A 144,179-nucleotide genomic window follows, 5' to 3' on the forward strand; every position below is an offset into this window, starting at 1 on the left:
TTTAACTGGTGAGACTTTCATTATTTTTCATGTAGACCCCTAGATAAAACAAGCTACATTTCAAAAAGGTAACCGTGCAGAAAGATCTTTTGGGGCATTCATTACCTGGAAAAGATCTTACTGATGGCTTGACAGAACTCATCCCCAGCACAGACATCAGCCATCCAGAGTCCCGTGATTTGTTTGGGCTTGGGAAAAACGTCAAATGCTGTAAAGAATACAGATGTGTGTAACTAAGTTACATTAAAGGAACCCATCTCTTCCCCAAGATTAAGGTGCTGAAAGAACAGGTTACAAAATCTGTGTGTCGTTAGCAAGAAATCAGTGGTCTAATGGCAACGCTGTAATTTTACAAAACCCTTGATGAAAAACTGGTCTTGACCTTTGCTGCCAGCAACCTAGGGCTAGATTATTTTGACTGTAAGTAAATAGGTGAAACATTAAGCTAATTTCTCCTCCAGCACTAGGCAGAAGTGGTTATTCCCCACGCTTGGATCATGGGCTTTTTTGTTTTGTTTTTTGTTAAATTACACCGTTATTTCCAAAGCAATCTTTCGCCCTGCGAACCCCAGGTTCCTCCCAGGCGGGCGGCAGCACACGGCCACACCGCGGGTAAACCCTTCCTTCCCAGCGCCTAAGGAGGAATATTGGGAATTTTTAAGCTATTTTCCCCTCACCCTCACCGGCCGTGCCTCCCAGCGGCCGCCGCTCCCGGCTTCCCCGCCTCCTGGCACCGCTTCAGGGCGAGCCGCCAGTGCTCGGCGCTGCTCGCTCACCGCCTCAGCCGGCACCGCCGCCGCCTCCCCTCCGGCGGCCGGGAACCTCGCCAGGCTCCGCGGCCACGGGAACGGTCCCCGGACCGGTCCGGCCTCCTGCGGCGGCCGCCTCGCTTCCCGCTTCTTCTCCCCGCTCCCCGCCGCCAGCGCCGCCCAGCGGCCGCGCCGTCCGCGCCGGGAGGCAGCGGCCTTCCCGCCGAGCGCGGGAGGGGCTCCGTGCGGACGGGCCGCCATCTTGGAGAGGGCCCTGAGGGGGCGCTGGCCCCCTCTCACCCTTTTCCTGGCCGTTGGCCACCGTGGCAAGCCGGCTGTGCCCAGGTGCTGGGCTGAGGGACGGCCTCAGTCCTCAGAAGGGCTGGGTGCTGGCGCGGTGGCCATCGCTCCCTGGAGGCTGCGCGGTCCAACCGTGGTCACCGCCTCAGGTAAAATGACACCCAGGCTCTTCCCCAGGTGGGTCCTGCGGGCCAAAAGTTCTCACAGATGGTCCCAGTGCCCTGGAATGTTCTAGGGGTGCTATCGATCGTTTGCCGACGCCAAATTCTTTTGCGCAGTCCTACTTCATTTATCGCCCAATTTTTTTTATTTATTTTTTTTTAATTAAGTCAGTGTACTCAGGACAGCACTGTTGAAATAAGCAAACTTGGTTGGACTTTGCTGTGCACAGCTTTGAGCAGGGCCCTAGCACAGGGCCTGGCGTGTGACCAGAAATCACAGCAGGGAACGGCCCTGACACTGTCAACAATCCTCTCTGTGATGTTTGGTAGGATTAGAAGACTACACCTCACTCTTTTCCACCCCGTGGATTTGTAGGTGTAGCTCTAATAGGTATTTTAGAAACAGCAATGATGTGCCCTAATACAGGCATTCCTGTTTTCCGAAGTTCAGCAGGATATTTGAACTGGCTGATGCACCTGGCTCTGGAAGCAGCCAGGAATATAAGGTCATCCTCAAAGACAACTGGCATTGTTGCAGTTTATTTTATTAGTGATTCATTTTTGGGTAGCATAGTGGTTGGTTTGTCACTTGCTTTGTATATTCTATAATACTGTATTTATCCAGTGGCACCTTAGACTTTGTGTGCGTGATTCATGAAACAATCCACCTGAGCTGTCTTTGTGAATTGAAAACTCCAGCTTTTAATTACACTTTTCTGTAGCTTTCAGAGCTAAATATTTGTGTGGATTATTTTGCTGTATTTTGGGTTGCTTCATATTCTAACATTGCCAGCAATGAATATATGAAGTATTTTGCATATAAGTGGTGTTAGTTAGCTGCGGTTACAAGCAGCCCACATAATCATATTAAATCAATATTAAATGTGTGCTACTGAATAGTTGTCTTTGGGATGCTGATGGTCCCAATTTAATTTAAACTTCATCCCACTAGTGCTTCCAAAAACCTCAGAGGAAAACAAATCAAAAATCAAATCCCCAAATGAGTAATTCCAAATGGAATAACAGATCTTTCATAATTGGTCCACGGTGGCTTCATTTAGGTGGCTATACAAGTGTGTGGTATGCGACAGCAAACCATCCAAAACTTGGTCCCTGTTCACTGTCATACAGCTAGCAGATGGCAACTATGGAGAATGGGTTTTGAGATGCTGTTTTGTGATAAAAGAGTTTGTTTATTTTGACTAGGAAAATAGAAGAGGCTGGTTGGAGTTACGATATTCGGTGTGAGGAAAAGATTTAAGTACTAGAAGTTTCTTCAGAAAGCCAATTTGCCCTTAGTCTGATGCAGCTGTGCTGCTGTTGGTTCTGTTTTGCAGGATGGCCAAGAATAGATAGCATGAAGGCTAAAGAGGGGTAGCAACAAGGAAACCTGAAACTTTCCTCTGGAGCTTCTTGGTATTCAAAATGGAAACTCTTAAATCATCTTCTAGTTATAACAAGGGGAAAACATTCTCCTTTGAATTTGTCTGTGCTGGGCTTGTGTTCAAGGTCTTCTGTTTCTGTGCTTGGGGCTATGTTCAACGTGAGGGGGAAGATGACGTAGTTGAACTAAATCTCCTAGTTGGGAAGTTGCATATTATGGCAGGGAGTGGTGCATCAAGTGGAAACCAATTCTAGTGTCCAATACTTGCTGGAGATGCTGTAATGTTATCTTGAATTGTTTATTCGGTCTTACCATGTGTTAGAAGATACTGCATACAGAAGTTGTGTACTATAAGTTATACTGGGAAGCAGAAAGGCCGTACTGGCAAATGAAGTGAGAATTCTCCCTTTGAGCAGAATGGCAGGCAGGGAACCTTGTCCATATGAAAATATCTCTGGTTCAATATGTTGAATATCTGGGGAAGAACTTTGGACATTATCCATAGGAACTTTTATCTGTGGCTTGATGGGGCTTGCATTGTTTGTGGTTACAGATCAACAGGCCAGTTTTAGTGTATTCTGGTGCTCCTAAGTTGAAGTTTCCTCACATACTTACACCAGAAATGGTGCTTAAGAGATGTAGGTCATGCCTGGCAAGCGCAGGTCACGTGAACCTGGTGTGCCCTTTCCTTAGTTGTTGTGTTGCCTTCCATTTGCAGCCAAGAGGGTTCCAGAGGTTGCATAGCAATTTTTGTCTGCTTTATGTGAGTGAGTTATTAGGGAAGGGGAGGAGGAGAAAGTAAAGGCAGCAATGTGGGTTTGTTGAAACTATTAGTAGCATCCAAAGCTACATTTGAAGTGGTGTTGTGTGTGAACGTGCATATATATATTTATGTATAAATGTATAAAAATTAGTACAACAGTGAAAGAAAGGAAATGGCGAATTTAGCCAACATTTCAAATATGGAAGGTGTATAGTTCTTGTTTTCCTCTGAAGCTGCCTGCTGTATTGAAACCTAGCAGTAAGAGAACAGTGCAACCTTAGTGATGGCGTTTACTTTTATTTTGGGGTTTTGATTCAGCATATGAAAAGTGAAAAAATATTACCTAAAATCAAGAGGGAAACCAAAATACATTAATCTTTCTGTTGTCTTTTGAGACACTGCAAGTAGGCATTTTAATTTAGGTGTATTTGACTTGGCTTTTACAGTGAGGGAAGCTAAAACAGCTTAGAAGCAGCAAGAAGTTTTGAATTATCATCTGCCTCTCTGCTAACCTGCATTTTAGAATTATTTAAGCTAAGTGCAGAATTATGTTCTGAGTCTTGCCATTCCCAAACAAATCAGATTGCTAATACTAATGAAGGATGTGAATGGTGTACAAATACAGGAAATTTATAAAAATAAGGAATTTGCCATTTTTCAGCCCAAGAGAAAGCATGACTGTCTAGCAGATTTGCATACAGACTACACAGATGCTAAGTATTTTTCCTTAAATAATGATAATAATTTTTTATGATAAATACCTTTATTTCAGCTTGACCAGCAATGACAAGTAATGCAAGTTATTTTTGTTGTTGCCATAAACTTTTAAGTAGTTATGGCTTACTCTCCAAAGTTAAATCACCATATTCTCATCTTCGTTTCAGCTTCCTGCGAAAGTGGTGATGAATAAATACTTCAACATAGCCCCTTGGGGTCGATGGTACATTACAAAGATCCAGTACTTAGCAGATATAGCCAAAAATAGCCTGGGGAAACCTCAAGTCTATTGAGACACTTAGATTTTAGCTAGTGATGGGCCAAAAAAAAAAAGCCATGGACTTAAACATCTGTGAATTTAAGTTCAGATTCAGATCTGTTTTTATTTTACAGCTTCCTCTTATCTTTGTAAGCAGAACCAAAACCATGGTTTCAAGTCTGTTTTGTCCTGAGGATTAGATGTGTGGGCTTGAAACTAAATCCAAATTTGGTGGTTTAGGCTTGTGCAAGTTTCATCTTTTTTTTTTTTTTTTTTTTTTTTTTTAATGAAGCAAAGTATGAATGCCTCCTTAGCAGCTGGCCATATAAGCTGCCATTTTACCATAGCTAAATTAGGATTCTCAGTTTAAGTGTAAAATTGGTCCTTAGGAAAGGGAAGAACACAAGATGCTGCCCCGAGACGGTTGACAGGTGGCAGGTTGGCAGAGCATTTTCCTCCAAACCTATGCTGGGCCCCTCAATCTTGACTTGAAACCGAGTACTGGAATGATAACGTATTATTACTGTTGAGCAGAGACTGCTTACAGCATAGGACAACAGTTGCATACATATAAAGTGCATGAAGGAATCAGATTAGATACACTAGCGATTTTCTGTTATAAGCAAGTATGTAGACAGGGAATTTGTAATTGCCATTGGTTTTCTGCAGAAATTGTTGTATTCTATTGCATTCTTTTCACAGCAACATTAGGGAGTTCTTTCAATTAGATATCTTTTGAAATTGGTTTAAAGAATGGTATTCTTAGTTTACAAATAGACACTGTAGCCACGCTAGCAGTTTTGTTTTGCATGGTTGTGGGGAATTGTTTAATTCTCCTTTCTGAGTCCTCTTTCTTTAGGTCAGCAGCCAGCAGTGAGGAACATTAAGTAAAAATAAACCTCCTATTTTTAGTTCAGCTACATAATGTCCTATTTATAATACTGAAATTTCAGCTACTACCTGGCCCCTTTCAGTTGAATGAACCATTTCTCCTCTGTTAGCCCTCATTGCTCTTTTTTCACACCTGCCCCATTTGATTCTTCTGCAGTTATTTTTATAGGTTTGGGGATGCTTTTCCAAGAGGGCTCTTAATTCTGCACAGTGCTCACAGCTATCAGTTCAAGTAATTTGACTAGAAGTAAGGGCAAGTAGCAGCTAGCAGGGGATACTAAAAACTTGGCATAATTCATCCTTAAAATTTTAACACCATGGAACTCTTGAAAAATAAAAAAAAAGAAGCTGCAATCATAATGATGTATCAGTTTCTGCAACATCCAGATAAATGTTTGCTTCTGGTTTCAATCCCTCATGACTACTGAAAATAAGATACTTTAACTTCATTTTCCTCAGGATGATACATGACAGTAATTTTCTTTTTTTCCCCCTTTTGTTTTGTATAAATTTTAACACAGTTTACCACACTAACAATAGGCCAGTGAGAGGGAGACAAAGAAGAGCATATACATAAACATCTCATGGCTAGCCAATAAGCTGCCTACTATTTGGAAGTGAAATTGTTAAAAATGTGTTGAAAACCTCAGAGTCTAGCTGAAGTCTGGGGTTTTGGTGAGTAAAGGATGGCCCTCAGCACAGCACCTTAGGAAAAATGCATTTGTGCAAAGGCAGTTTTTACCCTGCCCGCAGACTTGGAGATAAGGCAGTAATTGTAACAACAGGAATAGTTCCAAAATATGTTTGTCAGCTTAAAGAGTTAGAAGGAAATGTTGATGTGCTACTGGGCGTGGTTCTGCTGCCATCATAGGGTTGGCTTCAAAATGGTAACATATCACTGTGGTTAAGCCAAAACTAATGTAGAAAAATTCCCAGTTAGAAGCAGCTGATGAAACCAGGTAGACCCTATTATCCACCAGGGACCAGGCACTGAAAATAACTTTTGTAAAACATTTTATTTATTTCCTCCGTATGATGTATCTCGCTTGAAAGAAATGAAATAACTTGTAAGCCTACTGCCTTTCAACTGGGTTGAGTCATGCTAGAGACTGATGAGGAGTTGGATGGGGGTGGAGGAGGAGGGAATGTAATTCTGGTAATGTGGAGACCTTGTCATTGTGTGGCAAAGTTTCAGTTTTAAGACCCATGATTATGCTTGAGAGAAATTTTTGCACGATATGTATGATACATGATGCCAGATATACTGTGCTGGGCTAGGCTGTGTTGTGTTGGAAACTGAATAAATAGATTGAGCAAGTAGTTAGCCAGGCATGGCCAGTTTGTTGTAACAGAGTCTGATGGCTAGAAACAGCCGTTGTTTAGGAAAATGGGGAGCTGCTTTCAAAAAGGCAAAAATAATGTAAAACCATTTAAAAAAAAAAAAGTGACAAACCCTGTAACCCATGCTGCTTCACAAAATTCAGTGGCAGAGGTATGGAACACTTTATGTAATTAGATTCCATATATAAATAGCTCCATATTTCACGAAATTTCAGGTATCTTCTGAACAGCAATGAAAAAGATATTGTTTCTTCGTGTCCTGTTTCATCTCCTTATTTGAATACAGATCCAAAGAGAATTCCTCCTTCTCAGAGAGCTCTTTTTTTCCCTTCTTTAACATGCATTTTTAAATATCAGAATAAATGATAAAAAAAGAAAAATAAGTGAGGTATAAATAAGGGAAAAATAACTTATGGCTGCTCTGTGTCAAAATCTTCATCAGCAGTTCGGTGAAAGATTTCTTTTGGAGAGAAAAGCAATGGTTGGAATGAGGTTAGGTGGGATAAACGTGTAATTCTATTGTTATATTTAGTATTGCAGAATCTGTGAGAGAAGAGAAAGATGGCAGGGTAGAGATATGCAAGAGAGGAGTATTTGAGGGTTGTCAGTCCCTGCTTGAGGAGAGCCCACATGAGTGAATGAGGTCAACAGAAGGGTAAAAATAGAAAACGTGAAAAAGTAGTAGGGTGAGAAGAGCCCCTTGGAAAATGTCCACAGTGTATGAAGGGAGGAGGAGGAAGAGGAGACTACTGAATGTAGCTCTGAGAAGAAAGGCAGGGAGGAAGCCCACTGGGTATACAACTTTGCACCAAACTGAAGTTTTAGTGAGAGATGGGTAATTTGTGATGTCAAAGATATTGATGAGGGTTTGTAAGAGATGATAAGAAGACAATGTTAGGTCCTGAATTTAAAAAGTCCATCAGTGATGCCTGTGACAGCTGTTTTAGCAGAAGGTAGAAAATGCATTTCTGTAGACCTGAGGTGGAGACAGTTCTGCACTCACAACAGCTTCCTGAGTGAAGAAATTCCCATTTTTAACCTTCTTTACCTTTAACAAGTTATGACCATTTTATGTCTTGTAACAGACATCCTCCAGCTGTTCATTAAATGACTAATATTCTTGCACTTTATACAGTCATAAATAGTGTGTGTTAGATGTGACCATTGCTGGCAGAGCTCCAAACTCTTGTTTCTGCAAAGAAGCATTTGTTTGCTTTCTACTTAATAACAATCAAGGGAATGAAGATACTGCTATAGTATTTTTTCGAATATTTGGAGTGTTTACTGCAACTTAATACATTCAATACTCATTGCATTCTCCTCTTTTTTTTTTTTTTGATGACAAACGCCCCCCTCCTTCCTGATCTCTCTTCCTCCATTCACCTTTCACTTTGAGCAGAATCCTTTCCAAAACAATCAGCTGGAGCTGACCCAAGTACAAATATGCTAAATGATGCCATTGTTCTTCTGTTTTTCCTGAAGTTTTTTCTTCCCCCTTGTTTAATGCAAACCCATTTGATACTGTCTTCTTGGCTTTGTGGTACACAGTGCATACATTCAGTATAGTCTTTCAATTATTTCTGTGAGTTTCTGTATCTCTTTTTGGTGTGCTTTTCATAAACTTTGCAAACAGTTCCAAACTGGTAAAATTTTCAAACCTGGTGCTTTACTTGTTTCTAAAGCCTTAAGTGCCAACTGAATATAGCTACTTCTGCATTTGCAATTAAACATCTTCACTTAGAGAGTGGGTTAAGACAGGAGAAAAGTAATATGGAAAACATGGAATTCAGAGACAGCATGATAATTATGTTCATTTATGTTAGAGAAGAACAGTTCATGGAGGCAGTGATGGCTTCAGATATTTTCTTTGAATTAAATGAAAAACTACTATTGCTGTAGAGCATAAAATGTGACAATAAAATGGGAATACACTGCTTGCTTTTGCACACATGCATTCGGTGTGCTGTGGATGAAAGGTCAAGACCGATAATGAAAAAAGGTTGTGAGAACAGTTTGCATCCCTATATCTTTGAGTCATTAAGGTAGCTAGTGCACTGAATGGGATTGAAAAATATTTGTCCATAAGTAGAGGGAGTATTTATAAACACAGATGATGAATAATTTCTTATGATGGTATAACTGTTCAAGCTTGTCTGTTTCTTGGACACTAATAGAATAGATTGGGTTTGTTCTGTGTGAAAAGGGGCTGGTGCCTGTCTGTTGGGTTGTATTAACCAGTGTTATCAAATTAAACTCTAGGTGAAATGCCACCAGGAAGGCAGCTGATCCACTGTTTCTGGTATATGTGAGGAATATGACTGGAACACTGCTTCGGTTTTTGCTTTAAAAATCTTGTGGTTTTTTATTAGTATCCAAAAAATTAATAAGATACAGGAGAAATACAAATTCCATTTGATATTTGAATATGTATGAGAAAGAGAAGGCTATCTTAGGAGACAGCTGCAAATAAGAGAGAGTCTTATTCACAGGAAATTGGGAGCACAGTTCAAAGAATATATTTAAGAAAGTCGGCAGCATTGAAGTAGCTAGAAAAGAATGTGTGGTGAGAGAATACTGTGCTAATAATAAATAGAAATACAATGCTACTGCAACCAGTAATAACACAGAAAACTATGTAACTGTCTTCCATTGAGCTGCAGATAATGAACCAGAGATGAAGTAGAATTTAAGCGTGAGATACAAACTGTGGCTTCAGAATCCAGAGGTTGTTCGTTAAGTATCTTGGAAACTGAGAGCCTTCAAGATACTGCCTCTTCCTTGAATTGCAGAGAAAACTGTTCTTCATATTTTGTCTTAAGATCAGGAATCTCAAAACTTATTTCCCATCCTAGCCAGAAAATTTCTAACTTTTATTCAATGAAACTAGTGGGTCAAGAAGCTTATCTTGAAATCAGGTAACTTGGCAGTATTGTCTATGATAGGTTATTACCATTCCAATCATTTCAATAGTATATTAACAAACAGCTTAGTAGCCAACTGTAAGATGATCCCAGGACACATTAAATTCACAGATTCAGTTGATAAAGCAGTCCTAAAATCCTTGCTCTGCTGAAACACAGTGTGGCTGACTGAATGACTCTACCAGAGAAAGACTTACTGGCAGTGATAGCAACATAATTGAATTTAACAGAGAATAAATAATAAATACTGAGGCCTCTCTGATCAAATAAAAGTTGTCCTTTGTCTTTGCTATATGGTAAGAATAAATGATGAAAAATATTACTAGAATTTTATGGTTTGCTACCAACCATGTTTAGAATTTAAGGTACTGCTTTATTGTGTATCCTCCAGGTTTTCAATTCTAAATCAGGTTTTCCTGAATAGACTTGGGTTTTGGAAATCTGAATGATTGCTGTAATTTGCAAGAGCAATTGTGTAATCACATTTTGCAAACTAGGTGGTAAGAAAATTCATTTTGTGGGAGACAGAACAAGGTATGAATTTACATTTCAGAAAAACTTTCTTTCCACCACTGAATATCATGATACCTGTATAAAAATAATAAAACGTCACTACATGAAGAAAGACATGCATGAACCTCTGAGCACATAAAGAGAATCTGGTTTTCTTCAAAGGACTGGCGATCCCAATGTCATTAAAATGCCATGAAAGCATTGGTTTTGAGTACTGTTTTGGAACTCCTCTGGAGCAAGAACAAAAACAATGGTGAACAGGCAGGACTTGCAAAAGGTAGCCCCCCAAATCTGTGTGATGTTTTAAACACCAAGTTCTGCACTGGCACATTCTTGCCCTTTCAGCTGAAATGGGGCATGGAAGAACTGAAGACTGGTCTGGGATTCTTGAGTCCTCTGCTGTCCAGGACCCTTTATAATCTGCATGGCATTCCCTTGCCCTTTTTCCACTCTTTAGACCCTTTTGGGGAGAAAAAAAAAATCTAATTAATATTGTGGATTTCTGCTTCCGCATGGAGATCTTGCATCCTTGAGCTCATGGCTTTGAGGGAATAAACTTGAACGAGAAGGCAGCAAAGACTTATTTGTCCCTCTTAGAAAATTTTATGTGTGAAAATTTTGTAATATTGGGAGGTAATAATATTTCTTAAGTGATTGAAGTGAAGCATGGACTTAAAAGATAAAAAGCCACTGCTCCAGAAAAACTTCCAGTTGGTTAAGTAAGACTTTTCCCTCAAGAGTAGTTCTGAATCTCGTCTATTTCTGCAGACCCTTTTTTTGCCGCTAATTCATGTTTTGCATATATGTAAGTAGGACTTTTCTGTTCTGTTGTTGGATGTCCCAGGCTCTAAAGGTTCTCACTTCAGTTGGATAAGTAGAGAAAAGCAATAAAATTAACAGGTATATGTCTACTTTAATTCAGCTGTGGAAAAATTCAGTTGCTACATCAATTTGAGTGACGGCTTTGGACAAGAAATTATCATGTTTATTTTCCTCCCAGTCATCATCCTCATTGTTAAAGGACAGGCAAGTAGATACTGTTTCTCTGCTGGTAACGTTCACGGCAGCATAGAAAATTAGCTTTAAGTAGGTGTATTTCTGAAATGTGTGTTTTTCAGCCCCTGTCAGGGATTGGAATTTATTGGCTGTTATGGTTTCAGTTGCTAGTTACCATATTTTTGTGTTTTATTCTTGGGACCTGTGTCACAGATGCCTGTGGCTCACCAACAGGTGCTCTGTGCATGTTTTGCATGGTGAAATTTGGTACAAAAGTTAGGCTTGTACACAAACTCCTATATCTCATGGTTTTTGGGTTTGAAATGAGAACTGAGCCATGATTCGAGAAGTTGTCATCCTTTTTGAAAATGGTTAAACTGAATTGTACAATTTATTCTACACAGAAATAAAATTCAAGCAGATAAAGATCCTCTTCACTTAACTGCTCCTGTCAAGTTCTCCATTAATGATGGCACATCAAGAAGAGGAAGAACATATCATTCATTGTTTCTTTACTGTTAACATAAAGCAGTTACTTTTGATTGGAATTTGGAAAAAGCAGTGACGTTTCTAGGGAATTATTCCTGATTTGATACTTAGTGTCCCTGAAATGTATAATTTTCATGCATTCTCCTGAATTTTATCCTTTTCTAAACTGTCTTAGTTTTGGCTCTTTCCCCTTTTCCTGTATCTCCATTACTGTGTATAAAAATAAATAAACACACATTAAGTAGCTTTTGATGCGAATATGTGCAATAGGAAACTTCCTCTGTTGCCTGACTCTTTAAGAATTATATACCACATTGCGATGTTGCCACTAAGACTTTCTAGACTAATATGATCCATTTTGTTTTTCAAGCAGAATGCAGCGATCTTTGAGTTTCCTCTTGCTGCTTTTCCTTCTGACATTTTGCTATAATTTTGGAAAAGGAGGAATAGGAACCCTTTTTAGACAATCACAATTCCCTGTGAAGGAGAGTTTTTGCATTCCCCTCAAATGTGTGCACATCTTACAGACTTATTAACCTTTAAGATAGACAGAACTTTTCTTGTGCAATGGTGCGTAAGGTGCATAATGATACAGGCCAACCCCTATAACCTTTCTGCTCTTACTGGGTACGAAACTTTAATAAGCAAGTGTTAGGTCTTTTGTGTCTTGGCTGTTTGTCTTAGTGCTGTTCTCTTTCCCAGTGTATCTGTAATATTGATTCTAGCAGCCGTCAAGGCATGTTGAAATCATCAGTGTAAACTACTATCAGTACTGAAGGAACAATGTGTGTGGCTGTGTTTTGCCTCCATGACAGTCTCTCCCTTAATACATTTGCTGCTTCCAGACACATGGGGTACCAAGCTGGGTAAGCTGTTTTCCTTGGGTAGTTGTGCATCATGCCTAATATTTTCCTTACTTCTCCCTGAGCTGGCAGTGATTCCAGAGGCAACAAAGCAGTTCATTGACAATCATCCAGGAAAAATTGCTTTGTTTTCTTTATTAAACTGTGAGTTTATAAGACAGAGACTGGAATGGGCTTAGTTCTAGTAAGTTAGAACAGCCTAGAGGGTTTTCTGTGTTATACCAGCAATCTCCTGTGTACCAATGGTAACATCCCTACTGCAGTGTAAATCGCTGGGTAGCTCAGCATACCTTTTATTTAGCTGAATATAAATAAACAGCAGGATACTTGAAAGAAATAACACTCCAGAGAAAACACAATCCTAGTGCAATTAGAGCATTTCTATTTAGATAATTGCTCACTGAAATTATAAGCTTGGATCTAATCCTCAAAGGATACAGAAAATTGGCAGTTCCAGGATGATCTGCTTCTTTCACTCTCTCCCCCCAATACATGAATATCTTTGTTTCGCAAACCCTAAATGCTGATTTTTTTTTTTATTTTTTTTTTTTGGCTTTTTTTCCTACTATAGTGAGAGTGATACTGAAAATGACAAAATAGCAAAGGATGCCCTGGAGATAATCTAATTTTTGAGGGAATCTGTGTAGAGGAGTGATAACGAGCATGGTAATTTACTGCTGCTTGAAAGAAAAACATGACCTCATGCAGTTACAGAGGGGCTTGCCCTAATTAGGGGTGCAGAAAGGGTGGTCACTAGGGTGTTGGTGAGACAGGCAGTAATCTCCACAAACAAGTATTTACCTCAATGAGACTCTTCTCTCCTACCCTCTCTTTTATAGGACTATGCTTTCTGTGAATATTTTTTTTCCATTTCTAAGAACTGTAGCTTGGTGCTTAGGCTAGGAGGTAGAAATAGGGTTCTGTTCCTGACTGTCCCACTGACTTTGGATGTGAGTTTAGGCAGGCTAACTCCATTTCTTTGCATCTTTTCCCATATCTATAAAGTGGGGATTACCAGCCATGGGTAGAGTGCTTTGAGTTACTTCCCATGCTTTCATTTGGTTTCTTTCTTCACTTCTCTGTTTGTAAATTTTTTTTTTTTAAATCCTTAAATTTTCTGTTAAACTGAGACCCCTAAAAGCCAGAAAACTGCGAGTACAAAGAGACTTCCGTCTTACACTATTCAGCAGAGTGCTCTGAAAAAATAGTGTTTTGGCCAGAAAGAAACTGGTTTTAAATACTGATGTGTAAAACAAATCTTCCCTGTAATCCATGTCACTGCTTTGTTCTGTTGTGTTTTCTTAAATGTCTCCTCAATTCTCTGTTTGCAACACATTTTATGAGACGTATTTGCACTTGCAGTTTATAGAAACACTTGCTGCCTTAACACCTGCCAAAAAGTAGATTTTTTAAGGATGGAAGTAGAACAAAGATCTTGGGGTATGTTGCAGTTCATAAGATTAAAATCAGAAGTTTTTAAAAATAACATTTCAACACATTAATTACTGAAAAGTAAATTCATTGATAAAGCAAAATGTGAAGCTAGTAAAGATGGGTCTGAAGTACCCTTATCAGTATTGAAAACTGGCTCTGTATTTATATGAGAAGATTCCAGATCAGAAAAATTAAATCTTGTCCTGTGTATGACTTAGAAATACTTACTGACTAGAGGAGTAAAATATGCCTTGAAATATTTTTTTTCTGTGTGCAGGTTTTTTTCTGCATATTCTGGAGCTCAGCTTTTTTTCACAAATACATGAAAAAATGGGTATGTATCCATATGCAGTTTCTGTGCACTAGGCCTCTTCCCCAGCTCTTTAACATTTAAGGGAAGGGAAAAAGTGTGGGTGTGGAAGTACGGGGGCAGTTTGAGAAGGCGCTCTTTAAATGGTATGGGATTGTGTCATTCTGTCTCATAAATTACATCCTCAAACCATCATTTTCTTCTTAATCCTACTTTTGAATAATGAATATTCATCTAATCTGTTCTTGGTTCTCCGTGTAACTCCCATTGCTGAAGAACAACTTTCCACAGCCACAGAAAGGCACTCTGAATTTCACTCCTCAGGACCACTGTGACTTAGATTTGCAGGGCCTTGCTCTGCTGTGTTTTGAACAAGCCTGGAAGGTCTGGGTGCAGGAGAAAGAGATGAAACTGCTTGTTTTCCTTTCTGTCCTAGAGTGTGATGGCATGTGTCAGTTCCAGTCCCTAGCATAAAGTAAAACTGATATGGTCTAAGCCTTTGCCACAAAAGGACTGGTTTTATTGACTTGGAATTGGTAAAATACAGCCACAGTATCCATACTGCTGAGCCACATACTGCTCAGTATCCTCCCCATTCATGGTTTGTTTGACACTCCCACATGGATGCAGAGTAAAAGCCACAACAATTGAGGATTCTTCTGAGCTGAGGAAATGCATGTTAACAAATTTCCTTGATTTTAATTTTGAATCATGCTGTTAGATCAGGGCACAGCAGACTTAATGGCTGATGAAGTCATCCACGTTTTCCTTTGTTGCTTGTGGTCTGCTGAATGTTCATTTGTATTACTGCAGGACACAAGTTTATGAAGTTGATGTGTTGTTATCAAAGCCTTTTAGTACACCTCTTTTTTTTCTCCTCTTTAGCAGTCAGCCATCTGCAAGAGCTGTTTATTGTATCCAAATGATTGTGATAGCATTCAGTTAGGGTATAAACAATAGCAGAGCTGGTTTCATTAGCAAAGGGCATGTAGAATCAATGTCTAGGTCTGATTCCTTCATTCTTAAACTTGTATCAGTGTAATTCATGTTAAGTGGTTAACTTCTGATTTACTTGAGCTCAAGTGAAAACAGATACAGGTCCACAGACTGACACTATTCATGTTGATGGGAAACCATTTACATTGCTGCCAAATTGTTGGGGTTTTTTATTACAGTGGGAGTGAATAAAAGCCAGAGTAAATCATAAATTTCACTACCTATAATATTTGAGAAACTGAGACATCTTACAGTAGCAGCCCTAAACTAATTCACAACAGTCATTTATCTTCATTGTTTTCTACAGAGATTGGCTGAATTTTTTTAATACACATAGCTTTATATGGGCACTGATTATAAAATATTGTTACCTTTCTTAGTGTTAAAATACTCTTCACTGATTATATAGTATTTGTCCCAGAGAGGAAAACAATAGAAGGGCTCCCATGTCAAATTTTCATTCCTGTAGCTTCTCAAAGAATATTTAAAAAAAAAATAAAATCTCATGAATCTGAACGTAGGCTGGTAGGTTTCTACATTTCTGCAGGGAGTATATCACAGATGAACCAGGCTTTCTCAGGGGGGATCATACCTCATTACTTGGGAAAGTTAATTGGTAGTGCAAACCCCACAGAAGCATCCACTTCATCTGCAGACACAAGATACCTGAGCTGTCCACTATAACCTCATTTTCTAGTCTTAAAAAGGAAAACGGAGAGAGGCTTGTGCACTTAAATATTATGAATTTAACTAGGGTGAATCTAAAAGCTGCTGAAGCAAATAATTCCACTTGGTGTGTTACTGAATGGTGGCAAGAATCACATTTACTGTCTCACCTCATGCTACGCTGCCGTTCTGCCATGCAGCTTTTAGATTTGAATGCTTCTGGGAGGAAGGTCACTGTGGACAGCATTGAGGAGCATGTGCATGGAGTGTTGTATGTGGATGTTCAGGGAGGGAGTTTACGACCAAAACCAGCTGCAAACTTTTCTGTGTCATCAGATTCCTGTGAATTCATGTGGAAGACAGTGGGACTGCAAGGCAGTGGCTTGCCTGCATGGAACATGCACAGAAGATGGGAATCAGAGTGACTTGGACACACCAGCATCTTATGTCATATCGTGTAAAAGGCTACTTGATACTTATAACAATGTACCTGATTTTCCATTTGCATAGACTTTTCTGAAATACAGCTTACTTTTTCTTTTAAACTCCTTTAATATATATGTTGGTATTGTTACTGGAGAGAACAGAGGCCTTTTATTTCTGTACGTCTGTGGGGAAGGTCCCCTGCTCTGTTCAGCATCCAAGCTGAATGGATATTAAAACTGGTGCTGACACTATCATGTCATCACCAGTTCTTTGAAATAGGGCTTGTGCTCATCACAATGTTGAGTGTTTCTTACAGTACTGCGTTCTAGAAGGCATAAAATTACTGATGCAGGAAAGAGGCTGGATTCTGTCTGAAAATAAAAGCAAGATTGTATTAAAATAAGACAATATTTGAAATGACAGCGGAGGCTTCTCAGCATTCACTGCTGTAGCTGTTGTTGCCTCTTAGAGACAACTGGATATTACATGCCTGGAAAGTCTGTACCATTCTTCATGGTTTTTATGATTTTTCTTTCTGGCAGTGGTTAGCACATATGTGTACCTAAAACTGTTCTGAAAATACCCTTTCTCATTATAACTCATCCAATCAGAAGAATAACTGCTGATCCAGGCAGGTTTTGGGACACAGGGACTGCTTTTGTGACTAGGCAGTTTCAAGAAATGGCAGAGAATGGCACTGAGTCACGGCACCAGTAGCGCTTGCTCAGGCTGCAGTTAAAGGCCTTCGTTAATTTGTTGTCTAGCAGTTTGTACCTGTGCAAACTACAGGTAGAATGTCACTAAATCAGAAAGGTTGCTTTCACAGGGACAGATTTATTGAGATGGGGTGAAGGGCTAAGAGGGTTGCTTCTTGCCTCTGCCTCTAGTTTGCATTGACTGATACGCTATCCCACAACCTCATCACATAGGCAAGAGCAGCTATGTAATTCCTCCATCCACACTACAGCTGTTTCCACTTTTATATCATGTCATGTACTTCAGAGGTTCTTGGGCCATAAACTGAAGCTCATTTTTGCAGATAGCTGAGCTGGTGGGAGAGTCTGCTGCCCCCAGAAACTTATCTCTGTGAGAGGTTTCTGTATTGCAACGGAAGCTGTGTGAATGCTCCCTAAGCAATTCTACTAATGGTGTTAATCTGCCTTTGCTGGAGGGTACTGACCTGGTGGATAATGATGAGAAGGTAGATGGATGCAGACTACAGCTGAATCTGGCAAAGATGTCTCTCTGTGGTTTCTAGTAGTTTGTAGACATCTTCCAGCCCCGCCGGTGGAGCTGCTCTGCAACCTGTTTCTGTCAAATTAGAGAACTCTTCCACAGCTGTTTCTTGTACCTGTCAGATTTGGCTGAAACATTTGGGCAGCGCTCACACAGCATATCTGAGGAGATGGTGGCAATGGCATTGTGTTGGAGGATGCAGATTCCTTCTAGGGACATGGGTGTTGACAAGGTTTGTGATGCCACCCCTGTGTAAGCAGTTGTAACCTGTGTTGGTTCACACCAACAAAAAATGTAGCCCATAATCATGGAGAAGCAGGAAAAGCAGATCAGAATGAGGATACAGGCACGCTCAGTGTTTTTTCTCCTTTTTACTATTTAGCCCAGGCTCTTCTCTGCTGTTCTTTATAGTTGCTTGTTCTTTGGGACAATAGTGCAGAATTTGAGAGTTTTGGTGTTAAAATATAAGGTCAGGACCAGCCACGATATGAAGAGAGATAATGTTATGTCCCAGCAATAATAAGGGGCCTGGGAGAGCTAAAGAAATGAAGAAATGCCTTGCCACCTGTCGTGGTTTAACCCCAGCCAGCAACTAAGCACCACTCAGCAGCTCGCTCACTCCCCTCCATCCAGTGGGATGGGGGAGAAAATCAGGAAAAGAAGTAAAACTCGTGGGTTGAGATAAGAACGGTTTAATAGAACAGAAAAGAAGAAACTAATAATGATAATGATAACACTAACAAAATGACAGCAGTAGTAATAAAAGGATTGAAATGTACAAATGATGCGCAGGGCAATTGCTCACCACCCGCCGACCGACACCCAGCCAGTCCCTGAGCGGCGAATCCCTGCCCCCCCTTCCCAGTTCCTAAACTAGATGGGACGTCACATGGTATGGAATACACCGTTGGCCAGTTTGGGTCAGGTGCCCTGGCTGGGCATGAGAAGCTGCAAAATCCTTGACTATAGTCTAAACACTACTAAGCAACAACTGAAAACATCAGTGTTCTCAACATTCTTCACATACTGAACTCAAAGCATAGCACTGTACCAGCTACTAAGAAGACAGTTAACTCTATCCCAGCTGAAACCAGGACACCACCTTATCATCTCACATCTTGCCTCCTCTTGGCTTGGTCTGAATCTCACAGCCATGGTATACAAGCTCCTGTGCAGAGTTATCCATTGGTAAATATAAGAAACCAGCTGGGGGAGTAAAGAGAAAGGGAATATTGTGCACTGTGGTCTCAGTTATGACGCTTCAATGTTTTGTTTGCCCCAGGACCTATAACAGCTTGTGGTCCGAGAGCTGAGGTTGAGCTGGAGTTCTGTGCTTTGGGGGGACACAGATCAATAAGTGCATCTTGGTAACAAAGGAAGATCTGACCCTTGGCTGTCACTTCCATCTGGCAGCTAGAGGCCAGGGAGGGATTTCTTGCAGAGGGGGAAGGGACGGATTCGTTCTGTAGAACTACAGCACGACTCTCACTGCTGGCAGGGGCCAGTGACTGAGAATGGCTGATGCTGATTTGAACCACTGAACTGATACCATTTCACAGCCAGTCTAAGTCAGATTGTCTGTCTTGTTTCCCTTATTGCTTTTGTGTGTTGATTGTGAGCACTGTACTTGCTCTGGTGTAAACACCAGTGGCTTTGAAGAACTCAAGAGTAGAGGAGGAAATGTGCACATGCACATGTAAGCATGCACACACACAGAAGGAAATTAGGAGGAGTCAGCAAAGCAGGGAAGAGTCAGCCACAGAAAGTGACAGAAGTGTAGGAAAGAGTAGCATCTTGAAGAAGTCTTATTAGTGGTCCTCTTTTCATGAGATACATGTTTTAGTGATGAACCCAGTGAAAGATTTAGTAATCTTACAGCAAAGAAGCAGAAAAGGAGTAGCTTCTAGATACTGCATTTTTTTCTTGATGAAGCAAGCAATGTTTGGATGAAGACCTTTATTGTTTTGAAACTAAAGTAGTGCTCAAAGCCGTATTTGGATTAGTACTTTTTATTGCAGCATTAAAAAATGAAGCTTCTGCCCTGAAGAGCTTACAATAAAGTAGACAAGGCAGAGGAATAAGGAAGCATGTGAAAATATGAGTATTTTTTATAATTTTTCAAACAGATGGAATAGGGTCGATAATTTGTGAGACCGTCTACAGCAGGGATTTTGGGGGCAGTGAGTGTTGTTTAAAGGGGGTTACTTCCATTAAGGTCAAAGAGTAGGTTGTTCCAGTGCAGTGTATTTGTGAAGTGCCTAGTCTGCCAGGGATACATGTTGTATCTAGTCTCTGTTGATTGTCAGTTAGCTTGAACAGACTAACCCTCAGGGATCTGTTCTCCTCTTGTCCTCTGGATGTTATTGATCCTGCTGTACTGCTACTTGTACATGTTCTTTCAAGGTATTGTTAGTCTGGCTGAATAATGCATTTCTGGCTTAATAATAATATTTTGTCAGTTACAATATTTTATTAGCTAGCCAACTTTCAAAGAGTGGGAATGAAGTAACGTTTCTGGTATGGTATATTAGGAGTTAGGACACAAAGTTAAGCTTTCCGGGTATGTGGTCCCACAGGAAAAGCTTAATGTTCGTGCTGGAATAAGAAGAGCTTGGACTCCAGGTACGGTGGGAGGGAAAGTACCGTCTTGCACTGTATGTAGACCACACTGCGTGACAGATCTTTCAATGCTTTATTTGCTAGTCTAAATTGCCACAGCTATACAAGAGGCTGACAAGGATGGCCTGTATGGAGGATTCACCTCCACATACCATCTTATTGTGGAAGTGGTCAGCCATCCCTTCTTGGTTCACATCAGTACTACTTGTGTGACACCTGATGTTTTTGCCATTGTGGACTGTTAAAAAGATGATTGCTCAGGCTTTATCTTCTGTAAGAAAAGATAATCTTGGAGTGTTCTGTGCAGTTTTAGTGAATGGGTTAAATTAATCACTGCAAGATTTACCCAGAATGCATTAAACCATGTTAATTTTGCGAAAAAAGACCAATGCTGCCTGGTGAGATTGTTATCCAAGCAGTGGGCAGGAGGAAGTTGAAGAGCTCTGAAAGTTTTGGTCTGAGCTTGTTGCCATTGTGTTGCAGAAATGCAGTTGCCATAGCTAAGGCGTAATTAGCTTTTAGGTTAATATTATAGTGCTGTTGAATTACCTTCCCTAAAATACGCAGCAGTTTTACCTTTTTTTGTTGTTTTGTTTCCACAAATTAGACACTGCACATTAAAAAATGCTCTTACATACATGAACACACATGCACTCTCACAATGTTTTTTCTTTCTTTTTTTTTTTAACCAAGCAAACACTGGAACACAGACATTAAATTAAATGCAGGACAAATGTTGTAGTTATTATATACATGAGCAATAAGTGTAATTTTGAACATGACAGAATTATCTGTTGTACTCCAAAGCAGAGAAGCTACATTTTTTCTACACTGACAGAAGCAATAGTAAAAGTTAAAACATCATTTCTCAGGTTCTATAAACCAAACTGACTGATGTGCTGTCTGCTGAAATATACATTGCCTCAAAATTGATGCTGCTGTTATTTTTTTATATGTCTAAACTTTTAGCAATTTGTCTTCCTCAAAGACAGAAAAAAGAGGTGGGGGGAAGAGATTCCTAGCATCTGCCCATAATGAAGAATTCTTTTTATTCTGTATTTCAAATCTTTCTTGATCAAACCCATGCCATTCTCTGAACTGCTTCTTGAGAAGGAAAAATAGTTTTTAGCCTTGAAGACAAGAATTAAACAGCTTGCCCTAGAGGGCTCTAAAACTAATAGCAAGGGTGAACACTCTTGTAATTATTCATTCTGGTGTTTCAGGTTTGGAAAACGTAAAGTAAAACAATCTGAATAGTCTTTCTAAATGGTTGCACAGTAAAAGATTTTCTTTTCATGAGAAGGATAGGAGATCTTGATCCTAAAAGAGAGGAAGACCTGGGATGGTTTAAAACTGTCTTGCAACATACTTAGTTTACTTTTTTTCTGGGCCATTACTTCTGTATGTTATCTGTTGAAGAGGAAACATCGTATTTCTCATCAAGTGAAATAAATTAACCTTCCTTCTGTCTCCCATTTATATACTAAAGATAAAGCCATGGCTTCCTGGTTACTTTAATCTAGGATACACCAAGATTGCAGCTGAAGAGGGCCTTCCTGCTTTCCCCCTTCCCCCAGTTTTTCCCCTGTTCAATAAAAAGTCATTATTTGTCTATTTAGCATCCTGTGATGCCTAAAGGGGTCAGTTAAGTGCTGTTGCTTGCATGAGGGAGAGGATGAATGGATGGGAAGGGGAAGGACAGGGGGATGCATTGCCAGCTCTCATTAGTCTAAATTTTTCTAACAGTATTAAGAGGCAGGTCTATGCTAATCTGGTTTGTTTTGGCTGAAGTGGTTTTGGTACTAGTTAAAGTGAACAGCTAGGAGCTGCTCTGAAGGGGCAGTTACCTCTACATCTGAGTTGGTGATGGACATCTGAGGATAAACTTTTTCCACCAACACAACTACTTGCAAGGTGGGTGTTTGTCCACACCCTTAATTTCTTCTCTCTGCAGAGTTGAAATAAGAATCTAGTAAAATAGATGGCTGCATGCAAAACCCTTAGATATCCATTTGGTGCTGAAAGCTCTACATGTTAATTTCTTATTATCTCTTATCCGTTCCTGTTTGGCAGATACACTATTTTAGTTCATTGGAATACAAAGCACAAGGAAGTTTTGCTATGACGTGTCTCAGGAAAATACACTTCAACATACTCTTAGTTAAAGGATTGGGAGAGATCTTACTTCATAGTTGCAAGAAAATTTTGAGACTGTATTGCTCTTTATTTTCCTTTTTCCCATTAGTTGAATGACTGATTTCTACAGGAATTATTAGCCCCATCTTCCTTTTCTTCCCATCTCTTGATCAAGGCTACTGAGGATCTGCAGTAAGATAGAGCAGAGAAGACCTGGTAGCAGAGGTTGTGTTTTGTGGTATTGCCAATACAGTGTCCTTAATTTTTAATCAGGCATTGATTAAGAATCCATGGGATTGTTTTGACAGGAAAGATGAATTCAAATTATAACAAAGCATAAGCTCTTATTTGTTTTTATCCAGTCGTCCCACACAAGGTTTTGGAGAAAACCTGGATATGGATGAATGCTAAGTCTCTCCACAGTGCTCACACCATTCAACCAGAAGCTAAGTGAAGCTACTGTTTGCCTCTGCTCTGGAGTTGTTCAACAGCTGTCTGGGCATCCCCATCAGACCTGTGACAATTTCACACAGAGCAAATTTGTTCCGTTTTTAAAGATCAGGAGCAACGTCCTTAAACAGTAATAAATGAAGCATGTTCCTTTATGCTTCATGGGCTGTGGGTGTATAGTGTGTATTTCTTAAACTTTGAATGCTTGATCCTGTTAGACGGCAAACCAGTAGCCAGTCTGTTATGAAAGTTCTTATGAAAACTGTCATTGCAAGAGTTAAGTACACACAACATAAAACACACTTAAGGCAGGTAAAAAAACCCGACAGATTTTCTTAGATCTTGATCTTCATCATCCTCTTTGTTGTCATTGTTTTGTTCTTGATTTTCTTTTTCAGAAAATACTGTAAAATGTCAACAGCACAGAGCTTGGAAATTAAAACTTGGATAAAGTACTATCTAGTACAGCAGAAACTGATGTATTAAAAATTATGGAAGCAAGTATCTTTTACTAAAGCGGAGTTTTTTCTGCAGATCATAGCAACTGAAGTTGGTTATTTAGCCTTTCAGAGAGCTGGTTTGTATTTTATGATGGGAGATTAGAAGCATTATTGAAATGTGATAAAAATCAGCTGCATGTTCTGAAATTAGAGACGCTATTTCATCTGCCTGCTTTGTTTTTTGTAGGGTTCAGTACCTTCCGCAGTGTAGTGCACACTAGAGGACCTTCAAAGTGAAAGCATCCTAGATTTGATATTTGTATCATGACCAGGGAAAAAATATTTCAGTACAAGTTTATAATGAGCAAGATTCTCCATGGATGGAGATTATCACAGCTCCATTGATTTTAGTAGATCATGGTATATAATGTACAACTTGGGGATCTTGTTCTGAATAATATTCCTTACAATATTTGATGCCATGAATATGTCTGTCTTTCTTGCAGCCATGATAAACTAAACAACTTGCAAATATCTACATTAAAAAAACATCCAACCAGAAAAATGTTATTTGAACAGTTTGTGAGAGGATAAATAGCCAATCCAAGTATTGTATTTGAGCTTCATGCTTTGTTCATGCCATGAAAATGACAAAAGTCTTAGCTGGGATCATGTATTGGTTTTAAAACTAAGACACCTAGTTTGAGAAATTGATGTGATCTCAGTTTCCTGCTGTGTTCACTCACACCTGGAAAGGGATATTGAGTGTCAATGTGCTTGGATAGATTAGTGTTGGTTTTGGCAGGTGATACAGACTGGTAAAAATCTAGTATTGTTTCTTACAGTAAGAAACAAGATTTTTTTTTTTTTTTTAATACGATGTGCTTTGGCTTTTGTTGTATAAAAATTTTATGACAAAGTACTGTAGTTACTCTCAAATAAACTATTTTCTGTAATGTCATTCTCATCTACCCCACCTCTCAAATTCTGAAGTAAAAATTAAAGAACGAAATAAGTGAAATGTAAACTGAGCTGCATTTGTGATCTCGCGAATGCTACAAACAGCTCAGATTCTTCTCAGTATTATCTGTTTGACTATTGGTGCCTCCTAGTAGATCTGATAAAGTACAACTGACTGTAACAAGAGGCTCTGGGTTCATTCTAAGTACTGCTGAAAAGACTATGAGATTGGAATACAGGAAGCTTTAGGGCATGTCAGAAAGAGAAAGTAAAAATCTTATATTACATGAGGACTACGGAGGCTAAAAAAAAAATCAGTTTAATTTTATCTGTGATTGTAGGCTTTGCTACAGTAATGCTTGCACATGAATGCATGCATTCACAGCTGTTTATTTAATGTACTTAAGCAGTGCGCGTACTTTTCTGTTCTACATTGTGCGTCTTCCTCCTTTCAGCAGTAGTGAAAACTGTTCTTGCAGATGCTGGTAATGCCCATGTATGAAGACTGTAGTAAGGAAGCTAGGGCTTTCAGTGATAAATACATGCTCATCTGGTAGTGTGTGTGTTTTCTAAAGTACTTGGAATTCAAAAAGAGCAAGTTATTTTTGGAGTTTTTAGTGTTTCTTCATGGTTAATTTCTTCTCTGTAACAGCAAGAATTCACCTGTAGTTCTTGCTCCACATGTACCGGAGTGAGAGGAATAGTAAAATAAGCTCTGTTAAGAAAAGTGGTGTCACTGAAGAAGATCTGCTGTGTAAAATACTCTGCAGCGTATTTTGCTGTGCTCAGAAAATAAGTGAATTTCAGTATGTGCATGCCTCCATCAAAAAGCTGAACCTCTGATTGCCTCTTTCCAGTTTATTGCAGGTTTATATGTCAACTGAGTTTAATGTACAGTATCCCTTCCATAAATGTCTTATGCAAATTGCTGAAAGTACATTGTCAGATTTGTTAGAAAGGTAGCAATTTCAAGAGTGAAATTCGTGAACGAACTTCCTGTATATTAAAATGGCCAGAAACTTGGTATTTTGTTCTTTTCTGATTTTCCAGGTGACTCATGCATAACATTCACACTCAACCATGTAGACAAGAAGATTAATTCCCTCAGGCTTTCTTGTATAATATGTTTGTTCCGTAATCATGATTTTTTTTTCAAAACAGTCTGAGAGATGTGTGAGTACTATCCCCATTTTACAGGTAATGAATTGTAGCAAAGGAAAATGAATGACAGTTTATACTAATGCTGGTTGCCTAAATTGAGACACCTAGCACCTAAGTTACCTTTCTTTCAACCACATACAATCCGTGATCAGGGAACAGCTTCCATTGCAGCTAGTTGGTGTTGAGAAATGTCATAGCCAAGGATCTCCAGTCAGAAGCTCTGAAATTGTGGAACAAGTTTGATTCAAAAGATTTTCCAACTCTGAGAAAGTTGAAATGCAGAAATGGGGATTAAATCCCATTCCACTATGCAATATTCAGGTGTCCTAACATGAGACTCTCGTCTTTTTGCGTGCCTGTCTCTTCCCACTGCCTGCCATTTTGTTTCAAATGTGCTTGTGAACTTCAGCAATAACATGGGAGCCCTTTTCTCTAAACAAACCAAGCTCAGCATGTATCTGTCCTGAGCAGTAGGGAGTGCGGAAAAGAATAATACAAAATTACATAATCTAGGGCCATATGACGCTACATAATGTATGGGATGTTTCCCCAAATACTGATTCTGCTGGCACCTTGCGTAGCACCTCTCAAGTTCTTTCCTTTCCCTTCCCCCTGCAAAGTTTTATCCAGCCAAATGTGTTTTAGTTCTCTTCCCTATTTATCTGCTGTTCTCCTCCATCTAGACAGACTACTGGCATGAATGTTTAAAGTCTGGCAAAGACATTATCGACTGAAAGCAGAGGTGCTGTGCTAGGGTTTACCTTGGTATGGCTGCAAGGCCAGGAGGATTTCTGTAGCATAGCTATAGCTTACAGAGCTGCTGCCATGCAATACCCAAGCATGTTTTTGTGAGAGAGGCTTTGTTAGGATTCATGTGTAATGATTTGTTGACTTAAAGTATAAAGCAAATAATCAGGCTGAGTACTGTTCCTAAATGGAATCAGACTAACCGTGTGTAACCTCTTACTACTTTTTGTGATAAAACCTCTTTAATAGACAGGCTTGCTCTGTGAGATCATGCCTCGTTCTAGCAGCTGGCCCTAGAACAAGAACATTTAACTGCTTAAACAAAGGTGCTCTTAGCTTGGAGTGTAGAAGGCAAGTTTGATTTTTGTTTCAAGATGTGAAAAATCCAGTCTTCACTGCCAAATCTATGTGGTTATATGTTGTTGTACATAGTCTCATACATAAAACATGCTACCATGTTGACTCTGCATATGTGTAAAAAATAAGACAGTTTAGTTTAAGCTTTGACTATGCTTATATCCCTCTACTTTCTTCAGTGCATAAGAATAACCAGGCATCCTATCATTTTATTATTTAACATCAAGTTCTCTACCCATTCAGGAGTTTTACTGTAGGTTGTGACTGTAGAAAAAAATACAGTGTATCTGTGGCCACTGTATAGCATTGATGGAAGAGCTGTATTAAAGCCTCCTCAGTGACACAAAGGAGGGAACTTTTCTATACAAATGTCCTTTGGCAATTATTGCTGACAGATGTAACAATAGAAAATAATGATATTTTAATGGAAGTTAATATTTCAAAGGTATTGAGTATATTGTGGCACTAGCGACTTTCCGCAGTTGTCCACAGAGCATCCCAAAGGCATATTTAAAGTGCATTAAGCAAGAACTATTTAGTGTTTATTTTAAAACACTTATGAAAGGTAGAGTACAATAGAAGAGAACCTTGTCCATGATCGGTGGTTTTGTTTGCAGTATATTCAACAGACAATCTGTAGTTTGTGTTTCCCTTTTCTGGAACAAATTGCATTTACTTGTGCACTTGCAAAATGTGCAAGTACAGTTGAGCATCTGTAGTCCTTATGTTTTAATTTGTGGACATCTCTGCTTGCATGTATAAGCTGGGAGCTGAAACTAAAACTTGGAGATTCGTGTGCCCAGTTTTGAAGACATATATGCAGTTTTGATGGTATGAACACCTGAACCTTTTAAAGGTATCAGAGAGAAGAGGGATGATTTGAAGTTGTTGAAATACGTTATTGGAAGCGTAGAAATGTTGAAGACTGTTAATAGCTTTACTTTCTTTCCCCCATGTGAATTATGTATGTTGTAATAAAAGACCAAGTGTATGTTGGGATGAATGAGTAATTGAATGAACTGTCATATCTCTCTCCCACTCACCAGCTTGTGGAATCCACAGTTACGGACCCTTAGCAGTGATCTCAGCTGCAGGGCAGTAGATGTGAAGTTTACAGCTAATCTAGCATGCTCACAGTTAAAAATGTTTGCCTATTGCTTCAAAGGCGTCACTGTGAACTCTCACACTGGAATTCCATTAGACCTCATAAAAAGTTACTGTTCATGAATGTGCAAACACAAAAGGGAAAAGGCTCAGTAAATAAAATTGCACTTCAGCCTTGCAAGTAATTCTCAAGATACTCAGTGCTTGGTTTATGCAATTGATAATTTTCAGGTATGTTCTTCTCAAATGTAACTTCCCTCATAGGTCATACCAAAAAACCTGAAGCTCTTCAGTTCAAAAGTTAAAGTAGCTTGATGCAGCAAGAAGTAAAGTTTTGAGGTTTAGAATGACAGTCTAGATGGAGTAAGTTATTTCTTCTAAAAGTAACCTTCCCCGGGTGTGATGTATTTTAAAGTGTGTTTGGTAACGAATGCTGTAGTTAACTTTAGACTTGCACAGTAAGCCTGTTTTAAAAATGAATTTATTTTCAGCAGATTTTTTTCTCATCTTAAAAGATGATTTTGTATGATTTTAGATTATGAGAAAGACTGCAACATCTTTCTTTTTGTCTCTTCAGTCCAAGCTTCTTATCTACATTCAGACCATATAATTTCTGAGTGTTTTTAATATTCATCAGGGTCACAAGCCAAACAACATTACTGATCTCTTTGGACATTTTGTTCCCCAAAACTTCACCCCCTTTCACTCTTGTGGCCTCCCTCCTTGTTCCTGCTTTCCTTGTTCTTTCCCCAGGGAGGTCGGTCTCTGTCTTGGATACAGTTCTTCTAAACTAGGAACTGTTTTTACTCTCCTGCAAAAATTAAAACTGTAGAGAGCTTAGAAATTCCTTAGCTATGTAAAAATGCAAGCCAAGATCTAGAATGCCTTCAGTGATGTAACTGATGTCATTTGATTCTCTGGAGTTTCCTGACAAGGAGAGGGAAATGGGGACTTGGCATGCCAATAATAAAATAAAATGTTTTAGGAAATCTCTCCTTGCCCGTATGCTTTTTCTTTCTCCTTACTTTTAAAGGCACATCCAATATTGTTGAGAAATACCAAAGAGCAAAAGTAAACTTACTCTGTATGATTCAACCTAAAAAATTGTATCATATTTTAAATTCATAATCCCTGAAAGTAGAAATTGGACTCATTTAGTGTTCATGGAATCACCATTAAGAAGAAAATATGTAGCTTTTGTATATCTCAAATGAGCACATAGTTCATATGTTTGGGGTAATATTTTCAATGTGCATGCATATATACATTGAAAAAACAAAAAGAAATTTATCCACTAACAGTAACAATATTTCATGAACAGAAGTTTGATTAATTTAATACTAATATTTTCTAATTTCCTGCTCTTCTGAGAATCACTTTTAAACAGGATATTGATTCTGTTTACAAAAAAAGAGACAGTTTATTAATATAAAATTGGAGTTGTGCCCAGATGGAAATATGTACTCCCTTGCAGCTATCTGGCTTATATTGGAGCTAAATGCTGAGGTTCACTCACCATCCACAAATAGTATCTGACTTTACTGTAAAGGACTTTGGGGACTTCTTTTTAATTTTTCTTTCTGTATATCCTCGGTAGATTTCCTGTAGAGATTACATGACTGATATCTGCTGAGGGTCTGGTCCAGTGCAAGTTAAGATGTCTAGGTTCTCAGTAGCGTATCCAAGGCTCTAATCCTGACCTGTGGAAATTAGCCTATATTTTATCACTGGTCTCAGTCCATATAGAGTTATGCCCTTTCCAAAGAGAGATTTGTTGACACCATTCATGTGATATGTATTATTTATTTACAAATATACTTGTTCAGTGACTAATTTCTTAGTCACTTTATTTTGCATTTACTTAACTGTGCAGCTGGAAACTTGAGTTTATCTCGTGTGGATGAATGGTTAGTCTGTATGGTGATGTTTATTTTTCAGAGGAACCTTAGTATCTCAGAAAAAGACACTTAACACAACTATAGAGTGGTGCGCATTTAGAGAACATAAATATGTCTCCATTCCCCTCTGGAATCTGAGCTTTTAAAAAAGCTTGTTTTTATTGTCTCACTTTTGACTTGATCAGTTGAGCCATTTTGGAGTTTAGTGTGATAATTTGGATGGGGGGGGGTAACTGATGGTGAAGTGAGGTGCTTCATTGATACAATCTGTTTTAGGCTAGTTCAGTGAAAAGTACCGAAATATCTTTGCAGATTGAGACCAAAAGCAGTTCATATGTCACTGCATGTTTTGCTGCAGCAGAGAATTGAACCTGGATTTTGTATTGCTAAACCTACTACCTTGACCTACCTACTTGTTTTCTCTCTATAAGCTGGCTGATTCATCTGAATTCATTTGAACTTAATTTGAAGTACGAACTGATTCATTTGAATGATTTGAATATAATGATTCATTTAGAAATGCACATATGACCATGAGAAAAGTAAATAGTAGATTGCAACAAACGTATATTGCAAAGAAGGGAGAGCAAATATGATCTGCTGTGATGTGCCTGAGTTCAGCTGTATTGGCTGGAGTTTAATTTGGGGAAAAAGTAAACTTCTTGTAAATATGATTAAACAATGCAGCAGAGCATCTGATGTTTTTCTGGTAAATGACTGGTCATGTACGAAAACCTCTCAGTCTTCCACCCTCACAAATCATTTTAATTCCATCATTCCTTGGGGTTTTAAAATGACTTTCAGTATTTTTAAAAGGGGCTGTTGACTAGAGATGACTAAGCAACCCTTCTCTGGAGATAAAATAGACTCTTTGGCTTGCAGTCCCTAATTCATTTGTCTTGCTATCAGTCACGGTGGAAGTATCTATATTTTTTGAATCGTATGTTGTTCATAACAATGAACTCGAAAATCAATCGTGTGATACCCACTAACTGCTTGCTTGCTTGTTAATGTCATTGTGCACTCTGAGAACACTCAGTTCTCAGTATCTTTACATTTCTGTGGTTATTTTAACAATTGTTGTTTATGGACTTTGAAATACTATGTAAATTAATCAGTGCATTACTCCATCCCTCATGTTTAGGCTAGTTCCTACTTCCCTTCAAATCACTAAAAGCTCTCTTATCTAATACCTTTCACTACTCAGGCTGACAACAAATCCATAGTTGCATTGAGTAATTCCAAGTCTCAATTTTGAGAAACATTTTATTTCCCCTAATTACCTTTATAAAAAAGTGCATTCAGCCATGCTTTTTTCTTGTTGTAAAGCCCCATTTTCAACTTCTTCATTTTTTGTGCTTACCCTGGTAGTTTCTAAACTCGGTGTTCATGAAGTTGTTTCACAGTTCTCTTGGAGTTGTAATGATCTGTATCAGCTGCTAACTTGTGCCTCTTCCTACTTGTCTTTTGTCTCATTGTCTCTTGATCTCCAGCCTCAAAACCTATTTTTAAATCTCATACAAACTTACTGTGTCTCTTTCTGCTTTGTATTGATCCTGAAGACCTCCCTCTAATGTGATGATTGTAAATAAATGAGACTGTGCAAAGGCTAGGTAGAGTCTGATGAGCAGAACTGACATATCTCCTATCTCTGGGCTTGATCCTATTTCCATTCAAGTTGGTGAAAAATCTCTCATTGATTTTAGTACAGCAAGGTCAATATTAAATTTAATTGTATCTGTATTTATAACTCTGCATTTCTGATGGCGAATTTTCCTCCTGCTAGGATAGGAGCTATGTCTTTGTGTTACCACAGCATCTTGGCAACTGAGCCAAATCTGGGTTTGGGATCTCATCGCTATTGTAATACCAACATCAAAGACTGGGAAAGAAAAAGATAAAGGAAAAGGATTTGGGTGTTACTGATCACCTTGCTCCCGCATTGGAACCAGTGAATTTGCCCACTCTATGTTCAGTTTTATGAATTCTTAAGTGAGAGAAATTTTCCGTTTTGCTTGGCTATACTATATAGATATAAGCACTGTGTCTGATCTCTGACTGTGTGTATGCATATTATCACAATCCTTTTGTCAGTTTGTAGTGACAATGCAGTATCATAATGCTCCTACTGTTTTGGTTTTAATTACATAACTTATTGTTATTTACTGATGAGTCTGGGAAGGCTCCTTGAATTTAACTTACACTGCTGCATGACATATAACATCCTGCTTTGTAGCTAAGCAGTGGATATATAATGCCACATGAAATAAAGGAAGACATAATTCTCCTAAAAATATGACATAGAATTCTGCAGAAAATTAACTTCTGGATTCTAGGGGCTTGTCTTGCAACAATCTCTCAAATCAAAGCTTCCTTCTTTAAAACTTGAAGAACTGAGTCTGTGGACTAAATGTACACATAGTTAATTTAGATCTTATGTTGGCCAGCATTGCAATGCCTGAATCTTAAGGTTTACATGATCCACAGTAAGTTTGGTGCCGAGGTATCTAAGCGGGTTAGAGCAGAGGGTCCATAACTAAGCTGGAAAACTCAAGAAAAACATAAGAAGGCCAACAAAGAGATATTCTCTACTTCTATTGAGTATCATAGCTTTATTCCAGAATATGTAATGTGGGAGGTGTAGTTGTAATGCCCTCATCTACTTCATGGATTTGAATCTACCTCCTGCAACATCCAAAAGTATATCCCAAATGATGAACAGGATACTTAGAAGTGAAGGAGGGATTTCTCAGTGCCTCCCATTGAAACTGTTTTACTTTGCAAAGAGCAGTTAAATGTTCAGTAGGCCAGTGAGAGAGAGCAAGCATATTGCTGTGATTTACTGGTCAGGGCACTTGTCTGGGAGGGTGGGAATCAGGTTCCTGGTCTGCTTCAGCAGCATCGCTTTGTGGATCAACATATCTGGAAAACAGGGTCCTGTGTATACTGTACAAGGGGGTCCTGAATAGAGTGTGGTGACTAAGTACAAATGGGTTTGAGCAAAAGCAAGGTGCAGAATTGAGCAGCAACAGATGCAATCTAATCTTTATTTCTTGGCTGGTGCTGCTGCTCAGCGGTCTCCTTAATGACTCAGTTACATGGTGAAATCAGCTTTCTGAATCCAAAGAAAAAAAGTGGCTTTTATGACAAGGGAAGGTTCTTTCTTGGTAATCTGTTCACAAAGTAGAACATTAACCCGCTGCAAATCATACTCCCATAATATAAATGTCATCTTCCTTAATGTTCAAAGCACAGGTTTTACACAGTGAAAATTGGGAGGTCTTGCAGAATAGAAATGAGAACATTTTAGAGCATTAATTGACTTACAGGGTGAGAACCTCACCTCAAGCATGTGGGTTTGGCTTTTTGTTCTTGGTTGGTTATAATTCTTTTTATATCAGTTGAAGATGACCTATTTTTCTAGTGGTAAGATTTGAATCTCTAAAAAATGTACCATTCTTGTCAAATGAACAAGACCTTCCTCCTGTATTAAAAAGACAGTTATTTTCATGCACATAACCTGTGGTCAGCTGCTTTAATTAAAAAAACAAAATGGTGATTTAGTGTTTTTGTAGATCATATGCAAGTAATACACTAGCAAAAATAATCCAAGCCTCCGCAAATCCAGTATTTCAGCCCACCTCTGTTTTGTAAGGTGATATGAAGACTTATTTTCAAGAAAATGTTTTTAAACATATGGCGGTTACACATTTGTTAAGAATATGATTGTCTGAAAGCTACGTTACTGAGCACATGCTCAAAATGCTACCTCAGTGGACATGCTGGAATCAGCCAGTGCTCACAAAAGCAGGTACTTTTGTATTTTAAAAGGGATTATTGGCACAATTCTAAGTGAACAAAGACTTTGCCTAAACACTGAGTGAAAGCTTGCCAACGAAGACACAAAAGACAGGTTCTCAAAAGCAGCTATGTAAATTTGGTACCTCATTTACATTGATGCAAATTTTGAAAAAATCCCATGAAGAGATGCCCTGTTTTCTTTGACTTGAAAGGAGCCCCGTTGCTGCCATGATGTGTAGTACAGTCATTCCACAGGTTGCCTTAAAAACAAGTGGAACTGTGGCCTCAGGAAATCTGAGGGTTTTAGTGGTGCAGAGATGTACCATGTCAGTTTGCAAATCATAAAATAATTTTGGTTGGAAGGGCCTGCCACGCTTTAGTTTAATACAGAGTAAAAATAAAATTAAGTTTTCAAAATTATTATGTATGTTTATAAACTATTTGTTGTCATAGTAATGATACGAATGTTACTTAGATTTGATTTAAGAACAAACAGTACCTTTTCTGGAACTGGGGCTTATGTTCGCAGCAGCCTATCATTAATTAGACTAAAAGACACCAGTGGCTATTATTGAGGAATAATAATAATATAAAGATTCTGCAAGCAACTTTGGACATGTTAGATCGTCAGCTGCTTACTGCATTTATACCACAAGTATACAGAACTACAACAGAACTACTGTAATCAGGAAGAGGAGCTGTTAGAAAATCAAAATTTCTCTGTACTTGGTGTTACTGGTTGTTATCTTCTAAAGATAATGATATAAATTATACCTGAGTTATACACATTTTTCTCTCCAGTACATTTTATTTAATTTCTGCTATGATGGCAGTTTTGTAGGACTGCATTTCAACTTCAGCCTTATGCTTTCTTCCCCTGTGCCTTCATCTTTGTTGACATATTTTTCAGTTTTAAATATTTGAATTTTCTTTTGGTTGAAATTCATCCTGGCTGTGCTGAGTTTCTTTTGCCTACTGCACTTTTTGCTTACACACACAGAATTATACCTATCTCACCGTACCCAGCTGCAGCAAAACATTTTGGTGCCTCTTGATAACCAAGTTCAGTTTTGAATTGAATGCCTAACCCTTTGCTGTGTACTGTTGGGGACAGATTTCTGCTGTGTCACCCATGATGTGTTCAGTGTGTATTGTGTGCTTCCTGACAGGCTCTTCCTTGTTTTCGTGGTGGTTTTTCATTATGACACTGCAGAAGAGCTGCTGGCCTCACTGCTGCTGTGTGTTTATTTATTCCTGTATGTGTTAAGAATATGAATATTTATTTTTTCATTTATGATGTAATTTCAGTCCATTTATGGTGGCATGTCTTTGTGCTTGTAGTGGTTTTTTTAGTACTTTGCAGATTACAAATTATTTTTCACATTTTTTTCTTTTAACTTCTGTAGCTCCTGTTAGAGAAACTTAAAGTGTGCTTTTAAGTAAAAGCCCCTCCTCTGTGACTTAGAGCATAAGTTTCATAGCTTGCTTGTATGCTGGCCACTGCACAGTGGACATTGGAATCTTTTCTGGTTTTGAATGATTTGCACAGCGCATGAAAACTGAATGCAGTCTATTGCAGAATGGTTTTTGCACTCTTTTTTAGTAATGGCATATCATAATAGTGCTATTTAAATGCAACCTGACTAAACATTTTATTGGTACTTTACTACTTAATTAACAACTATTGCTGAAAACAGTCCTCATACTGAGACTTACTCCACTTAAGCATCCATCCCAATGAAATGTAACTCCCATTTGAAGGAATATATGACATGCTGTGAAATGTTTTTTCTTGGTTGTTTCTTGAAAGCGAGCCACTTATTTAGTGCTGAGTATCTGAAATGATTTAAAACACTCTGTGCTTATGCTTTCTGCATAAAAATTGCAGAGACTATATAGAAAAAAATTCTCAACGATAATTCACATTCTTATCTGGGTGAAGAGCCTTCATACAACAAGCCACCAAGCTGTAAAGCATTCAGATTCTTCTGCTGGTAAATCAACAATTGTGTTAGTCTTGTGGTGCCACTGCATGTGTCATTTCATTTGGTCTCTTACTCTCCTGATTTGTTCAGAATGTGGCAAGAAGTGTAAACTGGTATAACCTGTAGATGTTAGCATTTCCTGGGTATGTACACACAGAAGACCAAAAAGTGTTTGGGTATGGGAGTTCAAAAATGGGCAAATAATTTTCTATTTGTAACTGGATTTTTTTTTTTTTAAGACAGTTTTTGATGGAGGAGTGCTGGGTATATGAAATAGTGCTCTAGAGAGTTCTGGAACTCTGCAGGATTTCTGGGAATTAGTACTGGGATAATGATGGAAGATTACTTAGAGCTTTCTGCATACAGGAAAGATGTGTCATGATTTCCTTCCATAAACTGCAAGCTTAATACTGCAAGCTGACAATCTTTTACATTCGTCTTTATGAATTTCAGATGGAGAAATTTAGCAGCATACATGGGGAATTTGCTTTCGGAACTGAAGTTCTGCAGGACTTGATTCTGTTCTCGCACTTGTGCGAGCCATGACAGAACCATTCACAGTGGTTTCTCATCAAAGTTACTTCTTCGGTCATACTTCTGTATTTCCAGTCCGTAAGACCATGGTGGAGGGGAATATGGTGTTTGAAGAAATAACCTCCTTCCTGCTGCTGTGTTCCTTTGTGGGAGGTTGCCATCTTTCAAGCGTCCTAGATTTTTGTCAGCCATTTGAGTTCGTAGCTCAAATTTACCTTCTTTGGTGCAGATGCAGCTGTCTAATCTGCAGCCCCTGCTACAGTTGCTAACATCTGGCAGGAGGACAGAGCTGAAGGCTGGGGTAAAAGTCTTTCCAACCACTCCAGCAGGGTTTAGCAGGGTTTGGCAGGGCTTGTCTCCTAATGCCATAAGTGATGGTTTTGTCTAAACTTTGGGCTTAGGCTTTACAAGGACTGTTAGATGGGAGAAAAATTCTTTCATAGATCTGTGCAGGGAAACTAACTATGAGTATTTCCACCCTGGTCATACATTAGATGTCTGTACAAACTAATTCTTATCTCTGTTGTTTCACAACCCAGACTTAATCCAGGGCAGGACAAACAACAACATTAAATGGACATTACTGGCTGTGAGTTGAGTTCCTGTAGAAGATGGCTCTGGCTGTGGAGTTCAGTGGGGCAAGATGTGTGAAAAAAATTACTCATTTGTGTAGGCATTTGTAGGCTTGAGCAGCGTGAGGTATGGCAGAGCTAGCTGTTCTCAGCCTTTAACTGGAAGCTCTATCTGTTCATTAATAGGGGTAAGCTATAAGTTCACAGCTGGTCTATAATTACCCTTAACTAACACTGTGAAGGTAATAACTAGAGGGTTGGTGGTTTTTTTTGTTCTTTTTTTTTCCCCTTTCCCCTCCTCCACAGGTGTCCAATGTGGTTATTTACACCTGTGAAGAGTGAGTAAGAAAGTAGGTATAAAATGCTGCCATTCTGGTTTGGCAGTGTTTAACAACCTTGTAAATGAGTGTTCAAATTTTCAGGTGGAAGATTGGGTCCTCTTTCAAATCTTTTTTTATTTTTTTAACCTTCAATCTTTTAATCCTTTTTTGCTATCCTGAACAGTATATCTAGGGTGATCATGCAAAGTGATGCTTCAGTGGGGAATTTCTGAAGAGGGATTAATTTAAAAATGATTTAGGAAATCTCATGATTTCATCAAACACTCCACAAGAACACTGTGAAGCGAAGTAGCATGCACAGATACTCCTTTGGGAATATGACAGATCATTTGAACTGTATTTTCATTAGGAAAATGTACTCCTTTTTATATCTGTGCAAGTACTTAGTATTATCGATTCTTATGCTCTCATGAAACCCTTCTGCACTCAGCCATGCCAGGATTATCAGTGGGTTTTTTGTCAGAGTAAGGACCATAGGACTGGACTGATATGTGTTTATGAGCCTCTTTCTCATTAGTTTGCTGACTGCTATTTTCTTAAGCGTTTGTCCTAATTTAAAATTTGAGAGCTTCTGTAAGTTGGAGGAAAATTGAGATGGCTGCCTGTACTAATGGAGAAAAAATGCCAGTAATTTTTTCTTTTTATGGAGCGTTTTCATTCTGTTCATACGAAAAGTGTTCTCTGGAGTGAGGGTTAAATGCATTCTTGACACTTGATTCCCTACCCTGCCTGCTGACTCACCATTTTGTTGGCACACAGCCATGGTACAGTTGTGGAGTATGTTTACCAAGTGCTTGAATCGCAAATGGAGTGCTGTTGGATTTTCTCATACTTGAAACAGTTGGGAAAAGTTTTAGCCTTTCAAATCAGCTATATTGCAGCCTACTTCTTTAAAGCTCAGTTTAATCTTTCAATAGATTTTTAGAGAAAGTGGATTTATTTAAGAAACGTCATTTAGAGAGGGACAGGGTCTTTGTGTTTAGTTACAGCTATGTATGGAAGGTGAATCCTACCAGGTCTAGTGTGTTTTGGGATATTTCTTTCCAACTGGCATCACATTAGGAAAATAATAATTAGGAAAATAATAATCACATCCAGGAAAGTAAGTCCATCTGTTTTATCCTGTTACATGTAAATGCATGAAAAATATAATGTCCTGTTTTTCTGGTCTGCTTAACCTAGGCACAGCGTGGTGCTGGGGATGGTGTAGGTATTATGATCACCTTGTCAGTTGCTTTTTTTCTGATGGACCTGGTCACTGGCATAAGAAATTTGCAGGTTGCTGTATAGTTAATGTTGCTTCAGATGTCATTCCGGGGAGCAGCCCTGTGCAAAGGAGCAGTGAAAGGTCATTATGGCAGGAAAACCCACAGAGGGCTGGACCACTGATATTATTAAGGCTTGCTTTCAGAAATAAAGGGAGGATCAGGGTCGAGCAATTGTCGACTCCAAACCCTGCACTCCAATCAGTGGGCATGCTGCTGCTGATCAGCAAAGCCGTGCTCATCTGACCTTTACCCTTGAAACAGCAGGGAATCCCTTGGCAGCTCAGCTGGCAGGAGTTTTGAGTTGTTGCTCATTATGAGCCTAATGGGCAAAAAGTGGACTTGGAGGGAATTGTTTGCTGGAGTCTAAGTCCCTGACAAACAACTCGCTGTAGCTGCATACAAAACAAACAAGAGAGAGGTGAAGATAATGCAGATCTTGAATAATTAGGCATGGGAAGAGTTTTCCTGCGAATGCCTTTATCCATTTAATGAACCTGTTGTAGAGAGTGAATACCCGAGAGCATGGTAGGCAGCATATGTAATAACTAACCAGAAGGCTAGAAGGACAGCAGTATGAAATTGCTTATCTTTTTGGAGTAACAGAAATTGTAGCACTGATTTACAGACACATCAGAAACATATTTCTGGATGACTGTGAATAACTTACTTCTAGATGATAGTAATTAACTTAATCCTAACAAGTCAAGATTGCCACTTAGTTTTTAAATAATTTTTCAGTATAGAAACTCTAATGTTAGATGCAGCTTTTTATCTAACATCTTAGGAGGCAGTGGCAGTTCAATAGCCCCTGTTTCAAACATGACTCTTAGTTGCAAAGAGCATTTTTACTTTTCTCTTTATAGTTGCTCACCAACATATTTCAGTCTATGACGAATGTATAAAAGAAGTTTCACAGATGTTACATAGTCATCCAGAATCCAAATTGATAAATGTGACTTGAAGAGTTGAGGAAGGTTAAAACACAGCAGAGCATGTCTTTCTACTAACAAGAGTCAGTGATAAAATTGAAAATGTTGAATTTTATTCAAAATTTCTTAGACACTGCTGTTAAATTTTGAACTAAGGATAGGGAACCCTGCCTCCCTCCTAATTTTATCTTTCTGATCAGTGCCACATTTATTTTTCGAAGAAGATGTCTACAAGATATTTCCTGTACTATTATGGTGAAGGAGTTTGCTGTGGTATCTGTCAACCCCTGGGGCTGATCTAGAAGCAACTGAAGTCAGTAGGAGGATCTCTATTGATGTTGGTAGGTTTTGACTTCGATCCACTGAATTTGTTCAAGTGACACCAGTGCCAGGAAGTGATAAAGGAAAGGTGATATAGTTTAGCTTAGGATTTTTCAAGTTTCTGAATGATAAACTCTTTCCTTTTCTCAGAATGAAAATTTCCTTCTTTCTCCCATAGTACTTTTGACAGTTCCAGGTGAAAGTTATTGTGTCAAGCCAGATGGACTTAATAATTGGAATTCAACAAAGATTTTAACAGTTCTATTTTTATTATACATCTGTAATAAGCAAATTTTGTAAAACCAAGGAAAGAGTATAAATTAAAGCAAAGTGATGCTAGCACAATTCAAATGGTTTGAATTCTAGAGTGGGCTGTTAGTCTGGCTTTCTTAGTAATTTGAAACTCTCTCCATGCTATGACTGTAGATTGGTTTTGAGGATGTCAGACATCAGAGTCATGAACAGATGCGTTATGTTTTATTAAATTTTATAATCTTCTGAGAGGGTTTCATGAAAAATAAGGCACCAGGGAGAGGTGAATTCCTGAAGTTAATAGGCCCAGAATTTCACCCTTTGACTTTTTCCTTCTCAACCAAACCGACCCCTAGTCCTGACTTCTGAGACTTGATTTGCTTTGAACTCCCACAATCTTTAAAATGGTGTCCTTCTGGTTTTCTCGCATGCTTTCGTTTGCTGTTCATTTGTTTCAGAACCTCTCCTTGTTCTTTCCATATGCAATATTATTTCCATTATTCAAAACTCAAAATGAGAAATGGCATATCTTAGTTTATGTAGGGCTTTGACCTGTTTGAGTACTTTTTATATCTTAAGTGGGATTAGTACCAGCTCTTTTATACATGCAATTCATAGACCTGTCTTTTGTCTGCTTAAATTTGTAGACCTTCTTTATATCTACTTAATGGGTTCCTCTTCCATGTAGTTTGTTTGTATATTAATTTACAGCAACAAGGACTAACATTTATCATGCTTTAAAAAACCCTGACTTGACAAAATATTTGGGTGGATTTTTTTAATTTTAAAGAATTTTTGCTTTCCTTTGAAAATAAGTTATTTAAAATAAAATTTCCATGTTGGCAATCTATGTTAAACCAAAAATTATCAATAAACTGTTAGAGAAGAAAGGTATCATACTCCGTTCATCATGTGCATATTGTTTACAGTCCAGTGCAAGCTACGATAAGTTCATTCCTGACAAGAGTCACCGTAATAAATAATTGGATTTGTTGATGGTGAAGCAAGACTAAATTGCTCAATCCTCTACTCTAAATAGCTGACCACAGATTTTACTAACAGTGTCTGTCAGTTTAAAGCTAACCAACATAATTGCTAGAACATAATTGCTGTCCTTTGAATCAAGTCTAGGTCTTTTTTTCAGACCTTGTTGTATAGGTGGTTTGGGTAACCCTGGCTGTAAAAATAGCCTTCCTTTTCTGCCCCAGGCAGAGGTAATTTACAGTTACTCTTCTAATCATGGGAGATATGTGATTGGAAACAGCATTCATGGATGCTACAGCCAAACGATCACCTTGTATACAAGAGACCTCACGGAAGGATTGCCGTCTATAACCATGTAGGAAGACCACAGGGTGATCCAGCTTCACGCTGCACCAAAGGGGTTCTGGGCTGAATCTTGGCCTCCCTGGCAAATACCACTTCAAAATCAAATTCCCTCATATGGAGCTCAAATACAGTATGCAGTAGTTGGTTCTGGGCAGATATGCTTTAGGTGACGTGCACATACCAAATAGTGGAAGTGATAATGGTGGAGAAGGTGTCCTAGAAGTGTATTTATAAGACAGTTCTCAGCAGTTTTCTTGGATTTGATCATGAAATGATAAATGAAATGGATCATGATGAATGATTTCAGAGAGTTCTTATTGCAGTGTCTTTAGTGCCCTGTTTTTTGCCATTTGGAAAAAAAAAAAGTTTTAAGTTTAATTTCTCTTCTTAAAAAGCCTGCTGCATGCCTGCTTTCTTTTAAAGGGCAGGAGTCCATGAACAGCTTTATCATATATAATACTCTATGGCTACTACTTATCATCACTTTCATTCTGCCTATGTAAAACTGAAAATCACTGCATTGAAATGAAGTTTCAATGTTTTTATTCAAAGCAGCTTCTCACAATGTATAAATACTGCATATTAACACACATGAAAAATACAACTTCTAAGGCACCCAGAAATGTGTCCATACACTAGTTACAGGACCATCAACAAATAAATTGTGTACAATTTGATCTAGACAGTCAATATTTGATATATCAGAAGATACAAGTCCCTCAGTACTGTACCAGTTTCAGAAAATATTTACAACACTGTGATATAGGGGTGCCTGTACCCTTATAATATTATAATATGTACTCATTACAAATATTAGAAACTGTTTTAGTCTGTTCCATGGCGTTCTGACAAAATAACTTAAGGGCCTAATTTGCAAAGTTCTACAATTAATTATTTGTGCAAGTTCTGAAAATAAATTTACATTGACATAATTTGTGAATTTTTGGTTCTTTGCTTCATCTCAGAGGTTTGGTAATAAGCCTTACCAATAGACATGCCATCCTAGCTGAACGTCACTCCTTTCCCAATAGGTCAGTGGATACATCTTTTCCCCTTACACTTGACATGGATGAGAATGCAGTGTTTGTAGCAGAAAGAGACTATCTGATCTTCAGCACAAATGTCAAACTAGTTCACTGGCGAAGGAACTAATGCTTTGTTAGAATAATGCAGTTCTTTGGTCCTTTGTTTTTATGGAAGGCATAATATTTTTATTCACTAAAAATTCAAATCCTGTCTGTGAGTAAGCAAGCTAGTGAATGACTTTCAGTGTAGTATTTAAAGTAGCAGTAAAGAGATTTAATATGGCTTAAAACATACGGTTAATTGGGCAGACACAGATAACACATCTAGGATACCGAGTACCCAAATGTACTATGATTAAGATTGTCTATAAGTCTCTTATGTAAACTTCTTTAGTGTCTCCTAAAGAGCACTGGCTTTAGCCAGATTTGACTTTTATAGACCCAGCCACACAAAGCCTGAGATTAAACTACTGTGGTTGGGAGTACAAATGCACAGTTTATATATAACAAAGCCCATGCTGACAAGTCTACCTATGTTGTTCAGAAGAAACAACCCGTATTATCCTTTTCACAAGAAAAACTTAAGGCCCTGTACTCTGATTTGCTAACTTTCTTACAGCAATTATTTGGGGAAGTCCTTAGTGCTACATAAGCAATTATGTAGCTTTAAAGATTTCTTGTACCTAATGGTAAGGCTTATTCACAAATGCAATACATTTATAAATTACATTTAAAACTGTAAAGGCTGGCAAAATAATAATAATAATAAAAAAAGCAAAATAAAACAAACCCCAACCAAAATTGTCTGTTTATCCCTAACATTAAAAGAGCATTTTATTCTAATGAAAAACTATTGGCACAAAACCATTATATTATAGGTTAAAAGAACAGTTAATAGTAGTGAAAAAGATTGCCTAAAACGCATACCCTAACCTACCACAGAAATATAAAAGTTTATATTCTGAAAATATATACTGTATTAAAGTTTGTAAGCTTATTCATTTAAACAGAAATGTACTGAAATAGTAAACTAAGCAACACTTATCTACAGCAAAAATATACATGCAGGACAACACAAAATAAATTGCTTACCTTTAATATCTACAAATGCAAAACTGTAGGTTTTTAAAGATTGTACAAAACAATTTACACAAGAATAAAATAACATACTTAACAACAAATTGCATTTATAATCTTAAATACTGTGAATATTAGTAAAGGTACCCAGACTAATATGTACAGTACATCTAGATATCTGAATACCTCGTAAGGACAGAAACACAAGAGAAAATTGATTCTGATCTGATCCAAATACTGGAAAAGAAGCTTTTGACGTTGTTATTACTCTTTTTTGAAGGGAAAATAGGTTCCATTGAAAACTAGATTGTAACTGTATAGCTATGAATAATTAAAAATGTTAACTATGGTTAGCGCTTGCTTTAATGGAAAAATAATTATAGAAAATGTATTTCAACCATTCCTTTGTCATAAAAAATGCTAAGATACAGATATCTGAAAATTCAGATGAAATGATGCAGTTTAAAGGTCTAACAACTTATGATTCTTCTCTGTTTGAAAATCTCATATGGAAAGCATACCTTCACATTGCTGAGCAATTTTTCTATATTTATCTACAAAACCCAAGCATAGTATTGAAATAAACTTCCTAATATCTTATTAACACATGACTAGGAGTTATGGCTCTCTGGACGGGAATAAAGGAAATAAAGGAAATTGAGGAATCATGGTACTTTCCATTGCTTTTTTTTTTTTCTTTCTTTTTTTTTTCTGAAGTCATATGCTGGAGGCCTGATTGTGCAAACACGTATGCGAGTGGTTTTCACTTGAGTAATCCCTCTCATTTTAATGGGACTGCTGTACAGGTGACTCACATGCGCACACTGGCATAGTAGGGGGTCCGGTGGCCTTGATCCAACCAAGTCTTTGCACATGCACTCTGTGGCATTGCTGGCAGGTTGTGGAAATAAGCATTAGTATAAAACAAGTGGTGCATCTATCACTTCAAATAGTTATTGAGAGAGTTCTGTTTCAGACATTTAAAAATAAGTTTGGCAAGTTTTTTTGAAAACATTTAAAAGAGGCTAATTAGAAGCCAGATTTTTCTCTTTCTAATGAAGAATTTCCATGAGAACTTCTGCCTTTAGGGTAATGATTTCCTTAAAATTCAGTGGTACTATTAGGCCATAGTAACAGCACTTCTAATTATTTGTGGGGAAAAAAAGAAGTTATATTAATGTGTTGAAGGCTACTGTTTACTATCATCACCTGTTCGTTAACTTTACAAAGGCTTTGTTGAAACTCTTATGGAAATACGGGGAGGGAGAAAACCTAGCAGCCTCATTTGCAGAGGTTTAAACCATAAACAAGTCACTGAGCTCAAGGATGGAGAGCAAGTGCACAAATTACAAAGCAAACAAATGTGCAAAGCTTCTGCTTCAAGAGGTTTTCATTTGGGCATACTAAAATGGCAGGTGAAGTCACAGAGCATGCTTGTGTTATTCCCATATTAATTGCCTTACTAGCAAGAAAGAACTGAGAGAGATCCAGTGTTCAGAAGTCAGTCAGTGTCACTGAAAAGTACTAGGATCACATTCTAAAATAGCAGATTGGATTTTTGTTGTTCATTGTGGACTGCTTTTATGGACAGCCATAAGTTCTTGTAACAGATGGTGGGGTGGCCAGATGTGGAGAGCTGGGAGAAGCAAAACAAAACCTCTCCCTCCACTTAATTCAATACCTAGCACCTTGTATAAACTGTTGGCCCACACCCAAAGGCCTCCAGAGCAGAAATTATCTCACACCTGAGGAATCAGGCAACTAGACTAAGGCTCATAAGGATTTGCTTTTAGACTTCAGACCAAAACGGGATGTTTAAACCTGAAAAACAGTGTGATGCCACATAACGGCATCACTCACCCTGTTACTGATATCTGGCTAACAGGAATATAGTAAACTTAAACAAAGCATCTTGTTGGCAAGCCCTTCAGTGCTCCTCAAGAAGGCAGAAAGTGAAGAGAGACTTAAGGGGGGCTCACTGTTTCAGAATCCACTTTTCTCCCCTTAACCCTGGCAAATGAATCTATTTCATACATTTTTTTAATACAATTTTACACATAGAGGAGCATGCACGTGGCTGTTTCTTTTACTGCCCACAGCGTTCTGTGTGTTTTCTATATATTCTTTATTTTTCTACACAATTTGCTGCTAAAAATGTGTTTGCATTCTTATGTGATGCCATTAATTCAGTCAAGGGAAGTATGAAAATAAGATCTGTGATCAATAAACAGCTGAATATGAACACAAAATAAATAAGTTAAATAAATTCAACAAAAAATCCTAGTAGTTTTTGTAAAACTAACTTTACATATTATACATATAAATTATCAGATTTTTCCATTACACTGTTAGAAAAAAATAATTAAAATATTTCTAAAGTATGGTGTTTGGGTCTACAAAATATTGTGCTGACCCAGTTTTTAGATTGAGCCCTCTGTGTTAGCCCAGATGTGTTGCAACAGCAAGAATAAGTTAAGAAGGACAGACAAAATAAATCATTACAGATGGTGTGCCTTATTGGGCCTCAGTGGTGCTTCTCAGCACATGGAATGTATACTTTTATCTGGATGAGCAATGTGAAAGATGCAGCCCTCTGTAGAGATTATGTGCACTGAACAAGCCTGCCTACATCTCGGTTACACAAAATCAAACCAGCTACAAGCAGCTGTGTAGCTCACAAGGAAATCGACACAACCATATGTATTAGGATACACTGTCACAAATTCCTCATTGATGCATTGCCTCTGCTTTTCAAACACAGGTAATGTTTGACTCTGCAAGTGGAGCATTTTCTCTTTAAGTTAGGCCAAGACATCAGACTTCATAAATTTTGTCTTGCAAGTAGCTGAATAATGAATCCAGTCCTTTGGAAGAACTCCACAGCTGTTTTAACATCTGACACTCTTTCTCATTCACATCTTCAAGTCCGGATTTCAGGAAGCTCCGCACGAGACATTTTGACTCTTCCAATACCTAAAGCCAAAATATCACTCAGTATTTCATTTTGAATCTGAAGAAATTATTATGGATAATGGCGTGAACAGCATTTTTACACTACTGACTCTGTTTTACAATCTAAATAACTCCTTTGGGCACAGAAATTAGATTTGATTTACAGCCGTAACTCCACTTGCTGATAGTCAGCATCTTCAAGAATTAAGGACTTCTGAGGTTTATGCATTAGTGCCAACATTTTTAAAAGGAATGAAGGATTCTGAAGTACCTTAGTTTATTGAAGGTCTGCCATGAAGCACTAGAAGGAGCTGAACTCCCTCCTGTTAAAAAATGTGATCCTTTGAAATGAAAATGTCTGAAGCATGATATATTGGCTACCCGTTTTCTGGAAGGTAGTCTTTAAGGTTGTAGAGGTTGGAAACCCAAACGTGGGTGTCCATCATCTTTAACAATATTCCCTCATGCATCATTTCCTTATCAAAATAGAAATTAATAGGAAAGGGCCTTTACTGCAAATACCTTTTTAAAGTTTATTTACTTGCATTTTTATAAAAGTGAAATATTTTATAAAAGAAGTGTGTTAAGCAAAACAGGCACCCTTTGACTGTGTTCTGGAGTTGCATTTGCTTAGCATATAAAAATAGTCATAACAAATCACCTAAGGTTTTTGCAACAGAAAGCCCAATCTGAAGCCCTTAGTAATTGCTGCAAGTTCTTAAAGGCATGAACAGCAGGTCCATCGTTGCTCCCATAGTTCAGGTCATTTTCCCCAGACCCATTTTTAAACGCATTGAGATTGCATCCTTTTTGAAATATATAACACCAGTATGTATCTCACAAGGAACCCAACTAGTCAAACAAAACTATTAATAATGCATACATTACTTTTTTTTTGAGAGCAGAAGATTTAACGTAAGCTAATACAGTGTCTATGGTAAGGGAGACGCATACTCTCCACTCAGCTTTGTCAACACCTACATGTTAAGCCCAGTTCCTATCTGTTTTCAGTTACAATATTGCTATTCCAAAGAAGTATTTCTCTTTAACTCAAGTAAATGGTGTTAATTGCAAATAGCGGGGCCTGTGTTTTTTTTTTTTTGGTCTGTTTGTGAACAAGTACCCACAGTGAACTTGGATGAGCTCATCATATTCATTGGTTTTGTGACTTCAGCCTGATTTGCATTTAGTATCTCAGAGAGTAAATCTAGTCTTTGACAGTCTTAACTCATCTTTGTCCACAAGTCAGCACCAATCTTTCTAACAGGTCTCAAGAGAAAATTTCATTGACAGCCAATAACAGTGAAGGAAGGAAGAATTCACAATAAGGCCCAGAGGTTTTCCCAAGTCATATAACACACGTTATATCAGCATGATCAAATAAGCTTATGCTACATTTCCAGACAGTTTCATTCTGAATGTCTTTTGTAAGATCTAATCTACACTTCATTTAATTAAAAATCTCCTGTGTCTCTACCTTCTCTTTTACAACAGATCTTTTAAATGAAACTGAGGGATGCTAAGACAGTTTCAGGCATAGGAAGTATAGCAAGAAACTGCAACAATTTGCACTTCAGTTAGTGCAGTTTTATTGCAGCCAGTATCACTTTCTTCACTGCATTTTTTAAAATAACGATGTGCCCAGAATGGGAGTATATCTGCCTGAAGGGAAAAAACCTTAGGAAGTAAAAATAGGAAAGGGTTTTCTTCCAACTTTTATGTACACAAAAGGAAAGTTATAATACACTGTGACCAGACTGTGTTCAAATCCCTCTGTGTCTGGATCTCACTTCTCCTTCACAGCAGAGGTTAGCTGGCACTATCTTACCCTTCTGGTGCACTGTGTAGAACATTTTGCAGAATCAGGAACTGTGCAGGTGCAGAAAAGAAGGCAGACTCAGCTGAAACATAGTAGGCCAGGACAACGTGAAAGGCAAATATATTTTCTTACTGGCCCTACAGAGATTTCCCCTACAGTTGTATAGTTGCAGACTCTTCCACCTTCATGAAGGAAACCTATGCTAAAATCACCTTTCAAAATCTGGGGCAAGGAGGTTCCACTCATATTGAATAAATGTGAAGATGGGGAAAGGAAATAACCCTCCCTGCCCCTGAAAAATGAGAAACTCCATGAGCTGACTGAACCCTCTCCAGATTTTCCGTTGTTAGCCTTCTTTCACAGGTATGGTCGTGGAAACTGAGGACCCACCATGTGATGAGCCTTGGGAGCAGACCTTGCCTCTGTGAAATGTAATTTAAACACAAAGGAGTTTGTTTTCTTACCACTGCACTGCAGGATGCCATTTCTTTCACTCGTAGCATCACTTCTTGGCTAAATGTTGTTGGCCAAAATACTTGTGACACTAGTCCTCTGCTGCAGGCTTCCTGTGCTGTCAGCTTTCTCCCACAGAACAACATTTCATTTGCCTGTGAAACCAAAAGATCACTTGTGATCTTGGGTTATAATTACCTTAAAATCTTTTCCATACTTGCCTGTTATTTTTAAGATTAAATTTACAAATGGTCTCCTGTATCTTTCCATACTGCAAAATACTTTAAAAGGAGTTTCGGTAACTATTTAAGGATTGTGCAGGTGGCCAGAGCCAGCATGGGTTTCAGTTAGGAGAAATGTGCTGGCATGCATGATGAATCTATATTGCTGATTTTACAAGAGTAACTGTCAGTGATACTGTGCAAAGAGTCGTGGAACCTAGTATGAAATACTTTGTAGGGCAAATTCTGCTTTGTTATACTGGTAAAAACTAAGCAACCTTACTAGAATTATTATGGATTGTCTTTAGAGAGCAGAGAGCAGTATCTTGCTCTGTTACTGCACAATCCTAACACAGCACGGACAAATACTCTGCAACATTATTCTGCTAATGCATTTCTTCCCTTTTCTACCATGGTCTTGACAATCTTTGCTTTTTCAACCTGTGTTCAGTCTTTCTTGTGTACAGCATGTGTAGTACATTGAATTCTGAGGTCATTTTGTGATAAGAAATTGGTCAGGATTAGATGAACTTTCCACAGATTTCATTTCCGTTCATGACAATTAAGAGAAACAGTTGTTTTCTGCCTTACTTTTTAAAGAGAGAAAGAAGAGCATGAATTTAAGAAAGGTTCTTCAGCAATTTGAGGTGGAAAACCTTACCAGTGCAACACCCAGAATTTGCGGGAATGTGTATGATGAGCAGCCAGCTGGAGTGAGTCGGATTGTTGCATATGGTGTCTGAAACCATGCCTTCTCACTTGCCCAAACGATATCACACAGTGGTAAAATAGAAGCTCCTAACCCAAGAGCAGGACCGTTGATAGCAACCACAATTGGCTTCTTAAATTGAATAAAAGCTTTTACAAAATCCCTAAAATAAAAAATAAAAGAAAAATCTTGAATACAGCAGTAACACTTAGATAAATACCCAAGCTTAAAGTACTTAATCTGAAAACAAATTAGAACCACAGATGAACACAATAAATGCCATGGCCCAGTTTTATGAGGTCAGAATTGCAAGATACTTTCTAGTTTGCACATGGAAAATTTTGCTCATATTTAGTTATTTAATCTTTCTGAGTACCTGGCATATTAAATAGTTTTGTATATGAATTAATTAATTGGAATGCATTGACTTTTGTACTTTTTGCAGACTGGTTTGGTTAGGTTTAGTTTTACTTCTGGACCAGTAACTCATGAGTTTGTACACATAGTGCTTCTCTGTTTGTTCCACAATGGTTAGTATGGATTCTGACGATCTGGTTTGGCTAACTTGATGAACATATTATAGCGTGAAAGACTGGAAACTCATAGGTGGATAGCTGAATATTTATTTTTTTCAAAAAGTTCTCTTAAGATCAAAAGGTTGTCACAGGTTATTGCAAGTCCCATCAATGAATTGGGACATAGTAAAAATTTATGGAACACCAGCAGAAAGAATAAGACCCACAAAGGGGAGTCAGAGAGAGAGAGAAATGTTTGAACAGGGAAAGAATTAGGCAAGTGATGTGTTGGCTTTTCATTGCAAATGTCTTTGGCAAAGACATAACAAGGTAGATGCCCTTGCCTGCCTACAACAGTAAATGTGAAGCGATGGGAATAATGGGGAAGTAAATGTGATCAGATTCATCTGGATGAATGAACTAGAACATGTTAAATTCTGTGCAATGAGGAGATATTTTAAATAAGTTACCTACCAGCAACTGTGGAAAGACATCTGTTGAATGGAACAGTCTATATACCAATTAGGAAAAAGCATGAGTGTAATTGTGGGCAAATTATGAGCTCCAGCAGCTCAGTGCACAGCAGGTATATGGAGGCAAACGAGATGCTCAATTACTTTAGAAAAGAGACATGTATAAATCAAATTCAAAACAAAACAGGAGATTCTGTTCCTGCATTGGGTATTTATTAGATCCAGAGTGCATCTTTGCTGACAGATTTTAGGAAAGAACATTTTGTCAAATGTGCCCTTTGATGAGCTGCAGCTCTCTCACTGAGGTCAAAAAGACCTAGACTTCTGTATGTGGGAACAGGAGGAGTGCCTTGCAGGTTAGAGTGCCGATTTGGCAAAAAATGGAAAACGTACTGAAGATAAGTATTTTATTGGACTGAAGTGCAAGGGCATTGGCTGTATTTTAACTGAAAACAGAGAGTCTGAGGTGACCCAGCATTAAATGTTCAGTGAATGAGTTCTGGTTTTTCAGGCTATCTACTACGGAGTTGATTTTTGATCATGGGAAAATAGAGACTCGTGGGAATTGATGCAGCTCTGTTCACACAGTGAGTAATAGAACAGGAGATCAGAGGCAAGACAAAGAGAGTGAAATAAGGAACATCATATTTGTCTGTTCAAGACCATTTCTTTCTAGAGGATAGCAGGGTTAAGGAGAGTTGCGGTTCATTTTTGTTTGCAGAAGCAATGCTGTTCCCCTATCTCATTATTTCTTTGGTCGTTTATGGTTCAGTAAGGACTGTGGATCACAGCACCTGCACCTGATTAATTCCAAAATTTTGAGAACCTTAGTAGTTAAGCAAGTAAGCCTTCCAAGTGGGACTACAGATGGGAACAGGGATATGACAAATGATAGGTAAAAAGAACAAACTATGGATAAATGGTGGCAGCAGATCAGAGGACCATGTCGAGGCAGAAGAAAATAGTGTTGTGGAGAAAAGCAGGAAGTATGTGGTGATAAATGGGACTGGAAGTGAATGTGGAAAAGCAATTAGGGATGTGGAGAGGAAATGGTTAGATGATGGGGAGGAAGAAGAAAGCAGAACACATTAATGGAGGGGAAAGGTTGAAGGAAATGTGAAATCTTCATATGAGTGAGCAAGGAAGGGAGGACCTGGAGATTGGGAGAGGGTGGAACGGAACATTGAGAAGACACAATGAGCCTCTGTCATGAGGGAAGGACGGGGAGCACAGAGGATGGTACAATGGATGGGTATGGAACATGCCACCTATAGGATGGAGTGGAAGGCTAAAATATTGGGAGCTTGTGAGGGCAGCAAATGCCTGCATTTGGTCTACAGAAGCTGTAGGCCACATATGCACAGTTGCAGTGCAGCCTGCCTGCCTTTTCCCTGCTCCAGGAGCGCAATGCCAGACACATGTCTGGATGATGGCAGCTCAGGCTGATGGATCTATGTTCAGTACCTGGAGAGATGCTACAGTGCCACACATCTGTGAGCTGCAAGCCCCAAAGGCAGTACATGAGGACAGGGACCAAATGAATAAATCATTCATGTGAGATGAGACTTGATGGGTATTTAAACTGCAGTTTTAACTTGTGATCAGTATCTGAGATCCATACTTTAGAAAGTGGAAACACATGGTAATCAAGATGTTAATTTCATTTTGATACAAGTCTAACTTGATGTAAAGCAGCAGAGGACGCAGAGATCTGTTAATGTGTTTTAGGACATCCTAACCACTGAAAAAGCGAAGTGTACATTTTTTTCTACCCTTATTACAGTGTATTTTCCATGAGTTGAGTCCTTTGTTCACAGAAAGCACAGAGAGTGCTAAATGGAAAACGTAGTGTATTGTTTCCAGAAGTACAATAAAAATCTATTTCCAGTGGGCCTGAAGCCGACATTCTTGACAAGGAGCAGTACATTGTACCAGTATTTCAAGAGTGGTCTGTGAGTCCAAGGATGGAAAAACTGAGTATCATAGTTTGGCTTACACTCATTTAAATGTTGAATTGGTAAATATACCTGTATATTAAATGTGTGTAGATAAATGTATACATATATAATAATACCTATCTACACTATATTTACATGAATAATATTAAATTTGTATCTTCTAATGGAGTGTGAGTGTGCCTGTGTTTTCAAACAAGAATAGTGATATTCTTCCCTCATGTTTTTTTTTGGTTCCACATTATTAAAAATCCCTCACAGTAAAAAAAAAATAAAATTGGGATGTGTCCTTCAAAGGGTTTTTCTCTTTTTAAATATCACTACATGATATTGAAGCATAGCTAGGGTCTTAAAAATGGTCATAATTTATTATGCATTTTAAATTCTTTCAAAATAATTACTACTTTGAGAATTTCAAAAGTATTAAACTGAGAATCCAAACTGATCTGCAGTAGTTGTAACCAAGATAATCAGTGGTTAATACATGTTGTATAGTAACAAAACCTGATCTTATGTTATACTAATATATCCAAAATATAGATCTATTGTAAAACAAATTCTTTACTATTCCTTCAAAAAAATTGTTGCATAAAGTTTTAAAGTTCTCAGAAGAATAATACTTATTTGTAGGAAGTGGGGGGAAAAAAGGGGGACCAAACTCTCTCCTGGTACAGACTGGTGAAATACCATTGGCTTTAGTGGAGTAATGTTGATTTATACTGGAAGATTGGCCAAATACGTACAAAGTTTACCTTGTGGATAATGGAAATATTTGGTGATGTATTGTGCAGATTGATTTGTAGACTGCATGTCATAAACCCTGGATTTCTATTAAGGTAATGTGATATATATAAGGAAAGTCACATTTTAGTTATGAAAGTAAAACTACATTTACATATATATTAAGTAATTTAAGTTTAAGAAAAAGAGTGGAGACCCTTCTAATAAGGTTCTGAAATACAGTGGCAGACTGCTGTTTCAACAGAATATGAGTAAGCCATGGATTCCCATTTGTACTGAAATTCATTAAAATGATGAACATTAAAACAAGTGAAATATCTGCCTTTCAGGAACCACTTTAGAACATGAAGCAATAGCTAATTTGGAAAAACAACAACAAAGTTGTATTTGAATTTGGAGGAATGATTTGAAATACTAAATACAGAGAAGTGGAATAAAATAAATCCCTATGGGTATTAGCACTGGAATAAATGTGCTTTCTTTTCTAATAAGGAAAGGTCCAAGGTTCTTTTATTAAACAAATTTGTAAGACTATAATTAGAATGCAATCAACACTTAAATATACAACATTTTTGGACCTGATAAATATCTTTATAATCACACACTGCATTTCATAATTTAGAGATCATAGGTAAGCTTGGGTCACCTTATAGCTTCTGCAATCCTAGTGCTTTCCTTTCTTCTGTCATTGGATAACCTGCCAATTAAATATGAGTAATCTAGGCCACTACAGAATACACTTCCCACTGCGCTGAGAAGTAAGAGTTTACTGTCATCAGCTGATGCATTGCACAATGCTCTCCGAACTTCCTTCATGATCTGTGGATAAAGAAAAGTAAACAATTCGACATGCATGCCGTTGCAATATCATTTCCCTAGTTTTACAAACCTTACTGATTTTGAGAGACTTACATTTTGGGCACTATTAATACTTACATCAATTATATATATTAATATAATTTTAATATACTTAGAATGATAACACTGAGTTTTATATTTGGAAGTGCTTTGTAGATGCTTACTAATTCAAAGAGTTTTTAGAACTTGGCTGTTCTTTGCTTATTCTGTGGGAAACTAGCTAGCTTATGCTATTTGATTGCAATTTAATAATTTCAAATATAATTTTTTAAAATTTCATCGTGTATATTCAGTGTACATCACTGTATCCTCAGTAACACGGTTATGACAACAATAGCCTATTAACCTCAACAGGTTGTAAGCAAAATCTATAAACCCCAGTTTTCAGTTTTTCAACTACTTTGGTTTATATGACTTGAACCAGAGCAAGGCAGGACAAGAGGACATCATATACATCAACATGACAAATATATTATTCATTTTTCTGTGGTCAGTGATATTGTTAAAGTCTGCAGAAGTTAGAGCAAAAAAGCCACTTGAAAGAGAGACATTTTTACACTCTGATTTACAACTGGATCAGGCTATTAATTGCACCATAAATCAAATGTAATCAAAATCTGTATAGAATTGAGCTGCTTGTATTGTAAGAAAATGCTTTCATCTGAGCAGAATTGTTTTTCTAATGATTTTTAAAAGGAAATATTATTTCATAAACTTCTGATTGGTAACCTCTTGTTTGGTCACAATTCAGTGTAGTTTGTAAGCTGTAAAACTGACTTCAGCCATTTCAGATTTCCCTCTTCTCTTGAGTGATTTGCTCCTCACTTCAAGGGCCATGATTTCATCTAGTGTGACACCTCCTATGCTTAAACATACTCATGTGTCAAAGGATTTCCTGTAGACAGGGTCCTGCTGAGTCAAATTTTTCTCTTTCGAACTGAAAGATTTGCTGTTAGTGTCAATTTAGGTAAAAGATAGCAAAATGTGGTTGGTGGGTTAAATATGGTTTGCACGTGAGAGAAAACCAAGATTTTTAGCTTGTGATTATTTTTGTTCACTACTTTCTGTTTCCAGAAATTCTTTAGATCTCTGAAATGTCTTATTTAAGAAATGTCCCTAAACACAGAACAGAAGTTTTGTTTATACCATTCTAGGTAGCCTTTTATTAGAAATTCTGTGGCTTCTGAGACCAAGCTTGAACTTGTATATTCAAACCATGCAGTGCAATGCTACCTGCCTGCTTTCCACACGTGTTTGCATAAAAATGATTTTTACTGACTGCTGAGAGTGGGACATGAGAAAGCAGGTGGTGAACCTTTAGATACTTCACTTTTACAAGTGCACTTCAGAACGCCTGTAATACCGAGTATGTGACAGTGGGTGGAAGTGAAGTAATTAAAAGCAGCAGAATTTGGAAGTGTATTTGAAATTCTTGTGCAGGTACAAAAATGTCATCAGCGATTTTACAAGTACTGCTTATTCTCAGAGTCTCGGAGGCTGTCTCAGCCCTCAGTTGGTAACAACATAGCAAAACTCGCATATTTTGTAAAGGGGAAACAGAGGAAAAAAACACCTTAAAACCTCTGTTCAAAGTTAAAAAATAAATTTTAGAAGGTGGTAGATGTTAGAATAAAAAAAGATACATATTTTGACTTTCCTAGTTCCATGTGAATGCAAGATTGTCCTCTTAGTTTATTTTAAATGTTCTCAAAATTTGCTTTTTCTTAGGGAGAATGTATAAATAATATCAGAGAATACCAGTCGAACATTTTTATGTACAATGAGTATTGCTTTAAATATGATGCCATGATAGGATACTCCATTCAACAAGTTTACCATTCCCCTTCCTCCAGTGATAATTGCATATGTACTATCTCTGATATTACCACTGCTATCCTTCAAACACATCATTACCATTACAAACCTGTCTCTTTTTTATCTTATCCCTCATCGATTTGGATGGCTAAAGGCATCTAAAAGTATACCAAACTTTTGAGCAGACGTGATACTACTTGTAGGAAAAATCAATATTCTGCTATCACTGTTTTTTCAATGTTTTGGAGAGGGTGATATTAAAGGTCTGTTATTAGGAACTGATTTCTCAGATACAGTGGAAAATGGGAAGGTTTTGACAGTATTTTGGGTAGTATTTTTGAGCAGGAGTGAAAAATCTAGTTCCACTGCTCCACTAGTTTCTAGCAAAAGAAAACAGTATCAGAAAGCAGGAAATCATAATGTGTTGGTGTTTTCAGTCTCAAAAAAGTTTGTTTTTTTTTTTAAATCTGCAAGTTTGTCATTAACTTTATCATCAAAAGGTGCTGGGAGGCTCACTGGAATACACCAATGCCAGCAAAGTCAATTCTCACTCCCTTGTTCTATGCCATGATTCCTTTGCTGGTGCAGTGCAAAATTCACCTGGTCACCTTGTCATTCATTGTTATGACTTATGTTATCCTAGTTATAGCCAACCTGCTGTTCACTGTTGCTTCCGAATGCCTTGGCATCATAGCTTTCCTCATTGATTGTCTGGGTATGGGCATTTCTCTACAGATGTTTATATGATTATAGGAAAGCTACTAACAATAAAATAAAGATAAAAGAGACGGTGCGCTTGTAGGGTTGCAGAACTGTGTATCAAACTGCAGTACTGTAAAGTAAATATAATTTTAGTTCAGAACTGCTGTCTGTTTTTAAGCACAAATTTCCATTAATTTGGTAGTTAATTCAGTTTGCAATTATAGAGATACTATGTGTATTTTGTTACATTTCTTTATCAGATTCCATATTCTTTTTCTCTCTTCCATAGTTCTTAAACCTTCCCTCATTTTGGTATAACTATGGCATTTGTCCAATTAAATTTTACTTTCTCTAGTGGACCAGATCTAATATTACTATTTGCAGGGCTGCATAGCAGTATTCTCCAGTTCCATATTTTTTTTAATTAGCTTTTTTATGGTCTTTTAGTTAATTTTCAGTTGTGGGGACAGTATTTCTATTCGAATGCATTTGACTAAAATTTCTGACGAAGTATTTACAAAACGGTATGGGCCAGTTATTTAGCTTATGATAATCTACCAAATTACAAATTTAGACCAGGCCTAATGCTTCACTTCCTGTTTTACTGAAACCCAAATATATAATAAAATTATCACTTTCTCAAAAGTTGCCAATTTTTTTAATGCTGCCGAGAAAATAAGCTGGTTAGTTCTTTAACAGGACACCTTATATTGCAAAATAAACATAAAATGTTTAAAAACTTCATTAAACTACTAAGAGCTTATTTTAATGCCTTTCACTGGATGTCGGAAATTTTAAAAGACATTTGGTGCCCTTTGCTTTCTATATTGCTTACATTCTGGGGAAATCAGAGAGCTGGGAATTTAGCACCGTAATTATACAAAGTATCTCAAACAGAAGTCTCTTGTTCATATAAATAGTAATACTAGTTTAAAAGGTTAACTTCTCTGAATCTCTAAGGATTTGCTGTTGGTATTCTTAAAGGTAAATATTCTGTAAATATTACAGTAGACCAAAATTTTAAAGCAATTCAGTTCTTAGAACCTCTTCCACAATCGTACCTTTTTACATAAATACACTTTTTGTTATTTACTGACTCTGTGCAAACAGATTCCGAGTCCTTTCTGTTTGATAAATAAAGGACTTAGGAACCTGTAAGGCTGGCTTCAGTCAGAAATACTGGCCAAAAAGCCAATTTGTCTTTGTATGACAGCAAAAATACTGATAACAGTAAACTTGTACCTGCCTTTTAAAATTTTTTTAAGTTGGGAAAAGCAAGGAAAGGAAGACAAACCAGTGCTCCAAAATGCACCTGGGAGAACTTCAAACCCTGTAATTCTCATGGCTAGAAATTTGAAACCCAGTTCTTTTGGATGAGAAGTGTACTTGAGGTAGTTTTATCAGTCTTCGATGGAGATATTAGCTGTTCAGGGTATGTTTTGCTTTTAATTCAGGGAAGTATTAATTCCTAGCTCTGTTAATAGTGTAAAGTAAAAGCAGTGGATGGATCCATTTAATCTTAAATTTGAAACAGAATTTGGATCCTTAAAATGTGCTGAGTTACAACAGCAATGTCATCATTGGAGAAAGAACTTCAGAAGCAGCAAAAGACCCATGAGAGAAAATGCCCTAATGGAGTTTATAAAGATGAAATATTTTACATATCTATTTTAAAAATAAATTTTAAAAGTAGCAAGCCTAAGCCACTGAAACAAAAACAAGCTGTGCTGTTTCATGACACTGGCTTGGAAGTTTTATAAGGTCTTGTAAAGCATAAGAAAGAATTTCTATAGTGCCCTGAACATTTTGTAGAAAAAACTCAATTACTAGAGTGGCACTGAGCCAACTTCAATTAGTGCAAATGCTGCTGGAAGGAGCATTGGCACATTTCATGCTAAAATCACCTGCACAAACCCACAGGTGGTTACCAAAAACATAGCATGAAGATTCAGGTAGACTGGTCTCAGCAGCTTTTCTTTTTTTTTTTTTTTTTTTTTTTTTTTTTGTATAAATAAGTTCTTCGTTATTTTAATTAAATTGGCATAAATAGCAGAGGCCAATGGTTGAACCAAACTATTAAATTTCATCTGAAGATTAAGATAAGGCATAAAGGGAAGCAGGGCTGTTTAGGGGTGAGAGTCATTTTGTATAAGCTTAATTTTATAATGATTGTGGGCAGTGCACACCTTTTCTTTTTTTCCTAACATAGATGGCCGAGAATAACCAGACCACTATTTTAACCACACCAAGTAGACCTGCTCTGAGTAAATTAATAATTTACTATTTAGCAAACATAATTTACTGAACGTCTAATCAAGCTTGAAGTTAGCGTTTCTTTTGACAAAACGAAACACACTTTCTTGTCAGGCATTGGAACAGGCTGCCTAGGGAAGTGGTGGAGTCACCGTCCCTGGAGGTGTTCAAAAAACACGTAGATGTGGCACTTCAGGACATGGTTTAGTGGGCATGGTGGTGTTGGGTTGACAGTTGGACTCGATGATCTTAAAGGTCTTTTTCAACCTAAACAATTCTGTGATTCATTTTGCAGGAATTTTGTGTTTGTACTTTCTATTCACTGGTGATAAAAGGCATCAAAACTGAAAATGTGTAAACATCCCTAAAATACTCTTATCAGTCTGTCTTACCTATGGCTATGGGTGACAAACTGCAGGGACAAGGCATTCAACATATTCCTCCTTTCAGTTCCTTGGATTTTTGCTGTACTTGCCAGCAAGGATGTGGAATTGCCAATATTGGAGGTCCTGGATTTTGTGGTGTGAATGATCATGGGCTGCAGCCTGGACTGAGGCCAAAGAAGTCGTTTCGTGTTTGCCAGCAAGCAGCCTTCAGAGGGCAAGAGCTTTCAATTGCTCTCAGCCTGGATGAGTTTTAAACAGACAATCTCAATGTGGAGAACTCATTACCTTGATTAATTCCTGACCATCCAGATCCTGGTCAGTAATGTAGTTTTCTAAAATGTATTTCCTGGTTTTTGAGTGAGCTTCAATAAAGGATCTAGAAATAGTCTATGCCAGTGATGCAAGAAGAGGACTATTATATGCTTATCATTTATTCTTCCACAGAGGTGGATTCCCGGCATATTGAAAATTTTCAAAGAATGAAACGGATTGCTTTGGCAGACCTGAAGAGCCTGAATTAATTCACTGGTTAGAGCATTTGAACACTGCTGATGTGGAACAGCACAGCCAGCAACGTAAAGGTATGTCTGTTCAGCCTGAACGTAGTTAAGTCAGTCCTTAATTTCATACTTTTTCAGGCCCTTGAGCTCTTTGTTTAAATTACCTGCAGTGTCAATTAGTGGTAATTAATACATGGATGGAATGATGGATTTGATGCAATCTAATGTGTTTTAAGGAATTTGTATTAAAAGTAGGTGTTTGATGTTCTGTGTTAATTACCAAGATAGTCCTTTTAAATATTATATAAACACTAGGAGTGAGAAATGTATGTACCATCAGTTTTAACTATTTAGTATCATTCTGTGTATTGATGTCCATGTGTAGGTGTGCATTTGGGAAGGGGAGTCAAATTTAGGGCCCACCATACCTGCCAGTGGTTTTATCTGAAGCTCATTATAAGTAATTAATTTCAAAGTTAATCAGTTTCTTATTGAATAAAATAACTCCTCAAAGCTATCATCTACTTTTCCCTCAGATGCTGCTCAAACTGATATTTCATATACTCTTATCTTGAAGTTATTGTGTAAGACAGAGCTGCGCTGGCATGTCTGGAGGGCAGAAAAGGTAGAGATCTGCCACACTGCGAGTGGCTCATGGAGGAACTCTGCCTGCAGAACGCTCACAGGCAAAACTGGTGCCGGGAGGCAGCTCCTGTTGGTTCCTCTCTCATCTATGGTAAGCCCTTTCCATCAGGCCATTACTGCCTATGTGGAACAGGGCTCAAGCATGTTCTCTGCTCTCTGGGACACGCAGCCTGATGCAGGGATTTACTGACGCCCCTTTTGTTCTGACATGGGAAAGGTATACCAGGGCATCACCGCCCACTCTGCTGGGATCACAGGGAATGGAAGGAAAAACTTCTCAGCCCTTCCAGTGACCCATATATGTACTGGAGTAGTACAAGCTACAAGTCCAAGTCTGACCTTAAGTGTATAATGTTTGGAACAAGGGAATTAATTAATATCATTTATATGTTGTACGAATTTGTGCAATTCAGCTGAGAATAGAGCCCCTAATTGGTTGAGATTTCATAAATAAGGACTCATAAAGTGATTCAGAGAAAAAGCAATTAGGGATCAAGATATACTTTTAGAATTACTGTCTCAGGATATAGCCTGAAATTCTCTGTATGCAACAACTGGAGCACTATTTAAATTAATAAAATGAAAGAGACCAGATTTCTCCTAAGGATAGTAAATACCAGTAACTTCAATGTGTGAAAAACTGCTTCACACAACTCCATGCTGGAAGTACTGATTCTCCCATTCCTTTCTTTAATTGTAATTTTTGGTTTCAGACATGTAAATTAAAAATTAATTTCCATTGCATTCTTTTTGATAGGAATCCCAAGCATGAAAAAGTTAGATATATCTGAACTCCATATTTCTTTTCTAAGATAATTAATTAGGACAAAAATACATAAAATCCAGTTCAAGTGCAGTGTTTCCAAGATAACCCACATATTAGGATGGCTTGCTTTGGTTTTTATGGCTACACGCTTACCTCTGGGGTCAGTGCATTGTTATCTGACGTCTGACTGGACAGCAGAATATGTGTAAAACCATCTTCTTTCCGGACTACAATGTCCCTGAACCGACAGTTACTTTCATTTTGACGCACGCTGTATCTTAGTCTCTTATCGAAGACATAATCTTTCTCCCCATCTAGTTTCCTTTTCACAGTGCTGTGTAGATTCAAGCTTCCATTGGCCAGAGAAGAACCTTTCAGATGGAAAGAATCAAAGCATAGTTACATTTATACCTTCAAAGAAATGGAGTGATACTTTGTATTAACTTAAACATAGCTCAGTATTTACAATAGCCTCTATGTGATAGATTTGATAAATCAAAAATATGCCTGGCTAGTCAAATATGGCCTCAATCCATTCTTATTATTCTATATTCCAACATGCAGTATGTTTTGTTCTCTGATCAGACAACCTCTAGATCCAATGAACTGTAGCATGTAGGACTGGTACTGTTAATGGGATGCAGTTCTGCTTTGAAGACGAAAGCAATTGTATCATAGTCTTTCATATGAATTTGGGGTGATCCCTGAATTCATAGGAAGATTCTAATTCAGCTTTGGAGAAACTTGACATTACAAGTTTAGTCCAAATCCCATCTTTCAAAGTTACATTTTCTTCCTTTTATGGTGACCAAAAGGTCATTACCAGTTTCAACTAACAATCCCAATACACACTTGTTGCACCTCTCTGTGTGACAGTAAGTTAAGGGAGTTCCTACTAAGCTGACACAACTGGCATTCTCTTCCACGTATCCTTGTGGTTAGCATTAGAAATAGCACTTAGCCATCCTCTTTGCCCTGATCCCAAGCTTCTCCTCATTACATTTTGCAGTAACAATAATTACTGACTTTTTACTAAGAGGTATGATATTAATACTGGACTTTGTACATAATAAATACTAATGCTGATGCCATTTTAGAGGGTATCCAGCAGTAGGAAAAAAAAGGGGACAATGACAAGAAAGATATAGTTCCTCCTTAAAAACAAATGAGAGTAATAGTATGTCAATTTTAAAAGACAGTTTATTCTCACTTACTCTGTGTATGAACTGTAAACTATTACTTTGCTTATGTTTACAGTTCCTCTGTAATAGGCAATATATTATGATTGGTAACAATGCTGAGCTGGAATGTTGAAAATATCTTTACAAGATTTTAATGCAATACTCCTTTTCTAATTACAGATGTTTTACACTATTACCATTAAAAGTAAAGCAGAGACAGGTTGTTGAGGAACAGAGATTAAAGTCACTCTGTTCATTGAAATAGTTTCCAAATCTGTTTTTTGTTTAAATAGACATGAGCCCATAATGTGCCATATATAAGAAAGGCCAAGAAAAAGCTGAATGAAAACACCTTTGTTTGTTCCGTTCTTTACTGCTGCCAAAGCTGACCTGTTCCAGCTTCTGGTATCAAATAGCCAGGAATTTTTAAAAGGCAGATGACATGAATATTAGAACATAGATTTAAATTTTCTACTTTAAATGACCACTATCCAATTAAAAATGCTCTGTTGGAATGGAATTGAATGGTGAATTCATCACAGATTACTCTCTAAATCAAAATCACTTACCCTCATTTTGTATTAGCTACGTTTCAACTTGATGTTTATATAGGTAACTGAACTGTCTGATACCTCTCAGTTGGCAATGGCCTGTGGAATTGTTCACAGTGTGTGAAATGCCTGTATATACAGTGGAGTTACGATATGTGATGTTAAAATATATAGAGTGCTTAATAGTATTTAACTGGTGCATCATTTGGCCTCATCATGTAACGTGTGCATGTGTGTACACATATATCTACACACAAAAATGCATGTTTGTTAAAAAGTCTGCTATTTCAGTCAATCACAAAACTCTTTTTCATTGTTAAATTAAGAGATACCATCTAAAACATCGCTTATATTATATTGAATAGAGGATTTAACTGGTGCAATGCAAACATTGACAAATTATGTTAGATCGTTGATTTGAAAAAAAATCATTTGAAACCAGCAGAATTTGAAATTTGTTTTCTTGTCAAAAATTATCTCAAATGTAGAAATCACCATGTGCTTGAATTTTAAAAATTATGAATAATTTTTTATGGCATGTTTCTTCTTTTTCATGAGGTTTTGCTACTGCATATATTTTGACATGTATTCTTACAAACAAAAATCAGCTTGTGAAATTACTAATGGAAATCTATATCATTGGGAATAATATGCTGAAACTACTTAATTACTTGACTGAGGCAGACTTTTAAATATTGCATTTTTATCTATTCAATACTTACTATGTTGCCTGACCCAGTAATAAGCTACTAAGATGTGAAGAGTTAAATCTCCCCCAAAAGGGTAAAGAACTTATAAAATCAGAGGCACAAATGAACATTGAATGGAAGATGTGTCAGATTAACAGTACTGATTATCTACCTAGTATTGAAGATTATGCCACATCTATTTTAAATACAGGTGGTATGAGAATAGTAGAAGATTAATTCACACAGATAATCCAGCTCAACAAAAAGCCTCAGTAATAATTTTATTCTAATTTTTTGTTGTATTCTTCCTTGAGTAATGCATTCAGTTCGTAAATTAAATATACGATGTAAGAAACTACAGATCTTATCACAGTATTTTAACTATCTGCACGCCAGCTGACAGAAATTTAACCAGAGAGAAAGACCTAAATTAAATATGAGAGAAACATAGATGGAAAAGTGTCATTTCCAAGATGGATGATTAACAGAACAACATATATTAAGTAAATTGTTGTTTCAGTGTATACAGTGCAACCCTTTAATCTTGTTTAACCTGATAAACTAGAGAAAATGATCAGCAAAATCTAAAGACAACACTCATGTAAAACCAGGCCAATTTAGCATGTCTGTTGCATGGATGTGATGGAGCTACTGAAGGTTTGCTCTGGAGCCACTAAAGCATCCAGATTGTCTCTGCATGAGGATTAATAGTTAGCACCTGCTTAACGCACACAAGGGTAACAGTACCTTAATATGTCAAGATGAAAAATGACTGTGACATAGGAAAAAAGAGACATTCTCAAAGCAATCTATACTGCATGTGAAACAAATTAAGGATGTCACAAATTAACTAAGGAAGCTTTAGGTACCTGTAAGTGTGGTTTACTGGCTTAGTAGTGAGTATTTGATGCTCAGTCTAAGTACAAAAAGAAAAGAGAACAGGAGAAAATATTCCTTCCTTTAGTGGGAGTTTAATCTAATCATTACATTGTTTTTAATCAGCAGTAGAACTTGTGGAATACCTAAAAACACACTGGTATCTAGAAGAAGTTTCAATATTTTTTAAGGGAATTTAAGATATTCCCAGACCACTGGTGCATCTAGTAATCCTTCTCCAAGAACAGCAGTAAAGAATGCTATTTAAGGAGAAAATGCAAGCTTGGCCACTTTCTGCAGTCCTTTGCCCTAACATCATCCCTAAGCGCTGTATAGGAATATGGGAGGATTCATCCTTCCTGTTTCCTTCAGTATTTGCTCGTGGACCTTTTCATGGATTTCTCTAATCCACTTTTGAGCCTGTTGATGCTGTCTGTCTCCACAGCTTCCTGTGGTATAACTTTGAGAAGTTGTGTAGCCACTACACAGAGAAGAATTTTCTTTCATCTGTGCTTTTATCTGATGTTCTACCAGTTTCAGTGAGTGGTCCCTAGTTCTGCTATTGAGAGATTTAGTGAACAACAGTTCTGCATTCCTCAGTCTTCCCAATAGCCTTTCTCTGTCTCCTTTCTGTCTTTCTTGTGGGTAATGGTTAATACTGTACATACTTAAAAGCAGTGTTCTGTTGATAATTTACTAATAATTTCAGACTTCTCCAGCTAAGGGAGCATCTGTAAGATATCTAAAAGCAATGGGTTTTTATCCAAACTGAGAAAGCAAGCATATTTGGTTGTCTTTTACTGCCAGTATTGCTCCAGAATAAATAAAACAGAACAAGCTAAAAAACCAAGAGGAAGCAGTGACTAAGTTCATAGACAGTATTTAAATTAAGGGCACCATGAGACTACAAAGATTTTCTTAATGGAGAAAAACAGTGGTTAGTGATACATGACAAGCAAAAATTCTTCAGCAGATGGTACAGAAATAAAGTGATGTAGAAAAAGCAAAGAGAAAATTAAAAGAGGATGTTTTTTGATGCTGTCAAGAAACTTGACAAAACAATCACTCTCAATTACAACATCTGGAGAGAAACAGAAATGTGATAACAAAAGACAACAAATATCATCAGAAAGAATGGTATTATTAGCTCCTGGGAGCATCAGTGGATGTTTTCCTGCAGAGTTTTTCAACATTTTCCCATTTGCAGATCCTTAAATAACTGTCAGCAAAGATGACTCTACTCTCCTTGTGATGGGATGTGTAGAAGGTAGAAGAGAGGTTTTGGTAAGAAAGATCTGTCCCAACTTCAGCAAGGTTCCAGGCTTCCACTGGGCTGCATATATGATTTTGTTCATACATCTGTAGGTATACAGTCATCTTTCTGGGGTAAATAACTTACTGGTGAGAATTTTATCTATAGGTTGAGCAGGAAACACTTGTACCCAAGTGGATGTATAGACAAAACAAAACAGACTGGTGGAAGTCCATTCAAGGAGTCATCAAAAACTAGTGTTCAAATAGCTATTATTTGTTTCAACAGAACTGGCACACCACAAACAAAATAGATTTTTTTTTGATTAGTTATAGTTTATAAATTACTAATTATATTGCTTGGATCAATACACTAGTAGTTAAACGTTATAATATGAAAGAATTTTCAAGTTGATGTGTTTTGGAGGCCTTCAACCATAGGCCAACACTGGTAGCAGAGCTGGGCCTACAGCTGGGTTTTCAAATTGGGGGGATTTTTGAGTTTTCCAAATTTAGGCTTCATCTCAAGACCAACTTAAAATTTCTAATATACCTTTTCTGTGCACTTACACTTAGCTGTGAAATGAGCCTGACATTCATTTGGGCTCCATATAGGCAATCTCAAAGCTGACACAAATGTCTCCTTCATCAGATTCTGCATGGGGCTGCCTGGGAGCCACAGCTTCTGGGAGCCAAACCCAGGTCCTCCAGGCTCCCTCTTTGTTCTACATATAGTGTCTGGGAGCCCCGTGAGCACTGATGGGGCATGCTGGGCTTTCGACTTGCAGACTCTGTGGCAGACTGCCTGAAACCTCTGGCATAGCTGGCTCCCTCAAAGCTGAACGTGGGAGTCCTGCCAAGCAGACTGCCACATTACTCCTGGTCTCAAGGGACAAAGCCTTGGGACCTTGGCTCAGATTTGGAGAAAGTTTTGAAACCCAAGATGTTTGGAACAGAACTTCTGTTATTCAACAAATTGGCATTTTTCTCTGAAACTTTCTTCATTTGTAATTTGTAAAATTTCAGACCAATTTTAGTGTGACATCTATCCTGATTAAAATGAGTTTGTGATACTGACAGGACACATAGCAGAATCAAACTGGCATCTTCTGTGCTACTTCCCTCTGAGTGTGAATACCGTGGGGAATTCAGTAAATTGTTGGACTTGTTGAAGAGTAATGCAAGTTTCTTCGATTTGACATTTCAAATGATGCAAAATCCTGTATCAGGAAATCTGACTTCTCTCAAGCTTGTAGGGCAATATTAGGAAAAAAGCTAGTATTTTTACTTTGACCCTTCTCCACCAGATTCTGTCTGCTCTTACTTTGGTAGTCTCATCTCCTCTTTGTAATTTTCTCCACTATGCATGTGCTGGGTATCACAAAGGAAGACTGGAGGTATTTCTGACCTTGGGAGTGCTGCTGAGTATAGGTTTCTCATATGAGAACCAGGTAGAGATTCAAAGATCTCTTCCTTTTGCCTACAGGGAGGTCAGAATGCAAGGGAGAAAGGAGAGCAAACTACAGAACGGAAGTGATGGATCTGGAGAATGCAAAAACCATCATAAAGAAATGTTTTAAAGGAGCTGCATACATCAGCTGTGAGGCCAGGAGCCCTCTGTACATGGCAGAACACCTGGCTGCTTAGGGAAAGCAGCTTTCTACTGAAATAGAGCTCTCTTACAGGGATTATTCAAACAGGGGTTGGTAGATGCCATTCATTAGCTCTTGTGGGGACAAATGAAAGGCTCATTTGACCTTACAGTTTTTTATGGCCCTTTAGTTCTTCACTAAAAAAAAAAATAAATTCTAAAATATGGGAATTAATGCATTTTAAAGATGCATTTCAAAGATGCACTTTGTATCAGAACTTCCCCAATGAATAACATAAAACAAATGATTAAAAAAACTTCATCACACAGTAAGAAAGCAAAGAAAAATAACTTTATACACATATGTAATTAGATATGCAAATATTTTTAAAGAAGCAGGTAACTTTTAAAGCAGTCTTATATGAGCTCAAACTCATCAAAATACAAAAGCCTGCACTCTCAATTTTAAGTGTTGTTGACATCATCTGGGCTATTTATGCATTTAAAACTGACCATACATTTTGCTGGTTTGGGAGTCTTTAACAAGATATTTGATGCCTGGATTGAAAGATCCCAGTAGTTATAGGATGTAACCAGTAAGACTAGGCAAGGTCAGTTCTACTTCCCAAATCAAGTAGCATTTGCTAGATTGCCAGTAGGGTGGAAAATGGAAGGTGGGATGATATAATTTATGTTGACTTTTGAAGAGTTTTTGGCAGGGCAATTCACAAGAAGCTGTTAAGGAAATGAGTGCTATTATGGGCTATAGAAAGTGGCTAACAAAAATAAATAATTGGGACACATGGTTACTTTTCATCATGTCAAATGATTAGTAGTTGGCTGCCCTAAGGACCTGCAGAAGGATTAGTTTATTTAATGTATGTACTAATGAACTGGGAAGAGAAGTATGAGAGGAAAATTTGAAGAGAGTACAAAATAAGTAGAGTAAAAACCACGAAAGATTCTGAAGAGCTACACTGAGTCATAATAAAAAGGTGAATTGGCAACAGTAAAGCAGATTAAATGCATAATGAAAAAATTCATACCTATAGCTGTGTTCTAAATTAACTGTAACCAGCAAGGAAAAAAAACCTAAGAGCAACTGTGTATCACTGAATGAAAACCTTTATGCCCTGTGTAACAGCAGAAAAAATAATTCTCAAAAGGTTGTATTGCCACTGTATCAGTAAGCAGTAGGAAATAATTTGGAAGAGCTCCTGCTGTTTTTAAAAGATATTAAAAAAAACCCACACACCAAAGGCACAAGAGGATACTGAAAACTACCAGGAATCTGGAAAGACTTCCATGTGGTAGGAAGGCTAAAAAGGCTGGGGCTGCCTGCTGATTGACGGGATGTCTTCTGCTTTATCCCCTCATATAAGGACAAGAGCTTATTCAATGAAAGTAAAGGTCAAAAAACCCCAAACAAAACCCCAAACCCAAACCCGTGATGAAATAAAATGTGCATCTCATTGTTAATTCCTGGAAATTACTGCCACAAAGCCCCATTGAGGCTTTAAATTTGGTAGGATTAAAAAAAAAAAAAATTGGACACATATAGATAATGAGAAGCTACTTAGTTGCATTAAGCTGAATAGCTGAATATAGAGAACATAAAGCTTTATTCTTTTGAGAACTAAGCCAGTCAGTAACTATGAGGATTAGAAAGAAATTTCTCCTGTTTCTTCTCATTCACTTCAAGGCTGTTTGTACCTTCCTGTAGAGGATGTCTTGTGACTTCTGATGTATCCAGTCACTGTCAGAGACAAGGACCTGGCAGTTCTGAGTACTGAATATGATGAGCGTTAATACTGAGGAACTCGAATGTTATTCAGCCATACTTACCACGATACTTTAGCAAGAGTGGTATTAATTCCGTTTCTAAAAGAATCCTGATCTTTCTAGACCATTGGATCTGAGCACACATAACTGAGAAGTGATTTGTTACTTGGTGATACACAAAACCAAAGTTGCAGTATTATACATACCTCAGTTGTCATTCCTACTTTGTGCCTTGTCATCATTTCCCCACAAGGACTTTATACTGCAAAGGCATGTAGCAAAGCCCACACTGCTTCATGTCACTCCGTGGGAAACGGAAGGAGAGAAGCCAACTGATAAAAAAATGGTATAATTTATGGGGAAAGATCGTGAAACTTGTTTATGTGCTTCTCACCATATCACTTGTGTAGCATGACAATGCTTTTTCCATGACTGGACTCTCTAGTTGCAGTTGCTGCAATTAACACCCCCCCACCCACAAAGACTGTAGTTGTTTAAATCACATACCAATTCCATTCACAACAGGTGAATCATTACCAACTTCCAACACGCTGGGCAAATTTTGTTCTCCTTCATGATCATTTAAATCCATGTTTTGCTGTTGTGAGCCATTCCCAAAATGTCTAGAATCTTTTTCATGACTGCCATCTCCATTCTGCAGACCATTATGTGGCTTTTTCAGTGGCATGATCTGTAAACCGCTGGGAGTAGTTCGGTAAGTCACAGTTTTAGCAGCCCTGTCATTAGTAGATGCTGGCTTTGCTGCGTATCCTCTTTTCTGTTTTTGAAGAGATGGATTAATTCTCTTCCTTTTGTGTGTTGACCCTTTAGACTTCCCAGATTCAGAAGGTCTATGTGATATTTTCTCAACAGATGACCCTCGGCTTTCCCGTAAAAATTTTGGAGCACTGGCCTGTTTCCCATGTCTTGATCGCTTTTCTCTAGTAACATGTAGTCCATTGAACTCATCAATAAATTCCTCACAATGTAATAGGTGATGTTCAGGTTCCCAGGTGTCTTCATTGCTTCCGTAGCCTTTCCACCTGATAAGATATTCCCATTTGCCCTTCTTGTTCTTCCTTTTGTCTACAATCCTCTCTACCTAAAAGAAAAAAAAAAAAATCACATTAGAAAGAAAAATAGTTTGGTCATGAAAATGATATTCTTCGTTTACAGCTAGGAAGGCCTCCCTGACACTGTAAAGGCGCCTTAGTATTCATGAGATTCTCCTAAAATATAGTGCCTAAAATATGAACTGACTCTGACATGGAAAGCCAACCCAGGCTAGCCAAAATGTAGCAACCTATTTTACAGGTTTAAATTTACCTTTCTTTCATAGGATGCAGTCCAACACTATATTCCCATTGGATCCTATAATGACCATGCTGACTGCTGATGAGAACCTACTTGGTGTGTGTATAAACTGCTTGACATAACATTTAGGAATTGGTGTTCAACAAAGAATTCCCATGAGCAGACCCGGCAATACAGGAGGAGAATGCAGTAGCCCCAGCGGTATTTTGACAGCAAGGCCATTTCCCCTTCTGAAAACATTAAGAAGAGACATAACACCTGATCAAATCTGATCTGGGAACCTGCAATAGCTACAATGTGAAGAAACAAGAGAGAACCTGAAGATCATTAACGAAAGCATGACTTCTTTGAAAATCTGGTTGTAAAATGAGACTATTACTGTTACATTCCTCACCTACCTCTTGTTTGAAAGAGCTAAATAAAGCATCTTTTGCTATATTGTCAGTTACTGATCACTCTCCTGAATCCACACATGCATTATGTCCCTATAAACATCCCCATACTTCTTCATGTCTTGAAACTATCTTGAACAGAGAACTGAGTGTAACAAATTACAATATTTTACACCAAAGATCGTATTTGCAGTAGTGTATATTGACTTTGCTACTTCCAACTTACAAAAATTTGTATTTTTAATGAATGCAATATTTGAGTAAATACACAAAATTTGTGAGTGCACCAATTAAAAAAAAAAGGCAAATGAAAGGCATAAAGGCAGGATTCTTACGTAGAAGTAATGAATTTCATGAACCTATGCTAGGGAATGTGAGCTTAAGGAACATTTCTGCAGCAAAGGATGAAGGACTATATTGGGACTGCAAGCTGCATGTGAATTAACAGTATCATGCTGTTGTGGAAAATGGACTGTAGAACTGAAGAAATCTTTGTGCTATCTCAGCACTGGCAAGATCTCAACTAGAGGGAGAGCGCATATGAAAACCCAAGCACAATCAGTGGACAGCAAGTCATGGGTTTAAAGTGCATCAAGTGAAATTTAGATCAAGTCATTAGGAAGAATGTTGTAACGGTAGTAAGAATTAAGCATTAGAATAGGTAACGTGGGGAAGGTATGGCAGGTTTTTAGATCAGTTTTTGTTAGACAAACATCTGCCATAGAAAAGTCATTGCTGGAAAATTGTGTTATGATGAGAAAACCTTTTGAAGTTTCTCCCAAGTTTGATTTTCCAATTCTTTAATTTTAATTTTTTTTTAAAATGTGGCTTATGAGGGATAAAGATGCCACTAATGAAAAAAAAAATCATTATCATTAACCAAAAGCACTATTGTTAATTTAGAAAAATAAATAAGTGGATAGCTAATGTAATAGCTTTCATTGCTCTTCAAAGAAAAATCATCTCATGTGAAGAACAACAGTGGAATCTGTATGGAGATTTTAACCTTGAAGAAGGGCAATCACAGCAGTGTAAGTAATTGTTCTTTTTAGGTCCCCTGTTAGAGCAAACCAATGGATTAATTCTGTCTGTTCACTGGCTGGAACTGTACATTCATAGAAACCTTGGTGGGTTCCCCAAAGGAGTCTAAATGTAATTAGCAACTAAACATTATATTTCGATCGCAATTCATTTACATGGGAACTGTGCTAAGATATCTGTGTCTGAGTCATAGTGGACAGCTTTCCTCCATCTCCAGGGCACTCAACTGCAGCACCCCAAACAGCTTGTTCCTGTGCTCCGTCTTATCAAATACCTGCATAGAACCACTGCAGAAGCAAAGCATGGCATCCTCTTTACTCTGAATTTAGCACAGTCCCCTTCAGGATTGCTCAGTGGGGCAAAACAATTAACTGAAGCTCAGTCTAGGCAAGTTTGAGATAATTTAGCTGAAAAGAGGGAAAAGTCCTTACATGAAAAATGAAGCGGCATTTTTTTTTCATCCTCATTTGGGATGTGTGGCTTTCAATTGTCAAACTAATAAGACTTATTATGATCTTGTTGCCTTTATAGAGAGCTGCTGTCCAAATTATCTCTGGCTTTAAAATACTTATCCTCCTATTTGGGACTAGCCAGAAAGACCGAACATTGAACTGTGGAACTCTGTAGTGGCCTGTGGGTTGTCTGTGGATTTGTTACTTTAATTACTGCAGCTCACTATACCAAGGAGTGAAACATATATATATATATATGTATGTCCTGGGGAAAAAGTTAAATTGCTGCTAAACTCAGTAGACCACAGCTATCATTACTGCAGAGAATTTGGTTTATGCTATTCTGTCTGTACTAGCTAAACAATACATGCATTCCTCTCCCTTTTTAATTCAGGAGTTTGGACTTGGAGCACAAACTCGGTGTCAGGTTGATGCTACCTCAGAGTAACTTGTCTTTCTTTTGAGGGATTACACTGGTTGCATTCCCCCACTTGCTTACTGAAGGAAGAACCTCAGAAAGGATGGACAAATACCTTGCCATTTTCAGAATCACAAGCAAAAACCATCTCTTCAACCTCACCTTTTTTCACTCATGCACATATCTTTAAATTTAACTATACCGATTTCTCATTTTCACATTGTTGCTCTACTACAAGGAGGAAAAGTGAAGGGAGGAGGTTTTCTGGAGAGCATTTTTTAATATGGAAAACACTCAAGTATTTTGGTGATGAGGCATTATGCATTTCAATTAAGAGGATAAAAGGAGAAAACATGAGTGGTCTTTGTTCCTGGGAAACAAAATGCTGGCAATGGAGAATGTGATTAACCAGTTCAACATATCATGAAGGGACAATAAAAGTATTTATGAAATTGGGTCAAATTTAATAAATGGTTTCAGAAAAAACATTCAGAAAGCAAATATATTTGGGAAAGACTAAGCATTTCATTACAGCATTTTCAGAACAAAATTATCAATGTTTCACTTCAAATTTAACTAACAAAAATAAAATAAGGAGGGACTAAATAAACTGAAGACAAAATATTTTGTTTCTGGTCAACCCTCTTTTGAGTTTGTTTTGCTAGGGAGAAAATGAAAAAAATGTGGGTTGATCCAAAAGTAGTTGTTTTCCTCGAGTTTTTTGGTTCAAGCCATCATACTCACTGGCTTGACTAATGCATAAAAAGTCTGAGTAGATATTTGCCGCATCCTCATTACCGCCTTATTGTTCATTACTGAAAGCATTTGAGGGTAGCATCGAGCATACTTGACCTCTCAACATGGTCCCTTTTCTTTCTCAGGACTTCAAGTTCTTCACTGATATTTATCCCCTTTAGAGTGCCAGTGTGTTCCTTCACTGCATACAGTGAAGTGCTTTAGTGTAGGCATAAATATCAGGTTTTTACCCACACCTGGTACTGTCTGTCCCATTTTCCTTCTATTCACAGTCCACAGTAATAACAAACATCACTACTTTGTTTTTTTAATGATGTATATTTGTTTTAACAGGTAGTATATAAAGTAATAATCTTTCTGCATTTACTTAAGGTTCCACAAAGTCATATGAGTTTTCTTAATGAGAAATGATTCTGTGACAGCTAGTGATTAATAGAAATAATACTTCCATTCCTTCCCTAGAATAAGCAATACACAGTTCTGAGAGTATGCAGAAAATTTCTATGGCTTCAACGTCCGATTTTCCATTTTCCCCCTCAGTTCTGTCTTTATTGAGAACTGAATAACATCTTCCCAAAAGTGACCTTGGTAGTTACAGTTTGCCAAATCCTTGAATTCACTGTATTTGTTTTGGAAAACTAAGTAGTTAAATTTAATAAAAGTGAAATGAGTGCAAACAAAGTTTGCAGTATCACAGTTGAGAGAGTGCTAGAATTGACATATCACATTACTTGCCTAGATTCTCTCTCTCCCTGCCCCTCCTGGCTAATTCTGGATGAACTGAGATGCCGATATGTTACCATATAAATATGTTTAAAGAGAACAAATAGAATGAGACCATGGCACCTGTGCAAATGCATTTACAACACGCTTTTTAGCTTCCAACTAGCCTTAAACCTAGCTCTATACACAGCTGCACAAACTAGGATGAAAGTAATAAATAAAAGGCTTTTAAAAAAAAATGTATTCTAAACTTAATGTGAAATACAAAAAATACTAATCAATTACAGTACAAATTTGTAGAGCTTCATAAACTTAGTGTTGTGATCTGGCAATCAAGTGCTTATATATGCAGAGTAAAACACACACACATCTTCCTTCACAGAAAATTCAGGGTCAAAATCACTCATTTAACAGCGCAGTGTTATTGTCCACTTATTTAAAAAAGGGTAATTCCTACTGAATTATTTCTACAGATATAACTGTAAAGTTGGAGCAGAGTATACTCATCTCACAGTTCACAGGAACTCTAAAGAGCATAAATAAAAATCCTTATGCTCCCAGAAAACACATTCCAGGAGATCAGTAAACTTCCAGAAAGGTTTGGAAGATTGCATATCTACTTAGTGATTTCCAAAATAAGTACGTCAGCTCCTCTTCTTGCCATGTATATCCATGTAACAATTTAAACTGTAATCTGTGATGCTCAGATGGTCTCTGTTAGTGTATTGTACAGAGCAGCAGACTGATTTCATGACATATACTAGAAAAACTGCTTTTCATTACTATAAATTACAGGACTTGTACTGTTTTATGTGTTTTTTTCATTGGAGGTCTTTGTCCCATGTAGTGCCTCAGGGTGTTGGAAGGGTATTTGAAGAAAGTGCCAAGGAAAGAAAGGCAGTAAGATTTCTGAGAGATAAAGACCATCTGATTCAACATGTTTGTCTTCTAAAAATTCATTATTTCCCTAACTTCCTCCTTTTTCTTACCTTTGCTTTAAGAAATAATGTATTTTATTAGTTGTAAATCTCTTCCTTGCTTGCATTTGTAACTTACTTGTGTTTCTCTTGTATTTGTATTTAATTTCTCAAAATCTGGTAACTGGAGCATTTGCTCCAGATGTATGCAAAACATGGCACCGTATCTTCTGAAGCAGCCAGTATTCATGTTAGAAAAATAATAGTGGAATGGATGCTGGGTCTCTCTTCAGAATCTGACCCACAGTTTAAAAACAGAGTGATCCAATCAATGTGCCAGCTATGAAACCCCCCCCAGTAGTAAATTTGTGTAGTTACCTGGAAGGTCAACATGAAAGCGAAAGGGCTAGATAGTCATAAAAATGAAAGGGAAGACATTCCTCATCTGAATTATTCACAGGCAAAACATCAAATGACATCTTCCCAGGAAGTTCAGTGAACACCCTGTTAATGTCAAGAAGACACTGCTTTTTATTCAGTTCCTTTTTTCTCTTTTTAAGCATATGGATTTTTAATTTTCTACAATCTTCTTAGAATCAGAAGAGGTGTTAAACTTGCTAGGGAAATCCTGAAAGTTCTGCATTTTCACTGGAAAAAGCCCATCAGCCTCATATTACACTTGGTTGCAAACCACTGCATTAGGTATATGTGTCCTCCAACACATAGATATGAAGACTTACGACAGAACAAATAAATGCTGTAAAAACTCCTGCTGCTCCCTGTTTGTAAGCCTGCACCTTTGATCTTCCTTTCCTGATAGACAGTAACACTGTAGAGGCTTCCTGCTATGTGATTCAATGGTCCAGGTTTATATAGAAAACCAGAAGCGCCCTGCAAGTCAGTTGTATTTTACAGTAGTGATGCAGCAATTAGAAACTACCGCTAAAAGTGGTGTTCTTGCATTCCTAAGACTTTTCTGGACCCAGCATTTTGCCTGCATAAGTATATGCTGTTAGTTACCTTCCTGGGCATCCAGGTATTTTAAAGAAACGGAAAGATAAGCCTCGCTCCGTGCTTACGCAAGCAACATGATTTCCTCTTTGTGTAAGGGGTCTTGTGCCAGAAGGAGCTTGCTTTTATTACCAGTTTAGATCAAATGAAGCCCTGGCTGATAGCCTGCAGAAAACCAGCCAGCCACAGCTTCCATGTAGACTCATATCTCTAGTGACCTTACACCATTTTTCTTGGAAGTCCCACCTTTCTCTGAAATTCAGTCTCATTGAAACTGCAGTTCTGGTCTGATCTCTCAGTTGTTCTTTTCTGGTTCTTTTGAAACCTTCCCTGGTGCCACATCTCCAGTTCCACACGAGGGCTGTGTTTCCCCCCTTGATGCCATCTGTCCCTGTTGCTGACTCTACTAACAGAACACATTTTCGTGCCCTTGTCTTCTCTCGTTTTGTTTACGGCAGCTTCTCCTGGTCAGAACTTACAGTGCTCAAATTTCCCAGTCTGTTAAAGCCTTCTCCCTCTCCCACTATAAATTTAAGGATGTAATCTAAATACTTTCTTTCATTAGGATATTTAAGTGTAAACAATACCTGTGGTGGAACTGCCACAATCATTGTGGTTTTTGGAACAAACAGGAATAATAATATACACAAGAATCTTGCACTGGAAGAAGGGCAATTTTTTATAGACTGATACTGTCCCTTGGTAAAGGACTGGAAAAAGAAAAATTGACAGATGACACAGGGATCAGGGAGGGACTTCTTGGTCAACATGTGTAGTCCCTGTCATTGTAGGCAATTACATCATATAAACCCTTTCATATTGGATATGTTCATGATACAGGACCTATTTCTGCCCGGGCTTATTGGTGATAGCTTGCACAGCAAACAGCTGTTCATTCTTAAATGTAATCATTTTGTAAAATATATTTTAGGTTTTCATTTGGAAAGCAAGACAGTTTTCAAAGGTACAAGAAAAGTGCACTAAAAAATAAAGATATTCTTTAGCAGTAGGTTAAGGTAATCTTGACAACGTTCTTTACATGGAGGAAGAGCAGGATTTTTTCCTTTGCAGTCCAAGTGTGCACCCGTGTCATCAAAAGAACTGTTATGCAATGTGGGGGAATGCTCTTTAGGTCTGTTCCTCCGTAAATGGTTTAAATCCCTTTCACTTACAAACATTAATCAACACATACAACATATGTGGAAATCCAAAGAACACGGGGGTTTCTATTTAATTTAAAGCATAATAATGCATTTCATTTATCAAATCCCCGTTTTCTTTTGTACAATAAATCAGTGCATTATTGTATTTCAGTGTTCATATTTCTTGAGGAAAGCAGGAAGCAGGGCATATCAAATTCCCGATGTCCTTTATGTTAAAAAGTGGTCAGTTCTGAACACACTCTCTACAAGTTTGCTAGTGCAATTTATTTCAGAATGAATCTGTTAGAATGCTATCTAGAACATTTGAATTTGATGATAAATGCTTACTTTTATTTCAGTACTGAAGTACAGCTGGTAATTTTTACTATACTGCTAAATATGTTCTGTATGTTATAGTGCATACTTTAAATTTAGAAACAACAGATATTTTCCTGGTTTGTAGACCAACAAAGTAAAAAATAAGTGTTGTTCCTATTTAGTCTAAGAGGGATTTAAAAACACAGTTAGTGTACACTTCTAATCTAAGAGAATTGAGACATGGATGAAGTTTGCTTTAAGCAGAACTGTTCTTGTACGGTCTATTTCTGTGACAAGCACAGATGACTAAAAGATGAATGAGAAATCTAAATTCAAGGAGACAAAATATTTAGCTAAGCTTTACAAAGAGCTGGCTGTTTTGGACACATGTATGGCGCTCAGCTTTCTAATACTGTGGGCTACTTCCTCAAATGTTTCTCTGCTGATTTCAATGGGATTCTCCGGTTTTATCATCTGAGAGTATGTGTACGGGAAACGTGTGTGTTTATCAGAAAAGAAGAGTTCAGCACAACCGAGTAAGGACCTGATTCTGCCTATGCTTCCTTTACAGTACTACAAGTCAGCAGAGTTATTCCCAATTTACTTAGATGCAAGTAAAATCAAAATAGCAATTCCTGGGATTTAAACCATGAGGTTTTTTACTTTTATTTTAAAAGCAGTTTATAAGAACAGGAGCAGGACTTGAAGAGACTTCTAAACAAACTAACATTTATGTGAACATATCACAGTTCTTTCAGTAAAACTGCCTGGAATTTGTTAAAAATACTCCTGTTTCCAAACAGATGTGGAAATGTGTAAGCAGTAGTTAAAAATTAAAAATATAGAATCATAGAATGGTTTGGGTTGGAAGGGACCTTAAAGATCATCTACTTCCAACCCCCCTGCCATGGGCAGGGACACCTTCCACTAGACCAGGTTGCTCAAAGTGATATGACTATCACTAAAGGTGCTTTTCACCAACATTAAAGCAAGTCCAGAAATGCAGGAAGGAATTAATTTACATAAAAGCTGCACATGAAATCATTAGAAAAAAATTAATGCTGTTTTCTTTTATGTTCATTTGCAGTTTGTCCTCCTTTACCTTGTTTAGTTCTAGCTTATTTTAGTGTTCTGTTGTACAGTTCACTCAGTCTTTTTCTCTACCATATGGGCTTCATCCAGATTCAAATCAAGGCCTGGACTTCAGCTGAACACTTTTACATCCATCCCAAAGCTTAGCCAGAAGTGAAGATTCCACATTAAAAAAAAATACAAAGGTTCAGCTATAATACAGTATAAATAAATATTTGAACTACTCTGCTGTATTACCACTCGGTGACTCACTGCTTTACAAATGCTACTGGTACGACTGTCATAAAATAAACCACATGTTCTTGTGTGGTAGGTAGAAAAATATTTTCTTAGCCCTTTTACAGCAAAGTGGTAAACTTGAGCACAAAGAAGTGAAAGCCTAGGTTTTGGGGAGCTGTTCGTCACTCGTTGGTCTCCATAGGTGCTGTGTACTTGGGATTTCAATGTAAGCATGAGCTTTAGCTGTTCAGAGAGGCTTTACCACTAAGTGTGACAACTGAGGAGAATTGTCTGAGGGCAGCTTGCTGGCTTTGCAAAGCTTACACGCCAGGGAGCAGATGAGAGACAACAGGAGGGTACAGCACACTGAAGGGGCTACAAGGTGACACTACTGCTCAGTCTAAGTGGCCATTGTACAACACGCTCTCCTTACCAAAGTTTTGGAAGTGAATTTTACAGTCGTCTTTGAAAGAGGACAATGTAGTAGCTTTGCAGATATTTTCAAGAAACATGCTCTGAATTGAAATGATAGCTTGGTTAAAAATTAAGGCTCTGTGTTGGAAAATAGGACAAATGCACAATTAGAGCATGTATTAGGTAGCTACTCCAAGATATGAGAAGTGGAATAGCAATTTTTGGGTACGGTGTGTAAAGAATTTCCAGTGACAGTATGTGTTTTCTAGCTACTGTACATAGGGAGACGCAAATATTTTTTAAATGGTCAATACATATTTGACAGAGCAGCAAGTCAAAAAGAATTCCCAGCTTACAGGCCTGAACGTGAAGGATGGTAATCTCTCCCCCATCACTGAGACAGGAGGGAGAAGAAAATGAAGAACTCTGTCCATGTTATATGAATGGCTGGACAGGGGTAAGGAGATGTCAGAAGGATAAATCATATATCCATTTCATGCTTTCTATCCAAACTAGAATAGGAGGCAACTGGTTTGGAGCATCCATGTAGCAAAGGTACTAACAGTCAAATTTGTGAATAATACTATGCAGGGATAGGTTTTAGAAGGAAAGGGCTAAAAATAGACAACTTTGTACAATATAGAAGGTTGAGAGGCGATCCTTTGAGCGAAAAGCTGAAGTAGCAGTTTGTAAAGTAATGAGATAATAAGAGAAGAAAAGTAATGAAACACAAAGGTTTCTTTCAGAATTCAGAATTCTTCATTTTCTTGGTTACACAAATAAAGCTAATGTGATGGCAGAATATAGGAATGAGCCAAAAAGAAAGGTAGAGCACGAAAAAGGAATAAAGAAACATGCTTTAGGCAACTATAATGGCATGATAGGAGCACAGAATTATACAAGTAAGTATCCAGGATACCAGTGCAACATCACAGAAAGATGGCACATAAAATTTCAAAAATTATCTGTGAAGGAGTAATTGTCAAAAAGGAAGAATAATACACCATTATCCCCTCAGAAATAGCATTCAGATGAGCAGGGTCAGTAGGCCAAGTTCTGGCCTCAATTATTGCATTGGTTTTCACTGCAAATTTAATTTGTGTTCGAGATCTGAATTCTGTCCAATGTAAAACCGACTTACTACTGGTGCCTGGAAGGAACAAACTATCTTACAGATAGTGGTAAAGGCAGTTATGAAAGCTGTCAGCGTTCATCAGATGGATGCATTTTAAATCATATGAGAGTGCAGCTAGTTAGAAATCTGCATTTAAAAAGTGGGGACGGTGCTCTAAACATGGAGATGCAAAGGCATAAAAGCATATTCATTGATTTAACGTAAGAGTGTGTTTTGGAGCAACTACATGGACTCTGTGTGAGGAGGGTGTTTGCTTACAGTGTGGATGAAAGGCATTAACACATCTGTGCTTGTACAAATGTCTGCAGTGAGTCAGACTGACTACACAACACTGCGTGGCAGGCTCTGGCCGCATGCTACTGTGAAACTCCTCTGGCAATGGCAGAGGCCTCCAGGAGCTGCTACCAGAGCAGCGTGCTGCGGAGGAGACAATCACAGGTTACCCTTCTGCTGTCCCGAGGCCCTAGATCCTCTGGAAAGCTGACTTCGGCAACAGATGGTCACCATTCCTTGACCTCAGTGAATCCTGTTTCAGCCTTGGTAATTCACACAAGCTAAGGAAGTGTTAACTGATGAGTCCCGAGTTCTTTTAGATAGTCATTATTCCCGACAATAGGGTTTCAGCCAAGTGTTGGCAGCGCTTCCAGCCATAGGGGTTGCTATAGACTGGAATCCATTACTCCTTTCAGGGAGGTCCCAAGGAACACCACTGGGGTTTCTCTGGTGGAGAGGTACAGATCTTGCCATCTTGCTCAAAATCACTGCAAGGGTTACTGTGGAGGCATGTGCCATGTCTCCATGCTGATGGCTACCTTCTCTTTCTGTTGATAGATGATGCAGACGTTTCAGGCGTCAGGGTGAGAGTGGAACTCTGATGAAGCTGAGGAACCATTTAGAAATGTCTGTGCTCGAAGCAGTATTGAATATGTGAGTAGTGAATATATTACTGAGGAAATTTTCCATGTATTTGTTAGTCAGATTCCTAACTTGGTGGTTGTGTTAATACCTCAGCTGCTCCTGGATGCGTTTACAGCAATGATGTGGCAAAGGGCTTTGTTCCATGTGCCTCTGTAGAATGGGGCACTATATTTTTATAAAAGTAGGGTTTCTGAGATTTATTCCCTACATTTGTCTCACTGGGATTAGGCTAGTGTATGTTCTCTCCGTGGCACAATGCCAGTCACAAACTGAAGCTGTGGCAGGCTGCAGCTGTCTGCTTGTTATTAATTGACAGTTAGTGCAGAGACCAACATACATAGGTGCTCCAACACCCATACTGTTTTCCAGATACTTTATGAATGGAAGCTTAAGTTCATACTTTAGTATAAGAAACCTCTGGGTCACATTTAATACTAAGATCCCACTTGCAAATAGTTCATGAAATTACAAAAAGGAGTTTTAACAAATGGCTAATAAGTTGTTAGAGACTCTTATGAATCTCTCACCTAATTAGTCTTCTAATTCTAATGAGTCCATGATAATCTTCTGATGTCCTTGCCATCATCCCTAGCACAAACTATACAGGTAGTCAAATGCTGGAACAGATGTCCAGAGAGGCTGTGGAATATCCATCCTTGGAGATACTCAGAACTTGACTGAACAAGACTCTGAGTAACCTAATTAAGTTGGTGCTGCTTTAAGCAAGGGGTTGGATCAGATGATCTCCAAAAGGCCCTTCCAAACTACATTATTCTCTGATTCTACGATACATAAATTTTGCCTAAAATATTTACTAATTTTTTATTAATTCTTTTCCACTTGGAAAAGCAGCTCCATTTGGAAAACAGTTCTATGCAATCTGTGGAAGTGGGTCTATGAACTGACTCAGTTAAGCTGAGTTTAGATTTACCAGGCAGCTGGGAGTTTCCCACAAGCAACTCCGAACTTTCTTCTTTCCTTCACCTGATACCATCAGGGTTTGTTGACTTTCAGGTCATATGGCAAGAGCAATCTACTCTCTAAAATGTACAAGGGAGAGATGAGTTTTAAGACCAAGGTCAGCTGATCACAAGGTTAAAAAGGTTTTCTTAGTCATTAAATGGACATTTTCTAATACTGAGATACACTGTGAAGTAATTATGCAGTGTGTTTTCAGTGTTTGTATGAACATTCAGTATTTATGGTATAAGCAGAACAAGGAATGTGCTAAGTTGGGGTGTGAACATACAACATGCTCCATGATAGCAGCTATACATTTGATCTTCATCTAATACAAAGGAATTAAAGACAGGGATAAGAGGGATAGGTTTCCATACATTTACCACAAAGATAAGAGGAAACATGCTAATAAAAATACACTTGTATTTCTTGTACCTATCCTGGAGGCTTGTGCTAAGACAGTAACAGAACGCTCTGTAGGACAGGATGCTTAGATGGGGCTTGAAAGTCTGAGTTTCCGTTTCTAGCCCTCCTCACTGCCTCAGCCGTTCTCTTCATTTTTATGTGCCTTAACTGAAAAGAACACCCTCTCTGTAGAGTGATTTCAGACCTGGTGTTGAAAATGGGAAAGGTGCATTGAAATAATTTTTATGTACAGCAGTCTACAACATGAAAATCTTGATCAAGCAAATTTGTTTTGAAACCTAGTGAGCAATATAAAAATAGGAAAAAAACCCAGGATTAACTTGTGCTGAATATCTGCATTTAGTATTTGTGCTAGCTGCTGCTTGTATTTAGCAGTTTTGTAGTAGATTATGCAGTGTAATGTCCTGATGAGACCAAGAGGTTCCTAGCATACTCGGGAGTGGTAAGAGACTCATAAAATGAATATACATTTCCTTTTGCTGGGAAAAAGAATAACCTGGATTAGATGGCTTTGGAATTACATAAGGAATTCCTGATCACACATCAACCTTTCTTTTCCTCCAAAGAGCAGTTGTGTACAAAGGCATATATGCAAAAAATAACATAGAAATAAACAGTAACACACATGATGGAGGAGTGTTATATTCTTACTACTTCAACAGAAATACTGATAAATATTGGGGAAAGTATTGCTTTTATTCTGCTTGCCAACTGTAGCATAATGAAGGAACATAAACCTCATTCTTTTGGAATATTTTTAGGGATATTAACTAAACTTGATAAGGTATCTAGAACACAACTAAACTTGTCTTCTAGAGAAGAAGAAGAAAGTATTTTGTTTTGAAGATTTCAAGATGATATGCACATAGTTAAACTTTTTAGTTTAATTCCAAGGAAACAAGAAACTTCAGGTGGTCATGGAAGAAGGATTTAAACAAACTGACAGTTTAACTGATCAGAGAATTTCCCTAGAGATTATGTATTTCCCCAATTACTACTCTGAAATGTTATTTCATAGTTACAAAGCACCATGCAAATCTAGCCTACTAAATGGATACTAATGATCATTACTATTATTTAACAGCATAACAGGTGGAGCTTGGAGCAGTGAGCACTTTCCTTTAATATGTAGTGTGCCATAATGTTTTACTTGTTCTTAAAATCAAATGGTCAGAATATGTTAATCACAAAATCTAGTATAGAGTGTCTGTCAGATCAGTGCTAATGATTGCTTAGTGTGCCCCAAAGACAAAGATGTTAGTTTTGCAGTATAAAAATTCAGTGTTATTCTGGAAAAGACCTTGCCCTTGGCTGTTGAATGTCACATGCAGTATTCAGAATACGCACTGTACAATACAAGACAAAGACAACACTTGCAGTACCGTATGCTACATTATCTTTACAATTTCTGCCTTGTTGATTATGTTAATGTACACAATTACATATCCTGCAGATTTTAAAAGGCAAGTTCCCACCTGTGAACTACTTTTAAAGGGAATGTGAGATATTTTACAACACATGTAAGGATATATGCTAGTTAGATGACAGCCACTGGGGAAAAATGAATGGAACGTTCTTCAGTTTCTCTCTAAATGGCTAGAAAGAGTCTTCTGAAGGTGACAGTAAGGGAGAACAAAGTGTATAAATCACCTGTACATCTCCTACATTTTGCTGGAAATTTTTCTTACTCAGATGAGCACTCTGAGGTGTTCAGTAACCTCCTCTGATGGCCATATAATATGAAATCATTTTTAGTCAAGATAACCAAATTGTCTGAAATCTTTCCACTTTCAATTGTTTGGTGATGTACTTTCTTATTTTTTTAAACCCTTCATAACACTATACGTATTAACAGTGGAGAGTCCTGTCCAAGTTAATCAATAAGTCACTTCAGTTTTGTGTAAGGAACATAACTGCATTTTTTCTTCAACATAAAAATCTATTTGGCTTCAGTTCTTTTATGGTAGATATTTAAAGAGCAAAGAGATTTTTCAAGCTCTCTTCTACCCCAGAGTTTGTATTTTAGGATCTAGGTTCTTTCCCCTGTCTGATGCCCATCTAGTTACAGGACTCATAAGTCAGCAATATGAAATCTAATTAATGTAAGTAATTGTAGGCATTGTTCAATGCATGGCATTCTGTGGTAATCTAGATATGCTGCATGTACAGTGAGAAGATTTATAATTCTAAAGACTTAGGGTCTGAAATAGTTTATTATTTGTTACAGTATATGGTACTGAAAATTCCTGCTACATAAGAGTGAAACGCACTTTATAGTTCATTTACACACTATAACTCATTCTTGAACAGTTGGTCAACATGCCTTTCCTAAAACTGGTAAGTTTTTAACCACTATTTAAAATAAAAGGCTAATAATATCCTGTTCATCAGATGTTCTAATAATAATGGTGAAAGAGACTCTGCCAGGTTTGAGCTTTCTAGCATTTTAGGTGTTTATTGTGTAGTATAGTCTAAAAATGAAAAATAGGAAACTATTAAAATAATAGTGACCTTCCAGAGTGAATGACATATGGTATCACAACATTTTTGCAATGTCACCAAAGTTTTCTTTTTTTGACAAATGATTAGTCTGTGGTTATAGAACTTTCCAGCATGTAGTGTTTTGATAACATTCTGAAAAAAACCCTAGAATACAGATCTAGAATAACTTTTATATACCTTGGCACCAAAGAAGTACCAATGCCACTTCCATTTAACAGCAACCTATGTTCCTTTTCAGTATGATGGCCCAGACTTGATTAGTTAATTGTCATGACATCACTTACTGGCCCATAGATTCACAGATTTGAAAGCCAGACGGGACAATTATATCCATCTAGCCTGTCTTGGGTTACACAGGAATGTTTTTCATTCAGCAGTTCCACACAAGGTCCCAAATTCTGATTTAGTTAAACAACATCTATTAGAAAATCATTGCATCTTGATTTGAAGTGATTCACAGAAAGTACACCACTGCTGTTAGTGAATCTTTCTAAGTGCTATAAATAAAATGCTATAACCTTAATGTTAAAAAGTGCATCTCATTTCTAATTTATAAACGGTAAACTTCCAGCCACTGGTGCCTTTTATATCTCCGTTAGCTAATTTCATTTTCTAGACCTTAAATCCTGCAAAGTGGTTTGCAGCTAACCGAACAGATGGTCTCCATATTTCTTTAAGTTTTGTAAGATTTGGGTGCTCTGTGATGGCTCTGTCTAAAATTTTGTAGCTGCTTCAGAAGCCATATTCTAAAATTTCATCATAAGTGTTAGGGTTCACCACTTGTGTTTGAAGTTCAAATTAATGTTATTTCATGTAATTTTGAGGGAGACCATTTTTATGAAGTGCAGGACTATAATAAGTGCATTCACCAGATCAATATACATCACTTATTTTCTTTGTTTTATTGCTTAGAAAATAATGCATCTCTTAAAGATGGCACAATTTTGACTAAAGAAAAAGGAAAAATTAAATGTAAGGAAGATGTGCAGTGTTCAGTTCTGTGCCCCAGTTTTATTCCTGCTATGCAAAAAGTTTACTGCTTATTGTCTTAAATCTGTACCCATGTGTTCAGTCATATGGGCAAAGAGAACAGTTTTCCCCTGTGCTATACTAGATCATCGCACACTACTATATAATTACCCACATCTGTCTACAAACTGCTTTACATCCACATAAATCTGTACCCTTTCTGAAACAAGACAACAATATCCTCATTTGTGTGTGAAAAATTCAAGTGCTAATTATTTATTTGAATTTATTTAGAGTCATAATACTACGTAAGTGCAAAACCTTAAAAAGAAGTAATATATGAAAGTTACACATGCTGTAAAAATGTAATAATCTACCTTTAAAAAATTACATTTTCAGTGTTTGGGTTTTTTAAAACCACATGCTATGAATTCAAAAATACTAATTAAACAAATTAAACCAGAACACTTTAGGAATGTTCTGAAAGCAGGCATATGAAGCACTAATCAGATGTAAGGAAAGAGTTTAAATGCTTTGAGTTTACTGGTTTGTATATTTCTTTACCATAGTAAAGTACATTCAAGTCTTTTTATCCAAAGGATTAGTATCCTTTGGATACATGTGCCTGAAAATATGGAAGGAGTTGGTTTTGCTGACGTGAGAAACCATTCACTAGGCACAAGTGATTCACCATCAACTGTGTTGTGGGAAATGAAGAAGTAACAGCATTTTCTTCTCAACCTCAAATTTATTAAATAGTTTGTCAAGACTGTTGGGGTATGTAAAAGAACTGCTGTCACTTTAGAGCAGAGAGCAAACCAAAAATTACATGATTTTCTCAAATGAAATTCATGACTAGTGAATCAATTTCTACTAAAATAACCCAGTTCTGCATTTTAGAGATCAGGGCACTCCATGGGGTGAATTCAGTCAGTAGTTTGCATTAGTGGTACATGAGCTCACTGGTCCAGGGCAGCTGAGTATGAATGAGATTTTCATTCAGCGATAAGTACTTAAGCTACACTTCCCTGTCCTTATAATACTTTTGTAGCCTACAGGAAAGCTGTACATATTGAGCTTAATTCGGAAGCCAAGTTTTCTGTGGACTCAGCTGTGGACAACCTGTCTTACTTTCCAGGCTTTCCTATGCGTGGAGGCAGCAGAGAGAGGCAGTGGGGTGCCAGAGAGCCGGAGATGGGCAGCAGGGGTTGCAGGGCTGCCGGATGACTTCCCAAAGTCAAGGCCAGCGACATCCAGGGAAATTCCACTAGCAGCACAAAGGGAAGGGATGGGATGGGAAGAGCATGGAGCAGGGCTGAGCACAGAGGGAGTGCCTTAGAGCCTTCAGAGTAGAACAAGCGGTTTGGGATTAGGAATGATCTTGAGATCACTGTACATACTGCCTAAATTATATGTCCCTGCTGGTGAAGTGACTGCCTTATCCATATGTCACATGAGAGATTTATTACTTTCTTGAGCTACACACGCACAAAAATGAGCAGCACAGATACATCATAAGGAAAGGTACAGCAATCCTGTTGTGTTCCAGGATGCCTTCATTTCCCTGAAAGAGAGCCACAACCTTTTGCACCATAAGCATTCTGGAAAGTTGTGACTATTTTCACTTAAGGGCCAGACCCTCAGGTATCTTTTGGTTTTAGTTACCTGAAAACCTTTTCAAAAGGCTTCATAAAAAAGGAAGGGAAAGATAGCTTTACCAAATAGTAGGATAGCATTAATTTTTTTAATGTACATAAATTATGTTCCTGTAAGTGACAGTAGAACCTAGTATATCAGACATTTCCCTAATCATCTGAGTCAAAAGCTATAGATTTTGTCTTAGTAGAAATCACAAAGCATTACACCACTGGTAGATTCTGTTATGTTATTTAAACAGTGCTATACTCATAGCTATGCACAACCAAATCTCTCCAGCACTGTAATGAGCAAGGTCAAGTTGGTTAGTTGAAGTTCTGTTTTTTAAATGACTTTTATAAAAATATTTAGCCCTAGGGCTTTTAATTTTCTTGGTATATCTACCATATTTCTCAGCTTTTGGTATTAAAGCACACTGGAATAATTTTATAAAAGTAATTTTTTAGTTTGAGTGTTCCAAAGCAGACTCTCCAAGAATATATGATTCACAATACACGTCCATTAATAAAACTGTACTGTAGCCAGAAAATAGGTGTGATAATACTTTTTGTTTAAAATTATACCAGTTCATCACCCTGAGTCATTTCTAAGTTTCTGTGGTGAATGTTTTTTCTGCAGAGAAGGCCTGAGAGTTTGCTGGCTGGCTGAGTCTTTCCTCCAGTGCATTTTCAGTCCTAACCACTACGATAGACGTTAGAAATCCTTTCCAGAAGCAACCTTTAACTTTAGGAGGAAAGGGTGAGAACCCTGCTCACTGTAAGACAGAGTCTGATCCAGATATCCATTTCTTTTGATGACAGTGGTTATATGACATGGCTGACTGTAATGAGAAGTTGATAGCCATGACTGTAGAATTAATAACTTAGGAGATCTTCCATCCTGCTTTGCTAAAAGTGAGATAAATGGTGCTGCAATGAATTTTGCCCTTTGAAGGTCAGTGTCCACCCTTGCCATTCATGTTTTACAAGAACAATATTAACATTCATGAATGTTTCATGTGATGAAACGAACTCATGTGATGAGTTTGGTTAATAACATGCCAACTCCTTATCTTCTGTGAGTACTTATTTCACAAAGCAAATCAGTTTGTTTCTACATGACTATGGAGCTCCTGGACTTCTGTGAACGTCTGTGAACATGGTGACCTGGGGCAGTGAAAGCCATTTGCGGTACAATGTCATTTACGCTCCAGTCAGAGAAGTCTGATCAACTTGATGCTGAAAACAGCTGCTAAAGCGGGTGAGCTACTTACACTAGGGTTGCTGATGTTGCTGAAATTGGTGCAGCATAGAACTGGTGCAGTTTTTTAGAGCTCTACAGTGTACAAGGCTCAAAGGTCAGCCTAGGAGCGCTTCTTTGCAGGACTGAGAAATCCAAAGAAACTCTCAGTCCTATATAGGATTTATTAAGCTCATTAAAATAACACCCAGTCCTAAATGAGCCACAGCTTTACTTACTCTCTGTTGTGGCTCTTGAAACTCAGAGAGTGTGATTCCCTCACACAATAGCAGCAAGAAGCCACAGATCGAAAGCAGCTGCCACCATGTTTGCAAAGGGGAACGTGCTCCTAACAGTCTGCAGATTCTGTCCCAGAAGTGCTGCAGCTACCGGTTTACCCCATTCAGAGACATCTCTGTTTGAGTCAGAGGTTCAAGTAACCTTCTCAGAAATGGAGCTAAAGGCCAGTCACTTCAAAAGAAAAAAACAAACCCCAAACCCAGAAGTGACTGTAAAACAGCCATGGTTCCTCTTCTGTCTCCCTCAGTTACACTGTATCTGTCACTGCAAAGCCCTATTACACTACTGTGTCATCAGAGGGGGAATGAAAAGGTAGGTCTTGCTATCAGTTCTTCTGTGAGATCCAAGGCTTATCACACAGTTCCTCTGCTAACCCTGAGGCTTACTACTCAAGTACTTTCCAAATCTTGAATAAGTGATGTATCAAATACTAAATATCTGTAGGCAATCCCCAGATATCCCCTCGATGCCTGTAAAAGCGTATGCATTTAAATACACATCCAAAACATACCTTTGTGATTCTCAGTACTAAACAACATCCTCAGTGCATAACCCTGCACTTTGAAACATCAACTGCCATTAGACTGCAACTTTTGATTACCAGAGATGCTTGTGATCTTGGAATGGCTGTCTTTTGGTGGTAATAGGAGCAAAGGCAGCTGGACATGAAGTAAAAGAAAGATGTTTAGGGAAAGTTCTGTTACAGCTGTTCTGAGCTAGAAATTTTACAGAAGTGTTATGTTAAGGCAGAAATTATTTCAGTTACCTAAGGAATTCTTTCTGCCTTGTGGATTGGGGATAAAACAGCATTAAAGAATGTTGTCCGTGGTTTGTCAACTGTACTTTGGACACATATCTTGAAACAGACTGTAGAAAATCAAGGGGTGTATACTCTGAGATATAACAGCAATGCAGATTGCATATCCAAAATAAAAGAGTAGTTTACACATCTTAATTGATCAGTAAGCAAGACTTTTGTCCCTGTATACTAAATAGGCTACAAGAGCAGCAATTAATAGCACGGGAGGAAAACTACATCATCATTCATGGTACAAATAGAAGGTCCAGTTCACATTAAAAGGAGACTTGCCTTTGTCTTCTAAATAGAGCAGGTTGTCAGTGGTATTTGATATGAGTGGATGAAGCACAAAAAATAACAGCAGCACAGTTGCAGGACAATTCAAATCACAGCCCGCGGTAGCTTGTCAATAAGTGGTAACCATGCACACCTGCAATACTTGATACAACTTCTAAGAGTGAGAAATGTGGTATCACTGACACTCACTAGAAATACTATAAGTAATGTCATGTCAGAAAGCCAACGCACAGGATGGTCAAACTATGCAGGAAAAAGATCCGGCATCCTTTGCGGTGCTCATGACAAAGCTAGGGGACATGTTATTCAATTGGGAGAAACAGCAGTCTTCCATCAACTCTTCTAGCAATTCCTTGAAGCTTTCTAAGGCAGCAAGAACAACAGTTCATGCAAGATTATGAACTACAACAGGCAGTCCATGCGTTAAGCCATGCTGTTCTTCAGTGAAAGTTCATTCTATCAGTGTAACAAAAGATTGATGAGTATAATAATTCAAAGCTTGTGAAGTATACAATGGAAAAAAAAAAAGGGTGTCTTCCTTGGAGCTTCCTTGGAATTTTTGTTATCTTGATCCACTTGATAAATGCCATACAACATACTGTTTGCATCATAGGCCTTAGTCAGCAGGGAGAGATGACAAGGCCACCTTGGCATTCTTGCTTTAACCTGCCATCTGATGCAAATGCATGCCAGTGCATGGGAAAGGCACTGGAAGTCATTTGCAGCTGGTGAGAAGGCAGCGGGGGAGACAGCAGGAGGGTGGTGGATGAGTCTTCTTCCAATGGCTCCGAACAGCAACGGGAACAGCCTTTGCTGAGTGAGGACATGGGAGGAGCAGAGCATTCCGATACTCCTTAACTGCTGTCAGGTCACACAGGCAGCCCGCCTGCCGCATAGTCTGACGCTGTATTTATACTTCAGCTTCCCTAAAAGTACTAACATACCCGTATTATGTACAAAACGCTACAGCAGGTTCTAAACCAAAGGAAAGTCAGAGGAAGGAGCCGATCCAAATCACCTGGGCTCTGAAGGCATTGCTCAGCTCTGTGATGCCAAACAATTTTGCTGAGACCCACGATTCCCACAGTTAACTGACAATTACCATTCTTGACACCAAGAAGCAAATAAAATGCAGCACTGAGAAGGCCATAAAAGCTGGCCAAGGGCCTCACCCTTTTTATTTTATTAAGAAACATAAGTGTTTCTGTGGGTGTAAAGTAAAAGAGCTGCTATTTCCCTGGTATATGTAAAAATACATTATCAAACACAGCTTTCTCCGGTGGTTCTGTTGTATCTTTTATGTATCATCAGGGCACAGATGATTAGGCTCTTGTACATAAGACATTATCAGCCCATAAAGGTAAGTAATGGGACATTCAGTGTTACTAAGTTTTGCAACCTGAATTGTGTATTTTTTATTTAATTGCCTGTCTCGCACTTTTTTATATATAAAGACAGAAAAGCAGTCATTTTGCATTTCCACTGTAAAAACTAAACAAAACACCCCCCCCCAACTAAAAAAAAAATAAAAAAATTCACCTCTGCTGCTGCTAAAGAGCCGAAGCTGTTATCTATTGCTTCTTTCAGTTTCCTGTTACTTTTATCACTGTTCCCATACTACGGTGTATTTTGCTGACTATACAAATACTGTATACTATTATGTACTAATCTGCAGCATTTAGTAGTATTAGGTATATAATTGTGACTACTTGGATAAAACATTGTCACGTTCCTCATCATCCCTACCATCTCCTTTTCTGACTGTTATAGTACATTGGTTCTGACATTTCAGCACAGAAGAAAATTATGAACCAGTGGTAACGTTTAATTACACAAGGGTGGAAGCTGCTTTTCAACTTTTCACATTTTTGGATTGTGAAAAGCTTGAGTTTGTGTACCCAGACTCTAATACAGTCTTGCTTCCAGTTTCTACAGTTGAATCGCTAAGTTTTAATTGCCCCTTATCAGCCAGTATTTATTCCTTCAAGAACTTGCAGGGTATTTCCCCTGGAGCCATGTGAAGGCATTTTAGTACATAAATGTAGTTTTCCCAATAATTCCTAGTATTTAATTTGGGATTCAGAAAGTCTCCATCCTCCTCCCTGCATGGATTTTGATACTTGAGTCATACTCCTATTTAATTTGAAGCTGTACTGTTATGTCGTACCACTGCTGAACCTAAAAGGTTGCTACTTCCTCTGCTTAGGTAGAGATTAAGTTCAGTCACTTCTCATCAAAGGTGGTCTTCTCATGCTGTGTCATCCTAAATTCATGCATTCACGTTTGCACTGGAGTCCATTATTCTTCCCTTACATTAATCACCAAAAAACTTTGTGATCAACATCTTCGCAGTCTAAGAGTCTCAGAATCCATTTGTGAGCCCAGTGAGCATTACTGTGCATTTTCTTTCCATGTGGACCGTATTTAGCAGGAATTCCCCAGCACCTTTGCTGTCAGATTTCCTGTGCTAAAACACCTGAACCCTATGGCGAGAAGATTTCTGAAAGACAAATTCATCAGGTATATTAATGTGATAATGTGATTTTATATTTTGCAAAACAGTCCCTTCTCCAAAAAGGGAAATGATTTAACAGTTTCAAAAATATTATTAGAGCAAATTTCAACTGCAGAACATTTAAAGGGAAGTCCATCAGCATAGTCAAACAAATTTTACAAAGTAGTCTTTTAAAACTGTAATGTCACACTTTATTTTTTAATATCTCTCTTATTACTAAGACTAATACGATATATAAGCAAAGCTCTCTCCTTCGTAGTTAGCCTGACATCTGAGAACAGTTTTCAATACCACTGCTCACTGCAGTGACTGTGAAGTGATGTCAGAAAAAAAAGTTAATTTTGTATGTGTGAAAGAATTTGACAAGTTGAGCTGGTCAGTTAGAAATTAGACCGTTTATATTTCAGTATATTAGTAATCACCATTTCTGGAAAAAAACCCCAATGCAATAGCAACTTGAAGGTTTTGTTAAAAGTTAGTAGCTTTTAAATGTATATTCAGGTAAGGCCTTTAAAGATTGATAAATGTGTATTAACAACCCTGTACAGCATTAAAGAAGCCTGTGAAGACCATCCAAAAATGTAAATACAGCAAAAAGTTGTGGATAAACCCTTTTAGATGCTGAAATGATTTTCTCATAGGAGAAAGCTGGTTTTGTCCATCAGAAACATTTTATTACATTAATGTAACTTTCTAATAATACTGACTCGATCATTTGCCTCATTCCATGCATTTACTCAAATGTTTTCTAGCTTATCTTTATCCCATTTACCCCAGTTATTAGCCAGAGCTACGGCTATGTGCCAAAACTTTATTTTTATTATGCATGCTTGATTCAATGTTACTTCATCACCTCCTCCCTTCTTCTACTCTTTTGTTTGCTTCTACCACCTGTTGCATCTTGTTAGAAATCTAGACTGTGAGTTCTCTAAAAGAGAAACTGACTTTTTCTATGTTGGAAACTGAATCCACTATTCTGATTTGTCCTTTAGTTTGCAAGGATACTAACTGACAACGATTAGCAATTAGAATACCAGAATACAACTTGTAAGGCAAGTATGTTTGCGATCTTTGCAGACTGTATCAACGTCTTAGTCAACACCTACGTTTGTTTAATGACTGTAGTAAGTACAAAACTAAGAACTGCCATATGAGGTCAGACTAAAGGTCCATTTAGCTCAACATGTTGTATATTCTAACAGAAATTAGTGCTGGATGCTTAGGAAATAGCATCTGTAGAGTAAGTGCTGCCCTTGCTCTACCCTCCTAGCTTCTGGTGACTAGCAGTTTAAAGATTTTTTTGTGCTGAAAGGGATAAAGGGATCTATCCTCCAAGAAGCTGTTTTACCATTCTTTGAAACCATTTACAGTTCTGACTTCCACAACATCCCATGGCAATGAGTTCCAAGATTTAAATAACTGTGAAGAAGTACTTCCTTTGTCTCAGTTATTTGCCTAATCATTTCATTTGCTGCATGCCTTTTCTTGTGCAATGAGAAATAGCATTCATCACTGAATTAACTTATCATCCCCCCTTTGTTTTTTCCCATACCATTCATATCTTCCTCGATCACTTCTTCTGCCAGCCAGAAAGTTGTCATAAGGTGTCTTTTCACTGACAGCCATTCCATACTGTGCAACACCCTGTTAGTCCTTCTCTGCATTATTTCTAGTTCTGTGTTCCTCTTGAAGTGGGTGCAGTATGGCAGACGTGGAACCACAGCAGTATTCCCCACTGATGTGACGGTGATCATCTTCCATTTCATTCTCAATTGCTTTTTTTAATAACACCCAAAATTCTCTTTGCCTGATAAACAGTAGTCTGGTCCCATGGACTGGACACTCATTAGGAGCTGCAATGCATTTTCTGGTTTAGTTTCACCAGAAGGGAGTGTGGTCGCTGCTCTCCAAGACAGTTCTGTGATGCAAACGGAGGTGTGGTAGATGGGGATCACAGGGAGATTCACTTCAAAAGCACGCATCTGATCCAAATTAAAATACTAATGTAGACACACCCAAAAACTTTCCACAATGATTCCAAGATCTCTCCTGAATAGTAATGGCTTCTTCAGGGCTCATTATTATGCATGTATAGTCAGGATTATCTTTCCTTTGATCATTAGCTTGCATTTATAAACACCGTATTTCAGCTGCTCTCATCCAGCTCTTCACTGTCAACCTTTCTCTTGACAATGCTAATAATAATCTATACATTATCAGCAGTAAATGCGACTCTTTGCAAATAATTGATGGTTCTGCTGTACAACACAGGTCCCAGTACTGACGTTTGGACACTCTACCATAACTACCCTTCATTGCTTCCTCTCTGTGAACCAGGTAGTCTAAGAGATGACCAACCCTTCTGGACAACAGCTTTGTTTCATTAGCAGCTGCTCCTGTGGGAACTTACCAGAAGGTTTTTTGAAAATCCATTTACACCAGTCAGAGCCATTCTTATCCACATATTGACGAAGAGTTCTGTGAGATGTGACTTTCCTCTAAAAATTCTTGTTAACTCTTCTCCAAACCAAGACATGCTCACATGTATCTGCTGATTCTATTTCTTTTTATAGGTGCTACCAATTTGCGTGCAATGGAGCTCAGACTTAGTAGTGTGTAGTCCCTTGTATCCCTTCTTAATCCATTGGATGCTAAGCACATGTAAGTGATTACATTATTATAAGATGATTTCAAATAAACCCCACAAAATCTAAATAAATGCAGCGAAGTGCCTTATGGAAGAAAATATCCTCATTGTTCCTGTTTTGCCCCTCTGAAGGAAAGGGTTGCGAGTTTTGTGGGTGGTCTGTGAGAAATCTAGCAAAGCCCAAGTGGGGCAACTGCTATTTTCAAAGAGAAGTGTCTTTCTGACAGATGTTTTCAATACTGTTTTTGCTTTAGTGTTTTATTGTAGTCTCCCGATCATGCTGCTACCGTTTATAATTCTGCAAGAGTCAACCTATTTCCCCTTCTTTGGTAAGCCCCAACAAGAATAATTTTTTTCCTACACAGGTCAATCATATCAACTTATTGTGAAAGTTTTTAGAGACCTAACAGATTTGCAACAATATTTTATATTATGACTGATGAGTATCGGAATCTACATTTTCTCTGTGTAATAGAAGTAAACAGATTGAAGTGTATTTCCCTTCAGCTTTGCAATGTTACCAGTCTAAAGGTTTGATAATAAACAAAGAGTGTGACATTGTTATTAATCAGGCCAAAAGGACGATTTTCCTTTTGTCAAAACCAGAATATTCTTATTTGCATGAATGTAAAGCAAGCCAGCATTAACATACCCCACTACTAGTTGCCCTACATTGAAAATATTTCACTTCAAATTGTTTGATATATTTTTCTAATAGTTTAAACACAAGGAATAGTTAAATATTTAATTAATCTTTTTTGCCAGTGTCAGGATGCCAGTGTCATAAAACATGCTGCAGAAATTGTCTGAAAAATATATGGATAAGGAGGAACAACAGAAAGGGATTGCACTGATGAAAATGTACAGAGCCAAGAAATCGTAATACTGCTAAAAGTCAAATGAATGGACAAAGAAATGCTATTTACAGCATAGCTGACCGTCACAATTACTCCATTGATTAAAAAAAAAAAAAATTAGGCAATTTCTTTCAATATTAGACCACATTTAAATTTTGCCATTATTTGAACTGTCTCTCTCTAAATATTTTAACTTTCAGAAACAGTTAGTAAACAATGAGTTTATTGCTGGATTTTAATTTTGAATCAAAGACCAACCCAAAGTAAAGCACTGTATTTGTCATTCAGAAAGCGTTACAAAAATTTATGCCATTTAAATCTTCAGATGGGTATGAACACTGAACCTAGACAATGAAGGGAAGCATGTTAAGTTCGGTGTCTTTGGTGGGGGGAAAATCTTCACTGCATGTGTTTAGGCTTTAGAGAGTGATACAGAGTATATTTTCAGTAGCCTTTCCAAGCAGGGGTATGCTTATGATGTGTACCTTGAGATAAACTACACTTGATCCAGATAAAACACTTCACGAAGATAGTAACAAAACAGTAACATGCATAAGAAATTAATTGGTTTGCAGTGTCCCAAAATATGCCAGGCAGTTTACAATGTAATGAGGAAGTTGGAACCGTGGTAACAGAGTGACGTTGTAGGTAAACAAGACAGTCATTATGTACATTGTAATGTTCCATATGTGGCTGGACACTGGAATTTCTTAGTAAGATAATGAATATTGCCAGAGTTATCCAGTTATGCTTCTGAAACTCACTCAGTACCTTTAAATTGGAGAACTACAAGACCCGGGCAGAAGGGACCTCAGGTTAACTCTTTGTTATTGGCTTTATACCTCAGTCTAATCTATTGTCCAGATGATTGCCCACTTAGGATTGAAGAATACTGTCTGCACTGCAAATCACACCTAATTTGGAATAGAGTCCTGAAAACTTTCATCAGGCAGCAAGATTTCTAGATTTCTACTACTGAGGGTAATACTGCTCACAGGTTACCTTATTTTGAGGACAGTTGTCTTTTAAAAACTGATTTTGATAATAGATCAATGACAATGTACAGAGAAATAGCCGATTCTTCAAAATAGGTGTTAGTAAAGCTTTTCCACTAAAAAAAAAAAGAAAAAAAGGTGTACTTACAGATGACCAGATGCTTAGCTGGTAGGAACAAGCCCAGTATTACTGAAGTCAGCACTGCACCCATAGCTTGCCATTCTACAGGACTAGGTGCTTAACTCTGTTCTATATTCCCCAGATCCTACTTCAAGTCACTGTTTTCTGCATATGAAATCAGTCTTGTTCCTTCAACATGGAACTCTTATATCAATAAAGAGGTTGATTTAGGTTGAGAAATAAGAACATTTACTTAAATATACCATCTTCTTGCAAGTCACTTCTGTCTTAGAAGGTAAGTGTGAAATAATACTTTAAAAACATATCTCTGCTTTCCAGTTCAATAAGCAGGCTTAAGTATGTGTCTCTCCTAAAAAGTGACTCCATTGAAAGAGATGCAAGATGGAAAGCCACAATGCTCAAAAACTTGCATTTCCTCACTTTGTAAAACAAAGATTATTTTCTAAACTCTGCATCTGCAAATCAGACCTAGCGTCCAAAGTTCAGCCATGTTCTCTCCAATTTGCATGTCTCCACAGGTAATAAAGATTCAGCAGGCCAAACAGGGCCATTATTATCTTCAAGTTTTGACTTTGCTGGTGCCTGAGTGCAGGTATAAATGGGAGATGTTGTAACTCATCTGGAAATACATTATCTTTCTGGTGGATCACGTGAGCTAAAATAAACCGCAGCTCATTCTTACACAGCTGCATAAACAGACTAAGATTTAATTGAAACCTGTCACTATGGTGGACAAGCCTCCTATCCATGGGCCTTGTATCACTTCGGTGAGAAGATGCCTTTTTAAAAATGTCACTCTTCCACAAAGAGCAACACTTTAATGCAAAAACTGCTGAGCTTTAAAGACTGATTTTATTATTGTGATCCAGAAATATATGCATGTGACAGTCCCCTTCAGAGATTTAGCTATAATCTTTAGATCACTTACCTAAGGTGTTGTAATATAATCTGACACAACGTTAAAATAAGACTTTAGATTTCAACATCATCGTTCCTGAATGTCTAATTGTGTTCATTGTATATAAACCCCCAAAACATTAAATTAAAAAAGCATCAGTCAGCTTCATGAGCATCTCTATGATCTTGAAGGTCTTTTCCAACCTAAATGATTCTATGATTCTATGATACTGATAACTGATTCATATATTCACCAATAAACTGGAATTTTATTGCAGTAAACGGGATGTTCTGTGCTAGGAAAAATAAAGTTAGGTGCACTGTTCATACTGAATTTTTTCCCCTCTAAAGCCATCTCATATACTTTTAATACCAGGGCCTTTGTGAGTGAGCTATTTGGGTTCAGATAACATGAGAACTAAATTGTGCATGGAAAATACAAAATATTACTTCCAATTACTGACGACAACTTTAATGTGAATCAACAAACTTGGTATTTAAGCATAAATACATTACCCTTTCTGTCTGTTATCAAAAGTAACGAGGATTTCCTATCAACACATCCAACAGCATATATGAATCATACAGCAAAATAGGGCTGCCTTACTGAAGGCCACTGTGAATACCCTTTTGTCAAGTCCTTTATTTTCAGTTTGTTATTTCTAAGGAATATGCACACAGAGTTCTTTAATATTTAACTGGTTACCTCTTATGAGAAAGAGAGGGGGGGGGGGAGAAAAAAGAAAGGAATATTCCATGACACTCTCACCCACTCAGAAAAGCTTGAAGTTGTAAGAACATGGAAGTCAAGCAAAGCCAAACTAGTATTTTATAGAGCCTGAGAATTACACAAAAATATATACAGCATTCCTTACTGTTAAAGGAAAAAAAAAAATTACTTAAAAGTAAAACTTAAAAACTAATACCTATCTTCTATCATATAATGGAAGTAACTCTCTTTTGATGTAAACTGTCTTGGTTCTAATACACAAATCCAGAACTGACTACCAGTACACACAGAATTCCCAATGGGTGTTCTTTTGCTTCTAGAATAAATTGGTACCTGTTTCGGAGTTGTAAAAGAAATATAATAGGAGGTATTTCAGGTGATTGGAAGCCGTATCTAACTAGAAAAAAGGCACCTAATTAACAAAACACTGAAGTTATTTTGTCTGTGATCTTATTTTGCTTCAATATAAAGATATTAATTGAATTTATCTTTAAGTTTAAAAGGTTGAAAAACGTTTTAAAATAACACAAGAGTAGAAAATTAATGAACTGACAGGATAAATATGCACATCTATTTCCAAAACTTAAAGTTTTATATTTAAGTTTCTTGAGTGCCACCAAAATATGAGAAGTTAGTATAGGTAGCACAGACTGTATTTTTTAATGTGCTTTATCATGGCTCCTAGATCATGATTGGCTTTAACAAAAATCATTTTGCAGCCAGTATTAAATACTCCCAGTTGCAGAGGTAATTATTGTCTTATTTGCTGAAGTTCAGTAAGAATCCTTGAAGGACTCAGATATTCCTAATGGAGTCAGAGGGGAATCAGGAGCGTAGTATACCTTTGGAATGTCACCATAAGCCCCAAATTATTTATTTACACCAACAGCCCCAAAGAATTTCAAGCTAAAATCTTGAAACTGTTTAATGGTCATCCTGCCATCCACATAATGTTTTACTTGTTCAGGAGGACAGAAAAGATGATGTATGTCAGCTCTGAAGGCACAAAGCACTTCATCTCACGCGCTAGCTGGTGTGGGAAACCACTGCTGCTTTCTAGTGTGTCCCTTTGATGAAGTTGGTTTTGTGGAGCAGGAAGGAGCAGGGAGGCAAAGCTGAGTCTTTTTTTAAATGAAGCTACTACTATCTACACACTTGCTACCTACTAGATGTACAAACTCTTCAGCTTTCTAGACATTTCTTGTGAACTCCATCATGGAGAACTTCACAGTGGAGATGCAAAATGTAGATGGATTGATAATCGAAGCCCCGCACATACTTTGTCCCACACGTCCGACAAGTAGATGAAGATTTTACATCATGACCAGCCGAGAAGGTCATATTCCAAAGACCTCATGCAACAAGGAATGAATAGCCATACTTCCACTTACCTGTTCTGGTGGATACAATTTTTCCGTATTATAGAATGATAAGCAAAAGTAGTTCAAATGGTGTAACAAAGAAAGGAAGTGATTCAGAGGCTTTGAACCACAGTACTAACAATCCACATTCATCCATGCAAATGCCTGCAAGGCAACTGGGCCTAAAATTGACTGCAGACTGGGTTAGAAGTCTGCTCTCTCACAGAACACCTCCATGCTAGGTTACTACTTGAGCAGCATCACTCATATGCTACGCAGCAGTACTCAATGCATAGCCCACATCCAACTGCCAAATGCCATCGTCTTATAACACCACAAAGATCATAAAAAAGCAGAATTTTTTAACGATGAGTAGGAGCTAAACCAGCATGGCTACTGTTAGCCTAAGAGGTACTATTTTTACTTCCTTCCAGAACTAATCCAAACATCTGAAGAAAGCTTAGACAAGACCAGGCAAAGATCCTCTACGCATCCCAGAAGTTACTAATACAAAATTTTATCACTAACTTTTTCAGGTTCAAAGTAGTTCTTCACAGAACTCCCACTGGCTATGCCGGAGCCATAACATCAATACAGTTGACACACAATATCCTTAAAATTGCAAGGTAATATGACAGATACTGCAAAATGGTGGGGAAAAGGTCAATGATACTATTCGAATCATCATGTACTTCCGATAATTTTACACCACGTAGGAGAACATAAGTGCAGTTCACGTGAAAGGCGGTCTGTGTCCCACTCAGCAAAATCAAGTCCTAATAGAGCAATGTCATCCCTTAACCATGACCTTTGTTAAAGACTTTGAAAGACCCATGACAAAGTAAGAACCGTCTATGTGAAACCAGCCAGATCCTCTGCTTCTTGCCCTTAAGACCCGACAGCCGAACATCAAGATCATCAAAATGGAGAGTAAGTCCAACCATGTCCAACGAACCACCGCAGCAATTCCACACCCAAGCACACCCTGATGTTTGAGCAGCGCCTAATCATCGGCGCACAGCTCCAACTGGAAGGTGATCGTTCCTGTCCTAGCCCTTAAACTGTGCGCTCCAGACAACCACAACGCAACCGGCCATTTCACCGGGAAATGCGGAGCCTGAGGAGGTGCTCCGGTCCAGGAGCTGCTTGCTGTAGGACGTCCAGCCTCGTCTGGTCGGTTTCAGATGGTAGACTGCCACCCCGGTTCCACTGACTGGAGCTGGCTATGCAAAACACCCGGGTCCAGCCTGTCTTATTTTCAATTTCTGCTTTCTCCCTCCTTCTTCTCTGGCACGGGGAGAGTGGCTAGACTTGTTCTCAGTTTGGGCATCCGAACCGGGTGCCTGAGGTCAAAATTTGGCTGGGTCTCGCCGCCCGCCTGCCAGCTTCCTCTCCTCTCCCTGCCCCCGACCTGGAAACGGGGCGGCCGTCGCCCGATGCATCGCCGCTCGGCCCGGGGGGGTGGAGGGGAAACGACACCCCACGCCGGGCTGCGGTGGGCGGGGGGGGGGGGGGGGAGGAAGGACGGCGGACGAAGACGGGGACGCCGGGACCGGGCGCCGCCGCCCGCCCCACCTCGCACCCCGGGGCCGCCCGTCCCCGCCGGAACGGGGCCCCCGCCAAACTTTGAAGCCCGGCGCGGTGCCGGGGGGGGGGGGGGGGCGCGGCGCGGCCCCCCGCTCCCGCCCGGCCGCCGCCCCCGCCGCCCCCGCAGCACCCCGGGCGCGAGGTGAAGCAACCTGGCGCCGGCTCCTGCACTTTGCACAGCGGGCGCAGAGCCGCCTCCATCCCTGCGCCTGCCGGCAGCGCTAAGGCGCATTTTTTCGCACTAATCTGCACATTCAGCACGTCCAGAGCGCCGATGACTTTACCTGGACTTTCTCCACTCTCCGGGCTCATCACACTGCGATCGCCTCCCCATCCTACCGCTAACTCTCGCTCTCCTTCACTCCTTCCTCCTTCTCTCTTGCAAGGCCTGCTAAGATCAAGCCCGATGGAAAGTAGAGAGAGAAAGAGAAAGAGAGAGGCAGAGGGAAGGGAGGGGAGCCGCTCCATCCCTCCCCCCCCCCCCCCGGCACACACGCCAGCCCTTTTTGCCCCTCCACCCCAGCCCTTCCCTCGGCGATTTCCTCCGCTCTTCGGCAACTACGAGGGCTCCGCGGAGCGGCTCCCGAACGCGCCACCGCTGCCCTCCGCGGCGCCCCGGCCGGCGGCCCCCCCCCGCCCCCCCCCCGGTCCGCCGCCCTCCCGCCCCGCGGCGCCCCGCGGCACCCCCCGCTACCTCGTAAAGGTCCCCTGAAGCCATGCTGGGTTGCGGGACTGGGCTCCTCCGCGCCGTCTCCCTCTCTCCACCTCTCCCGCTCCCCCACTCGCTCTCTCTGTTGAGTAAACTGTGTTTTGCAGAATGACAGGCTTTGGGGCTGGCTGTGCGCAGAATCAGAGGCGAGGAGAGGCAGAGAGGCAGGCGGCGGGGCTGGCGTAACCAGCAGCAGCTCGGGCGCACAGCGCCGGGAGCCGCGTCTCCCCCGCGGCGGCGGCGGCGGCGGGGCCGGCGCCCCCCCCCCCCCTCCTCCCCGCTCCGCTCCGCACCCCGCCCGCCGCCACCTTCCCGCCCCGAGGGAGGAGGGGGGGGGACGGACACACGGACACGGGGATGGGGACCGGGACGGGTCCCGTCCGTCCCCCCCCCCCCCCTCTCCCCGCGCCCTCCGGCGGGGAAAGTCCCGGGGCCGCTCGGAGGAGCGGCCTTTCCCCTTCTAGCCCCCCGCACCGAGCTGGGAGCGCTTCAAACTCTTCCCGCGGCCTAAATAAATAAATAAATAAATAATTTAAAAAAAAAAAAAAAAAATATAAAGGGGTGGGGGAGAGGGAAGGAGCGGCCGCGCGGCGGGGAGGGCCGCGGCGCCCGCCCAAGGTCACCGCGGGGAGAGGCGGGCGCGGGGCCGGCTCCCCGCCGCCGGCCTCGGGCGGCCCTGCCGGCCACCTTCCCGCCCCCTCGGCGCCTCATGGCCGCCCCACCCACCCCATGGCCATCGCCGAGGAAATGGAGGTTGGCGGGAACCTTTCCGGCAGCCCCCCGAGAAGGGGGCAGCCCACCGAGGGCGGCGGGTTTTGGGGACCACCTCTCGGCCTCCGCCGGGCGAGGAGAGGCCTCTCCCGCTCCCTCGCAGCCATTTTGCAAATTAGCCAGCCCTCTCCAGGAAATGGAAGCCGCGGACCTCCCCGCCACCTGGTCTTCACGTGGAGGCACTGGGCGGCCGGCGTTTCGAAGCGTTTGCGGGACGCGGGGAGGCACGAAGCTGCCGGCGGTTGCCGTCTCGGAGCCTCCCGGGCCTTTCCTCTGAGGAAAAGGGCCGCCCCATGGCCGCCGGCGTCCTCGCGGCCCAGCGCGACGGCTCGCCTGAGTGAGGGATCCCCGTGAAGATGGCACCAAGCAAGCCGGGCGGCATCTCCACCTCCCGCCTGCCTTTATCTGCCATCACCGCTGAAACACCTCCTGCCTTTATCCGCCATTACTGCCAAAACACCTCCTGCTCGGGGATTCCCAGGTTGAGGAGGTTTTTCTCACACCAGCTTGGCCGTGAGTGAAGATGAACTAGCTCGTTGCGAGAGGAAGCCCCCGCTTTCCACCGGGCACGATGGAGTCTTGAGGAGACAGGAGCCGGTGCATGGCGGAAGGCCCTTAGCGCGATGCCATGGCCACCGCGAAGCGAAGGGCTGTGCTCTGTGGAGGCCGCTTGAGTATCGAGTCATGTTCCTGCAGCTTCGTGCTGTGAAGGATTTGTTTCTCCAGGTAAAGCGTTGAGTGTCCTCTCAATACTATCTTTCTCAGTACGAAAGAGCGCCGTTAGGGTTTGCTCTGACCAGTCCTTCACACCTCGGCTTCGTAGCCAGCCGTCTGTAGTTGTTACCGGCCCTTAGACGCCATGTTCTCACCTCACAGCTGGCCTCTGGTAGTCATTCCCCCGGAGTCTGGGAGCGACGCCGAGTACTGCGCGGTCTGGCTTTGCCGTGGTCGTGGCTTTCGTTCGTCGTCAGTGTGTTGGCGTTTCTCATCTTTTGATTTCAGTCCTTTGTGTAACACTGCACTCTGCATTAATGTGGCACTTGGCACTGCCCAGACTATTATCTGAGCGGCAGTATAATACAGTAAGTGTTATACAGTAAGTCTCGGCATGGTTAATAAATGTTGCTGGTGTTGAATTATATGTGAAATTTCATTTATGACCGAAAATTCCGGCATGGTCCAAGTGGGGTGAAGCTGAAGGGTCTTCCAACTGAGACGATTCCTGTTTGAAATATCGATATTGGCTATTTTGAACATTGTCACCTTTTATCGTGAAAGTAGGAAATAACACATGCATATCCAGCTCTTGATTGACCCCATCTCCTGAACTGTGAATATTAACTCTGGTGATTATGAACTTGCCAGCTAACCAGTTTAGTATTGACTTACAGTTCAATAAAAACTATCTTATGGTAGTTTGGAGCTCAAAGATGCTTATGGTTTGTGTGGTCTGCTGCGTGGTGTGATAATGTTGAATTCCTAAGGACAAGACACTCTGCTTACATAAAACGTAACTGTTTATCTGAACTGAAGTAACTGGAGGGTTGTTCTCTGATTTCCAATTTGCCAGAGATATTTGCATTGTTGGGATTTGATATTTGGAGAGCAAAATGTTGAAAGGATTAAGAAATACTGTAAACTACCCATGCCTTTAGCAATTGTAGTAACTAGTGCAGCAAACATTTGTTAATTCCCAAGAAATGCATTACTTAATAATCACACCCCATGGTTTCTTCTTGATAAATCAATTATTTTGTCTTATTGTAAAGTGACTTTTATTGTTTACAGTAGCAAATCAGCTCTTTGGAGTGGTCATTGAGCAGAATATTCCATCGATAAGTAGACATTTTAATCCATTCCTCTTCAAAGTCTGCTTTATTACACCTACTACTTTGCTGCTTTCCACAGCAGTAAACAAAATGGCAGTCAAATCCAGTGAGTCATTTTTCAAATGCATTCTAAAATATTCCTTCTCTGGAACCGTTGGCTTTCTTCATAGTATCAACTCTCTCCAAAGGTGTCTTGAATGAATTAAAAAATGTCCCTTCCCAAGCTGTAGAAGAATGTATGTCTTTTCTTTCGAGACAGGTCTAATAATCAGACTGTTCTTTCTTGTCTTTGCTGTTACTCTGCTCTCAGACAGCTTAAATTAGAACAGCCCACCCTGCACCATATTGGAAGAAATCTCCATGACCTGGTCTATATTTTAGAAAATTTTATTTACATTGTACAGTGTTTAGATCACATTAACACTGTCAATATTGTTGCCATAAGATTTACAACCCAAGCAAATATTAGTTTAGAAGTTTTGAAAGGATAAATGCTTTAGTGAATACTTTGAAGAGGGGAAACATCTTTTTCCTGATTACTCGTTCCTTGTTTTAGAGTACACAGTCCCTTGGGATGCAGTGGTGTGTGAGTCAGTAGTGAGGAGCAGAAAGAGGACTTTTGCGATTGTCAAACCCAGGAAAAGTTGATTGTGGTTTCAGTGTATTTCCCTGTCATTTAGCGGAAAATGAGGTTTTAAGTTTTAAAAAATCCAAGTGACCTTCATTTGCCCAGCAGGTCTGTATTGTAACTGGTCAAGTCATGCAGTATACCTCTGAGTCTTTCGGAAAAAATAGAAATATTTAAACTTATTACTATTTCTTTTAAAGTTTCTGATAACAGATTTTCTGGAAATACATATTTTCCAATTTTAATTGCCTTTAAATGGAAGTATCTTTACTCTGAAATGAAATTGCTGCAAAATCCAGATTTTTGTACAAATTACAAACTCTAAACTGAATGTTTTTGCTAAATATGTGATTATTCATTACTCTTATTGTTTTGCCGCCTTCTCCTATTTCCCATCCCAAGAGAGCAATGCAAGCGAGGGAGGCATTCCAAGTGCGATACGTCACATTTGAACACTTCTTTTGGTTTGGTGGATGCTCTGGTTTCCACTACTTTAATTATAGGAATTATCTCTCAGACTGAATAAACTTAAAAACAAAACTATTATATTTCAGAAAGCTAAAATACTGTTGTCATAGCTGTGCCATTGATTTGTTATTAATTGTTTAGTCAGTCTGTCCAGTGCTATACAAATACTGTAGATACTGTACAGTCAATAATACAGTTCCCACAAGGAGTGTACAGTCGAATAAAGCATTTTGGCAGCAAGCTCTATGAAAAGTCACTATAAAGGACTGCATTGTCTCTTGAAGAGGGAACTGAATGATGGGCGAGAATTTGGTAAATGGAGAAATAGAGAGAATTCCTGTACTAAGGTATGAAAATTAAGTGACAAAAGGGTGAAAACAAGGCATGAGTGAGAGGAAGGAGAGAAGGACAAGGAACCAAAGGTGAATGCAAGGAGAAAGCTGTGCAAAGCTTTGGCTGTGTGAAAAAATGGGAGGCAAAAGGGAGTAATTTAGCAGCAGCAACTGGAAGTGAAAGCAGGGAACAAGGTAACAAGATGTTTATCTCTAACCAAAGAAGGGAGGATGACCAGAACATGGAAAAAGTCAGTGAGGGTGAAAATGAAAGAAAGTGTTTAAGTGAGTTCATAAAGGAAAGAGTTGACAGGAAATGGTGAGTAGCTACAGCAGGAAGAGGAGAGTCATTTATGACGCCACTGTTCTGGCTGGGTGATAGGCAGGATAATGGATTTCCTACGGCTTGGTACCATGATGGCTGTATACTCACCTGTTAGGTCTGAGAGAGAGCAAAATACCTCAGGAAGCTTGTCAGAAAAATTATCCAACATAAGAAGTCAAATAGGAGTTGCAAAACAAGATGAGGATGTCCTTAGCATACATATAGCATCTAAAAATTAGAGAATAGATGAATGTGAAAGGAAAATATGAAGGTGCTTTTTTTCCTTTTTTTTTTTTTGAATAATGTATTTACATTATTTTGTGACAAGAAGAAGTAGACTTGGGAAAAGCCCAATATACTTTGCCCTGTGCCATGCTGTCTTTGAAAGCAGACAAGTAGTTGTGATGGTTTGATTCTGATGCTAAATTACTGTCTTCTTCCAAACCCTTCTTTGGATCTTATAACATGCAATTACTTATCATCAAGAGGAAGCATTTGAAATAGAATCTGAAATACCACAGTGTAATGAAACAAACAGTAACATATAGAAAACTAAGTAATGTTTATTTGTTAGTGTACAGCATATGCCATGGAACAGAACTTTTCTAGGGTTGAAAGTATATTTTAATGGCAGCTGTTCTGAAAACTGTCTTTACTTCTTACAACTTTATGATTCTGTTCTGTTAAGTATGGCCAATATAGTTTTGCCTTATTTTGGGAAGGAGAAAAATGAAACTTCGACCAAGGATGCATGAAAAAATGGATGCCAACGAAGATATACGGAAGAAGACCTTAATACGTTAATACTTCATATGGGAGTCTATGTGATGTAGTTGTATATACTTGTCACTATTCATCTAGACTTAGAAAATAAGGAAGTCCCATTGCTTAGCACGTATTTGCTTGTCAGTTGCTTTCTATGTGAAATATTTCATATTAAGTATAATGTGTGCCATGATTCTGTGAGATGATTCATGTGATCTATTGATTTTTACAGATCTCCTTGCAAGCATGAGGATCAACTCATTGCAGTCATTTTAACAGACTGACATCATGTGAGAGAGAGGTGGAGAAAAAACTGCCTTAAAAATTAAAGCATGGAACAGTGTGTCACAGGAGAAGGAAGCAGAGATCGTGTACACCATTGCAAGAAGAAAGAGGTGAGTACAGAAATTACCCTGCTAGAGTAGACTTCATTGTCAAAACAATGTTTCCATAAAACAGTACAAGCAGTGTTCCCTAACAGCAGTCACTAAAGAAAACATGGTAGTGAGTAAGGCTTTGCATCGGATAGAAGTGGCTCAAAATTGGTTTCTGGTGTGAGTCAGCAAAGGTATGTTTTCCATGGATTATTATCACAGCCACAAAACAGCCATTGTAGAAGATGCTTTACCAGGACACATGCTTGTTCTGTAACATAAATGATTATGTAGGGCCTCATTCAAAAAACATGGAAATGAGTGGAAGTATTCTTTTAACCTCTGTGAATTTGGGGGCCTTCCACACCTGTTCATCTATCCTTTTTCAGGTTCCTCTTGCTATACAGTTGTATCATTAACCATCTTATTTTATGAAGCTAGAACCATGTCTGGCAGCAAAGATTGAAGCTAATCACTGTTGCATCTTTTCTTATGTGGAAAATTTAGATAGCTTTGTCTTTGTCTGAACACATTGATTCTTTTGCCAGTACCTCCCAATGACACCAAAAATAACATCTTTCCATATTCTGCTCCCTCTTGTTTGCAAATGCAGTTTTTCCACCTGACATGTTGTCATAGATAATAGGAAGGTGCCAAAACATTCCTGTTGAAAGATTTGCTAACTTTCCAACTAAGGCAAAAAAAAATGGGAAAGCGTAGATCATGTAGAAGTCGATTTCATATGGGAACCCCTGTGTATACAGAGCTTTCAAAACTGATGGCTCAACAGTTGAATTTTCAACAGATTTAGGAAATCATGATATACATCAAGCAGGAGCAAATGGCACACATTATTTTCTTATATTCCTGTATATCCTGAACATCGGGTAAAAGTCCAGTATTAGAGACTGTCGTGGTTTAACCCCAGCCAGCAACTAAGCACCGTGCAGCCACTCACTCAATTCTCTCCCACCCAGTGGGATGGGGGAGAGAACAGGGGGAAAAAAGAGGCAAAACTCGTGGGTTGAGATAAGAACAGTTTAATAGAACAGGAGAAGAAAAGGAAGAAAATAATAATGATGATAATAATAGTAAAAAAAGAATTGTAATATAGAAAACAAGTGATGCACAATGCAATTGCTCACCACTCTCCAAATGATGCCCAATTAGTTCCTGAGCAGCAATCTGCCCCCAGTCCCCCCCTGCCCTCAGCCAACTCCCCCCAGTTTATATACTGGGCATGGTGTCACATGGTATGGAATCCCGCTTTGGCCAGTTTGGGTCAGCTGCCCTGGCTGTGTCCCCTCCCAGCTTCTTGTGCCCCTCCAGCTTTCTTGCTGGCTAGGCATGAGAAGCTGAAAAATCATTGATTTAGTATACACGCTGACACAACAACTGAAAACATCAGCGTGTTATCAATATTATTCTGCTACTAAATCCAAAACATAACACTATACCAGCTACTAGAAAGAAAATGAACTCTATCCCAGCCAAAACCAGGACAGAGTCTTTGGTTTATGGCCTGATTTTTATGTGGGTAGAAATAGAAGTGTGAAGTGGATAGCTCAAGTGGTTTCTTCCGTTAAGCAACAAATGATAGTGTGTAAACACCTAAGAATGGTATAAGTTGTAATGCAACATGGGATTTGAAACTTGCCAACTTGAAAGTGCCAATTAAAGAGAGTCGGGATGCTTTATTTGTACTATCTGGACAAGAAGTATTAGAATCATTATAAAGAATCCGTAAATAGCAAGACGATAGAAAAACACTGTTAGATTTAGCTGACTGAAAGATTCTCTTAAGGGAAGACATTGACAAATTCAGTACAGTTTACACATAGAGTATATGTAATATTCAGAGTGATCACAGTGTATTGCAGCACATTAGTAAGCTAATGGATTTTTTTCCCCAAAACTTTGCTCTATAAAAATTGCACTGAACTGGTGATATTTACTAATACACAAATATGCAGAGTTTTAACATCTAGGTGTATAATTTTACATGTTAAGCAATACTGTGTTTTGTGATTTTTAATTATGGACTCAGCTTGTATCTCTGTATTTGCCACTCACAAAACACCCTATTTATGGCTAGGCTACTCATGAGGGTCGCACAATGAAAAGGAATATCACTGCATGATTATAACAATAACTCTGAAACTATGCAAGGACACATAATATTTCAGAAAACTAAAAGAATCATTCCTTACTAATGAGAGACAATATGGAGCCTGATCCATCTATGAAAAGGATTACATCATGTCGATACCTGTGAGGATGGAGAGCCTGAAGCCAGAAGGTGCCTCCAAGTCCGTTTTTCTGGGCTTGAAAGTAAAAAGCCCATAGTATATCAAAAGTGTTTAAAAAATACATACAATTATTAGAAAAGCAAAGAATGGTGGTAGTTGGAGAAGACCTCTGTAGATCATCCAACCCTGCAGCTCAAAGCAGAGTCATCTAGAGCACATTTGCTCCTGACCATGTCCAGTTGGGTTTTGAGTATCTGTAAGATGGAGATTCCACAACCTCTCTGGGCAACCTGTTCCAGTGTTCCACCACCCTCACAGTAAAAAAAAATAAAATAATGTTTTGCTTATGTTTAAATGAATATTTAAATTATATTTCATAAAACTAAATTTAATCAGTTTATTTTCTATGAGATTTTCAAAATACTTATGAGAAATCTATTAGTATGTTGAACATGATGATCTGAAAACTGAAATGGGTCATGGCTTGATGATTCTCAAGATCATGGCAAGTTGCGTAGTCAGGGATGAAATCCATATCCCAACTCTCAGGCCCTTGCTCCAGCAATTAATTGGATTATCTGTGGCATTGTTTCTGGTTACATTCTTTAAGGAAAGACTTCTTTTTGCAGTTATAGGATTCTCAGGCCCTGGGAAATTATGTTAGATTTCACTCAAGAAAATGCATATATATTGTATTTGAGTATTGTAACACAGCTCAAAATATTATTATGAGCTCGTAAAGGATTAGCTACTCTTTGCCTGGAAATTTGAAACAAAGAGCTTTTAGACCTTGACAAAATGGGAAAAGCCTATTGTAGTCCAGGGAGAAGTAGCATTAATTTTGTCTGGTGGGCATTCAGAAATTCTTTCTATGCCTAGTTAGCTAGAGTTACTAATGGCACACTTTTAAAAAGATGTATGTGTTTACAGGGGGGTTTTTTTAGGAGCATGGAAGCTAAATTTTAAAGGAATATTTTTCTTTTTTTATTTTGCTAAGATGTTTTATGCTTTGAAATAATATATAGTGCCTTATCATACAGTCTGCACTTTACACAATACGTAAATATATCATGCATGTTAATGTTTTGTTATTATAGATGCCTTTAAATACAAGCTAGTGGAACTCTCCATTTACAATACAAGGACTGTTGCTGGGTTTGGTAGTGTCTCTAAGAAGAGAATTATACCCACTGTGAATGAATATACAACAGGCTCTACATTACAGTACATACTTAACTATGCTAATCCTTAGGACTACTTTTTAGGGTAAGGGCTATAAACTAGGCCTTATGGGACCTAGTATTTGCATTGCATTTATTTGCGGGAAAAGTACGCTTCAAAAGCATACTTACGCAGTTTTTGACAGCAAACTCGCAAAACGGTAATATCTTGTTCTTTGACATTTTTTTATTTTTTTTATACTTTTATTTTTAGACATTAAACACTCTCAACTTTAGAATTGTCAGGAATTTAACTCTATTTAGTTTTTGCACCAGAGTGACTTTTAAAAGTTTTAAATCCTTTTGCAATACTGATTTACAAATAATGAACCATTTAACTTGTATTTAGTGTCTCTAACAGAGTGTATCACTAGAGATGAGATAGCAGCCAGCCCACTTGTGGTTGGCATGAACTGGTCCACAGTCTCCATAACAGCGCTTCCTTAAACCAAAATGGACTGACTTAGAATAAGAGTTAAAAGAACTAAATGATAAAGCCTAGTTTTAATTTGAAAGACTAATTCATTTATCAGTGTGAATCGAGAGTAATTCTTGAAAAATCAGGGAATGTAAAATCTGAGTAGAGATGAGAATCAGGTCTGTACCTTTACACTCAACCCCAAATTTCCTACATGGTCTGGAGGGAACTAAGCAAGTTGGAGCATATTAAAAGCCACAACCTGAAAGCTGGACTTACAGTGAATTTAAAGTAATGACTTCAGTATAGCAACAGCAATTCACCTTCTCTGAAATTCTGGCCTGGAGTCTTTAACTGGAGGTAAATCACATATTGGTAGGAACCAAAGGAACTTGCTGCCAGCTCACCTCTCACCACTTAGTCTTACTCTGTGTTATTTTAGCTCTATAATAGTGCATTAATTTTACTTCTTCATCTGCTCTCTTGGCAACATGTTACTTCTGGTTCAGAGTTTCCTGAAAGCAGAAGTTGTATTTTTGTTTCAGCTTGGCATTCTGGTCAGTTGTAGTTGTAATTCTCATTGACTTCTATTACTGTGTGTTCCCTCTGTTGTTGAACAGTTAGACCAAACCAAATAAGCCTATCATCTAACTTACTGTATAGAAATAAGAGCTGGGTTTTGTTTATTTGTGAGCTCATACAACATATTGTTTGTAAGTATATGATACAGATAATTTTTCATACAGGACAGTGCAGAATATTGGTACTGATATCATTGGATAACAATCTTGGTTTGTTTTTTGTTATCTTGGACAGCCTCTCAGTTAGACTTTTTTTGTGCACAAACCAGTCTATTCTCATTCTAATTCTGGGTAATGAAACATATAATTTTCTGTTCTAGTTTTAATAATGCAGTTTCAGAGCATGTGTCAACTAAGTATCCCTGTGAAAATGGCTACCCAATTCCTTATCACTGTTTTTGTTCATTATTCCTCTCTAATGCTCAAATCTTTGACAGGTGTTCTCCACCCCTTTAGTCCCCTGAACTGAATTTTAGTTCTGTTCCAGCAGTAAGGGCAGATGTCTTGGGTGAGCACCTGGCCTCACTGAGGTTAGTGCAAATTTTAAATTGAGTTAGAGACTGGGACCTCGCACCTGATGTCACTATGCTGTGTAGGGATAACTTTCAACCCTTTCAACCTTGTTGATGCAAAGCAGTACAGTGTGTCTATGTGCTAAGGGATATGCTGTGGTAGCAGTTGGGCCATTAAGGTGGTTGGGGAACCGAGAACCTCATGGAAGAAGGGGATGAGGGAAAAAGGTTTGTTTAGAGAAGAGAAGCCTAAGGTGGATCTAATAGTGGTCCTAAGAGGTGGTAATAGGGAGGACGTGCCAGACTTTTCTAAGAGGTGCACAGCAAAAGGGTCAGAGGCAATGGTCACAAGTTGCAAGAAGGGAAACTTTGATTGGACAGAAGGAAAAAAAAATCATCATGAGAGAGGTTAAGCGCTGGAACAGATGCCCAGAGAGGCTGTGGAATCTCCATCTTTGGAGATTTTCAAGACTCAGCAGGACAAGGCCCTGGGCTGCCTTATCTAACTTTGAAATTAGCCCTTCTTTGAGAAAGAGGTTGGACTGGATGACCTCCAGAGGTCCTTTTCACATTCAGCTATTCTGTGATTCTGTGAAACCGGAGGGAAAGATCTGAGATTTTTCTACTTGATCTGTAACTGCAGTTTTAAAGATTTTACTCCTTGAAATTGCAACTGTTAACATCATGTCAGTACATAGTTATACAAAATAGAAGTGTTCAAATTACCTTGTGTGGGTGGAGGTAATCTGTGCAGCCTTGAACTGCAAATAGTAATTAAAAAGGGTGGTAGCAGAATGTATCATGTGCTGGAGCTCCTGCTATCTGCATTGCTGTATGCTCTTTCTTCACTGTGTTGTGTACAAGTACCAGTGCAGCTTCAGCTGAAGGAAGGCAGGAAGCAAGTAAACTTACGAGACAACCATGGACTGCCTGTGGTTGTTATGATACTGATACACTACTCAAATGTGATTTTCAGCTAGTAAAACACACCTGCAGTTGGGCATTTGTCTTTTGTAAGAGGACAGAGTCTATTTTCTACACCTTTGTGTTCATTCATATGCCTTTATATTTAGCTTTCAGGCTATTTCAAAGTCTGACTCTTGAACTTTTCCAGTATGTTAGCAATACAAGTCCGTTACAGGGCAATGTAACCCAAGGACATGATTGTTTGATGGCTACTTGATGGTTCTTGTGTGTACCTGCCAACATTTGACACTCAGAAAGTGGTAGAGTTGGCTATTGTGCCTGGTCACTCTTTCTGCCTTAGCAGTCTTGGTGCTGTTTGATTAGCAGCAGCTGCAATATGAACAGGAGTCTCTTGGAGGGTTCAATACTTGGTAGTCTTGTTACAAAGGGTAGTTTCTCTGGTTCCTTAAAGCAGCAGAGACAGTGCTTGAACTGAGAACTGTACTTACTGTCCCACACAACCTGTTCCATACTGTGTGCTACCTTCCCATGCATCTGCACAAGGGTTGAGTTGCAGTCAGATGCCAAGAGCCAGGACTGATTCAGCCATACCTATGGCAAAGATGCTGCTTTGCTTCCGTGTCAGGGCCACAGCTGTGCACCGTGTCCAGCAGCAGTGGCCAAAACATGCTTGTCTCTTCATGCACATAGCACCTGCCCAAAACCACCTCCTTTCCTGTCCACAAGTATCATCCCCTTGCCGCCCTGTCTGTAAATCCTGTGCTGACGTGCCGATTATATCTCACCATGGCCAGCAGTGCGTGTGGGTGTGGTGCTGGCTGCTGTGATGTGCTTCTTGGGGGTCATGGACAAGCTGGGCCATGGACTCTGCTTAACCCATGTGATTGCTTCAGGGGTTCTGCTGTCACATGGTGGTAACAGCAGCAGAGAGAACTGCCCTTGCCTCCTCCTGATGCAGCCAGTCGTGCTCAGTAGCTGCCTCCTTGCTGACTCTGTCCATGCAATCAACTGAAAGACTGAAAAAGCAGTTAACGTGGAGGAAAGCTCATAAAAAAAGTAGTCTGCTCCCAACTAGTAAAGGAAAATATGCCTGTGAAATACTTTTGGAGTCTTGAGTTTCAGGTCTAGATGAACTGTTACCCATGTCACAAAACCAGCCACTTTTTCTGGCAGTCTCAAAAGACTAATACTCATGGATATGAAAACAGACCTTCTCTGTCATCTTAAGTGGTGGTCTGCTTAGCCCAAAGGTTATGTGTATCAGCTGTCCAGTCTTGAGAAATCCAAGAATATGCCTCAATCCTTATGGTTGTTAACTGTCACCTTTCTTGAATAGTAAAATTCCTAACGGGGCAAATCTTGCCCCTGCTTTCACAAGATTAACAGGATAGAAGTAACTCAGTTCATGAGTTGGCTTTAACAGAACACTGAGAACATGCTACTGATTTTAACTGTGTTGGAAGGTGGCACCCTTAAAATCAGTATTTCCACTTGGCAGTTAGAAAACTTATTTCTCCAAAAATGTAGCGAAGAAGATTAATTTCAAAGGTAGTAGATATATTGAGCTATCTCCCTTCAGATCAAAGAATATTCCTTCCTCTCAATAGTATCTCATGAGTGAAGGCAGACATGGAGGAAATATCATATATAGACTGAGAACATGTAAAGTTACAAAAAGAAACTGTATTTCTTGTCAGAGGACAGAGACTACAGATATCAGGAGCCACTGAGTAGTCACTGTTGGGGCCTACAGCAAAATCGAGCAGTAACAGATAAAACTTCTAATTCAGGAGGACTTCTAAATCAAATGACTAATCAGCTACATTAGCAACTGCTCCTTTGACCTGTGATTGGTCTTGAAAGCTATGCAAGACCTGGTGGCCTTAAAGGCTCTCGTTATATACTCTCAGCTCTCTTTTCAGTAGAAATTATTATTTTCCTATTTTTTTATTAAGAGGTAGTTCATTGCTGCAGATTTCAGAACTACCCAAGGTGGGAAGAAAAGTGGGTATACGTTCAAGAGATGTACCAGCCTTATCCTTCACCTAGGTTAGTCTTTGGAATGTAATATTTAAGCAATGAGTCTCTTGCTGGTAAAATGTATTGCTGTTGTCCTACTGTGGTGTCTTCAGACTGTATTTTGTAAAGTTAGGCTAAACCACAGCAGTGACACATTGTACTTGATAAAGCTAGATATAAAGGATTAATTTTCTAGTTTATGTGTCTGTCTTTGTGCATGTCCATGATAGATGACACGACAAGAGAGTCCCAAGTGCGCTCTGAATACTAAATCATTCATAAATGCCGTTGATGAGTATTCACCTTTCAGGTTGGCAAATGCACTGATTCCCTTGATCTCACTGTTTTTCTCCAATGTTTCTCAGAAATGGACTTAGATGAGAAATGGTGGAACAGCATTGAGGCTCCTCTCCCTGCTGCAGGGCATCAGATGTGTTCACTATATGAGAAAGAGATGTGGTGCCTTTCTGATCTATTATCCTGAAATTCCTTTACAGAGAGAAATTCAGGGTAGAATTTGTAAGGAAATTTATTGGGTAGAATACAAAAAACCTCAACCCCAAACCCTGAGAAATAAAAGATAGAAAAGATACAGAATTAAAATTCTTTCTCTGAGATCAACACTAGTTTGTTCATCCAGTGATTTGTCTTGCTAACTTTCAGACGTTCACTGTTTTGCAGTTTCCAGGTTCTATCAAATAAGGAGCTTTTTCTAATACTCAGCTAATTTTCATTGCGTGTTTTTTTTTCATCAGAATCAACATTGACTCCCCAAATGTGATTATATACCCTCTGTTTTTTTCTTTCCCATCATTGATGCTGTATTTTTCTCACTTCTTTTCCCAGAAATATGTTTATTGTATCCATCATGAAGTCCGTGGGTGATATAATTACACGAATCTTTGTGTAATATGTTGTTGTATAGACATATGTCCTATTACTTCTGTTGTACAGGCTGTCACTAAACTTTTAAAACCTACCCCCCTCATGGGACTTGGTTAAAAGCCTTTTGAGAGCTTCTGGAAAATTCAGACTGATTTCAGTGGCTTTTTATTGGACACTTAAGAACCCTTCTTGATGTTTTCTGGGTTTGTTCTTAGATCAAATACTTCAGGAGTTATCAATTCCAAAAGTACCTGAGAAATAAAAAATCTTAAGCTTGCACCAGTGCTGTCCTCCTTCTGTTCCCTGGTGGTGGTGAGTTCCAAAACCAGGTGCATCTGCAGGATTTTGCTTTGTCCTTTTCTTACCTGAAATTATCAATGCATGCTCGATGATTAGGGTTAGGGAAGAGTGGTGTGGCAGTTAGTCATGGGTCCCCAGTAGGTTTCAGGAGTTCCCACTGTGTCATGTGCCTTTACTTTTGCAGCAATGCAGACCTGGCCCTTTAGGATGCCCACGGACAGTTAATTTTTGCTGTGCTCCTGAAGCTCATTAGGGGAGTGGAGGACCTATTTTAGGATGAGGAACTAAAAAAGACTTGGCTTGTTCAGCATAGGAGGAAAAAAACCGAGAGACAATATGAATACGTGAGGGAATAAATACAAGACATGGAAAAGAGCTATTTAAGCTAAAGGGCAGTATTTGCTTATGAAAAAAATGGGTCTAAACTGGCTGTGAATGTATTCTGGCTGGAAATCAGAAGAAGGTTTTTTAATTATATGAGGTTCTGGAACAGCCTACAAATGAGGTAGTGGGTTCAGAAAAAGAACAGCTGCTTTTAAGGTGGAGCTTAATACTTTTATGAAAAAAATTATATAACATGGTGCCTACGGACTGCATCTGATGACTCAGGAGATCCCTTCCAGTCCTGTGTTCCTAAATTTTCCTGAGCAATTCAAGTAAAAGAAGAAAATGTCAATTTTAAACAATTTGTAGCTCGGCTCAGCCTGAGTACAATTCAATGGGATAAAGAAAAGGCACTTTTTTAGCTTAAGGGCATTCTGCCTCCTGCATTTCAAAGGCCTGTGGCAACCATGGTAGCTTGTCAAAATAGGCAGAAAAATCTTTTAAAATACAAGGCTTTAGACATTATAAATCTGGGACCTGCCAATAGCAATAATGTTTAATGTCTTTTTAAAACTTTCTGAATCCTCCCCCCTAACCTGGGAGAGGAGGAAGAACAAGCTCCATTTTCATCACGTGTTGGAAGGACATGGTGTAATCCATTTAAGGGAAAATTACTGTGCTAATGTGAATTATCTGTGGCCCAAGACTGGTCTGTAGCAATTACATGTGCAGTACACAAGCGTTGTGGAGACACATAACTGGAGAAGAAGTTGTAAGAAATGTTCTTCTTCATTAATTTGTTGGTAAAATGCTTCATATATTTTACAGAGAAATTTTGTTATGTTCACTAGGTCCGGACCATTGGTTCAGTAACTAAATTCTCCATGCCCATTATGCAAACCTCCTTTATTGACACATACAGCTTGTTACTGATTGGAAATGCTGCAGAACTCTATAGTAAGGCTGCAAAATCTGGGAGACGATAAGATATGTATTAAACCATGTTTTTGTTTGCAAGCTTTTCTTTCGGTATTTGGGATTTTCTTGTGCACTAGGCTCACTAGAAACTCTTGCTTTGGCCTAGATTAATCTCTACAAGCAGAATACAAATTACTTTATACTTGTGGATTAAGAGTCAGTTAATGAGGACAGTTGGTACTGTCTCTTCAGTTTGGCTGAGTTTCTTATGAGCCAAAAGCCTCTCCAAAATTGCATTTCTCACCTGCAATCTTAGCAGCAAAACCTATCTGAGAAATAACTAATCAGTGCATTTTCTTCCTGGCCTAATTGCATTTCTCATGAATCAGCTAAACCCACTCCGGGACTTCAGCAGCTATTTCTGGGTCCCTGAAGGGAGGTGGGGATTGCAGGAAGCTTGCAGCATTGCTCTGCTACCGCTAGCAAATTTATCAGTGTCAATGGTTTCCAGACTCTTAGTCTGAACATTAAAACTAGTAGTTGCAAGTAGGACATTTTTCATGAAAACTTTTCCTTTTTTGCTGGAAAGAAAATGGCTTTTCAATTAAAGAGGACTTCTGGGATGGAAGAATAAGAACTTCCATTAGTACATTTATTACTTTACTTAAAATCTGAAAACATACAAATATTCTCAATTCTGATAATCAAACCCATGTTTTATACAGACCCCCTTCCCAAATTTAATAAAATACTTTTGTCTCTGATTGAAACTTTCCATGAAAGAAAAAATACGGCTTCCCAGCTGCCTCTGCTCTGTACTGTTTGGGTTTTCACAGGTGGAGTTTGTCTGGGAGAATTTGGAATCCCTTACAGCTGCAATAAATAAGGTAAAAAGTACTTGTAATTTGCTGAGTGTCTATCCTTGCTCAGTGTTAGCCAACACTTACAAAGTCACATTTAAAAAAAAAGCAATAGAAATTTAATGTTTCTGTTGTTCTGTAGTGTAGTACTGGCATTTTCTGTCGTGAAAAGGTTACCTTTTTTGTATGTTACGTTTCTATGTGAAGAATATTCCAATTTTCAGCTAAAAATTGCTGAAAGAACTCTGCCTTGTCTTTTAACATTCATTACTAAATATTTGAATTCTCCAAAGTGCAGGAGAATGCTTTATGCTGCTAATGACTGACTGACCTTTATATTAACACCACTTCGAAGACAGTTTAGTGGCTTACCTCTTTAGCAAAATTAATAAATTCAGGGGTTCCATTAATAAGTATTTTGATTCATAGTTTTGCTTTAAAACATAATTATATGTTACTCATAACATTGCTTATACTTCACTGTATTCTGTCTCTTCATTCAAAAGCTGGCCTGTGATGTAGTTGCATTTCCATTCTTCCTTTTATCCCTAAAGCCACATCTTGAAATCAGTGGGGCCACATCATTGCAACAGAAAAGTATTTGGCACTGTATCGTCTGAGAGTCTCTCCACACATTGTTCTTATTGTAACTGGAAAACATATGTCCTATTACTTCTGTTGTGGAAATATCAAGTAAGATGTAGAATGTCAACTATAGTTGTTGGGGGAGAGCGTAATGTCCGGGGAGGCCTCTGGAGTAAATGCTGGAACCTGAAGAACAGCTCTCTATATCGCTTGCTCCAGCTTTCCAAATGGTGGTAAAATTCTGAGACCAAATACATGGTAGACATTGGTTGTTTCCTGATAGAAAACTTAACACTTTCCTTTCTAAAACTGTGAGATTTATCTCACCTTTTCTGTTTTGTAGGACTGTTGTTAGACAATATGCTGAATACCTTTTGGGTGTTTTTTTCTGTTAGCAAGTAAATCTCTCACTGAGCTTTCTGGCAGGCAAGAAGGTAGTTATGCACTTAAATATCATTATTTTTATGTGCGTAGTACTGGGATGGATAGAAAATTTTAATTCAGCTGCAGCTACTTAACCAAAACAATTTCTGTCAGGCCTTTCTTTCATACAACCAAACTGAAGCAGTCATGAGTCAGCAGTGCATCCTGAATGACTCAGCAGTTTATGTGATTAGGGGTATTGTAGCATAACTGGTGCAATTAAAAAGAAAAGGTAGCAGAAATGAAAGTATATGACTTCATTATTAGCACTCATTTCCTCAGTGTAGGCAAAATGTCATCCATAAGTTGTTACATCCTCTGCATTCACAAAACACCGAGAGGAATCAGTTATTTGGATGTTTCCAGCTCCAATTTCACCACACTGAATCTTTGATTGCAATCTGCCACGTAGTATCTCTAGTGACGCTTCCTGCAGCACTGATTTCTGCCAAACAGCTCAACCCAGTTCACACACACAATTTCTCACAAATAGCAGTCATGTATTTGTGCGTATTACCATTCATTTGTCTGCACAAGACAGGAAGGCTCGTGCACCCAAATGGATTTCATGCCTGTCAGTTTAATCACTTGTGTGTGGAGGTTCCAGCACTCCTAGCTTGAAGTGATTTGGCTATGAGATGTGTGTATACTGGAATATATTTGTATGTGGTGTATACAATCTGGGTATGGCCTAGTTGGAAGTTGAAAACTAATTTCATGACTAATTTCATGTATTGTAATCATTGGTTCCAACAAAGACGTAATTTATTTTAGTTGTATCCTAGTATTTTCTATTTAGTGTTACTTCTCATTACACAGGCCAAACCAATGATTCTGATCCATGGTACCTCTCTTTCCTTTTGTGCTTGCTGCAATTATAATACTTGGCATCCACCATCACAAACACTTGCTCTGGAAGCTATAACAATGTCACAAGAAAGGCCAACTGAATTAATCTGTTATGGAACAGAGTTTTTGTTTAAGTCCACGCCTTTTCATTTTAAAGGTCACATGGTGACATCAAAGATCAATAAATGGTTAATGTGTTATATTTCCATGGTGAGGAAAGAGCTGATTAAGAACTGCTATAAAAAGCAATTGTCCTTTTTGAATGGTTACAGCTTTGCATTTTGACTTGGGGTGTTATTTATGCAATTGCGATATTCCCATGACTCCATCATAAATGAGTTGTGAAATTCAATAGTGTATCCTGGCCAGGTAAATAAATGGGGACGAAATATTGTAATGGCTTTCACATTTTGTATCCTATGAGTTTTCTCTCAGATAAATAGACTCAATAAATGTTACAGTATATGCACTAGTGCCACAAATATTACATTTGATTCCTAATGGGTCATAAAGTGCCTTTTGCAAACCTTCAAAGAAATATCAGTCTGTTCTATGGAAAATGTATTTCTGTACTAAATTTACTTTATACTATTTTGCCCTACTGAACTTATTCCTGTCTTATGTTTCTAAGCTATGTAGATGATAGTAAAATTTATGTTTTGGGTTTGATCTGCCTCTTGCTTACAACGATCTTAATTCCACTGAAGTGAAGTGGTACAAGCTGGATTCTTTGTATCCTGTTGCATTTTACTGTGTTCAATATTATATTAACATAAGAATAATAATATCAAACCCCATAACAAGCTACATGAATTTTATTATTTGAACATATAAACCAAAAGTAATTTACAATATTGCATCAGAGTATGTCTAAATTATGTTACAGAGGTCTGTGTTATATGGAATGGATCCTCCGTCGTGTTCAACACAGTTTGACCTTAAGTGATGTGACTGATGGTATAAACTGAAATGATGATGCTAAAACAGAGGATAGATGCAGCATCAGCTATAGTCTTGTGACTTTTGATCACCTGAATGAAAACTCAATTAAAATTTTGTGTTAATATAAGACTAATCTTTAGCTAAAGTAGGTTTAGATCAATTATCTGCCCATAGTCACAATTTAATGCATTAATGCATAAGTCAACTTGGGAAGTTACAGAAAAGCTGAAAATCTAACTTTGTAAAGTAATATTCCATGACTTGTAACTTTGAAATAAGCTTGGTTCATCTAAGGCCAGAATTTTATAGACGTGGCTCATGAAAAGAAAAGACCTATTTATTCTAAGTAGAATGTGGCACATGCTGTTATAGCCAAATGTAGAGTTACATCTAGATGATAGTGGTAGTTCCACATTTATTTTAGTATTTAGGATGATGCAGTCCCAGATGATTCCATTTACGTATAATGGGAAGTTCTTGTATGGTGCAGAGACAAGGCTAATATATAATTTCTCTTAGTTGTTCCATACAGGCTAGTACAAGAATAACTAGTTAATGGTTGCAAGATGTCTGTAAATCTTGGCCGCAGAGTATTAAAATTGTAGAATCTAAGTTAATTAAGATTAATCATATTTATATTATTAGATATATGTTACTGAGGATTACGTGTGCATTATAGTTATGGTCTTTGAATCATTTCTGATCATCGTAAATCTTTGAGCTAAAGAAAATGGATGGCTAAAATGGCAGCGTAGTGAAGCTGGAGCTGAAGTATTTGTCTGCACTCTATCCAGAATGCCAGGAAACCACAAGGAAGTTTTCTTTAACTTGTATTAGTTTGTAGAAAGTTATTTAATGTTCAGGGTTTGTTGACACTGAGGAGGAATATAAAACATGTAGTGGTACTTGGCTAAATATTTGTGAAAAAAAGTGAAATGACAGCCAGTCAGCATTACCATGGCTGCCCCTTAGACCTGGTGTTAGTTCAAGGAACCGTTAGGAACCCATCCACTTCCAGCAAAGTCTTTAAAAGACTTCCCATCAAATGAGATGGGATTGAGCCAGATCCTTTGGCTGAAATATTTTAATGTATTGTTCAAGCATTAAATTTCAATAAGTGACAGGAGAATTACACAGAAAAAAGGCATGGAAATATACTTGGGCAGATAAATGTATTCACCTTCAAATCAAAATTTTTGATCAGAAAACTGAAGTCTAAATGAGTTAATTATCCTGTTAAATCAGCTCAGGTATCCAAAAGACTGTCAAACAAAATCTGTTGAGCAATAAAATTAAAACAGTAAAAAAGTTCCATAAGCAAACACTGACAACTGAGCCTAGCATGAACCTGTTCACCCACTTTCTATTCTGCAGGAGCTCTCAAAAGAAGGTTTACAAGGTAGCCGCCATCACTATTGCTCCTTAGGCAGAATGGTGATTTACTGGACTGGCTGTTGCCAGATGTGATCTGTTCCACCACATGAGTAATTTGTTTAAAGCCTGTCAGAAGTTCACCATTTTACTAAGAGGGTGATTCCTGTAATCTGCAATAATAGTAATTAAAGATTTAAGTGTTACACACTTTTATATGTCTTACATACATATCCTAGAAATAATTCATGTACAAAAAAGTGTCTCAAACTGAGTCCCCTGAGGCCAGCGACGTATGTCCCATTCCCTTAGTGAGGTTAAGACTTGGTAAGAGAGAGTGATTAAAATCAGAATTGAAATGTGAATTGTAGGGAGACTTGTGTCCTCCCCAGAGATAATGTAGTAACTGTTGTTCTGTAAAAGCATGAGTAAAATGATCCTCAGAGACACTGATATTTTTCTAAAAAATGGAAGTAACAATTTTTTTTTCCTGTTTAAAATTAAAGAACTTTTTTCAGTTGTGAAGTGTTGGAGAGACTCTGTGGCTTTTTCTTCAGAAAACAAACAAGTCTCTTACCTTGGTCTACATGCCTCTGCATGTGATGCTCCACAAAACATGTACACACGTGTCCAAATGGACACTGTGCCTGGGAAGAAGAGGAGGTCTTACACAAAGGTGTTTACGAGTAGGCATAAGCCATCTGAATGGAGTAGCAGACCTTTCACCACAGCAGCAATTTACTGGACTTGCTTTTATGTTCTTAACAAGTCCTGAAAAAGTCAGTGACTCAAAATCTTTTGCATAGAATACTCTGACTAAAAGAGTTTATGAGGTGTATAATGGCCCATGCTCTGTACTTCCTAACTACCAGATTGACTTTTGCAGCTCAAATAAAATCTGACATACTAGGTCTTCTGACACATCAGCAGCTAAATATCTCTTAAGGGCTGAGACTAATAGGTTTCCAAACTCTGCCACACCTTTGTATAGCTTAAATGCATAATAAACAGGGAGGTCAGTGAGCACAAAGTTTTAAAAAGCAAGTTTAGAAGCCTGTTCCGTTTGGTTAATTTGATCGTACTTTCTTCTTCTGTTTTAATAGACAAAATACAAGCTGTTGTCTTGAATTTTCTGACCAAGACAAGCAATTTGTTGGTATTTCCAGTCACTAATAAGGGACTTTATGTGAGGTAATAGAACAATCGCTGTTTTAGTGCTGTAAACATTTGTCACATCTTCTTAGAAAGATTTCTAAGTCGTTAATCGCTTTTTCCAAGAGCTGTATTTCTCTGGGCTTGCCTTTCTTTTTCAGTGTACAGTTCTGACAGTTTTGAAGTTTTTCCTCATTAAATTGTTAAGTTTTATACAGAATTGGTGGAAAGCCTATCTCTTATTTGTTGCTATAGCTAATAGTTTCAAACTGCATGTATTGCATTTGAGATAGATAGACGTGGATGGAGAAATTTCAAAAATGTCATATTCCATTACAGTGTGAAATTCCATGAAAGCTAAAGCACATTGAAAAATTGCATTGTCTTCCTCATCATCTACTTTCAAGAAAGAAAAAGCTCACAAAAATGTCAAAACTCAGTAAACTCCATATTAAATATAATGAGCTTTTGGCTTTGGTACTGCCAGAATCACTGGCAGATGGAAATGTTGTTTAAGACCTTCATAGAATCTTTCTCCTATTTTCTAGCTTGAATTTTTTCAAGAATGGTTAATACACCTGGACAGTTTGTTGTTAATTCAATGCTGTCTTACAGCTTAAATAGACATTCACTGTATTTAGCTCTCTAATGTACTTCAAGCATCAATCATAAACAGGCTTCAGTCTGCTAGGCTGAACCTAAGTTCATTTAGTTTTCTTGTGGAAGATAAGCTCTGCCTTTCCCATTCATCTTAGTAATGATTTTCTGTGCTTGATCCAGTTTGCATTCATTTTTCTTGAATGGGGGTTGCTGAGGCTGTGCATAATACTGGGACAGGAGTGATTCCAGTGTCTTGTACAGTGGCAAAATAGAAATATTTCACCTGCTGTCCCCTAAGCTTGAATCACAGACTCACTGAATTGTTGAAATTGGAAGAGACGTCTGGAGAAATTACACTCCAACCCCCCTGCCAAAGCAGGGTCATACTATCAGTCAGTTGAATATCAGTCAGCTCAGTATGTCAGCTTCATGCTCAGTAGAGGTCCAAAAAAAAAAAAAAAAAAAAGAAAATTGGATATTGAGAAAAATCAGGAAAAAATAAACAAAACAGCGTTATAATGTCACTGCAGTCACTGCATGTTGTGCTCTTTAATCCATAACACTGTATGTAAAGTTTTGGTTCTATGCCTCAAAGGAAATGCAGTAGAACTCCAGAAGGTGGATAATCATGGAAACAACATGCCAGATCAAAGGAATGAAACTGCTTCCTCTTGGAGAATGAACAAAGAATAGGACTTTTTAACCTATAAATGAAGGATATGATAGAAATCCATAAAATCAGAGTGGCATGGAAAAAGTGAAGAGGTGATTGCTCACTGTCTCTTCCAAGATCTGGGGCATGAAATGAAAGTAGCAGCAGGCAGGTTCAGAAAAGCAAACGAAGATGCTCCTTTAAATCTGTGGGTTTCAGCTGTGGAACTCCCTGCCACAGTTTTCATAAGTTCAAAAGTAACTGGACAAATTTGTGAAAGAAAAATCAATTAAGAGCTATTTAATAAGAAACCCATCTCTGGCTTAGGAGTCTGAAAGTATTCTGGGGAAATACCATTGCCTACTAGCCTTGTTCTTTGCACTCTTTATGTGATACTGTGCACAGGTTTTAAAAGTTTTTGTTTTTAATTTAGAATAAGTTAAATTTCAAAATCTTGAAATCCTGTGTAAATATTATTTCTCCTTAGAGCTCTAATTTTTAGAGAACAGTCACAGTGAAAAGTTCTATTGAAGAAAACCATTTTTATGTAATGCAAGAGTATAATGGGCCTGCTACTTGTTCTCTTTCAGTATTATTATTTTATTGAGTTAATAAGGGTACTTCTAATTTACATCAGGGGAGAAGAAAGAGACCACTATTATCTCTTAAGAGGGTGAAATTATAAAGAAATCAGTAGGCACAAGAAATACGTATTTCCACCCAAAGATACATGTTTTCTGAGATGCTTCAATTTGCTCAGATCTGTGTCATCCGTAAGAAATGGGAAAATTGTACATGCTGGTAGTGTTCTGAGTTGGCCTGAAAAAACAGAATAAAAGCTAATTAAGTTAATGGCTGAGGGCTAAATTCTCCTTCACTTGAGTGTGTCTTCATGGGTGTTACAAAGGCTGAGTATTGTAATATTTAATGACCACCCAGAAGTCAGACTTGCCCAGAGTGAGGACTGAATATTTTTGTTAATTGCACAAGTGATCAGATATACCTCTGGTCACGCAGTCTTTTCAAAGAGAGTTCACTCGGAGCACACTCTGAGACGGGACAGGAGTGCTGGCTTGCTCATTCACATTGCAATAGCTCCTGATCATAGCCATTTTCCTACTAGTAACTTGGTATCTAACCTCACAGAAATTATATTTTCAGCAAACGTTTATGCCTTATACTTTTGTAAATATAGTGGAGTAATGTCTTCAGCTTTAACCTCTTGATAATCTTGTGGGAGAGAATAGCATTTTTTTGACTAAAACCAGTATAATACAATCTGATCCTCCTGCTCTTTCTCCAAGAAATGTCCTCCTCAACTGCACTTGTAATTATGAAGCTAAGTAAATACCTACTTCTGTTTAAAGACAGCTATTCTGAAAGTTTGCCTTTAAAGCTAATGGGAATACTTTTTGATTTTATTTTGTAAAAAAATAAAAAGCAAACAGTGAAAATCCAGAAATGTTCAGTAAAAAGTTTTTGTTTTAAAAGCTCAAGTTTTGAATTTGGAAATGCTTTCAGGGTACCTTATTTCTGCTATTGCCGTCTTGGAGTTATGTTTCAGTTTTCCTCTCATGGAAGTACAAGACTCTCACACTACAGCTCTGATTCAGAACCATAAAAAAACTTAAAGCCCTCTGTGTATTTCTCAGTGATAAGTTTTTTTTTAAAATGAATCAGCATTTTTCCAAAGAAAGCCAACACTTTATGGAAAATTTTTTTTTTTTAGTAGGAAAAAAAGTACTCCTTTTAAAACCAGATACAGCCATCCACTTTATGGAAGGATGGAAGAAAGAAATCTTTTGCTTCCATTCTAGATATTTTAATGTCAGCCTTTGACTTAGGCAGATTCATTCTTACCAAGTTAATTTGTGTTTCTTTGGGCGCAGTGTTTCCTGCAGCTTATTGGATCAGACCATTGTAGTATTACATCTCACAATGAGCAGGGGTCTGTTCCTCAACTCCTGTTTTCACTGTTTTCCGTTAACCTGTATCGTCAATGGAAATCGTCCGGAGCCAGTCCAGCAGCTTCTCCCAAGTCATCTTGCTTGTTTCCTGCCGAGGGTCTTATAATAATGGCTTTTCACTGTTTGCCTGTTCCAGCAATTATTTCCTGGTTTCTAGCCAAACAGTGATTCACACAGCATATAAAGGTTTCATTCCACTTCTGTTTTCAGTTTCCAACTTTCTGGTGTTTTCCTGCAATTTCACTTCCAGAAGACATACTACCTTTTTTCTTCCCTTATAACCTCCTACTTCATTCAATTTACCATCATTTGTCTACTCCACCTCTTCCTTTCATGCTATTAGAACAGAGCTTTGCTGGAGAGTTTAGAGGCTGCAGCAGCTTACATTTAATTCTTCTTTGCTCCTGAAGATTTTTCATTTTTATCATGGAGTTTAAAGTTTCCCGTATTCTCTTCTGTATGGAAAATAATTTTTTCTTCTAGCAGAAGTCATTCTGACATGGGACTGTCTTTTGATGATGGTCTTAACTGTGCAGAAGAACACAAAGAATAGCTCAGCTTTGCAGGATCTCTTTTATGAGGCCTTGTACCTAGCAGTGCAGGTTGGAACTGGTGTTCACAAGTAACAATGCTACTTCCTTTTTTCCTTCTTTCCTTTGTTTAAGAAGCAGGACTCCACTCATATGCAAATAGCAGCCTGGTGTTTGCAAGTAAAAAGCAATGAATAATGATGCTGTTCTGTTCAGGAAACAAAATTGTTTTCTAGACTTGATAATGAATCACAGAAGGTATCTTAATAAACACATCTACTTTAGTGTAAGGCCAGAGCTTTTAAATATGTGACCTTGCACTCAGAAGTAACATTTGATTGTTAAATAGAATTTTTACCATGAGCTAATTTTGTCACACTTCCTTGATGACTCAAAAATGCAATATCAATCTCCCTTCCACAACCTGTGAGAAATACAGTACAGGTAAACTGATGGAAGTGTTTATATCAAACCATCTGACATTAAATTGCACAGTCTGTGGCAGAATAGACTCATTCTGAGTCTGTAAAATACTGAAAGAGATAGGTAGAGAAACAGCATGAAAACTTTAATCTACAGTTTATATCCAGCTCTGGGGAGAAAAGACATTTAAACAAATTAGTAAATGAAGGAGAAACAGTAATTTACATTGCTGTATTAATGGAAAAAAGGTGTTATTATTCAAGATATTTGTTGCAATTTTGTGTTTCACCAAACACAGTATTTTTGTATTTTGCATTTTTTTTACTGTTGAAGGTTTAAATTCTACATACAAATGAAAATGAAAGAGGAAGGAGAGAGGGAAAACTAGAATTTGTTTATGAAAAGGTTTTTATATTTGTGTATCTGCTGTCCAAGTGTGCACTGATCTGTAGACCAAGCACTAGGACGCAGTTCTAACTAATGTTCTAGACTTCTAGTTGGATTTCCACTCTTCCATAAGCATAAGATTTTTTTAAGAAGCCAGATATCTTCCTGGAGACATATATAAAGGAGAATTTATTTACTCTCTAAAAGTTTTTGTGTTATGTTTTTTAAAATCCTCTTCAAAGGATTTTTTATGTAGACTCCCATATCAGTGTGCATGAATGACTGTGCGTAGTTGTTGCGTGCATATTAAACTGGAGTCTCTTTGAGTAGTAGTACCCTTAAATGCTGCATTCCTTTAGCGTTTTTTACCTCCAGTGTGGTCGTAATATGTGATAATATTTCACCTCCTTGTCTAATATATATCCAGTTTTATATATTATAGTTCATGACTCTTCTCTCCAGTCTTAGAGAGGCAGAATCCATAGCAAAATCCAGATCCTCAGGACCCAGCAGTTACCCATTGTGTGACTGGGCTTTTCTGCCGGTTCGTGTCATTGGGAGAAAGTAAGTAACAGAATGTCACTCTGCCCATCACCATTTCTTGAAACTAGGAATTCTTAAAACCAGAATCTTGTTCTGGAGAAGTACCACATCTCTGTGATTTCACAGACACCAGGAGTGATTTCTTTCCCCCGCTTCAGAAATTTTGGTAGTGGCACTGGCTTTCAGTGGACCCCACTTCATTGCTGCCCAAGTAACTTTTGAGGGGACAAAGAAGCATCACTGAAAAGTGGGTCCAGATGAGTGCTGCCCCTTCTGAATGAGAAGGTCACAACTTTGAGTCTTGTTTACCAAAGTGCACAGTATTGGGGCCTGCTCCAGTACTCCAGCATTAATTAAAAAAATGACACCCCTCTGCTGTTGCATCAGTCCCCCTGCATGTCCCATCTCACTGTAATGACCCACCTCAGTTCTCATCGTTCTAGTCAGATTGCATCACTGGATGTGCTAGAGTCAGTATTGGAACACGCGGGCTGATTGATAACAGAAGTTAGCCCTATTTTACCTACAGTAGCTGGACAGTCAATAACAAAATTTGCTAGTACCTTTGGTGCTTTTGCAATTACTTATTTCTTTGCAGTAAATATTTTTATTTTCAGCTGAGTTAGAAACTAGTGAAACAACTGATGTTGCTGGAAGACATTTTTTTAGGGCCTTGGTAAGCAGCAGCAGTTCATCAGCCAGAGCAAGTGACAGTGTGAGTTCAGTCCCTCACAGAATGACAGCAAACCAACCACAGGCAGGGGGATCCCTTTGATGCGGGAGCTCTCCTTCCCTTACTGTGAATCCCCTTCCTTTTGTGTATAGGAGTCTGGACTGAAAATACAGTATTTAATGATTTTTTAAACAATGCTTTTCTTTTTGGATTAAAAAGAGTCGTACCAAAACTGACTTGCATATGATGAAAACCATTGGAATTATTTCCTTTCAAGGGGGATAAAAGCAATGCACGAATACAGCCTGTGAGTTTACTGGCATTAATTATATGGTAGTGATATTTTGTGTGTGACAGAAGAATAAAGTCATGCTTTTATCAGTGGCATTTATATTAGTATTCTTTTTCATGGGAGATACATGGGTGACAAAATGTTGATGTTCCTTAAGCTATTATTGTTTTATTATGCCATTGATGTTATTAATAAACTGTTGTTATGCTAATGAGTTACTAGGGTTTGTGTCTCAGAGGTTTGTCCACAAAATATACACTGAATGGAGAAAATGTATGAAGTACAATATTGTTGTGTTCACTTCTGTATCATATATGTGAGAAGTTGCTTTCATTGTATATTGATATGTAAAAAAATTAAGAAAAGTATTGTGAAGTGCCTACTCAACCAGTGAACTTTTCTTGTGAAATGGAAAGCTGAATCCATGTGGGATTGTTCAGTAACAGAACTTCCTCCAGTTTGCCATTGCTTATTATTTTGCAGTAAATATGTTTATTTTCAGCTGAGTTAGAAGTTAATGACAGAAACTGAGGGTCACTGAAAGACTTTCTGTCGATTTCAGTGAGCAGTTTCTTGAAGTCTTTCCTAATTAAGTATTGTAAAGGGTCAGACTTTGCAGGAACGTTTCTACTGCAACATCTTCTACAAAACACTGCTGTTCCATGTCCTGGTAGACTTCTGCAGATGGTCTTATTTGTAGATGGAGATATGCGATATGGCCTGCCTTGAGTGTAGTAACTTCAGTAAAAATATTTACATTGCAGACAACTTCTTTTTCTGATTTCTTACCACCTTTGGAAACTGTGATCCTGATACCTGAAGAAGAGTACTGTAAATCAGCAATCACTTTCATCATATTTTTGTTTAAATGCTTATTGGAAATGTTGAATATATAAGTTCAGCATCAAAAACCTGTCATTTATACTACATGTGGTGGCATTCCTGGGTTATTTTTCTGAAGGTGGCTGCCTTCTGTGATCACTGCAAAACAGATTACATGTAGTGCCTATAAGCTGGGCTTTATCTAGTTACTTTACTCTTAATATCAATAATAATGAATGTATATTATTTTTTCCTTCACTTCTTGAAGGAATGAGTTAGTTCAAAATGTGAATCCTGAGTTCACTTTCATAACCTCTTCCTGCTTGTCACAGTATTTTCACAGTATTTTCCCACCTGCCATTTGAGACTCTTTGGGTCAGTCCCCTTACGATGGTCATATGCCAGGGAAGAGAATCCTATAAATGCTTTTGAAGCAGGGATGGATCTGATTAAACAATGATTAACAACCTGATCAAAGAGCTTGGAAAATATTTTAAATATTCTCATCAAATATACAGCCATCTACGTAAAGGAGAGCAAGCACAGAGGAAATACCACTTTTCTCATCTGCTACATATTTTTCAAAAGGCTCACAGTCCAACATAAGCCTGGTGAATTGCAATCAGCAGGTATACTTTTCTCACTCTTTGAGAAGATGTTCGTTGCGAAGTTGCCTGAAATGCAAAGCAATGGTGATAGAATAATGCTGTAACAGAAGATCAAACTCATTCTTTCTGCTACATTAGTCTAATTTTTGTAATGCCCTCCCATGAGCATATAAGATCCTTGATGCATGGAGCAATGCTGGCATAAGTTATTAGCTCTCTGCCCCAATTTGTTTGTTCATCCTGGATAGTCATAAAATGTGCTTGTTTCAGACTAAAGTCTTTGCTTTCCAATTAGATAACAGTAAAATATTTTCTGTTTGCTTGTTTTTTTCTATGAGACTGTTTGATGGAAAAAGCTAAATTATTTGGACTTCTAAAATAATCTTTTCAAGAATAAGGGTATAGGTTCCATTGCAAATACCTAGCTGTCTACATCAGCACGAAATTGTTGAGATTGCTTGTTTGTGATAGCAATCCAGTTAGTAAAAGACTTGGAGTATAAGCTTTGTGATAGATATTTCTAAAACTATGGTGATCAGTATTTACTGTTAAGTCTGGCAATGTGTTATAAATTAATGATGACTCAATTTTTCCCTTTAAATTTATTCATCAGAATGTCCAAATTAGATTATACTGACTCCAGGCTTTTGCTTTAACAGACTGTGCAAACCCCTGTGGAAAAATGCTATGAAATTTAATAGGAACAAGAATAGTAGGATTCTACAAGAATTTAATAAAGTCCCATGGAAACTTTTAAAATTACCCCTAGAACTCAACAGTAAGTGATACCTTAGATAGGCTTTTGAAATAGCTCTTAAAATTGTATAGCAGTGATATAACTTTCTAGAAAATTATGTAGGATTTGGGGGAAAAAACCTCTCAAAGCATCAGAAGACTATAATTTTTTAATTTCCAAAAGAATGTTTCCATACAGGAGTATTTGAGTCTAACCTATCATTAAGAAGTCAGATGTATAATGGAAAAAACCCAGGTAGAATACAGTGTCTTTTAGCCTGCATCAGTTATTTTTACATTCCAAGCATTGCCATCTAGTTTAAAATGGGTGCCACACCTTGTGGCCAGCTTGAAATGTTGAGCTAACTTCTGGCTTCACCTGAGCCCTCAGAAAAAAAATGTTGATGCTTATCACTTCTGTTTGAGGTATTTCCCTGTATGGAGGAAGATTCCATTACCCAGCCCATTCTTTACATACGACTGGGACGATTAATTCAGAAATTGTTCAAGGAGTAAGAAGGTTTCAACAGAAAAAGAAAGAACGAGTTGCACTGTGACAAAGTTACTTGCTTAGAAAGGGTCAGCTCCAAAGAAAGATGGAAAAACGTTTGTACCTTCCTTTGTGGAGCAGCTTACAGTGCAGGCTACACCAGTACAATGATGTGTAGTCCGGATGACAGAGCATTCCACTCCTCAGCTGAAATCTAGTACAATAATGAATTGCTTCTCTCTAGCTGAGCATATATGGCACATAGTGATAGTAGAAGCAATGAAGACATGAATAAGAAAGCAAAACAAAAAATTTTCTATTGCCTGGTGGAGCTGGGATGAATCACACAGCTGGGTGTGGAAAACTGCTTCTGACCTTATACCCAAGCACAACTTCTGATGAACTGAGAAGCTCTGTGAAGTTGTTTCTATAAGTGAATTACAGAGTTTGATTATCCAAACCACTTTCAAAACATCAAGAGTCATTTTGAATCTGACTACTAAAATCTTGCTTTCAGTGTTTGATAAGAATGATTGTTAATATGTTTTGGGGGTTTGATTTAAGGTATCTTTTTGGCATTACAAGAATCATAAATGCACTGATTTTTTTTACCCTCATCTCCTGAGTTTTGCATACAAACATTGCTCATATGAGATTAATTTTGCCATCATATTTTTAGCTTGCAAGATTACGCTGTGTGCTAGAACATGAATTTTATTTCCCATTTTGTTCCATATCCCTACTTTGAAAGGTGTTTGAACAACTGTTCCTGAACTCCTTTTTGTATAACCCTAATCACCTTTTCCTTTTCCTTGGTATGATTTTTTGATTTTTCCACTCTTTTCTCTGAATGGTTTGAATTCTAAGGAGGTGTTAGTGCATTTTCATTTGCCTGTGTTATTTTTATATTGGAGTACTTCAATAGGGCTGTGTTTTTTTGTTTTTTAAATAACAGCTGCTTCTATTGTTAATATTCAGAGAAGATGGTTTGACCTATAAGCTTGATTTTCATGATTGTTTCTGGAAACTTGTGAAATACCATCTGCTAGGTATTTTAAAGAAAAATAGATGTCCATAAAACTTAGGGAGGCATCACTGATGTTTGCAAATCTGTTCCTTAACTTTTCTACATTAAAGAACAAATGATTCAATATTGTGTATTTCCTAAAAGAGAAGCTATAGCTGCACTTAAAATTTAACTTAAAGCAAATTCAGCAGAAATTCATGAGGTTCATTATGAAAACAGAAGGTGTTTTGATAAAATCACTGTGTTGCCAACTGGAATGTGATTGAGTTACTTTAAGAAAGGTCAGCCTTTGGTACAGTTGGTTTTAAAGGGTAGCTCTTACTTTGCAGACTCTGGTAGCAATAAAAGCTATTCTTCTCATCTGTTTTGCCTAATGCTTTTATACTTTGGAGAACGTTACACCGTAACCACGGTTTATGCAGTAATTGCCTTCCTTGGGATACTCCCAGTATATGAAGCACATTGCTCACAAATAAGGGTTTTCACATGCTGAGAGGAAATTGGCAAATAGTTTGAATACATAATAGGAACTATACTAAGGTTTCCATTAACTACTCCAGTAGAAAAATGTTGCAGTGGTCAAATATTTTGCTATTAAAGAGCTGGCTAACAACAAGGAATGTGATTCTGCTAGATATGACATCTATTTATAACCAATAAAAAAATAAGATGCCTGCTCAAAACCAAGCATAGGGGATGGCGTTTGCCAAAAATATTGTTTTTGGTTTAATTTTCCCCATCTAAGTCAGTGATAGAATACACAGTGTCTTCAGTGTTAGCAGAATGAATCCAAACATGGAATTCCTTTAAAAAAGTTACTAAGAGAAAATGTTAACTCCCCCCAAATATGCACCCAGTCTAAAATTACTTCTAATTTACTCCTAACTTTGTGAGGAAAATTATTCAGCTTAAGAAAAATAACATCTTATATAGATAGTCTGTTAATTATAAAAGGTGAAAATAAATTTGAATTACTGAAAATATCACTAGCAGGTTAGTGTAAGTAAAACACTGGAGACAAGTGGTGAAATAGTCAAGTTCTCACACATACTGAGAATAATATTATTGGCATTTCTAAAAACTTGGTAGAAATTCACATTTAATTATGCATGACCTACTCTTTTATCTTGACTCTGCTGCAGTCCTGCTGCTTGGAACGAGAAAAGCAACCTCGGTGGAGGAAGTAAAGTAGGCTCTTTCATACTTATTCTCTAGCAAAGCCCAAAGCCTTCATATAAATGCCATCAGCATTTATAAAACATGTAAAAATGAGTCTCCTTGTTAACTGATATCTGGCACAATTCTTGGAATGGATTCTGACATTCTGGTCTGTATGTTCCATTATACAAAGGGCATGGGGTTTGGCCACAGTCGGCTAGAAGAGAAATCCTTTACTGTAGGAGGACTCCCTGCTGGGGCTTCAAAGCTGGACCTCAGCCCAGGAGCTCTATCCTTACTAATATCTGCTCCGTCTTCTGCACCAAGCAGAACTCTAATGAAGGAGAAGATCTGTTTCTGCCCAATAGTTTCCTTGCTGTATTTCTACGTCTCCAATACGATTGCAGATCTATAAAAAGGGAAAAGCACGGTTCGGAACAGTATGTCTCCTATGACCTTATTTCTTTGTCCAGTTATAAGTATTAAATATCTTATCCAGAATTCTAATGCCAAGGTTAAAATAATTTCTTCTTGAACTAGTTCACTGTGATGAAGTAGAATTGTTCAGGAGACAGATTGCTCTGAGAGCGGAAGATTATTAAGTGCAATTCACTTTGTTAAACTGAGCAATATGCATTGCTAAATTGAGCTTTTCTCAGTGCTGGGTGGTCATTCTTCTAGTTGCATGGTGAAGTGAGGGGATTGGAACCAAATTCCCTGCTTAGATCTGATCGTCATACCATTTCCCGACATCTGAGTTCCTAATTATGATTTATTAAGAACTTGGCATGAAGCCCGGATGTGTTAAGGAACCAGAATTCAGTGTCCCCACTGGAATCATGACAATTCACATGTCAGACCATGTGGCGGTTGTGGATCCCAGGGTGTCAGCCCACCGGGTTATGTGACAGCAACGCTTGATCACATCATGACCAACCCTGGCTATGCCAGGTGGCATGGCAGGGAAGGCCTATACCAACAACCTATTGCTAGGATGTATGGTACCCTGCTTGGCTGCACTGCCATGGCCACCCTCCTGCTCCAAAATCCCACTAAAAAAGGTTCCAGCCGTTTGTTGCTGAATTGTGGGATCCTGGAGCAGGAAAGGGGCAGTGACATTGACCCGAAAGTACACATAGTAGTGAGGTTGCAATGAGGAGGCATGAGACAAAGCCCCAGAGGTGAACTTCATATTCAGTGTATGAAAATCAATGTCTAAAAATATTGTAACAAGACTAGTTTCTGCTGTTTGTACTAGTGATGGAAATGGTTGTCTAAATATTCCATTTTAGCAGCTTTCTGGAAAAATGAGAGAGAATGCTAAATTATATTGCGTTATCTGGTAATAATATTGATGTCCAGTCAACTTGTCATTCTTCTTCCCAGCAAGCTGAAGCAACATGGTATTTTTTTGAGAATTTTTTGGATTGTAGTTAATTGTAAACAGCAGGGTAGGATGGTTTTCAAAATATTCCTTAGTTAGATACCTAGCAGCTCATAGAAATAACAAGTCATTGTCTCCATTAGTTATTAAATAGTCAGTTACTATATAAGGACACAAAGCTTACCTTAATATCCTTTATTATTTCTTTATTAGAAAGAAATATCAGAGTTCATTTCAGCCTAGTGTTGACAGAACGAGATGACTCCATTTGAATGGGTGACTTGTTTGGAGCCAATCTCATCATTTATACCAGTAGAAGAGAAGAGAATGGAGAATCATCATGTATTTGAGATATCTATCTCATGGCTTTTGCCATCATTTAATTTCATCAACTTTTAAAATAATGAAATAATGAAATAATTTTACTTGCCAGAAAATGTCTGTATGGACAAAGCTTGCTAACATTTCTAAATGCCTGCCTTCTTTTATGGTTATATATTAGTCCTTCTGGAAGACTGTCTATTCAAAGATTAGGCCCTGCAGATTTATAAGCTTATGGAATAACTTCAGTATAGTCATGTACTAAGTATCTAGAAGCTGAGGAAAAATCAGATTAAATGTTAGAGGTATTTTCTTTTCCTACCACAGGGCCAGTTCTGCCCTTTATGTGAAATGCAGGTGACCTCTATGCAGCTGCAGAGGAATTTGACCTTCAAACAGTATTTTCTCAGCAATGACTAGGCACCTTCTTTTGTTTTTAATACGGTCCTATAAAATTATCACCTTAATTAAGAGGAAAACTGTAAGCACTTGGCCTTCTGCTTAGATTTCAGGACCCTCTCGTTCCTTGGTTTGTTAAATGAAGATACTGTGTTTTCTTTTATACTGCAATATGCTCTGTTTAGTAACCCTTCCCGTTCCTTCAGGCTGGAATTATTCATCACAGTCAGAATTAGGGCTCATTTATCAGTAAACATGGATTTTATAAATTTATTACACTTCCTTTCTCTAGATATGATTGCATAGTTCTTTCTTAACGAAGAATTGACTTCAAATTCCATCTGTAGAAACTTTCAATTGTAATCTGTAACTGACAGCTATACAAAAAGCAACATTTAACATGATTGTAAAAGTCCCAGGATGCTGTAAGTCAGGAACAAATAGTCTAGGGAAGGGTTAGTGGTGATGCCTACAAAAAAGATACTGAAACTGCACAGTACTTTTGCTATCAATAATTACCAGGCTTTTTGTAGAAAATTCATTGAACCAGACCTTTCTCTCTGTTGCCTTTGTGAGTTTAAAATGTGGTTAGATGGACTGAAGTTAACAGATTAGCTAGCAGGAGTAGACTAAATTTTTGAAGCTTAGAAAAGAAAAAATAGGTGAATTGTATTGACCCTACTAACAATGAATGTTGGGCATTGGCTGCTAAACAAGCTATAATTTAATATTTCAATTTCTGCAGAAGAAACTTAAGAAGTTTCCTGCATTCTTAAATCCAGGTTTCTATATTAAATTTCAGAGCCATCCTTCTCTTTTACAAAATGCTGTCCTCCTTCTGCACAATTTAGTTGTTTCACAATTGTATTGCACAGCAGACAAATTTCCTGTAAATTGACAAATAAAGCAGGTCTTTGGTGTACTTTAGAAAGCAGTCTTGAAGTCCGAACTTTTAGCCCCTGTGAAGATTTGACTTTTTGTGGATGAAAATTGTTTGTGGACTTTTCCCTTATTTGGCAATGAGGTGATCAAGCAGATGGTGTTAAAAAACTAGTAACCCTAGAAATAGTTTATTTCACATATTGAATTGCATTTCTTTAAACATATTTGTGGGCAAAGTCTGCATTTGGGGCTTTGAATAGGTGAAGATTAAAATAATGCAGAATGATCGTTGCACTTACCATACTTCTTTTCCATTTTTTTTTTGGAGCAGGGGTGTCTTAGAAATGTCAACACTCGAAATCAGACATGAATGTACCTGCTTTTCTGACCAGGAGTGGAGTCATGGCCTCTGCCAGGTGGAGAGCCTGTATGAGTGGTAGACTTTCCTCCCTCTTCACTGCACTGACTCAGCCGCGCAGGCTGGTGTGCTGGAGGAAGCAGGCAGAGCCAGCGGCGTGACCCAGCCTTCTATAATTAGATCCTGATGTAAACGACGGAGTTAAGCCATAACTACTCAACTTTCATAAAACTGCTTTTGTCATTGCTTGATGCGTGCTGGTCTATTGAGCAAGCAGGTATCAGAACTAATCCTAAAAACGCATCGTCATTTTTACAGTGACCTTTCTAAATAACCTGAAAGTGGTGTCATTTGGATCAAATCAGAGCTGTTGGTAGTTCATTAGGCTCATGTCACTGTGCGTTTGCCTCCAAAACATTTAATCAAATATCCCCAGTACTCGTTTAATGCACTTAATCTAACATGAGACTATCTTCTTTCCCATTTAAAATAAAATCATAATATGTTTTGGCTTTGGCATGAAAAAAAAAAAGAAAGGAAATGTTTAGCTATTTTGATTTTTTAAAGGTTGAAATGACAAGGTCTGTCTTTATCAGAATGGAAAGGTGACAACTGTTTAGTTGTCACTTAAACTTTATCTGTTAAACTTGAAATATCCCAGTGTTACTTTTTCTGATGCTGCAGTTATTTTCAAATTACTTTTGTGGGAGTTGAAAAGTATGTGGTAAAAACATGTATTAGTTACAGAAATAAATCAAAACTAATAGTATTCTGAAAAAAAACCAAGCTACCCTGTACTTGAAAGAGGTTTGATAATTAAACTGAACAATTTAAAAAGTAAAAAAAGCAAAGCAATTTGGAAAGGAAGTAATTTGTATAACTAGCAAATATTTAAATAGAACAGGACTATTTCCTGCAGTGTAGGATTCTTTGCAGAGTGTTTCTAACAGTTGAACTCACAACAGGAAGTAATTTGCTGTTGAAAATAAGATCACATGAAACTCACTGCCTATAGTGATAAAAGGGAAGTACTTCACTTGGTAAAACTGCTAGTTAATGTGAAGGCATCAGAGCAGTTTAATGTCACTGTGTGTTTTAAATTAGTTTGGAATGTTAGAAACAGGAGTAGAGAAGACATGACTATCACATGTAACAAGCATTAAATGAACATAGATCCCACCGGACATCAGATTACATGAAATGGCTGTTTCAAAACATCAAAATCTTTATCATTGGTGCCTGGAAGTGTGAAACCAATTAAAAAAGGATCTTCTAGATCTCTGCACTGTCACACACAGAGAAATAATTGATGACAGTGAATAAAATTCTTTCTAAATTCCTATGCAGGCCACATGTAAGTATGGACCTGTAAGTAAAAAATTCAGCACCTTGAAAACCAGTTTGTATACTTCCTCTGAAGTGACCACGGGAAGGATGATGTTTGACGATACCTGATTATGCACTTGGAGACAGTAAACTATGATACTTTTCATTTTGAAGTATTGCCCTTTCAAGTGGCAATGGGGCAATCTTTTTCAGATGTTGAGGAAAAAAGTAAATTCTTAGTATTAAACAATGCAGAAGGATTAAAAATTTTCTGGAGCTGATGCACAAAGTCAATTCTGTCAGCTGCATCAGCTACTACCTGTGTCCAACTTATGAATGACTTTGATAAACAGAGTATTTTTATAGACCTCTTAATATTTGATTTTGTGGCTGTTTTGTGGTTTTTTTTACCATGTTATCACCCTTGAAGCACCTCTGAGATTTTCAAGGCTGAGTCTGCTGCTTGACCCACCATCCTTATATTCCTGAAATACTTAAGGCAGGACTACCACTTTTCCAAAGCAACCTCTCTTCTTAGGGCCTAATGCCAAAATTAATAGGAATCATTCAGTAGATTTTGGTAGCCCTTGCATCTAGTTTTAGAAACATTAGATCTGTTGAGTACATCTTTGTAAGGAATCATTCTTAGAAAGTATTTACCTTTACTTATTAATTCTCTGGTACTGCCAGGCAGCATTCACTGTATTTGGATGGTAGCTTGGCCATTCGATAGTAATATGGTCATCTGCTCGAATCTGCACTTAATTCACAAATATGATAGTGTGGCATATTCCTGCCACATGTATCTGTGTTAACATACCCTTTTTAATTTATAACAAAAGAAATTTAGTTCCATGCTTCAGTGTTAAATTATTATTATAATCTGAATTTTAATTAAATCTTTGCTATATAAACATGACATTTTAATGCTCTCAGTAATAAAATAGCATTTTATTTTAAGTAAGTCGCTAGAAAGATGTTATAATAGTTGAGATCAAATGTATTTGCACTCATTCTACGGGGGAGAAATTATCTTGTTTTCAGGTATAACACAGTGGCATGATTTGTCAGTTTTTCTGTACTATGTCCAAGTATTCCCATACATATGTAAAAATAATTTGCATTTCTAAATTAGTCACAAGTGCTTTCTCAGTGGAAGTGTTGTTGCTTATTGTCATGTGTTTCGTTTTGCCAGGAGTCACACGGTGTCTTCCTTCATCTCACTGAGATCAGTTGGACTTTGGTAATGAAGTCAGTTGGATTTACTTGACCCTTGATTAGTTGCTCCCTGTATTTGTACAGGGTGTTTTGACTGGAGGGAGATTCATCTGCTTTCTTGGGATATTGCAGTGTAAATGTCCTGTATACCTGGTGCAGTGCAGGATGGCACTGCTAGGAACTGTGGCTGCTCTAAAAGATGAGCAGTCTGCAGTGTAAGTGGACTGCAGGCCAGATGTGAATAGTTTGTGCAGTTTGAGAAGTTTGGCTCTTTCTGTTGCTTTACCCCAGAATCACAAAGCAACAGGCTTGAATTGCGCTACTGAAATCAGCTCAAAATACGCATGATGTAATTAGTTCATTCCCAAGTTTCCATACAGTTGGGACTCTCATTAAGGTGAAGATTACCAGTAGAGAGAAACTAGTTGAAGTTTTATTTCCCACACCACTTGTTAATTTTGCAGTTTCTACTCAAAATCACTGTTTTCCAAATACTCCCTTTTAATCACATGTTGACACAAGTTATTTACTTAGTAAGCATGTCATACCTCAACATTTATGCATATTCATGGAAACACAGAAAAAATTACCGTGTAAAAGTTGCTTCAGACCCAATGCAATCACATACCCACTGATAATTTACATGTATATTACACAACTATTTATTCAGCCTTTAAAAGGGGAAAAATCAGTTACCAAAGCAACTGCTATGTTGTGTGTTGCTAATGCTATTTTTAAGATAAAAGAACATTGGTAAGGCACACATATCAGTATCTCTTAGGAACAAGTACACACTTTGCAAAGGGGAAAAACACTAGAACTATTATAATCACTGAATTTGTAAAAAAAGTTCAGATTTGTTTGCTAAGTGTTTCCTTATAATTGAGTTTTATCACCATTTTTACAGCATTGTAAAGTATTCTTACAAGACTTTTAAGTAATATTCAGGAAAAAAACAAAGGGAAATAATAATATGCAACAGCAAGGGCTAAGTGAAATACGTTTGTGTTCAGGGTAAGTCTGGTAGATCAAGCAGCATTTGCAATTCAAAGTGTGCAGCCAACGTGCAACATTTATATAATTACAGAAGAAGACTATATAAATACAAGCTACTGATGATAGTTTTCTTCCTTTCTTTTCTGCTCAGCCAGCAGAATACTCCCCTATCGTTGCTCTGAGAGTCGAGAACATAATGTGCTCTGTATTCCTTGCCACAGAGCAAGTGCTTGGGACAGAAGATGTTTGCATATCACTGTTATGGGCTGAACAACTATGATTCTGTGTCATAGTGGAAAATAATAGCACATGATGTAATCTTCAGTAAATCATTTTTGTCCTAAGTGCACTCATAACCAAGTTACAGACTTTTTAAATGCCTGTTTCTACTTTTTGTTCTGGCAGTTCAAAGGGCATAGAAGACTATGGTCAGTTTAGGAAGAGTTAGGTTTTATTAATCATATTTCAACTTTTTCTGTTAACAGCCTGTTCATGAATAGACTGACATTTCCTAGATTCTAGTTGCACTTCAGAATTCTTCACAACATAATAGTTTCCAAAAAAATCCTGGTCCATGGCTCACTGTAGCCAATGCATTATGAGTGCCTAATGTTGATCAAAGTCCTTCAGGCGGGGTAAGTCAAGTGATGCTATCCTGAATGTTATGGTGTGTTTCAAATGCTTTTTGTAAACCTGTAGGGTTATGAATGTGAATATAGCTTTCTGTCAGTATTAGACAAAGATCTATTTTCAGAAGCCCTGGAAAACTTAATCTGAAGAATGCCTACAACATCACTTGTTCACTGCAAAAACTTACATCTTTGACCAGCCAAGATAAAGCAATAGTCAAACTGGAACTAGTGGAGCTACTCTAATGGTCTAAATGAAAATTAAGATGTTCTGGAACAAGTATTTTGCTTACGGGTAAAAAAAGCAGTTGTGTACAATCTGCCCAAAGTCAGTCCTGCTTCCTACTTGCAGAAAGTGCTGATGCTCCTCTTTGGAAGACCAGACCATTCAGACTCTGGATTACTCACTTAAATAAAGTTACCAGTGTGATTTTGTAGCTGAAGAGCAGGGCCCAAAATGAGCACCCAAGAAATGTTGAAGTGATGCAAGGTAAGGAACCGCCTCCACCAAAGGAAGTTTTCTGGATTTTATTGTGAAAGAGCAGTTGCCCAGCTCTTGGTCAGATTTTCAGAGTTGTGTAAATAAGACAACTTACAATGAAAGAAGTGTGGCTGGGTTTTCCTACAACTCATGGTGATCTAGTCTGTTTGCTTAGAAAAAGAGTTGATTTATGTGATGTTATTAATCCATCCAGTAACTTCTTCATTCATTTATGTTGCTGGCTGAATAAGGCTTCAAATTGTCTGCTGTCCTGTTTGATGAATAACAGCAGTGTCTGAGTCCATGGCTAATCCAGTATTAGTCATTTCTCTGCTTAGGTGCAGTATCAGTGTCTCAGTTACTTGATTCAGGGGTAATCATCTATGGATAGGTATTTTGGGAGAAGCATGAGCCATGGATCAGTGCATGCATCCTCTTTGTGGCTCAGCTCTGCAGAATACTGCAGGAGAACTTTTGTCTCTGATCTCAGGATTGAAGGGCACAGCAGGCAAGTCATCCAAGTCGATGCAGAGCTCTCCATTTTCTCTATAAATTGTATAAATCCTGTTGTTCTCTGATGGAAAGTAAGTCTGAAGCATTTAAAGATACTTCATTGCGTTTAGTATGCCTCTGCAGTAGTGGAAATGGGTAATCTGTATCGGGAATCCAAGAGTGTCACTTTCAACAAAGAGATGAAGGTGGGAGAAAAGATGTGAAAAAAGATGCATCTGTTTTAATTTGTCTTTATTCTCCAACTCTGGATACTAAGGGCTTTTCCTGGCTCCCTCTGCTGGCTATGAAGCTGGCTTAGCATTTTTTTTTCCACTATGGTATTATTTTTGCTGATTAAAATAGCTATGGCAGCTTTGTGTCTATCTCAGCTTCCCACCCCCCACTATCCTGCTCTATGCATTCTTCTGTGCTTAAATACACAATTGTTTTTATGACTAATTCCTCTCCTTCCTTGTAAGATTACTGTGTGATTCATATTTAAAAATGAATCCGTCCTTTTAAAAA

At 38.2% G+C, this 144,179-nt stretch overlaps 1 protein-coding gene across 2 annotated transcripts; it reads right to left on the reverse strand.

Moving 5' to 3' along the window:
* Window positions 1-43,399: 43,399 nt before the first annotated feature.
* Window positions 43,400-102,693, reverse strand: CDYL2 (chromodomain Y like 2). Of its 2 annotated transcripts, XM_075039969.1 has the most exons (8): window positions 102,220-102,304; window positions 101,810-101,913; window positions 68,913-69,507; window positions 60,638-60,855; window positions 53,206-53,378; window positions 48,828-49,038; window positions 47,957-48,100; window positions 43,400-45,694 (listed from the first exon to the last, which is right to left on the reverse strand). In XM_075039969.1, the coding sequence occupies exons 3-8, from the start codon at window positions 69,091-69,093 to the stop codon at window positions 45,536-45,538; spliced, it is 1,086 nt and encodes a 361-aa protein (XP_074896070.1). In that variant the 5' UTR covers window positions 69,094-69,507; window positions 101,810-101,913; window positions 102,220-102,304; the 3' UTR covers window positions 43,400-45,535. The 2 variants fall into 2 exon arrangements, with proteins under 2 accessions (XP_074896070.1, XP_074896069.1); XM_075039968.1 differs by lacking the exon at window positions 101,810-101,913 and having other exon boundaries at window positions 102,220-102,693.
* Window positions 102,694-144,179: the final 41,486 nt, after the last annotated feature.

This window comes from Buteo buteo, chromosome 11 (assembly GCF_964188355.1).
Source record: "Buteo buteo chromosome 11, bButBut1.hap1.1, whole genome shotgun sequence".
Taxonomy (NCBI): domain Eukaryota; kingdom Metazoa; phylum Chordata; class Aves; order Accipitriformes; family Accipitridae; genus Buteo; species Buteo buteo.

What these genes read in the sequence shown, in the direction of transcription:
- CDYL2 (XM_075039968.1), bottom strand. Translation starts at nt 102,243, where the DNA reads ATGGCTTCAGGGGACCTTTACGAG. An exon ending in CTTCAGGGGACCTTTACGAG is followed by an intron (nt 69,508 to 102,219) that starts GTAGCGGGGGGT and finishes TTTTTCTTTTAG; the next exon opens with GTAGAGAGGATTGTAGACAA. An exon ending in TGGCATCCTGCAGTGCAGTG is followed by an intron (nt 45,695 to 47,956) that starts GTAAGAAAACAA and finishes TTTTGGCTTTAG; the next exon opens with GTATTGGAAGAGTCAAAATG.